The 144,179-nt window shown below is 43.6% G+C and overlaps 1 protein-coding gene across 4 annotated transcripts; it reads right to left on the reverse strand.

Moving 5' to 3' along the window:
* Nucleotides 1-3,702: 3,702 nt before the first annotated feature.
* On the reverse strand, nucleotides 3,703-119,026 carry MCTP2 (multiple C2 and transmembrane domain containing 2). 4 transcript variants are annotated; one of them, XM_082198410.1, is made up of 23 exons: nucleotides 118,881-119,026; nucleotides 99,376-99,892; nucleotides 97,770-97,835; nucleotides 93,873-93,981; nucleotides 84,288-84,430; nucleotides 80,609-80,685; nucleotides 78,975-79,086; nucleotides 77,519-77,554; nucleotides 69,150-69,314; nucleotides 68,006-68,136; nucleotides 63,081-63,267; nucleotides 61,361-61,454; nucleotides 58,140-58,242; nucleotides 57,361-57,463; nucleotides 52,678-52,779; nucleotides 52,341-52,415; nucleotides 50,738-50,857; nucleotides 29,757-29,879; nucleotides 22,343-22,384; nucleotides 14,065-14,174; nucleotides 10,668-10,777; nucleotides 9,557-9,654; nucleotides 3,703-6,979 (listed from the first exon to the last, which is right to left on the reverse strand). In XM_082198410.1, the coding sequence occupies exons 2-23, from the start codon at nucleotides 99,841-99,843 to the stop codon at nucleotides 6,911-6,913; spliced, it is 2,643 nt and encodes an 880-aa protein (XP_082054536.1). In that variant the 5' UTR covers nucleotides 99,844-99,892; nucleotides 118,881-119,026; the 3' UTR covers nucleotides 3,703-6,910. The 4 variants fall into 4 exon arrangements, with proteins under 4 accessions (XP_082054536.1, XP_082054537.1, XP_082054538.1 ...); XM_082198411.1 differs by lacking the exon at nucleotides 118,881-119,026 and adding an exon at nucleotides 118,817-118,876; XM_082198412.1 differs by lacking the exon at nucleotides 118,881-119,026 and adding an exon at nucleotides 118,530-118,653.
* Nucleotides 119,027-144,179: the final 25,153 nt, after the last annotated feature.

Consider the following 144,179-nt stretch of genomic DNA (forward strand, 5'->3'; position numbering starts at 1 on the left):
TTGGCAGGAGTTGGGACAGAGCAATGGGAGCTCACCTTGTTGCGGGGATTTGAACCACCGACCTTCTGATTGGCAAGCCCAAAGAGACTCAGTGGTTTAGACCACAGTGCCACCAGCATCCCTTACTTGGCCCATTAGCAGATTGGCAGCCACTGCAAATCAAAAGGCGACTCTGGGGTGCGGTGCTCATCTTGCTTTCAGGCCGAGGGAGTGTTTGTCCACAGACAGAATTCTGGGTCATGTGGCCAGCAGGACTAAACTGCTTCTGGTGCAACAGAACACTGTGATGGAAACCAGAGTGCACAGAAATGCCATTTACCTTCTCGCCGTAGCTGTACCTATTAATCTACTTGCACTGGTGTGCTTTCGAACTGCTAGGTTGGCAGGAGCTGAGACAGAGCAACAGGAACTCACCCCGTCATGTGGATTTGAACCAACAGTCAGGTCAGGTAAGTGACCAGAGGAGGAATGGCCACTGGGAGGAACGCAGAGAGACAGGGAACTGTGGTGCATCTGTAGCCGTACGCCTTCATCTGCAACAAAACATGTCTCTCCAGGGCTGCAAACCTGAATATAATATTGGGGGGCAGGTAAGGCCCACCCCATATAATCACTCACAAGGCATGGAGCGCACAAACACACCATTTGAATGGCAATGACCATCAACTGGGGGAGGGGTCCCTTCAACTATTTTATTGGGCAAGGGTGTCTTTCCCATATTGGTCTATACAGCCACAGCAGGTGGTGTAACCTTCCAATAGTTTGACCTCAGCAGGCAGACAGATGCCAACAACAACAACTTGAAGTAATTGGGAGTGCACATTAGATTTGGAGTGAAGTGTTGCCAGTATGCTGATGACACTCAACCCGACTTCTCTGTAGCAAGCATTTGATGATGATGAATTAAATTTCTCTAGTGCCCTCCATCCACAGATGATTTCTGCAATAATTAATAGGATTGTGTTGCTAATTTCCCCTTTATTTTATGGTTTTTGTGGCTTTATGATGTTGTTATGTATTTTTGTACTGCCATGGAATGAGGTGATAGGTAAGATATAAATTAATAAATTAACATTAATAAATTAATATAAATAGACCACAACTACCTATTGGGTGTATAAGGGATAAGGTGGTCTCTCAGGTACCCTAGCCTTATATGTTAGTACCAACACCTTGAACTTGTTCCAGTAGCAGATTGGCAGCCTTTGCAAATCCTGTAAACTGGATGCCATGTGGGGGTGGTATTATTATTATTATTACTATTATTAATATTTGTATACCGCCGTATACCTGCAGGTCTCAGGGTGGTTACAACATAAAATCACAATATAAAAACACATAATCAAAATAAAAACAAAAACAACCCCCAATAACCTCCCCCAGCACATTTTAAATGGGCATTAGATGTCAATCAGCTAAAGGCCTGGTTAAAGAGGAACATTTTTGCCTGGCGCCTAAAAATGTATAATGAAGGTGCCTGGCCAACCTCCCTGCTGAGAACATTCCACAAACAGGGAGCCACTGCAGAAAAGGCCTGTTCTGCAGATATGGTAGATGGGACTGTAAGCAAGGCTGATTAGAGGAGCTTCCGAGGGGAGGCTGGGACAAAGGAAGGAGGTGGAGCTTTGAATGACTGGGGCTGTGGTAGGCATGGCTTGGCAGAGTGGGAATTATGGCATCTTCAATTTTAGGAGACAGCAGCCACCACTGTTGACTTTATAATCTACTCATATATTTTTCACTGGACTGCACTTCGCCCCATCCTGGGCAAGAAAATGCCCAGGGCCTAGGATATCATAGGCAAAAAATCGCTACCAAGAACTAAAGGAGAGGATTCCCCCCCCCCAAAGGACCATTGAAAATGGATAAACAATTAAAAATGTATTGAAAGTAGAAAGTGGGGGGGAAGAAAAAGAGAAATAATTTCTAATTAATTCTAGTGCCCTGTGCAACCCCAGTCTATTTGTAATCCTACAGGGAACATCTTTATTGATCTGGGGGACGTTGCTGCAGACTTCTGATGCTTATCTCAGCATAAAAATAGGCTCTCGTGATGAGCAGTGATTTAATTACATGACAATCACCGTTAACAGTGCATGGCGAAGACCCCCCTTCCCCCCCAAAAAAAATATGCAGAGGAAGACTGGCAGTGATAAATGTGAGCCGATGGCTTTGACTTTCAGTAAAGTCATCCACTGCCAGGAATGGTAGGAAACAAAACCCCCTCCCTTCTTCCTTTTCCACCTCACTCACCCCGCCCCCCAGTCTTTTCTGTTTCTTAGAAAGCAGCTTGCTCTGTTTGAGATGTGCCCAAGGGATCTTAAGACATATTGGTGGGTGGGATAAGAGAGAGAAAGTGGAAGAAGGGGAGAGGATTATGATCAAAGCAAGGCTTAAACCATATGACAGTTGAACTTGCCACCGTGTGATGCCTCAGAGGACATCACTGTTTCTTTGCACAGGTGCTCTTTGGGAAAATTTGCTGAAAAAAATGTTTCCCGCAGTTCAGCACATTTTAAAAGTGTGCTTGGAGAGTAGACCAAATTTAGGCTTCTCAAAATTTGTCACCTGGGATGTCACCATCATACTTCTCACAGCATAGCCTTCCAAACCATGATAAGCAAATTTAGCAGTAGCCATTCAAATTTCAGCTGAACTCCATAGTTCTTTCTTCTTTCTGCTTTTTCAAATTTTCACTGCTTCTGTTTCAGTACCTTTCCTTCAATGTTGTCAGCTGCATGTTATGCATCGTGGGATTTGTAGTCCCGGTTGTTGCCATTCTGGTGATGTTTATCACGGGTTGCATAGTTGTACAAATGTATCCGTAGTATGGCATGGCACTTGCAGTATTTATCTCTGCACAACATTATGGAATTTGAAGAGATGCCAAAATACCAACATTTTCACATCAAAGCTTTGCAAGGACACAGATATCGCAAGAATGTATGATCGTCACGAAAAGAAGAAGAAGAAACCATTGTGTTGCAGGTGGAACACTCCACAGATTTGTCCAAAAAAAAATGGCAGACTTTTAATATGGATGCCACAGTTTTTGAGCAGGATTCAGAAGTACTGAACTGCAGTAGAAATCCACAAAAATTGCCAATGGCAATTCTTTCAAATACGTGAATAATTATCACCATGGCTGGGTCTTCCCTTGTTGGACGTTTCTGTGCAACTCATCTTTTATAAGATGGGTATGCATGATTTAAGACTGATAAGAGTTAGGGACCTCCACATTCTTGTACTATCCCCGTCCATTTAACTCACCAGATTACTTCTCTCTCCTTGATGTTTAGACTGACATGTCTTAAGTTACATCCTGTTTGCAACTCCCTCATCCTCATGCTGCTTTGGGATTTTTCAAAATGAATTTGCTTTTCTTGAAAAACAAATAAACACTGCCCTTCAATTTATGCCCCCAGTCTGACAAAGCCCATATTTCCCCATGCATATTCTCTCTATGAGGATTATTACATTTGTTTTACCACCACATTACATTTCAGTAGCCTTCTCCATTCACTTCAGTCAAATACAAATGGAGAACGGTCCTCTACTGAAGTCAGTGGGTAAGCCATACATATTCTGCTTCTCCCCCATAAGGAACTACTGGATCAGATTGCAAATGAACACAGATATAGAGGCAAACACACAAATACACACATCTTGGCTGGATTTGGATGAAATAAAACCCTTAACTCATGCAAAAAGAAGAAGATGACACTTTACTTTGAAATAAAATATATTCCACGTTGATATTTATTGTGCCATCAAAATGTTTTCTGTATATAAAAAAAGGGAATCTCCATAAACCAAACCCACAGAAAGCTGCTCAGAGTAACTGGATACATCTGATGGAAAGCAAGTGGATCCAACATCAGGTGATCTGGTATGAATTTTCATGGCATGCATTATGCATGTGGGTCTAGGAATAACAAATGGATATCAAGACCCAGGATATTTCTATCCAAGGCAAAAATGTTCTCAGATATGGATCTGGAGACCTGCTGTCTTTGTAACACGCCCCCAGCTTTCAGTGAACCAGTCTTGGATCAACTGAAGGAATTCAATTATCCTCTGCTAAGAAACTTTCCAGAGTTGTCCTCATCCCAGTGCCATGTTCCTTCACCTGCTTCACTCCGATGCTTCACAGGAACTTAAGGATGGAATAATTGGCTTGCAGGATCAGAGAAAGACCCATTTAGACCAGTATTCCAAAGCTAGTCAAGGAGAAACCCACATTGGAATCTCACATATTGGGCATAAAGGATATTACATTCCACACTTGCCATCTCATGTAAAGGTAAAGGGACCCCTGACCATTAGGTCCAGTCGAGGATGACTCTGGGGTTGCAGTGCTCATCTCGCTTTACTGGCCGAGGGAGCTGGCATACAGTTTCTGGGTCATGTGGCCAGCATGACTAAACCGCTTCTGGCAAACCAGAGCAACGCACGGAAACGCCGTTTACCTTCCCGCCAGAGCAGTACTTCATGCTTTTGAACTGCTAGGTTGGCAGGAGCAGGGACCGAGCAACAGGAGCTCACCCTGTCATGGGGATTCGAACCGCCAACCTTCTGATCAGCAAGCCCTAGGCTCAGTGGTTTAACCCACAGCGCCACCTGCATCCCGCCATCTCATGTAGGAATGCGTAAATCTGTCAATCCTGGTTTTCTTGCTTTAACCATCTTATATTCTGATTCCAACTTTCAGCAGCAATTTGCAATTTTTTTAAAAAAAACCTTATTCACCAGTGTTTCTCCTAATATATACACATACACATTTTTCTATGCAGCTTTGACAAATATACACATGTTCCCAAACAATTTCCCCCAGTATAAGGCATTTTTGTATATTATTTTCATTAATATATGCACTCATGTGCCCACCTTCCCCTAATATATGCATTTTTGTATTCAGAGAAATGCAAATTCTGAAAGCTGCCTGTGTTTCAGTATGCATATTGTTTTAGAAAGTGCACATTAGGTAGGTTGACCTTTAATGGCAAACAGAATCCATTTCCCCCCATCCCCACCAGAGTTCTTTGCTTTTAAAAAATAACTTTTTAAAAAGTTATGTTCCCTCTTGCCTTTCCTCTTGAAGGATAAGGCTTGCCTGGGAACTGAATCATTATAGCCTTTTCATATACAACGCAAGAACTATGCCTCTAGATTTGCCTTCCTCAACCACAGTCCTCAATTACTGAACTACAACTCCCATTGTCCCTGGGCAACTCTAGCAGGGGTTGTAGTCTAACAACACCTGGGACCCATCCTAGAGTGGAAAAGGCTGCTCTTGGGAACCAGCAATTGGGAACCTTCAGCCTATGAGCCTAATTAAGCCCAACAGGGCGTCCTAATTCACCCACAATGCTTTTTTCTCAACTGTGGTCACCTGTCTTATGATCAGGTTTTGGTCAGGTAAAGATTTTGCTCCCTACCAAAAAAAGGGGCTTGGGAGCACTGACTGCCAGTGGTTGCAAAGTCCTGTGCCTTTACCCACATGATTTGAAGACAAACTGCATGGGCAAAAGAAGTAGAGTTTGCAGTCTAATCAGTGGTCCTTACAGAGCTCTGCCAATCAGCTGGTCATCAGTGCCTTTGCCCATGCAGCTTGACAATGGAAGCACTTCACCCAACATCATGGTGATTGGCAGGTTCTGCAGCCATGCCCACCTGTCAAAATGATCTGTGGGTGTCGAGTGACCTGAGAATCCAGCCCACTAGCTGGAAAAGTTTCACCGTCTCCACTCTTGACCAGTGCGTGGCATCAAAGGAATAACTAAAATACGTTCAGGGGATTTGATGAGCACACACAACTCTGGATTCCACAACCATGTTCTCTTCTCTTCTGCTTTTCAGGCATAATTTCCCCTGTTTGCAAGACAGACTAGAACTCAAAAGTCACTTCAGTCCTCTAAATGCAACTAGCAATGTATAATGCAACACAACCACCATCCAGATTGCACATTTTTAAAATAGCTCATTAAAAAAAAATAAAAAAATCACAGGCATTTTTTTATAGCATTTCCTTTGGCATGATGCAAATCAATGCATATAAGGTTATAAAAAATACTTTGCATATGTAGTGTTGGCAAGTCTTTAGATTAAGGTGTGGCGGGAAGGGACAAAGTGTTCGATAAGATGGAATTTTAGAAGGTAAAATCAGAAATCCATAGGGTCCAGAGAAGATTTGGTTCTGGTATTCCTGTTGAGTGGCTGATTGAAGGAAGTCTGTTGCCAGCAAAAGACTCCTCCCAAGAACAGCAGCAGGTACAAACAGTTTATAATGAATAAACATCAGCAGCAACTGCTTGGTGAGAAAAAATTGAGACTGCTACAGCACTAAGCAATTTCTCATCATTATGATAGAACAATTTTTCAAACTGTACATTGCTTAAAGCCGAAGTTGGGCATCAAAGACTCACTAATTGAGAGTTGAATATCATCTACACACTGTCATTTGGCCTAACAATGACTCTTTTCTTCTGTCTCGATGCCAATCTGCTGGATATGTTTTAAAAAGTAAAGTAACCCAGAACATTTCATTTCAGCTTTGTTGATCTGCTGTGCGAAGCAAAAAGAGAGAGATTGTTTTTCTATGATACAAAAATCAGAGGAAGTCCCTTGTATGGTTTCGACTCCAAAATCCACACTGAAAGCCATTCCAGCTTCTCTAGTTCTCATTTGGTTCTTACATGGGCATATCAATGTGCTTGGAAAAAGCGTCAGATACACAAGATACATCTATATATGTTGATGCATGTCTTGCAGATGAAACATCTTGGACACAAGACAGGGACCACAGCGCTGGACTGATCAGGAGAGGGCAGGGGAGATCCTGCGTGTACATTTGCAACGGAGTGTGTCTATGTGTGTGTGCACGCGCACAACGCATTCCAAGCTTCATATCCTACAGAGCGCTCCGTTTCTTCCTAATGGGACTAGAGCCACTGTATGGTTTCAATTCAGCACGTTGCACCTGTAAAAACAAACAGACGTCACGTTTGCAACAAGGTAACCCAAGCTCACTACGCTGTGCATTAATCGCTCCCCAAGGAAAAGCCGAGGGAAAAACTAAGGAAGGTTCAAAAGTAATGAATCATTTTCTAAACACAGTAACATGGGGGATTAATTGCAGGAAGGATTTGAAAAGTCATGCATCATTTCTTGAAAACCAAAATATTAAAACCAGATTTTTTTTTCCTAATGAGATGCAACTGAGCGGGAGGCGGGGAGAGGGGTCTTCCACCTGACTTTGGCATTTGGCAGAAAAGGCCTCATTCCATTTTATTTTTAGTTCTCTTTCATGGAGTTTGATAAAGGAATGGGACCCCCTCCCACCATGTCATGTGGTAAGTGTGTAGTTCTTTCAGAATTTGGAGCACGTAGTGTCTACATTTGTTTACAATACTCAACATAGTGTCTACAATTATCATTTCTTATTTGCTTCCATCCATTATGGAGAAACAGCTGTATTCAGAGAAGTGCTAAGGGAAGTGTTCCATCAGCACAAGGAATTATTGCTGTGCAATGGAACTTTCTTCCCTTCTCCTTCCCCTGTAGGCCCCCTAAATCTGTTCTGGGGTTCCCCCAACCCCCAGAGCAGATTTGGGGATGGTGCAGGGCAGATATGTGGGGGTACAAAGTGGGATACATTAGTGCTAGTGATAATCTTTGCACCCGCACAATGATTTGGTTGAATATCACTCTCAGGCATATTCAACAATAACATACTCAACAATAACAATAAAGGAAACCCAAAGCAAGATGTCTGAACAAAACCTTATTTCATTAAATGCAAGCCACAAGGTCACTAATACAAGTTAGTTTTGGTTTGACACAGTAAAGCCAAACTTTATCTAAACGTGGATGTTCCTGGTCCTGTTGACCCTTTGTGACTGGACTTTGTTCACTCTGACAGATTGACTTGTGTACAGAATCTCTCTTTCAAAGCATACAACCACTCTCTTTAAATTTCATATTTAATTAAGCAAATTAATTAATATACCGCCCTATACCTGGAGGTCTCACCTTGCAAAACAGTTGTTCCCAAACCCAGTTGGACCTGAGTCTATGCATGTTTAGCTTCATGAATTTCATGAAGTGGTCCTCTGTGTACAAAACCTCCTCCAAAAATAAGCTTATTGGCATTTAAATTAAAGTGCCATGAGACTCTCTGTCTTATGCTTCAGCGACAGACTTACACAGCTACTCATCTAGAATTTATCCCGGTCAAAACACAATAATGACATCTTCCTCTCTCCAGCTCCACACTTTTAAAAAACCAACAAATCGAAAACAGAACCACCACCGAATGTTGTGTTTGTGGAAGGATTAGGAAATGTATGCAACAATTCTAGGTAACAACAACAACAACAGTAATATGTCACTCATCTGGCTGGGTTTCTCCAGCCACTCTGGGTGGCTCCCAACAGCGTATTAAAAACACGATTAAGACTCAAACATTAAAAACTTTCCTAAACAGGGCTGCCTTCAGATGTCTTCTAAGAGGTAGGCAATGGTAAACTGTCTGCCTCTGTTAGGGTGCTTCCAGATGACCTGTTTATTGAATATTCATTTTGATTTGTTGGTAGGGAGTTTAGATGTTGCTGCATCAGGGCAAAAGTTATCACACACTTGCCAGTGAATTTCCCCATCCTAATTGCAAGAAGTCCAAGCTTTGGGGGAAATGGGTAGATAAAAGGGCCTGGAGGGCCACATTTGTCCCCCAGGTCTGAGGTTCACTGCCCCTGCTCAAAGGCCACCAAGGATAAGAGAAACCACTCAAGCAAAATTCATAAATGCAAAACCTGAAATGCAACCTAAACAGAAAAACAGGAAAGCAACTTATTTCTGTATATAAATATTAATGCATGCCGCCAGTACAAATCCTGCATCTTCTACAAGAAAGAATTGGTGCAGACAGCGAGAGCAGAAAACACACTTAAGCTTAATGACTTTGTAGACTGGGCAGAAGCAAACAAAGATAAACTGGGATTCTGTCTGCCCAGAGGGTTTCCTCTAATGACTAGCCTGTTGGACCTTGATGCTTCTGGTCAAGAGCTGTTCGTCAAATGGCATAAAAGGATGTCAAGTTCATATGCCTTTTAAAACAAACCGGGAGCCAGAGATGTTTTGCTGCTTAAAGCAGAACTTAAACAGCGTCTAAGGGTCAATACCGTTGTAAAGTCTTGCTGAACCATTCAGACACCAGTTCAGGGCTCCCCTGCCCATGACACAGAGTGAGGCAGGCGCTTCGAGTGTGGGAAGCCCAAACGAAATAATGTTAAAATCAGAGCAAAGGTGGCTGGGAGAAGTGGGTCTGTGACCGTTTTAGAAAGAGAGCGCTTTGGGGGATACAATTCCTTTCCATTCGGGTTTTCATCCCTTCTTTTCCTGTGTCTGCCTCCTCCTTTCCCTTCCCACCCTGGTTTATGGTTTCTTCAGATGCCTTATCTCCTCTAGCCCAAATGCCCCTTCCGTGTGTTCCTCCAGCACTGCACCTGGTGGCTCTTTGGGCTGGTGTCTCTGTTGGGCGCAGCCATTCATTACTTACCCTTTGAACATCAGATGGCACCCTGGAGAGGAAGTCGAGCAACTCATTATTGTCAATGGCATAAGGGTTTCTAAGCTTCTTAGTAAATTTATTTATGCCTGCGAATGAAAACACCAACATAAAACATGGTTTTGTTTTTGTTTTTTTATAAAAGGCGGTGATAAAACAGACACATCACACTATATAAAAGGCCTTACTTGCTCAGGCAGGAAAGGGAGGAGGAGTTTAACAAGAAAAAATTAGTGCGAAAATACAGACAAGCCAGACACGTGTTGCTGTCATGTGGAATCATTCACAAACATCTTTCCTTAAAGGAAGTGGTGGGAGGTTTATTACAAAGCAAGCCGGCTTGTCTCTGCAATGAAAAGTCCCATTGTTCAAAAAAAGGGGGGGGAGCAGAGAAGCAAGAACAGCCATCACTCAGAACTTAAGGGTGGCATTTCTGGCTACATTTTGGCCTTGGGGAGGGGATGACCCATTGCAAAATATACCAAGTTGTGAGTGTCCCCTTCCATTCTGTGCATTCTCATTAGGGAGAGTAACAATTTAAATTCATGGGCCATTCGTAATTGACAAGGCTAGGGATGGCGGCAGGAATTCAGTTTGATTCAAATTTTTAATGCAGACCTACCTAATTTGCAATGTCCAAAGCCATATACGAATTGAAATAAAGTTATCCTTCAATATTCACACATCTCTGAATTTGTGATGGGGTTTTCTAGCCCAAATAAGGTATACAAAACCACATATATTCAAGGGGAAACTGCACAAAACTGCATATTTCAGTGACAACATACAGAGCTACAATTTCCAGAGTGGTTTAACAAGCAGTCCCTCTTTCCATGGAACTCTGGGAAGAGTAGGTCTGTGAGGGGAATAAGGGCCTCCTACCAACTCACAGCGCCCTTACAAACTACAGCTCCCAGAGCTGAAGGGGGAGGCTATCATTCTTCAGAATGGTACCATAGTGCTTTTTTATCATAATTTTTATTGAGTTTTCCATATTTCATTTCAGTTCAATACACATATTCACAACTTATATTATTTGCTCAAAATGAGCTTTGACTTCCTTCTGTACCATAGTGCTTTAAATGTATGATGACCAACTTACCCCAGATTAAAACGATGTACCTTAGTGGTATGTAATACAGGGTGATCATGACTACTGCAAGGACTAAACAGGCCAGGCTAGAGAGGAAAGGAACTGTCCAGTTGAATGTGCTGTGGAAAAACAGGAAAAATCAAGAAGAGAGAAGTTTGTTGTTTAGTGTTCACAGATATTTCGCATTTTGCAAATGCAACCATGACTCGAATGGTATTCCATTCAACAAGAGAATGCCACTGGAATGCAAAAGTGAAGGCTACATGTTCTGACTTTCATTTCCTTGGAAACCAATGAGATATACAGCTGAATCGCACATGTTAGAGCTTTGCTCAATGACGTGCAGATGTGAAAAGGCCACCACAGATAACAGCACCACATGCAGACTCAAACACAAGGCCAGTTCACACATTTGGGTTAAATCTAGTTGTTATAGCTGCCGCTAAGGCAAGTCCCTACAATCTCCAGGTATGGCCTAGTAAACAAGCATGAAGTAACACCTTCACTTTCCTAGGAAAAGTGGCATCCTCATGTGCACCTCCAATGTTATCTCTCCCCCACCCCAAGCAGTCTAATTGTGTACTCATCAAAGAATGAGCACTTTTGTATTCACACAACTCTGATGGAGATGACTTCTCCATTGGTCCATTTCTGCAGGGACCAATCTACTACTGGTAGTGAAAACTGCTGCTAGGAGGGCAAGCCCATCCCTTACAATGAATTTTCTTAGAGGAAGTGACCCTTTGTTTCCACCCCACAATAGCAGCTAAGCAAAAAGCCCTGCTGCAAATTGAAGGAGATCCTGCTTCTATCAGTTTCCATGAGAGTTGCTTTGATGTGTGGCACTTGGTCTGGGGGTACAAGCACAATCAAGGCTTTATAAGGGGGGGACAGATAAATTTATGGAGCCATGATAGGAATATGCTAGCTTTAGTGTTATGGGACGGGGCTGCCTCTGAATACCAGTGGCTGGGAATTGCAAGAGGGGAGCTCTTGAGCTCAGGTTCTGTTTGTGAGCTTCCCACTGGGGCATCTGGTAGGCCACTGTGAGAACAGGATGCTGGACCATATGGGTTATTGGCCTGACCCAGTAGCCCTCCAGATACTGTTGGGCTCCCCTTATCCCCAGCCAGTATGGCCAACTGTCAGTGATGATGGGAGTTGTAATTCAGCAACAGCTGGAGGGTCAAAGGTTCCCTGCTCCTGGTGTAGGGAGAGCCTGGTGAGAGGTGTATCTTGGGAAGGGGGAATCTCCTAGGGAGAGTCCCAAGAGCCAGACAAGACAGGGATGCAATGTAAACATCTTCAAAGCCTGATGTTGGTGCAATCAGATGTGCTGAAATGGAGGAGCACCAATTGAGTCATGAAGAACACTTTGTCTTTATTGATTTCTTTTTTTGTTTAAGGAAGTATGGTGGGGGCCTGGGAGGAAATAATGCCTCTCTCAGCTTCAATGAAGGCCTTACAATTTGAATTAAAGCAGGGGGTAAAGCGTACTTGCCCACAAACACATGGAAAATATTTTTAAGTCTGCCAACCCCAACAGAACAGAGCTATTTAAAGATCCCTTTGATAGGAAGGGTTATGCAGATGGAAGCGCTTATCCAAACCGTCATGACACTCGCTAAAACCACACTGGTGGACTTCTCCCCCTTCCCTCTCAGTCCCTAGCAACTTTAATATTGAGTTACAATGGGATTCCTGGAGGATTAGAGATGGCAGCCATATTAATGCCCCAGTGAGTTCTTAGGGATCATTGTAATCAAAATGAATATGGGTCACCCGGCGTCCCAAGCCTTCCTGCCATCCAGCTGCAAGGAGAACACAGCCCTCTGTTCACAGGCAAGGCCATCCCTTGGCCATTTCCCGCACAGCTGGGACAGATGTTGCAGAATAACAACACACATGGATCTGTTGCATTTTTAGACCCCACACGGCTGTTCTTTTAAAGAGCGGAACTGTTGACAAGCCTCAATTTGTGTGTTTCAAAGAGGAAGGTCACACAGTTGTGCCAGTGCATGAGAGAGAGAGAAGATGTAATCACTCTTTGCTTCTTGGGGGATAAGACATGCCAGAGAGTGGTCCAGTGTATATTACACAGTTTTGCCACTGAAGCTAAGCAGGACTGGAAGCTGTAAATTGGAAGGATGACAGACTGAGTGGGAACCATACGTAAGATGTTCTGGGATCCTTGGAAAAAATGTGGGATGGTACATATGTAAAGAATTAAAAGAGGGGTGGACAACCTGTAGCCCTCCAAATATGGTTGGAGTCTAACTCCCATCAGCCCCACTGAGTAAGTCAGGGATGATGGGAGTTGTAGTCCAGCAACATCTGAAGACCCCAGGTTCCTCATCCCTGGATTAAAGCAAATTAGTAGGTGTAACTAAAACGCAACCAAAGTCGCTTGCTTTTCACTCTTCCTTCCAACTTGATGGTCACCAACTTAGAGGGCTTTAAAAGAAGATAAGACAAATTCATGGAGGATAAGGCTATGCATAGCTGCCAGGCATGATTGCTATGATCTGCCTCTGCTGTTGGAGGAAGCATGCCTCTGATTACAAGTTGCTGGTTGGAAATCACAAGTGGAGAGAGCATGCTTGTGGGTTTCCCAGAGACATATGGTTTGTCACTATGCAAACAGAATGCTGGACTTGATAGGCTGGGCGTTTGGCTCGAGTCAGCAAGACTCTTCTTCTGTTTCCCATTTCCAGTAGGGCTCAGTAGTTTAATAGTAACACAGAAACACAAGGGAAGGTCAGAGGGATGTCACTGTTAGGAACCAGGCCTGTGCAGGCGTGAGATAGCATTTCAGAAGTGCAAGACAATAATTTGGTCTCAGTTCATCTGAACTATCCTGAAATCAGTCTAAGGGACTCCGCCTTGTCTTAGTTTCCCAAATAAAGCCTTTAGTTGCTTCTGGAACAGGGTATTTTTACAGATGAGATTTGCAGAGCTAAGGTAGTGCCAGTGAACACACACAACATACTTACACAGATCAGCTGCCCCTATTGATCATGATGGGGCAAGGAAGGCAATGATGGAGCTTACTGCTATATCACTTTGTGCTCCTCTGCTGAAGGCAAGGGAGAGACAGGTAGTTTTGGAAAATCCATGAGCACAGGTCTCAAAACAATTTCCAGAGAGGCTGGAAACAATGTCCAGAGATAAACCAAAGCATGCTTTTTCAGAAGCTTCCATGCATAATTTGCATGAAAGAGACCGAAAGAGAAATGAATGAATTGTTACAACGATGGGTGTCGTCACCAGTGAACTGAAAACACAGTGTAATAAATGAGCTTTCTGCCATTTGAGATTTGCTTCCAGCACTTCCCAGTTCAATCTTTTGTTTTCAATCATGGCATTCAGAAACATTTCAGAGCATGGGAGCAACACTTTCACTTACTTCTTTATCCTCTCTGCAAAAGATGCGATTTCCTCCAAAAGTGTTTGGACTGTTATAACAATGTCTTGAACCATGTGGATTCTTTCTATCAAGCCTTTTTTATCAGATTCCTGGGAGGATTAAGGAAAAGAAAGGCAAGGGGGTGGGGGAGAAAAGAAAAACACAAATGCATAAGGTTTGTATGTCCTAAAATTGTCCCAGACAATGTGGGTTGTAGGAAGATTATTGTAAGATGTTTGGTAATATCTTTCAGCACAGCAAAGTTTGAAATTCAGGCGCTCAAACCGTCTGGAGAGGTAACCTGGAAACCTATGGTATTCATTATGAATATTCTATTTCAAGACTTAAAACAACAGAAACCTACACTTCTGCTTTTAGCACTTTGCTGGAAGGTTCCTTCAGGTCACTTGAAAGTTCTTGGAACTGCAAAGCTGCTTATAAGAGAGGCAAAATATAGCACAGAAAGAGACGTTTTCAGAAATTCATATCCTTTGCAGTGGCGTAGCGTGGGTTGTCAGCACCTGGGGCAAGGCAAGTAATTTGCGCCCCCTAACCTGTGGATTTGGGCCCCCTAACCCATGGATTTGCACCCCCTAACCCTAACCCCCAGATGTTGCGCCCGGTGCGGCCGCCCCCTCTGCATCCCCCACGCTACGCCACTGATCCTTTGAAACAGGCTCCCCCAATCTGGGGCCCCTCTAGATGTTTTGAACTACAACTTCCATCAGCAACAGTCCACACAGCCATATCACTGAGGATGGAAATAAACCCAGGATTGGCAATATGGTGTCCTCTACATATGGCAGGCCACAATTCCCATCAGCTCCAGCTAGTCAGGGACGATGGGAATTGTCACCCAGGATTCCCAGGACACAACACTGGCTACCTCAAACTATACACTACAAGGCAAACACAGGCTGCTCATCCATGTGTTTTCCCCTTAAGACCATCCTAGCAGATGGATGGGGATGCTTAACCCTCCCAATCATTGTTTGTTCCCTACAAATGCTTCCCTCCCCAGATGTTATCTCTGTACACACAGTTTTGGGCACATGTGTTTGCCAGCATGTAGCTCCATGTAGCCTTCTCCTGTCTTGGCACAGGTCACAGCACACAGCACATAGTGAGGCCTATGCTTAAAAATCTAGCAGGGTCACCCAGTGCTTTGTCTGGCTCTCTCTAACTTCTGGCCAATTCTTCATGGCAACAGAATTTAAAACACACACACACACACACACACACAATACCAAGATATTCCAGGGCAAGCCTGTTCTTGCAACCTGGAACTGTGAAGAATATCATCTGGCAGCTGGATATGCATCCTGCTGACTTTGTTTACACATCTTAGATTGTGCTACAAAAATGTGGTGATGACACACTTTAGCAAACACAACATTAAATCTTCTTGTTGCAGACTATCTGGACTGCCTGCAACTCAGAGATCAAGTTAAAATGAAGTTACTGATTTATGCTGAAGGACATCTTAAGAGTCATATGGGGGTCCGTATCTGTATTAATAGCCATATGAATCTACATCTGTCTCTATCAATCTGTATATAACATAACAAGGGCTAAGAAATCCAGTGAACAAATGAGTAGACTGCTGGTTAATCTGGGTTAGCTTCTGGCCTAAACTATAAAGTGGTGGGAAACTACTGTATTCTTACATGACCACTCTGCTCTCCTAGTAGAGGCCTAGGGTGGAGATTTCCAAACTGTGTGTTGTAACACATTAGTGTGTCGGCTGCAGTATGTAGGTGTGTCACGTGAATGCTCTCTGTGCTTCTCCTGGGGCTGGAAAGGGGTTAGTTTAACCTCTGGTTTGCTAATAAACATAATTATTGTGTCAAGAAATGATGCATGTCTAAAAAGTGTGTCTCCAACATGAAAAGTTTGGAAAGCTCTGGTCTAGGGGCTAGAAATAAGCTGCAAGACTGAAGATCTGTCTCCCATACACTTTTAAAATTGGACACAAGCCTCATATTTGTACATGATTAGGCAGGGGAAAGTTTAAGCCTATGGGCTTGCCTGTCTTTTCTTGGATTACACTGCATTTTACTTATTTACCTAAGCATTTATAATTTGCACTTTCATGCAAGTATAACAAGGCAGTATACAACATAAATTATACCGTTCTTAAAAAAAAAAGAATATTGCAAAGGCATGTCAAAACTATAGTTTTCAGAGAAGTTCTAAAAGAAGACACGGATGAACCCTGTCCAGTGGCTATGGGTAGGGACTTCTACAGGGCAGGGCCTGCCACACTTGGCTCCTAACAAAGGTTGACTGAACCTTAGGGGTGTAGGAAACCACAAGAAGTGCCTCATCAGAGGAAATCAGTGGTTGAAGTGGAGCATAAGGAATTATGCGTTCCTTAAGATACTTTGGGTCCAACTTGTTTAGAGCTTTGTGAATTAACACAAGAACCTTGAACCAGACCCAATAGCAAATTGGCAAACAGTGCAGCTGTGTCAACAGTGGAGTAGCCCATTGTCAGTAACCTGCCCCTCTGAGCAGTCTGTCTACTGCGTTCTGCACTAGCTGAAGCTTCTGGACTAGATACCAGGGCAGCTTCACACAACGTACATTTTGGTAAGAGTCCCGAGGCTGCATTGTATTGAACAATCCATTTCACCCCAGTTGTTCTGCATTCCACTTCTTTTGGTGAATATTATTATTTTGATTGCAACTTCTTTGGCAACGTGGTCCTCTTAAGCCAATTTCTAACTGGCTCACTGAAGAAACACACACAGATGGGCATCAGTGACTTGATACTCTGAGCTCAGAAGCCTTTGTTTAAAATTAAGGCGAAAATTCCCTGCCTGTATGACAAATCTGTCCTCTCAACCTTTCCTTCTCATCCTGAACTAAGCAGAGGGAGATCCCTTTTTCTTCACAGCCCCTTTCTTACTTCAACTGTTTCTCACCCGGCTGTGCTACTCGGTGTAGAATAAAGGCAGCCCTCTTCCTCTGGGAAAGCATTAAAACCATCAAAACGAATTTACAACTGAGAATTAATTACATGATCAGTGTGTTGCTTAAAATCTTCCCTGCATATTCTGAGCTAAGAAAAGACCTTGCTTCTCCATTAATTGCTTAAGCAAAACTACAAAAGAGGGTCTTGGTGAAGATTAAGCATGTCAGAGAAAAAGAACTAAGGGAGGGGTGGAGGAAAGTTGAACAGAGTCGGAATTTAAAGGCTTTTGTGTCTGAGTAATTCACCTCAGCTTGAACTTGGAAAATGAATAAGATGTGTAGCTCTTGCCCAAGGGAGGCCAAAATGTTCAACATCTAACGTTTGTCAAGCACCCATCACCCAATGGCTTACAATGAACACGCTGGGTGTTCACTCCAAGAGGCCAAGGTTTTGTGACATTGTGCAACAGTGTGTCCCACTTTCAGCACCTCTGACCCTAGAGACAGGGTTATGCACATTGCCTGCAAAGCTGTCTAAAAATATATTTAATAAATAAAATGAGCCTCTGCAGAGCTAGCCCCCTGGAGAACAAGAAGCAGAGAAAATTGGGGTTATCTGTACAGGCTCCACCAGGAAAACAGGATGGATCAAAGACTTTGGTGAGAGGGTTAATTGGGCCTATGGCTGGACAGCCATACTGAGAGTAGCTTCCAAACAACTCAAGTTGGAGTGTAGGGCACAATGGTAGTTTTAACAGATTTCAATATTTGGTAGTTGTTGTTTTGGTAAAGAAAAAGTTAAGCTACAGTCAGGGATCATTCAATACAGGGTGTATCTTGGTGACATCATAAACACAGTTTCTCAAGTCTCAATTAAAGAAAATTCCACTTGATTCCGCTTGATGTAGATGAAAGTTCAAGACAACCATCAGCAATGAAAGGCTAAGTTGGCCACACCCACCAAGAAAAGTATAGGTTGTATCCAGCTAAATTTTACTCAGAATAGACCCAATGAAATTAGTGGGCTAAGTGAGTTATTTCCTTCAATATCAGTGGTCTTTTGAATTTAGATCCAAAAGCTTCTGGAGCTGATTTTACAGTATCAGGTGGTTTTGTGCTCAAGTCTCCTGAAGAAAGGTAAATTTAAGATCGGGAAAATGAGAAATGACACTAAAATCCAATTTGCTGCTTTATATAGGATGGATGAAAACTCAGCACTGTCCTCCAGCTGAGGGGCACTCCTATCCCCTTTTGGGAAGTTATTCTGGTTTTGTAAGTGAAGCTGGACTGTGGGTTGGCGTTCCCTTGCCCATATCCCCAGGAAGTTTGGATGAAGCTCAAGTGAATTAGATGACAGGTTGAAAATTGATCAATGCAATCAGCTTTTTAATATATGCTTAAATAAACTTCCCCGGCCAACATGAAAATGTTTAGGTTGTTTAGTTGGTATCTGGTATGTAATATATTTGCTTTATAGTTTTCTAACATTTTCACTGTAAGCTGCCCTAAGATTCCTATTGTTCAGCTTTAGAAAAGGTAAAGGGACCCCTGACCATTAGGTCCAGTCATGACCAACTCTGGGGTTGTGGTGCTCATTTCGCTTTATTGGCCGAGGGAGCCGGCGTACAGCTTCTGGGTCTTGTGGCCAGCATGACTAAGCCGCTTCTGGCGAACCAGAACAGCGCACGGAAATGCCGTTTACTTTCCCGCCAGAGCGGTACCTATTTATCTACTTGCACTTTGACGTGCTTTTGAACTGCTAGGTGGGCAAGAGCAGGGACCAAGCAACGGGAGATCACCCTGTTGCGGGGATTCGAACTGCCGACCTTCTGATTGGCAAGTCATAGGCTCTGTGGTTTAACCCACAGTGCCACCCACATCCCTCAGCTTTACTACAAGATACTAAATATCCCCCACACACAGGGATCGATGAAAAACTTTTTCTATGGAAATGTCTAAAACAGGTCATAGGTCAGACTGCCATTGGTTGGCAGGGGACAAAATATTAATTAGCAAAGGGCTGGGAGGTGCTTCTTTCAGCCTGAGGGTCACATTCTCTTCTGGGCAACTTTTGGTGGGGGAGCACAAACTAGTGGTGGGTGCAGGCAAAAATGGCCATATTAATGGCTGTAAATTTCACCTTACAAGAGGGGATGGTGTGCTATAGCACTCTCAAAATTCCAAATACGCCCACAGGCCTCAAAGCATTGGTGGCACCCTAATACAGATGGTCTAGTGCAGGGGTTGGGAACCAAGGGTTACCTCCTCCCCCCCCCCGAATGTTTTCCAAGAGCCTCACACCAATGGTAGGTAGAAACAAAGGCTGAAGTGGGTTGGGGGCTGTGAGTTGGGGGCTGTGCCTTTCCCCTTCTAGAGTGATAATTCCCAGAGTGGTTTAACCATCAGTCCCTCTTCCCAGGGAGCTCGGCAAACTGTAGTTCCAAGAGGGGAATTTGGGTCTCCTAACAACTTCCAACACCCTCAAGAAACTATACTTCCCAGGATTCTTTGGGGAGAATAGCAGTAGCATAGTGCTTTAAATGTGTGATGTGGATGTGGCCAAATGCTCTGGGCCAAATGGGGAGGGTTACCCAAAGTATATTCTGCCTCATCTTAAGTTTACAGAGATTATATGTTGCTGCAGGAGCTGGTGCTTAGTCAGATAAACTCAGAGATGCTCTTCCAGACCCAAGGATCAAGGCCTTCTTTGAGCTATGCTATGTGAGTTGATACCTCAGGACCAGCTCAGTTCCCTCAAGCCTTTTTTAAAGCTTCCTTGGCAGGCAGCTGTGTCTGACTCAAGACCTGAGTCCAGAACTCACATGAAAAAGCTGAAAAATCAAACATTCTCTCTCACTGTACAAACACAGAGCAAACACAAAGCACTAGAGCTCATGAACACTTGGCTCCTACAAGGATATTGAATGATACAGGGACATGTTAAGACTGTATGGTCACTCAACAAGCTATGGCTCATACCTGGAAGGCCTTACAAGGACTACCCTTGGAGTTACAGTGTAAAAATATTTGGTGTTCAGCCATGGCTGAGAAAATAATTCACAACTCAAAAGTGAAAAAAGGAACAGAAAAGCCAGATAAATTTTATGCAATATGGTAGCTGTTTGTTATGAAACTGGTCTTGAGGATACACTCTCCAAAGTATCTTTGCAGATACGTCTATCCTGAATGTGGGTGGCAATGTGGGTTAAACCACAGAGCCTAGGACTTGCCGATCAGAAGGTCGGCGGTTCGAATCCCCGCAACGGAGTGAGCTCCCGTTCCTCAGTCCCTGCTCCTGCCAACCTAGCAGTTCGAAAGCACCTCAAAGTGCAAGTAGATGAATACTCCGGTGGGAAGGTAAACAGCGTTTCCATGTGCTGCTCTGGTTCGCCAGAAGCGGCTTAGTCATGCTGGCCACATGACTCGGAAGCTGTACATCGGCTCCCTCAGCCAATAAAGTGAGATGAGTGCCGCAACACCAGAGTTGGCCATGACTGGACCTAATGGTCAGGGGCCCCTTTACCTTTACAATCCTGAACAGTACAGCTTGAACAACATTCTTCCTTGGCAACAACTGTCTGTGTCAAATAAAAAACATTTTTGTACTGTCCCCAGGACATTACAGCTGGAAATTTGGATAATGTGTATGGATTCATAAGAACCATCCATGTTTTATATATATAAATTATCTTTTTTTAAAAAAGACCCTCTGTCTGTATGCAGTCCTTGTTGTAGAAGCAGAGTTTCAGAGCTCTTACAATTTTATGTAAGAAGTTGAAATATACATTTAAAATGGCAATGCTATGGAGCGAGCATTCAAGAAAGGAAAAGTGCCCTGGGAATGAACCACTGTTATCTTCTGCTGCTGTCTCCTCTGTTGGAAAAGGGAGAGCTGGAAGCTCAGACCTTCCATTTTTAAAGATTGATCATTCAGATGGAAGGGAGTTAATCTGCTCTTCTGTTTTTGAACTAAGTGTCTATGTGTTTCTAAGTCGTAAACAGTTAGTCTCCGAGGGTGTGTTACAATTCCCAGAAGCGAGGTCTGTTATGTCTGACATGCAACAGAATCCAAGAAAGCTCCCTCTCCCCCTCTTTTCTCTGTATACTTTTGATAAAACACGCACACGTTTGATAGAAACCATGACCTTCTGTGTCAGATCCCAGCCAACAGCTTTTCCAAGTTTTAGGAGTCATTTCATTGCGGGGTGGGATGTATTTTAGAAAGTTTACTTTTGTGTGTTTCAGTGACACAATACTAAAATGTAATAATTATCCCAATGTTTCTGTGCAACAAGCAGTATGCTTGGACCTCACCAGTACTCTTCTAAAGCACTGTCCTTGAAAATCTAAATGGCCAGCAAAGATTCCAGGGCTGAAATGATGCCGTTCATACATCTAGCAATGGTGTGAATGCTACTTTAAGAAGGTAGGGTAGGGCCTGCCCCCCTGTCAAAGTGGTTTGTGGAGGTTAGGGGATGTTGGGATCTGGCCGGCTGGTCTGATCCAGTTCCCCAACCCAGGAATCAAAATATTGTTTCACCATCTCTTTACAGATTCCCCGCTGTCCCAATAGACCAACATGGCTGCCACTCTGTGTATGTGTGTTAGAGATACTTGAAGACGTAGTTTGGTCTTTGTTTTTAAATGGAACAACCTGATTTGTGCTTCCTGGATGGAACACAATTGTCTTGCAGTTTCGCAATTCTCTGAAATTTACGAGACAGTTCTTGGCTCCAAAAAAAAAGTCTATGAGGCTAAAGTGTACATTTTAGGATAAAATGTGAACAAAAGTGTGTATTTTGTGGGGTGAAACACAATAAGTAATATTCAAGTCCTACTCTGAACAGACCCATTAAAATAAATGAACGTTAGTCCTGTCTACTAGCTTCAATGGGTCTACTCTGAGCAGGACAAGCATTGAATACCACCCATTGAAGTTAACAGACATTCCTAACTTAGGTCCAATAATTTTGGTGAGTCTACTTCAAGTAAAATGCAGTTGGCTATAACCCTATAATATTAATTTTGGGCTTTTTTAAAAAAGTTGATGGCTACAGAAATGGGACTGAGGTCACTTCCAGATGACCTGTTTTATGAGTATTCTTCCCAATTTGTCAGTGGAGAGATTAGACAACACGGGCTGTTTAGTGAGCATTCATTGTGGTTTGCGTGTGGGGAAATGAAATGATGTTGCATCAAGCATCATCCCACACTTTTTTGTGCATTTCCCTGCTACTTTCCTTTGCCATGTTGTGAACGAATCTCAACTGAAAACAATGACAACTTAGAAGTGCCCTGAATGGATTCAGCAATGAACACGTGGCACTTGCTTTTATCCAATCTGCTCTATATTGCATCTTACCTTGTCATCATCATCTTCATCCTCCTCTACATCAATGCAGTCCTTAAAAAAACCAAAACAGAAAATTAATCCAAATTCCAAAGTGTTTAGCATAATTAATATCATTCTATTTATTTAAACATTTAAGGGGAACCCTGCTGGATCAGCCCAAAGGTGAATCAAGTCTCTCATTCCACTGTGGTCAAACTGGATGTCTATGGGATCCCATAAACAATATATAAAGGCAACTAGGCCTTTCCTGCTTTTTGCTCCCTGGCAACTGAGAACATGAGAAGAGCCTACTGGATCAGGCCAAAAGCTCATCTAATCCAGCATCCTGTTCTCACAGTGGCCACCCAGAGGCCTGTGGGAAACCCTCAAGCAGGGCAGAGCACCATGTGGTTTCCAGCAAATGGCATTCAGAAGCATTACTGCTGCCAACCATAGAAGCAGAGCAGAGCCATCATGGCTAGTAGCCATGATCATCACCAGTTGCATTTTGACTCTAGTGCTATAGGTCCAGACTAGCTAACAAGTAGCCCTCTAGATGTTGCTTAGTTACAATTCCCATCCTCCATGATTACTGACCAGCCTGGCTGGGGCTGATGGAAGTTGGAGAGTCCAACACATTTGGAGGGTCACAGGCTCCCTAACACTGCTGCCGGCATTCGCTCAACTAGGCTTGCTATTAGTGTGAAGTGTTGTATCCAATGTCAGTCCTGCTCCAAGTTGACCCTTGAAATCAATTAACTTGGGTTCATTACTTTCAGTAGCTCTGCTCTGAGTAAACCCCGCTTAGATAAAGCTCAATGGCTAATCAAAAATGGCTGGTAAGCATCAATTCATTTGATTTCTTTCTCCACACAACATAGTGTAATTCCAGAGTCGCAACTTCCTTTTAAAAAATTAATAATTAAGACCTTGGATTATGACATTTTAAAACAATTGCTGTTTAATCCTCAAGGACTCGTCCCATCCTTTGGTCCATGTTCAGAAAACGGTAACAGAAATAACTCTCAACCATGACACAATTTTATGTTGGAACAAAGCTATCAGCAGCAGATGCAAGCCGAACCGTTCTAAAGGCAAGAAGGTTCAATTCTTGTTTTTTCTTTTTTTAATGCTATTTTAATCCATTGCCAAGTTCTACTCTCGGTAAGCAGCTTTGTTCTTCCTCTGACAAATGAACCAGTTGGAATGTCAAGGCTGAGAATTCTTCTACACTCAGTTTATTCTATTCTCATTGCTTGTTTCAATGGCTGTTCGCTCCCTTTAGGGCCATTACCGAAACATTAGGGGGCAGAAAATACATTAGCACACACATAATCAATCTTAAGAATCAGATACAAAATTCTATACAGCATTATCACTCCACTTGCTAAGAAAAAATGGGAGGGGCGGTGGGGGAAAGGTTATGATTGAAGTGTAGGGGTAACAGGCATTTCAACACAGGTTCTTTGCTAGCAACACATAAAAAAAGATTCTCCAGGTCAGAAGGAACATTTCTTTTGAATAGGCAGATTTATTTATTTATTTTTAAATACAATAAGTGGAATGGAGGAAATGTTGAAGTGCAGAATTAAAAGTTGAGTTGGTAAATAAAATAAAATAAAATCCATTTTTGGGGCACAGGACTAAGCTCTTGAAAAGATTCAACTTGCGTTCCATTTTCCAGAAGGTGGAAGAAGCAACAATGAGATTGATGATCTTGGACCTGATCCTCACCAACAGGGAAGAACTGTAGTGGGGACCTTGAGAGGAAGCAACCACGTCCCTTTGGGATTCATTATACAGAGGAAAAGGAAAGCCAAGTGTGGTCAGACATCCACTTTGGACTGCTAGAAAGCGGACATCAAAAAGCTGGGTTAGATTCCACGGTCAGAAATACTCAAAGAGAAGGGAGTCCATGGTAGATGGGGGTTTCTTAAAGGTGAGATACTGAAGGCACAATCTCAAACAATTCCAACAAGAAAGAAAAGTGGGATGCATCTAAAGAAACTGGTGTGGTTGCAAAATGAGCTTACAGATGAGCTTAGAGTTGAGATGGGCATGTATAAGAAATGGAAGAAGAGGTGTCTCATGAAGGAAGAGTATAAACAAGCAGCCGACACTTGCAGGGGGAAGGTCTGGTAGGCTCAAGCTCAGAATGAGCTCAGACTTACAAGAGAGGTTAAAAATAATAATAAATGTTTTTTCTTGGCTATGTTCGAAGCAAGAGAAAGAACAAAAATATTGTGTTCTTTGTGTGGAGAAGATGGAGAATACTGGGTGATGGAAAGCAAGTGAAAGTGCTCAATACCTACTTTCTCTCTGCCTTCTTCCAAAAGAAAAAATAGTGCCCAACCGGGTGATAATAAAATAAATGATGCAGAGAGGGAGCCCAAAACAGAAAAAAGAGGTGGTAAAGGAACAGCTGGCTACTTTGAATGCATTCAAATATCCAGTGCCTGATGAACTGCAACCAAGGGTACTAAAGGAACTTGCAGATGCAATTGTAGAGCTTCTGTCTATAATCTTAAGAGAATTCTTAGGGAATTCTATGGAGTGGAGGTGGGCAAATGTTGTCCCCATCTTCAAAAAGTGGGAGAAAGAGGACACAGGCAACTTCCAGCTGGTCAGCTTGATGCTAATAGCAGGAAAGGTCCAGAAACAGAAAATTAAAGAGTTGTGTGGGGTCAGTTAAAAAGGGATGTCATGATTACTAAGAGCCAGCATGGGTTTCTGAAAAGCACGTCATTCCAGATCACTCTTTTAAAAATTTTTGATAGAGTTAAAAAGCTTGGTGGATCAGGGGAATGCTGTGGATGCAATGTATCTTGATTTAAGCAAGGCTTTGGACAAAGCCCCTCAAGATATTCTTCTGGAGAAGCTGGTGAAGGGTTGGGAATGGTGACATCTGGAATCAAAAGGAAGTCATGGGGTCATGTTATGGATGTATCAGTGCACTGACAATGCACCCAGCTGCCTGCAGGTTTGGAGGGAGTATGAAATGCCCCTAGGTGCATACAAGTGTACACAGAAATACCCCTCCTGGAACAGGCTGATGGCCCATCAAGTCCAGCATCCTCTTCTCACAGTGGCCAACCAGATGCCCATGGGAAGCCTTGAAAGCAGAATTTGAGTACAACAGGACTCTCCACAGTTGTGCTCCCCAGCAAGTGGCACTCATAATCATACTGAAAGTGGAGGTAGAACATAGCCATCTTGGCTAGTAGCTATTGATAGCTTTATCTCCCATAAATCTGTCTAATTTCCCATAAAATACATTTAGGCTGGTGGCCAAGGCTCCCTATTGTGGGAGCAAATTCCATAGTTTAACAATGCACTTTCTTTTGTCTGTTCTGAATCTTCCAAAATGCAGCTCATTGGGTGGCCTTGAATTCAAGTATCACAAGGGAGAAATACCTTTCCCTATCCATGAATCCCATCTTCCATGAATTTGTCAAATCCTCTTTGAAAGCCATCCAGGTTAGTAGCCATCACCGGCCCTTGTGGAAGCAAATTCCATAATTTAACTATGCCCTGTGCAAAGAAATACTTTTTGTGTGTATCTGTCTTGAATCCCTCAAAGTTCGGTTTCATTGGATGTCCATGAATTCTATTGTTATAAGAGAGGGAGAAAACTTTTCTCTATCCACTTTTACCACACCGTACATAATTTTGCACACTACTATCGTGTCACTTCTTACTTGCTACTTCTCTAAACTAGAAAGCCGCAAATGTCATAGCATTTCTTCACAGGGAAGTTGCTCCTTTCCCTGGATCATTTGCCCTTTTCCAGCTCCACAATAAGCTTTTTGAAGTGAGGTGACGAGACCATTTACACAGTGTAAATGTCATGCTTACATGCGCAAGGCCTCCCGTATGTGAGAGGGAATCAGCCTAGGCTAATTGGGATTTCCCCTCATGTAGGTCCCTTTCACACAGTCCCTGAAAGTGGGCATGGCTAGTCAGTGTGAACCCCCACTCCAGCCCCTCACTCATGCTTTCAATGGCGTAAGAAGGTTCCTATGAACCCTCCTAAAATGAACTTTTGAAAATAGTATGTGATGGGGAACGGGAGGCTGTAAAGAAAAATAGTGTGCTCAACAAGACGAATGGCAAATCACAACATCCATCACCCGCTTAGCATCAGTGGACAGAATCCTTGGGATTTCAGTGGGACAGCAACGTGTCGTCAGAGAATGAGTGATGGAGAGGGGTTGTTTTTAACTCTGTGTCCTCAGCCATCATCAGGTTTGCTGGATTTCACTATACCATTTTATCCCCCATAAAAACCCAATACAAACCTATCCCCTTTGCATTCGATAATGACTTGTTTGTCCCAAATTCCACCTAGAGAGTAAAACTTCAATTTTCCAGATGTAATAAAAGCCATGTTAAATGTTTTTACGGCTCCATCTGTAGGGATTAGGACTTCACTCTGATTACTTGGCCTCTAACCATTTGTCTTCGTATTTGATGTGCCTGAAATGGCCAGCTAACTGAAAATGCCATTTGCCCCAATCTGCAACTCTTTTCTCTCAAGTGGCGGTGGGGGTGGGGCGGAGAGCAGACTCTGAACAGAACCAGAAAAGTAAAAGTAAATAAAAATAAAATGGCAGGAAGATGCTTGAATACAACTTAATTATAACCACAGTGCTATTATAATTGTTGCTGCTATTGTTCTCAACATGGCATACATGGTCTACCTCCTCCTCATTTTACCCACACAGTAACCCTGTGAGGTGGGTTAGGCTGAGGGACAGTCACTAGCCCAAGGATCAGTATGGATTTATGGATGAGGGAGGATTTGTGGCCTGGGTCTCACAGTCCAACTAACCAATACACCAAACTGATTATTGCTTCCCCCAAGGTCCTATCCAGATTAAAAGTAACATAAAGTTGCTCATAAGATTTGCTCTCTTTGAAGTTTCACAAGGTGAATCACAGAGAGTTGCATTTTGACAGACAGGTTTTAAAACAGAGCCCTGCACGTTACGAAGAAGCATCCTGTTCCTTTCTAACTCCACAGACTTTCTGAACTTTTGTTTTTTTAATGCACAGGAAAGAATTCCTCTTCAGAGCCCCCTCACCTCATTTCGCCACCTGAGGGCTCTCATGGGAAAGGATTTGGGCCACTTCTAAAGGGCAAGAGTACCAAGCAAAGTTACTTCAACTGAAGGTGGAAGAAGAGAAGGCAAAACCCTCAAGCAAAGTTTAAAAGCTGAGCCGAAGTAATCTTCATTTGATTCAAACTGATGACAAAAGCAGCTCGTTTTAAGAATATCTGTTGTGGTTTTATATAAAATGACTATAGTGATGTTAATGGAACCAGCTGGACACAAGCAATTGTGTTCAAGATGGATGAAGTTACTATGATAGATTTTCTGTGGTGTACCATATCCATCTCTCTTATCTCACAGTCATATTGGGTCAAATGGGACTGGCAGGCTTGTGAGGCATTATGCCACCTTTTCCAACTTTCCGGACGCCCTCCAGATCTATTTTGGACTGTAACTCTTTATCAGCCCCAGTTGAGTCCTTCCCAGTCTTATCTAACCCATGGAAGTTGTAAGTCCAATACATCTGACAGGTTCCAGGTGGGATACAGCTGCACTGCAAAAAAAAATCTGCAAATCCCCCATATCTCTTGTTTTGACTTATTTTGTTGTTCTTTTATCGTTTCAGGTTGCATTTTGGTTTTAATGGATATTGTTTTGCTATTGTATATAGTGTCCACGACTTAGAGATTTCAAAAATAAATAAATAAGTGGTTTAGAAACACTTTTAAATGAAATAAATAAATGAAATAAAGGCAGTGAACAGATGCATTATGGGGCAGAGTGTGCTCAACATAGGCCTGTCTCGTAACACCTCCAGCAACTATCCTAAATTGATAGATTGAATTTGTACTGAAGACTTGTCCGAACAAGCTATGTGCTGCCTGTGGGGTTTGCTTTTAAGAAAACACATATAGGGCCGTATTCAACAATAGTCCTACTCATAGGAGATGTACTGAAATTAGAGGACATGGGTAAGTTAGGTCCACACATTTCTAACCGACCTAGCTGAAAATAACCCATAGGGCTGTTATAAAGAAACTTGGCACAACAAGCAGTGATAGGGCTGCCATACATCTGGTGTTTTGTCCTGGATCAATAGAAAAAGCTCTTTTGGGGCATTTGTGTAAAAAACACTCAACAACTTTAAAGTCGCTCTTTTTGCTTTGGCAGCCAAAAAGCTAAGAAAAAAGACCTTGGACAATATAGCAGTAAACTGTAAGGGAGACACAGGGATCTAAACAGAGACCATTATTGTGGCGCGACACCCCTTTTACTTTTTAACACCCCTATTTATTTTTGATTCAGATTTGTCATGGCCAGTGGCTAGTACAAGAAAGTTATTTGAATTGGAAATAAAAAAAGCTCAACAACTTTCAGGGTGTCCTGGTTTTTTTACATTTTGAACTATGGCACCCTAAGCAATGAAGGCAGGGAAATAAACTCAGAGAAATTTGGTTTTGATTCAAGCTATGTGTGTGAATGCTAGGGGTGGAAGGCCATATTAATTTCAGTTTTCCTGGGTTTCTGATTTTTCTAATCCTAAATTCCCCTCTTCACATTTTACAGCAATTTGGTTTTTTCTGCAGTATAATACAGTGCTACCTCTGGATGTGAACGGGATCCGTTCCGGAGCCCCGTTCGCATCATGAGCAGAACGCAACCCACATCTGCACATGCACAGGTCATGGGTCGCTGCATCTGCGCATGCGTATGATGTCATTCTGAGCGTCTGCGCATGCGTGAGCAGTGAAACCCGGAAGTAACCCATTCCGTTACTTTTGGGATGCAACCTGAAAAGATTCAATCTGAAGCAAATGTAACAAGAGGTATGACTAATAATGCATTTCTTAGTGCTATCTTCACTGATATCTTCATTTTCATGCACCCTTTCCTCTAACATGTGTGTTTTTGTAGACATTGTTGGCTGCAAAACTGCACTGCAAAATTCAACTAAGTGTGAATTTTGAAGGATAGTTGTGTTTGGGTGTGCGTAGTGCACATTTGAAAGATTTGGCTTTAAATGTGTACTGAATCAAATTCCTCCTCCATCCCTAGTAAAGACCAAGGGGTTAAGCCTTAATCAAGGTAAACTAGAAGTGAGGACTCTTTCGTCTTCCAGATGCTGTTGGAATCCCAACACAGCCCCAGCAAGCTGATGGTGTCAGGGATGATAGGAACTGTAGTCCATCGACACCAGGGGACCCAAGGAAGTACAACTCAAATCAGCCCCAGCTCTCATGACCAGTGGTCAAGGATCATGGGAGTTGTAGTCTATCAACATCTGGAGGGTCACAAACTCCCCATCCCTGGATTCACCTATATAACAACACACCACTGTTCCATACTAAATTACAACCAGAACCTGAAATATTAAGCACAACTTAACTTACCTGGGGGTCTTGTGCGCTGGACACTTTCTCTGGAGAGATGAGGGAGAAGTTGTAAGCAAAAAGGAGCAGTAAAGCCAAGGGCACCATGTACAAATCAAAATGCCAAACCGTGACAACGAATACCTGAATGAAACAAAGGAAGACAGAAGGGGCTATTTACATCATTTGATGAAAAGAAAAGAGGGGAAGGAAGAAAAGGGAGGTGTGAAGAACAAAGCTTCTGATTCTTCATTCCTATGTGCATCCTTGAAGCTCTGCTAACCTCTTATCTCTCCCACTTTTGCATTCATGGGAAGATAATCACCTTGGATCTTTCCATGTTCCAAGTGCACCATGTCATCCATTAGAATTGTTAGCGTTACCTTCTACTTTTGATTTTATTCTCATTGTGGGGATGTACAATTATGTAAACAAACAAGAGAAAAGAGAGACCTTGATGAAAGTTGAAAAAAACAAGAGAGAAAAAGAACAAGAGGGGGGGAATGGAACACTCATTGAAACTGGATAGAAGAAATGCCTTGTCACCTGCAGAACCACAGTAAAAAAAGAATGTCAGGAGCCAGGCTGCCATCTTGATAACACAGCACTCAAGTTGTAATTAGCTTAAAGATTTATTGCAATACAAACACTCAGCCTCGGACACCTATCTGTATGTCCATGACTTATGAATCGGTTGACCCTTCTGGGGAGTGATTCCGGTTATGGCAGAATATCCGGACCCTATGCCCTTTCTGTTTCCAGCTTTGTTTTCTAAGACCTTTCCCATATGTCTGCTCCTTGGATGAATTAACTCCCCTTACGGTGTGGAACTGCTTTCCCTCTCGCCTTCTGACATTGCCTGTGTCACTTGAGAGAGCTGGTTGCTCTCTAGCACACTCTCTGCATTCCTGTCATTCTCAAAGTGAGGGGAGTTGATAAACTACCGTTCACAGCTGTCTGGGAAGAATGTGAACCTCTCTCTTGTTGGCTGCTTCCTGACTCCTCTTGAGCTCTTATACCTTGGGGAGAAGTGTTCATGACAAAGGATGTCTCCTATCTGGTTGCTTTCGTTAGACATGAGCCATGCTGTTATAATAATAATAATTTATTATTTATACCCCACCCATCTGGCTGAGTTTCCCCAGCCACTCTGGGCAGCTCCCAATCAAGTGTTAAAAACAATACAGCATTAAATACTAAAAACTTCCCTAAGCAGGGCTGCCTTCAGATGTCTTCTAAAAGTCAGATAGTTGTTTATTTCCTTGACATCTGATGGGAGGGCATTCTACAGGGTGGGCGCCACTACCAAGAAGGCCCTCTGCCTGGTTCACTGTAACCTCACTTCTCACAATGAGGGAACTGTCAGAAGGCCCTCAGCGCTGGATCTCAGTGTCCAGGCTGAATGATGGGGGTGGAGACGCTCCTTCAGGTATACAGGACCGAGGCTGTTTAGGGCTTTAAAGGTCAGCACCAACACTTTGAATTGTGCTCGGAAACGTACTGGGAGCCAATGCAGATCTCTCTGCATTACTCGTTCAGGGCCAAGACCATAAAAAGGAACCTGCTTGGATCATGCCCATGCCACATCTACTCTAGCATCCTGTTCTCGCAGTGATGCCCATGGGAAGCCCACAAGAGCCCTCTTCCCATCTGTGGTTTCTAGCAACTTGTATTCAGAAGCATTACTGGCCTCTATCATGGTTAGGAGCGATTGATAGCCATGAGTTTGTCCCATTCTCTTTCAACGCCATCCAAGCTGGTGAGCGTGAGTTCCATAGTCATGTTCATTCTGCTTCCCCAAGTAGCCAGTATTGGAGATCCATCTCCAGTTCCCAAAGTAGCCAGTATTGGAGAGCCAGTATGGGGAACCTCAGGTCTGGGGGCCACGTGGAGCTAGTCACACTTATCTGGCCCTTGGGACTCCCCCACAAGATGTACTCCTTCCTGAGTCACACCCCCTCACCAGGCCATCCTCCTCCGGTGCTTTCGCCTGTGTGCAATTTGTCCTTGAACTCCAAGAGTACTTCTTGCTGGGAGGGTAGAGAGGGGAGTATGAGTTTCTGTAGAAATTGTACAAAAGATAACAATCACGTTCAGTGTTCTTTCCACTTCTGCCTCTGGACCCAAGCACCCCATGGCATATGGCCTCCAAATGGTTGCCCTGAAAGAAATGGGGCTCTCTGGCTGAAAATGGTTCTCTCCCTAACCCCCACGTTACCTGATTGCCCATCTCTTTTAATTTTTTTGCATAAAGCAGCCACGGCAGGTCCCAATTCAAATCAGGACCTGTAACACTGGTGAAAAGCATGCCCTCCAAACTTATCTAATGAAGCCAAGGATAGTTGTTTGGTTGTGAGTTTTATTGTGGGGGTTTTTCTTTGCAAGGGAGGGGAAAGCGCAAGTTTTTCTCTGGCAAAAGGAATGAAAGGAAAATAAGATACACAAGGGAAGAGATCAGGATCTAGAGAAGGGATGGCCAACATGGTGTCCTTCAGCTGTTACTGGACTCCAGTTCCCATCAGAAGTGGTTATAGGGTAGCGCAACCAGTTTTGCCACAACAGTGCTGTAAAATGGAGCGTGAGAGGCAGGGACACTGAATTTTAGCACCACACAAAGGGTGTCACTGAAGTTTGAGAGCCCCAAGTCCACCACTGCAGTGATCAGGGATGGCAGGAGGTGTAGTCCAACAATGTCTTGAGGGTACCACACATTGACTGGAGTAATAAGGTTTTGTGTTGGCACAAGGGCTGGTGTAAACGTCTCCCTGTTTGGGGATTCACCCAATCTGAAGGGGTACATTGGGCAAATCTTGAAATCCTTACAATGGCAGGAAGGGGTTGAATTATTGCCGTGTCTTTTTCCAAGAGGGAAAAAATGATGTAGGATTTGCTTTAGAAAGCTTTAGAAAGGCAAATGCATTATTTTTTTAAAAAAACCTCCTTCCCACTGAAAGATGCCTCCCCTAAATGCAGTTGAAATGGCACCACAGAGGCAACTTCAAATTATCTACCTGGGTACAGAGGTGCATGTTGTAGGCAGTTGTTTTCATCTTCTAGGTCTTAACACAAGAAACGAATAGCATCTATGCATAGCAGAGGGTGGGAGATAGAGCATAATAAGAAAAGGGGGAAGAAATCTGTTGACATCAGCTGCCTTTGCCACCACTTGGCCCCTCCTCCCAGTCAGCAGCAGCATCAATGCAGGCAATGGGAAGTCAGCTGAAGCACCTAGAGGTGGCTATAGACAAAGCAGAAGACTGGGGGAGGGGGAAGTGTTTCTACACATGAATCATAGAGTTGGAAGGGACCACAAGGGTCATCTAGTCATCATGCAGGAATTTGCCCAATGTGTGCAGCTCAAACCCACAACCCTGAGATTAAGAGTTAAGAGAGGGCCTTCTTGGTAGTGGCACGCACCCTGTGGAATGCCCTCCCACCAGATGTCAAAAAGAACAACAACTACCAGACTTTTAGATGACTTTTAGGAAAGCTTTTGATGTTGTTGTTGTTGTTGTTGTTGTTGTTGTTGTTGTTATTATTATTATTATTATTATTATTATTATTATTATTATTATTCCAACTCACAAAGGCACTCACCTTAACCCAGACATAGGCAAACTCAGCCCTCCAGATGTTTTGGGACTACAACTCCCATCATCCCTAGCTGACAGGTCCAGTGGTCAGGGATGGGAGTTGTAGTCCCAAAACATCTGGAGGGCTGAGTTTGCCTATGCCTGCCTTAACCTGTTCCTCTCCATACATTTCAGCCCACCGCTGCTTTTCAAGATAAAAAAAAAAGGCTCCTATAGTTGTTATCTTTCAGGGATTAAACCAGATTGGCAGGTACAGTTCTGAGCAGTCAAATAGCCAGGGGAGAACGCATTAGACAGTTGCTCCCTCTGCTCTGTCTGAAACCAGCTGCTTTGCCTGGTAAGAGAGTTGTATGCAATGCCAGCTATAATGCACAGAACTGACTTAAGTTCATTAATTTCAGTGGGTGTCTCTGACTAGAACTAGAACAGGATAAACCTAGAGTGCCTGATGGCAGGAGGACAAATTCTCAGAACTATATTTTACACGTAGTTTTGCATTTAGGAAGGAAACCTCTGATTTGGGTGCATGTATAGATTTGCTGAGTTCTCTTTCACATGCACCAGTTTTAATCCTGTTGATTCTCTCATGCAGCTTTTATCATTTTTTGCTTTTGCAGTTTTATTTTAATTGCTTAATTCGTTTTGGGAATGCAATTTAAGGGCAGTATAGCACTGCTTTGAAACAAAGAAAGAAATAAAACTAACATGCATGTTTCCCATTTGAATTTTCAGCAAAAAAGAAAAGGAGAGAGAGAGAGAGAGAGAGAGAGAGAGAGAGAGAGAAACGTCGCACCTACAATTTTACAAGGAACGAAGCTGAAATCCCCACGCGGCTGTTCCAAAATTTCTGAGCTGGAGAACAGATCCAACTTGCAAGTTGAAAGGAAGGGCAGGCCAGAGAGTCATCCCGGGTGTTTTAGTAATTAAAGAAAAGTGCATAATGAACCATATGCCCAAAAGGGGCCTGTTTTTCATGCAGGACAGATTTTTGTTTGAATTTTTAATTTTTATATACAGATGAAACACTGGGCGGGATGAAGCAACTGTGTGAGGTAACGCACCATGCAGTAGAGGAAGAAGAGGAAACAGTCAATGTGAGGATGAGCTGAGCATCCTTCGATGATTATGTGTCTAGATTTCACTATTTTGAGACAAAGAATTTTTTTTTTAAAAAAAGCATCCTTCTCTCCTTTGAGCAACTGTTTTAGGCATCTGTTCAAAGTCTCCATGAAAGAGATATTGACAGCTTTTTAGGCTGAACGGTCCAGGAAGAAAAGAACAGAATGCTGCCTGCCAATTTTTTTTATTTTTTATTTTAAATCAGGCTGACCCCACGGGACAAACAACAAGGATTCTTCTGCTATTTGTTGGACCCACCGCGTTGCCTCAACCACTCTGGTTTGGTGGAAAACCTGCCTTTGAAGCTCTAGCCAACACGTTGAACAACAGCAAGCCCAGCGCTTAAGCTCCGGAGTCTCTAAACTTCATTTGTTGTCATTTTCATTCCTTGGCTTCCCTGTTCCAAGGGAAGCTAGGAGTGTTTAACAAAGCTAAAAATAAAAGCCACAAACCTATCAATAAAACCAATTTACTTATACACAATAAAACACCAAGTTACCATATTTTAATCATCATCATGTTTAATACAGCTAAATTCCCAGTGAAGGCTGCCCAGCTTTGCCCACATGCACACTGCATATTTGAACCACTATGATAACACTTTAAACATTCATAGCTCCCCCCAAAAAATAATTTTGGGATCTGTAGTTAGTTAAGGGTGCTGAGAGTTTTGGGGAGAGCTCCTCCCAAAGCTATAGGTCCCAGAGTTCCCTGTGAAGAGGGATTTATAGCTCTGTGATGGGAATAGGGGTCTCCTAACAACTCTCAGAACCCTTAACAAACTACACTTCCCAGAATTCTTTGGGGGAAGCCATGTCTGCTTAATGTGTTATCACAGTTTTCTGAAATTATGGTGCAAACGTGGCTCTAGATAAGGTGATGTGGCTTCCTTTGAGATTTAAGATTTGAGGGTGTTTGTATGTTTTATTTACTGTATCGGTCAAGTTTTTATTTGTATGTATAATTCTTATGCATGTTTTAAGTTGCCCACAACCTGACCTTGGTTGCCATATGATTACTGATTTATCAGCTTCCCTATATGTCCTGAGGTGACACAAAAATATTAAAAAAGCATGATGGACGTATATAGAATTAGGTATGATGTAGAGAAGGTGGATAAAGAACAGCTTTTTCTCTCTAATAACACTGGAACTCGGGGACATCCAATGAAGATTCAGGATCCTGGAAGATTCAGGACATTCAAAAGGAAGTCCTGCACACAGAACATTGTTAAACTATAAAATTTGCTCTCCCCAGTTGCGATGGCCTTCAAAAAAAAGGAATTAGAAAAAGTCATAGGGGGCGGGATTCAAAGAAAGATAGGAGTTTTTTCTCCTTCCTAATACCAGAACATTGGCCCTTGTGACTCTCCATAGGCAACTCCCTTCTACCGCCACATAAACTTTCCCCAAGCCGTATCTGTATCCATCACCAGCCAGTGTGTAGAAACTATCCTGTTCTGAAAAGGGGAAAGGCATATTTGTTGCTCTGCCTCTGGACTCACCCACCTCTGGCATGTGGCCCCTGGAAGGTTGCCCAGAAGGATATGCGGCCCTCAGGCTGAAAAAGGTTCCACACTGTGTGTCTTATGGAGCTGATGGGAAGTGGAGTCCAACATCTGGAGGACATTAGGTTGGTTGACCCTGAGTTTCAAGGGTACTTAGGAGAATATTCTCCCTCTATTTCTGCAGGACAATGAAGGTGATATATGAGAGACACCCAATATGTCTCCACCTTTGGGAAGCAGTCTAGGGGACTGCTTAACACTTGAGACTTTGTGCTGACCATCAGGCAATGGCTTTTTCCACCTGCTTTGCCCCACCCCCAGCCCTAGGAGCCTTCAGAATAGAGCTTGCTGCCATGGGCATTATGTGTATGTGTCTTTTGATGAACTGAGTGGAATATTATGAATCATGGAGATGGGGAGTGTGGGTGCGTGTGAATTTCCACAGTGCTTAGTTTATTAGTCTGTTAATTGTTAATGCTGTTAATATTACTTTGTGGATTATGAGTGCTGCAGTGCTTTGTGAATCTCAAAATATGACTTTTGTTGTGGTTGTGTTGTTTAACTTAATTTTTTAGTTGTTTTGTTAATGGTGTTTTATAGAAGGTGGTTGTTTTACAGATAATTTGTTCATTGTTATACATGGTTTATGTTGTAATTGTGATGTTCTATTATGGACTTGTTATTTATTGTTTGTGACTCGGGGAGTGAAAAGCGGACTAGAAATATAATAAATGAAATGTAATGAATTTACCTCCCTGCTGTTTGTCTGCTCAAAGTCGTCATCAACAGCAGCTTTTCTCATAGATACAGGGACCCTGTACCGTTTCCCTCTCCAGGTAGGAAAGCAGCTTATGAAAAGCAATTCTGAGCAGGAAAAAACTGGAAAGGAAAGGGTTGAGCAGCCCTTCTCCTACTGCTATTCCACTCCCCACTGCTGTATCTGATGCTCCTTTTCATTTAAAAGAAGCCATGGAGAAAGGCAGCTCACATTCATCCTTGCTTATTGTCTAGTCTGAACCAAAGTTAACCAAGACTGAAACACTACTTAGTATTCTGATTGTATACACTTCCACAATCCTTTGCTTTGCTTGTCACATTTTTTTTTTCCTCAACGGCATCTCTCCCCTTTTTTAAATTATGCAGGTGACCAATGTGATAATGAAACACTTTGGCACTGTTTTGATCCTTCAGATATAATGACAATTAGCACTATGCAGCATCTATCCTAATGCTTGCTCCAATTAATGAAATGCTTATCGTAGTAGAAGGAGTCTCACAGTTTTGGAGGGATCTATATATGAATGATTAAAAAGAAACTGGCCCATTTTTGTACACACACACAGACACCACTGCTCTGTTTCCAAGACTCAAGGACACTTGACAACAGTTCTGCATTGTACAGGTGGATCTGTGCACATTAAAGGGATAACACTGGGAAGAAGACATCATTGACTGGCATCAGAACATATGAAGCTGTCTCATACTGAGAAAGACCACTGGCTACTGGTCCACAAATAATGAACTAAAACCAAGGAATTTCACAATTCACTCACTAGAAGTAGCTTGAATCCAAGGGCCAATGATGGGCAACCCAACAGTTATGGTTGGACTACAGCTCCTACCATCTCTGACCATTGACCATACTGGGTGGGTCTGATGGAAGTTTGACTCCAACCATCTCTGGAGGGCTACAGATTGCCCCCACCTCCTTTAATTAATTGTGTTTATACCATTTGACACATCTTCCAAGGAACTCAAGGCATCCAACTCACCACTTCCAGGCCTGCCTGGGCAAACTTGTTATCATATAGTTTAATCCAGGAATGGAGAACCTGTGACCCTTCATATGTTGCTAGATGACAACTCCCAGACCATCGGCCATGATGGCTGGGGCTGATGAGCACTGGAATTCAACAGCACCCACAGAGTACCCTCTTGTCCACTATGGCATTTTAGAGGGTTGGGTGTAAATGTACAAAGCTACCCCAGCTACAGAATCATCTCCTCAGTAATACTTGTCTGGAACCAACTTTGTTAACTTTTAGGCTCCATTAAGGGTTTTTGGTTGTTTTTTGTTTTTGTTTTTTGCCTATAATTTTATTTATTAATATTGAGGATTTTGCTGCTGTTTCTATGAGTTTGATGGGGTTTTTTTCTCTTTTATGTTGCACACTGCTATTTTATCATTTGTTGCTTAATTTTACTATTCAAATCATATTTATATTGGGTTTTGTTTTCTCCATTCAATTGTAAACTGTCTTGGCAGGTTCTCAAAAGTTTGTCAGCATTTTAGTGCAGATTATTTCATACACACACACACACACACACAGAGAGAGAGAGAGAGAGAGAGAGAGAGAGGGGCATGCAATTTTGCCCAGTGTACATATTTTAAAATTATTATTATAAGCATTCCTGTGTACATTTATCTGTATTAGATACATTTTGGAGCGTATTGCCTGGTTGGAGAATTGCATTGCAAAATTCAGGGAAGTGAGAATTTTAAAGGATGGCTGCATGGCAGTTCACGTATTGTTTCAGGAAGTGCGAATTAGGTAGAGTCACAATATAAATGTGAGCTGAACCAAAATTCCCCACCCCACAATCCCACTTACAGGCTGAGCTCTCGGCATAATATCAGTCTGAAGAACAATGCACAGTCCTTCCGGATAAGGTCTTGCTTAACCAGAGGTGCAGCGGCCAAGGGTTAAAGACTTGTTCCTATTTCTGCAAAAGGGTTCCTTTCTTCAGCATCCTAGGGTTGGCCAATCAACATGAAAGGTGGAGCCTTTTAGCCACTGAGAAGAAGCCTTCTCACCTTTTGTGCTGGTTGGAACCAAACACAATGAAAAGAGGTGAGTCAGCCAGTGAGGATTGGCTCCTTGGGTCAATCTGGAGAAGGCAACCAGGAAATAAGTTATCCCGTATGCTCCAAAGCTAAGCATTTAGGAACACAGGCAAAAACAAGGTCCTTCGGTTTCCAGAGAATAGTGTGGCAAGTTATATCAAGTACAATGGAACTTCAAAACAAAAGCAACTGACGTCGCTTCAAAAGAAGATATCTGAGCACTCCAAATCATTTGCCCAGAAAATAGTAGATCTAGCTGAAAGTCAACCTGTGGAGAGCTGCAATGGTTGTTGCAATGCACCCATAAGTACGATTATTGTGTAATGATAAGCTTGTTGTATAATCTTAAAAGGTGGTATAATGGTGTGGCTATGAGAGCACTTAGCTGTGACAATTTCTGAATTTACCACTACACTGCTTGACTTGGTGGAAGACAGGAGTGCCTGGCATGCTCTGGTCCATGGGGTCACGAAGAGTCGGACACGACTAAACAACTAAACAACAACAACAACTTGACTTGACTTAAAAGGGTCCAACTTCTTCGCCTATTGCGAAAGAGCAGAGTGGCTTCTTATCTTTCTGGATCTTTTGCAGTTGAGTCCTCCAGGGAAGTTAGGGCCACATCCTGACTCCCTGGGCTCATCTGATAGTAGGGTTTCTGTGTACTCTTCTCCTTCGGGTTATATGTATTATTTATTATCTACACTCTCCTCCTTTACCTGATGAAGAGAACTCCTGGTCCCTGACAAAACCCCTGTCAAGCCTGCTCGCTTTTTGTTTGTTTTGATGCTTTGCTGATCGGTTGGCAAACCCACGCAGCCCCCCGTCTATCAGAATTTCAGTAGTTGTGTGTTAACACAGCTCAAATAGCCTCACAGCTGAAGATGAAACGTGCATCCAGTTATCAAGATTTTGTACAAGTTGTACTGCAGATCAAGGCTGAAGCAACAGATAAGCCAACGGGGCTAGAAAATAACTTGGGGGTGGGGGAGAGAGCAATTCTGCCAGAATGAACCAGAAGCAATAACAACAAAGGGTGTAAGGGATATAATATTTTGGACTTTCCCCCCATTTGTGATTGTATATCGCCACCTACAGGAATTTCCCACGTCTCCCCTCCTTGGAAACTGTATAAAGATTCTGGCTGATGCTTCCAGACTATTTCACAAAGTTATTTAACAGGGGACTCAATTGGAAGTGTGTGTGTGTGTGTGTGTGTGTGTGTGTGTAAGGGCCAGGATTTCCCACCAGACATAGAATGAAGCATTTTGACTAGGCCAGTTGTAATAAATGAACACTTCTTAGCATTGACTCAAGATTCATTTCAAGTGTTCAGAGCCTTTCATTTGAATACCCTCAAAAATGTGCTCACAACTAGCCCCAAATTGTGGTAGCAAATTATGTGGGGGTGTGGGTGGGGTGCAAGATGTTTATTTAACTTCATTAAATAAAAAAATTTAAAACATTTTTTAAAAATGAATTAAATTTATTAGTCTCTTATCACCCAAAAGGTTTCCAAGTGACTTGCACTGGAAAAAAATACATTTTTTTCTGTCATCAACATAGCAATATGTAGTTAACTGAGCTACATGGAACTTTTCCATCAGTTCTGTAGAATTAAGAAACATAGGCCATAGTCCCGTTAAAGTGTACAGAAATTATTATGGACATTACTTTCTTGCAGAAGCCAGAATGGATAGTTCTCAGCATTCTTGACTTTGCCAAGTTGGTGTCCCTCACCTGTTTGGAACTGCAGACTCCCATCAGCCCTGTCAGAGGTGTCAAGACTGAGGGGGCACACACATGACATCACGTTGTCTGAAGGAGGATGAGAGATCTGGAGGAGCAGGCCACTGAAGCCGTGCCTCGCTCAGCTCTGTGCCCAGCCTACTCTAGAGGACACTATGTTGACAAAGAAACAGAATCTGGCCTGTGTGAGCAGGTGGTGGGCTAACCCTTACTCATAGGGTATCCATAATGGGCTACACTCCTCCAAGTCTCCCTCTTACTCTCTGTAAGTTTCCATGTGCATGCACACATACCACTTATAAGAACATAACAACAGCCTCCTGGATCAGTGGTCCATCTAGTCCAACATTCTGTTCTCACCATGGTCTGTGGGAAACCCATAAGCAGGAGCCAAGCACAACAGCACTCTCACCCCCTGCAAGCTAGACCTGAGCACAACAGCAGCACTCTGCTCACCTGCAATTCCTAGCCACTGGCATTCAAAGGCATAATGCCTCTGTTGCAGCTAGTAGCCACTGATAGGGTTCTCCTCCATGAATCTGCCTAATCCTCTTTTAAAACCATCCAAGATGATGACCATTTCTGCCTCCTGTGGGAATGAATCCCATGGTTTCATCTTCCAACATTCAGCATCATTGGATGTCCATGAGGACAAGTGTTACGAGGAAGAAAAACCTTTTTCGATCCATTTTCTAGATGCCATGCATACTTATATAAACTTCTATCAAGCCACCTCTAACTCAGCTTCTCTCTAAACTTGTTGTTTAGTCGTTTAGTTGTGTTCGACTCTTCGTGACCCCATGGACCAGAGCACGCCAGGCACTCCTGTCTTCCACTGCCTCCCGCAGTTTGGTCAAACTCATGCTGGTAGCTTCAAGAACACTGTCCAACCATCTTGTCCTCTGGCGTCCCCTTCTCCTTGTGCCCTCCATCTTTTCCAGGGAGTCTTCTCTTCTCATGAGGTAGCCAAAGTATTGGAGCCTCAGCTTCAGGATCTGTCCTTCCAGTGAGCACTCAGGGCTGATTTCCTTAAGAATGGATAGGTTTGATCTTCTTGCAGTCCATGGGACTCTCAAGAGTCTCCTCCAGCGCCATAATTCAAAAGCATCAATTCTTCGGCGATCAGCCTTCTTTATGATCCAGCTCTCACTTCCATACATCACTACTAGGAAAACCATAGCTTTAACTATACAAAGCTTTGCCGGCAAGGTGATGTCTCTGCTTTTTAAGATGCTGTCTAGGTTTGTCATTGCTCTCTCTAAACTAGAAGGTCCCAAATGCTGCAACCTTTCCTCATAGGGTGGCCCCTCCATCCCCTTTATCATTTTGGTTGCCCTTTTCTGAACCCTTTCCAACTCTATTGTATTCTTTTTGATATGTGGCAACCAGAACTGTACACAGCATAATGAGGGACATGCTGATAGTTTATACAGAGAATCCAACAAAATATTTGGTACTGGTAACAAAATATTGGAATATCAGTATCAGAAACATTCCTCCTCCTATGATAGCAGCCATTCTCATTGGCTAGGCTTGTAAGGGCTGATGGAAGTTGTAGTTCAACAATACCTGGAGGGACAATGATTGTGCACACCTGTCATAGAACACTCTATTCCCCCCTCCCATAGGGCATTCTGACCCTTATTTTCAAAGCTCTCGACAGTTTGCTTGCCTAATGCAGCCACATCACCACTTGGAAGTTCTGCCTTAGCTTTAAGGTTTTAATAAAGAGAGAGGGAAAGAAAGAGGGAGACCCTGGCTACCTCGTCAAATATTAAAAACCCTCACCTAAGAGTGTGCTGGGACTTTCATGCACCCACAAAGATTTCCTCACAACCCCTCCCACACTGCAGCCCCAAATATGATGAAAATGGGTGAGCCCAATGTTTCACCCCAAGTGATTATCAAGAAACAAATGGAATGATTTCCCATGATGGAAAACGAACCACCCCATAATGTTGTGTTGGAGGAAAATGGGTTGTCAGCCCTAACATCTGGTGGCCTGGACCCAGTGACAGGGAGGGAGCCAAAATGCATCTCCTGATGCAAAGCACAGGAAGATCATAACCCTGGCAGATCGTAAGAACATATCCACAGCCTCCTGGATCAGGCTAGTGCCCCATCTAGTCCAGCATCCTTGGCCCAACAGTGGCCAACCAGATGCCTGTGAGGAGCCTGCAAGAAGGACCTAAGTGCAATAGCACTCTCTCCACTCATGATTCCTGGCAAGTGGGATTCAGAGGCAGTCCTGAGATACATGGTCTGACTTGGCACACAGCTGTTTCCCATGTCCTGAATCAGCCTCTCCCATGGGAGATGCAATAGTCCATAAGAACACAGGAAGAGCAATGCTGGACCAGGCCCAATTAGTGCAACATCCTGTTCTCACAGTGGCCACCCAGATGCCTCTGGGATGCCTGCAAGCAAGACCCGAGTCCTCTCCATGCCTGTTATTCTCAGAAAGTAATACTCAGGGGCCTACAGCTGCCAATGGTGGAGGTAAAACATAGCCATCATGGCTAGTATTCCACATCCATTCTTGTAATATAGAAGCTCTCCCCACCGCCACCACAAACATCAATAGGCATTTTATGGGTATTAAAATAAAGAGATGCAGTACATAAAAATAAATTCTGGCAACTATCGTGAGTAAAAAACAAACAAACACACAAGTCAAGGCGAGTGAAAAACAGCCCACAGACAGCACTGAGCAACAGAGGTGGGTGAAGGGACCACGATGGGGGGTTTCTCTCTCCAGAAAACATCGGATCAGGCAGCTGAAATTATTGCCGCCGTTCTCTTGTAACTGTCACCTGTGGTGGGTATAATTACAGGTTACTGCCGCCAGCACGCCCACCTCATATGGCAGTAAAAAGGGCCCACTGCTTGCCAAGCCCAGGCGCACAATGGAGAAGACGCACCATCTAACTGAGTCCAAAAAAGAGAACAGCCAGGGAGACTAATAAAAATGACAGCTTAGAAACAAAAGTGATAAAGCTCTGAAGCTTCGGAAACCAACCAGCACACACACACACAAGCTAGCTAGCTGGCAATGTAAGTACTGAGCTCAGTTCTCTGACAGTTCAGGGCAATGCAAGCAGTTTGAATTGTCTCCTTGTTTCCTTTCTGCTGGGTTTGGGTTTTTTAGTTCTTCCTTCCTGCCGTAAAATGCTTGCACAAGTTATTAAGGGCCAGGAGGATGGACCAAATTAGCAAAACAAAATGAAAGGCATGACTAGCAAGCCATGAAGAGCATTCAAAATGGAACAAAGGTTAGCTTCAGAAAGGCTGTATCTCAGTGGTAGATCATCTGCTTTGCATGAAGAAGGTTCAGTCTCTGACATCTCCATGTTCTTTGCATGAAACCTTGGAAAGCCACTGCCGGTCAGTGTAGACCATGGGTAGGCAAACTAAGGCCTGGGGGCCGGATCTGGCCCAATCACCTTCTAAATCCGGTCCACGGACAGTCCGGGAATAAGAGTGTTTTACATGAGTAGAATGTATGCTTTTAATTAAAATGCACCTCTGGGTTATTTGTGGGGCATATGAATTCATTCTTTTTCCAAAATATAGTCTGGCCCCCCACAAGGTCTGAGGGACAGCATTTATTATTAAACATTAGGAAGAACTTCCTGACAGTAAGAGCTGTTCGACAGTGGAATTTGCTGCCAAGGAGTGTGGTGGAGTCTCCTTCTTTGGAGGTCTTTAAGCAGAGGCTTGACAACCATATGTCAGGAGTGCTCTGATGGTGTTTCCTGCTTGGCAGGGGGTTGGGCTCGATGGCCCTTGTGGTCTCTTCCAACTCTATGATTCTATGATTCTATGATTCTATGATTCTATTCTATGATTCTATGATGACAGCGGAGCAGCCCCCTGTTGAAAAAGTTTGCTGACCCCTGCTGTAGACAATACTGAGGTAGTTGGATCAAAAGCACCCTCCATGTTTCTAAAGGCACCTTATTGCTCTCTCTTCCCATGCACCACAGCATCAATGCACAAAAATAAAAGTATCCACCATTTGTGGCTCAGGACACTTGGAAGATCATAGGTGGCCAGTGTGGAACACTAGATAAATATGAAAAGCTTGATCCAGCAGGCTCTCCTTATGTTCTTATGGGTAAGTTGCAATGTTCAGAGCAGGAAAAATATGACATATATAGGGTCTGTACCACTTGGCCCACCCAAGCTACAACTCTGCATGCACAGAAGATATAAATATGTTCATTGGAGGCATCACCAATTGTCGTGAGAGACAGAACTTGACCTGCCTCCCCCTCCAAATCCCGTCCAGCCAGTCAGTCAAAGCAGCACCTGGAGATCATCTACCTCCCCAGACTTTGGTGATGCTCTTTCCCCATCAGAGGGAGGGAGGAGCCAGCACTTCAGCTTCACCATAAAAGCCTGCCAAGTTTGGAAATGGTGGGACCACCACCTTCCTACTCTGCTCCTGTGTTGTAGCCTCCCTCTCCCATTCCTCTTCACCTTCCACCAGAATCTGGCCTCCTGGGTTTTACCCAAAGAGGCTGAGACACTCGTGACAGCATGCAAAATAATGGGGGATGACCACTAGCCTATATGTTTGTAATGGGGAGAAGGGCTATAATTTATCGAATAAGAAGAGATGTTCATCAGAGGCTATTGACCATGACAGACATATAAAGCTTTTTCATATGATACCTATGTGGTTGAGCTATGAAGAGCCCTGCTAAGGATCCAGCATCCCACAATGCTGTGGTTTCCCACAATGGCCAACTAAATGCCTATGGGAATCCCACAAACAGATGCCTATGGGAAGCCCACAAGGTGATAGCAGTTGTATGGTGGGGTACTGGTTAGTGTCAGAGACTGGCTAAATGAGGAAGATTGATTGGTGGGAGTTGGGTGGGCTCCAGAGACTTAGATACCAGATTCTGGTGGTGGGATACTGAAGAGAAATCTGCAGAAGAGACAAGCTGGGAGCTGGGTTGAGTGATCAAAGGGGGGCCAAGAGAAGGGGCCCTTCCAGGACACAGTTAGAGGCTGAGAGTCACAGCATGAGCACAGACCGTCCCAGTCCTGCTGACTCTCCTCCCCCTTTGACACCCTGTTCGAGGAGAGTCTTGCACATTTGCTGAGCAACAGATCAGGCAGGTCCAGCGGAGGAGCTCACCCCATCAATGCAAGTTCCGTCTGCTTGGGAAGGATCCAGACTGAAAGGCTAGAAGGAGAGGGTGCAGCTAGTGGTCAGCTTCAGTAACATCTCAGCTGGATTAATACAGGCCGGAGGACTCTGCTGCATTGTTATTTTCTGTTAATAAAGAGCTAATTGGATTCTGTGCCTCCCATGTGTGTGCCTGCCCTGTGGTTGACCTGGCTCGTTGATGGCTCCTTGACAGTTAGAGTGCTGGACTAGGACCTGAGAGACCAGGGTTCAAATCCTCACTCTGCCATGAAGCTCGCTGGGTGAGCTCGGGCCAGTCACTGCCTCTCAATCGAGCTCACAGGGTTATTGTGGGAGTTAAATGAGGGAAAGAACCATGTGTGCCATATCTTGAGCCCCTTGGAGAAAAATGTGGGACATAAATGCTATAAATAAATAGTGTTCTGCCATAGGTGACCCCACTGCAGCTGGTAGTCAGTGGCATGTTGCCTCTGAACTGAGAGGTTTTATATGTGGTCAATAGTGATGGCCTTTTCCCTAAACTAAAGGTAAAGGGACACCTGACCATTAGGTCCAGTCGTGAACGACTCTGGGGTTACGGCGCTCATCTCGCTTTACTGGCCGAGGGAGCCGGTGTACAGCTTCTGGGTCATGTGGCCAGCATGACTAAGCCACTTCTGGCAAACCAGAGTAGCACACGGAAACGCCGTTTACCTTCCCGCCGGAGCGGTACCTATTAATCTACTTGCACTTTGACGTGCTTTCGAACTGCTAGGTTGGCAGGAGCAGGGACCGAGCAACGGGAGCTCACCCCATTGCAGGATTCGAACCTCCGACCTTCTGATCGGCAAGTCCTAGGCTCTGTGGTTTAACCCACAGCGCCACCCGCGTCCCTCTTTCCCTAAACTAAAAAGTCCCAAATGCCGCAACTTTTCCACATAACAGAGTTACTCCATCCCCTTGAACATTGCCCTTTTCTAAACTTTTCCAATTCTACAGGGGGGTTTTTTCGAGGTGAGGTGACCAAGTCTATTTTAGCTGATGAACATGATTTTTATTTTGTTCTGTGAGAGTAGGAAATCAAGAAGTCTGCTACCAGGTGGTGCCCTCTGATTTCACGTTTAGAATTCAGCTGGACTGGTAAAAAAAACCTTTGACTTAGTTCAAAACTGGTGATGGGAATATGTCCTCCATCTGAGGGCCCCACCCTCAATATCTGCTGTCTGAGGTGGCTGCCTTACTCTGCCTAATGGTAGAGCTATCACTGTAGAAAACTCACATTGGTTCTCTCTATTTACCCTCCTGTATCATCAAGGCTGGTGAGGCTGCTTAAGCCTTCATTCAAGAAAGGCATATTTCATAAGAAAAAGCCCCAGCTTGCATACAAACTTGTCTGTACAGACTTTTGAAGGGCTGGAGTAAGGGTGGAGGAGAGACAGTCGAATACAACGTCCTTTTAATTTCCCTCATATTACAGTAATTGCATTAAGAAAACTGTAATTTCATTAAATGGCATAATTACCATTAATACTTGGCAAACTGTCAATAGAAGGGGTAATTATTCCGGAGAAAAAATTATAAGCAGAATGTGCAACGATGCATAATTCCTCACAACAGCAATTCAACGCTTAAAATTTACCTTTAAAATGTTTTTAAAATATGTATTACCCAGTGGTAGCAATTAGCTCCATGTGGCAGGCGTAACTTTCAGGACCAAAAATCTGCAGAGGGAGCTTTACAGCAGAGATTTAGAAGGCAATTCAAAGCAACTTCCGAACACTATTAAAAGGAGGAATCTTGGAATATGTTTCACTTTTGCATTCATTAGAGAAGCGCACACAAAAATGTGTATAAATTTTCATGCACTTTTGGGGTTTTTTAAAGAAAAGTTTCCAAACTCATACAGGAATGCAACTTTTTGCATTGGATCAGATTGTTATTACATATGTGATCTTTGCTGTCTATTTAGTTGTTTCTTCAGCTTGTAAACTGCCTTGGGTATAGTAATACAGAAAGGCGGCATACAAATTGAAAGTGAAATGAAAATGAGCTCATGATTGGGGAAAATGAGAAATCAAGAGAAACTGAAAATTTACAGGTTCAGCCATCCCTAGATCCTGGTCATGTACCTGCCCACCACCATACTAGCCAGCTGTTTCCATCAGAAGACAGAAAACATCCTTATAAAAACAACTAAACATTAATATATGATCGATTAAAACAAAGAGATCATGAAAACATATATGGAATTGTTGTTAATTTTTTTGTCATTGAGGCTCTTAACTGCGAGATTGCTTCAATATATTTTGTGGGGTGAGACTCCTAAATGAAATCATATAAATTAAATATATGAATTTGTGTGCTTGTGTGTGTGTGTGTGTGTGTGTGTGTGGATGAAAGCGGAGGATGTGGATTTGAAGACACAATTGAAAAAAACAACAGTGGGATTTTGGCTGCTGGGACTTGCTGATGAGACTCTCCTATTTTTATTTTCAACCAATATAAGCTAAAGAGTGAGAGAATGACCAAAGATGATGAGAATCAGGGCAGAATTATTTCCTGCATAATTCTGGCAAGTGGCACACCCAAGAGCTGCTAGGGTGTAACCAAACCGTTAATTTAAAGAAAACGAGGCTTTGCAGAAACTCAGAGATGGAACGGAAAAGGTCTATCAACATATCCTGACAAATCAGCCCAGAATCATATCCACCCACTAAGGGCAGGTCACAATTTAGAACCAGAACACAAACTTCTGCAAAATGAGCAAGTGACTCTAAATCAAGACTGAGAATTTATTTCAATAACACACCAAGATAATTTTATCAATGGTCAACCATATACAGTTAAGTAATATGAATAATAATTATTAAAAAAAACAGGACAGTGCTGAATTCTCTCTTGTTCTACTGCAGGGGTGAGGAACCCCATTCAGCACAGAGGGTGAGAAGTCTTCTTCTCCATGGCTAAAAAGTGCCCCTTTCAGGCTGACTGGGGGGCTCCAGGACACTGCAGAAAGAGGGCTTGCTGCAGAAATAGTAATTGGTCTGTGACTGTCAGGGATTGGACTGAGAAGGAATGGTGAAGACCACCCAGCCCTTCCTGAACCTTCCCAAGAACAGGAGGACAGTGTTGATTTAGAATAGTGTTTGCAGAAGGTCATAGAGAAGCTGCAGAGAGGAAGAGCTAGGAAATATTGGGAGAGCAGCAGGAAGAAAAAGCACCAGGGGAGAGACAGCTGACAGACTCAGTGTCTTTGGAAAGCATTCATGAACCACTTCCCACCCCCCAGACCCGGCGTGCATTGAGAGTAGTAGAACAGAAAGCTCAGAGGCAGAAAGCACATGTCTGCCAGCGCAGGGATGTAGTAGAATAGGAGAGACAGAGGGGTGGGACTTTACTTGGAGCTACACCATTATCTGAGAGTCCGTCTCTCTCTGTGAATTTTGAATAAAACAACATGGTAAGAACTTCTTGTTTTCCCACTGCTGGCTGCCAGCCATGAGGGAGGAAGAGCCTGACAGTGTCCCCACTCCCCCCGCGCAACCGCAGACTGCTAAACCCCTGATTGGGACTCCCCAGGCTCACAAATCCTCTCTGACCCAGCTCTTAGACTTCCTTCTGTCATTTTACCTGGCTGGAATGTGTCCAAGTGTGGTAACACCTCTTGTTTGCCTGGGTGAGGGATGGACAGAGATGTCTGTGCCTGGTCATACTCTCTTTTCCCACACCAAGCACTGGTATGTGGTCCCCATGAGGAAATGCATCCCTTGGAATGGAAAGTGCTCCCCACTGCTGCCTTAGTACTTTATACTATACAAAGGCATATATATCAAATCTGTTGCTCGTATTAGACAACGTCCATCACTGAAACATACCCACTGCCTCAGAAGGTTACCCACAAGGGAATGTGACCTTCAGGCTGAAAAGGGTCCCATCACTGCTTCCATAACATGGTATTGGTGTCACAGCACAGTGAAGCTAATCAGATTTGGTGACATGACAACCTTGTTAAGAGCAAACAGAAGACTAGCTCTCACTGACTTGGTCAATGGCTGCTGAAGGGGCTCATAGGCAAAGCTATCACATTAGGGCCAAATGTAGGCAAGATATTTGTCTATGACGTGTGACTATGTGCAAAGATTTCAGTGTGTTTGTGTACATATATTATGTAACGCCACACACCAGATTCTGCATCAAAATGCAATTTTGTTGCTTGCATGCAAATAAATAAGCAGATTTACCTTTTCCTGATTGTTCTGCACAACTTGGGAAAGGCCAGCTGCTATATGGATGTTGGTAGACCCATCCCCAAATATTGACAATCTACCAGGCACTGCCCACACGATTTCTAGTTCTTATGGCTGCAAATATCCATTTGGGACTTGTGGTTTTGAATATATGTTATCAGGACATTTGATTCTGCACCTAATACTAGATTTTGTGGCAGGATTTATATGCTTGCCTGGAAATGTAACGTAAACTTTACCCTAGAGTTAATGGTGACTACTCTTCCATTGCCAAGAAAGGGGACAGATTTGCAAATAATTTGCACATGCTAGTTTATATGTATATATCCCAATGTAGGGAGAATGGTTTTTATCCAACTGAGTTCAACTCACAGTAGACCAATTAAAATTAATGAGTATATCTAATTTAGGCCCCTTGATTTCAATAGGTTTACTCTAAGTAAAATGTCATTGGATGCAACCCAATTTCTGTAATTTGAACAGAGATTTTGCCACAGTGGGAAAGAATGTGACCAGGAGACCTGTTTGCTCCCTCAGTCTGCTTTCCAAATGCTGTTAACTGAGGGTGGGGGACAAATTCTAAGCCCAAGCTCTTCCTCCCTATGGTTCTTTATCTCCAAATTAGACTTAGACCTCCAAATAGAGGTGCAATTCAACTCCACATGGCTCCCTGAAATATAAATAACCCATTCCTCCAGACACATACACAACCCATCATAACAAGGAGCATTTCACAGTCATCTACTGAGAAAAGTCATTTATGAGAACACATTTAATTCTGTGAGAAGGCTTAGCCACTTACCACAAATGCTATCACACTCCTTACGGGAGATTCCCACAGAAAGCAGCTTTGGAGAAACTGTATCATGTTCCATATTGCCATAGTGATTCTTTTCACACGGTCAACGTTTCTCGACAAGATCTGGTGAGCATGAGGTGGGAGGGAAAAGAAGATTCAAAACAAGGAGGACTTTAAAAACAAAACAAAAAGGAACAGGGGCATGATAAAAAAAAATTAAATAAATAAATAAAGCAAGCTCTTGCATATCTATCTAACCTTTCTGCATGTGGAAATGCCCTCTCTAGTTAAGTCTGTGTGCTTGGAATGTGTCAACAAATCTCTTTACTCCTCCCTGACTATTCCACCAACGCTAAAGGACAAAATGATAGGAGACAACTATTGAAGGGAGGCAGGTAGCCACAGCAGGACGATCACTGGCTGGGAGGTAGGTACCAATGTTAGCCTCCCCAGCCCTTTGCCACTGCACCATTAGAACAGCAGCCTGGTAATTTTTGGCTACCCAGAGGCAGAGCTACCTGCTCCGGCACCCGGAGTGGCGCGGGGGTGGGGCTAGCCAGCCCATGAGCATCCCTAGCTGCCCGCCACCTCCGTGGCGAGCACCGGGGGGCACTAGCCTCCCACTACCCATGGCGAGTGTCCAGGGGGCGTGGCAAGTATGGGGTGCGCCAATGTCACCCCTCCCGGGATGACACCTAGAGCAGGCCGCACCCCCTGTAACCCCCTTCCTCCGCCAGTGTGGCCACCTAGCCTGACTTGTGAAGAGTAAAAACTTTGCCACAGCTGTAGCTGATTTCAGGGGCAGAGGGCATGGTATTTATTTGGAAGCGATTGTGGGTGGTGAGTTAACACCAAATGAGCTGTTCGAGAGAGGAGGTCACAGTTTTGGGTCTCGCCTTTGGCATGCGATGAGGCTGAGGGAACTCCCCGTGGCAACTGGCTGTTGACTTGCTCCTAGGTCAGAGACTGGAGCATGCAATGCATGTAAGTGAGTTAACCCAATTTGCAAGTGAGAGGTGGATTGCTGGGGAGCCACATCTATAGTAAGAGCCTGAATGCAGATTCAGGACAACTGGTGAGTTTTTGATGATTTTGCTATTTTATATTGTTTTGATTGTTTTAGTGCATTTATTGCAGCTCTCTTTCGTATCAATAGGCTGTGCAACTGTCTGGGAGCCCTTAGACCAAAAGCAGTCTATGTACAGTCGTACCTCGGGCTACAGACGCTTCAAGTTACAAACACTTCAGGTTACAGACTCCGCTAACCCGGAAGCAGTACCTCGGGTTAAGAACTTTGCTTCAGGATGAGAACAGAAATCGCGCCGTGGCAGCATGGCGGCAGCGGGAGGCCCCATTAGCTAAAGTGGTACCTCAGGTTAAGAACGGTTTCAGGTTAAGAATGGACCTCCAGAACGAATTAAGTTCGTAACCAGAGGTAACACTGTATATCTGAAACAAACTAAAGAGTTCCAATTTGGAACTCTCCTTATATTTAAAACAAAACCTTCATGTTCTGTGGCCACAAACTATTGTTCCTTATGTACAAAATTTAGTTAAAACCACAACAAAAAAGACAAAGACAATCCCAGCTGAGAGACAAACATACCTTCTTTGAAAACTTGCGGTTGTCTTCCAGAAACCGCCTTTCACGTGGAAAAAAGGTTCTGATACTGGCTTTTACCTTTGAAAGAATATAAATAATTGCATGACTTTGGTGTTTATGTTCAGATGCTCCATCTTGGTTTGGTACTTCAGCAACCAACTCTTTTAACCCATCCAGACTTCTGAAGATTAATAGATCTCCTAGCACCAAACTCCCCTAACCATTTTACCCAGACAACAAGCCTGCGAGGTGGGCCGGCTCATTGGCAGAGTATCTGCTCTGTAAGGCAGCTCCCTATGTTCCTAGGAAAAGGGCGATTCTCTGAAGCCATTCGACTTACAGGATTAAACAGAACATCCAGCTCCAAGTAGATGACACCTTTTGAGGGAAGTTCCAGGTCTTTGTTCTTCAGTGTGTAGCAAATTTGCTCACCATTTCTAATCTGCAAATTGAAAGAAATAATATAATAATAATGAGAAAAAGATAAGAATCTCAACTGAATATCACTGAGTGCGCTTCAGTTTTCACAGCAATGCTATAGGGTCCACGCTGGAGAGACAGTGCTTTTGTTTTATACGCAAGCGGAGCATGAGCAGAGGCAAAGAGATTCCCATAGAGCATCCTGCATGAGTATCCTTCATCCTAAGGTGCTATGCCTGCATCCAGCTCATAAGCCTCTGAGTGCTGCTCATCACCACAATGGGGTGGATGCTGGCTGAGAGAAGAGGGAAAGTCCAATTCCTATTTAATAAACAGATTAAATGCCAGCTTTGGGGCTTCTGCACCTCATTCTGCTACAGGCATCAGTTCAACGGCTAAAGAGTACTCTGCTTGAATTTCTCTTAAACTGGAGAGATCATGCCCTAAAAGAGCGTAATTGGCTAAGAAAACAAAAGCACAGATTTAAAACATCAGGGTCCAGCTTCACATTAGGGGTATTATTCTTTACTGAAGCAAGTCTAAAACGTAACACAGAGCCAACAAGCAAAACACACTCCAAAACTCCATCAGCCAGTAGGGAATCATTCGCTCCAGTTATTTACAATTTTAAATAGTTATTTTCCTTCCAAATAGCAATAGGCTGTTTGGCCGGACAACTGATGAAGCAAAGTTACTACCAAAAAACCCATAAATTCAATGATGAATTTAGGAAAGCCACCATCTCTCAGTCTCCGAACACCCTACCTCCTCCGTCTCTGCAATACTGAAACCACCCTTGCAAGATTGCTGTAGATACAGAATGTGAAGCATGTGGAATATTTAAAATGCTGAAGGCCACTGTACAATACCTTCCAACTGTTTCTGATACAAAACCAGAAAATCTGTCTTCCAGGACGCACTCCCAGGCTTGTGCACCTTGCTCTGGCCCCCCAAAAGCACTTTTGGGGAGCCAGATATTATGTGGTGTCCAGAAACATGCAGTTCTGGGTGCTATGCATGATCGCAGCAGCCCCTTTTTCGGGATGAAAACAAGGTGCGAGAGAGAGCGTGAGATTGTGATGGACAAAATGGCCGCCGAGATCTCATACGAAGAAACAGGATGTCTTATTTTCTCCCCACAGAACTTGGAAAGTATACACTGTGTTGAGACTTCCAAGCTCCATCGAATGCCATGGCCTATGGTCCTAGAAGATATCAAGTATCAGCCAACTATATGCCAGATTTCCCAAGGGAGGCTCACTTGGTGCCTACGTTACATATCTTTAGTTGCCAGGAAAGAAACAGTGAGTCTTGTTAGGAGGCTTCTATTCCCTCACAGAGCTACAATTCCCAAAGTTCCCCGTGAAGAGGGATTGATAGTTCAGCTACTCTGGAAATTGTAGCTCTCTGAGGGGTGCAGGTAGGCCTTTTTTCCCCACCCGGAACTCACCACAACCTCTCAGGTGGGCGCCATTGCCATTCTAAAAGAACGAAGGAGGTATTCAGTGGTGAGAAGGGTATCATAGCCCTTTAAATGTATGGTGTGAATGTGGCCAAAGAAACTAGACAAAATAGTTTGGAATTTTCTCACATCGCAGACACACAGAGAGAGACTTCTCCTCCCCTCCCGCTGCCTCCTCTTGCCTGCCTTGTTATGCAAATCCTGAGGGACACTTGACAAATGTCTATAAAATCAAGGAGGGGGGGTGGAATCAGAATCTAACATCTTCTCACTGTCATCTCACACAGCCGGCTGCCTCTCGCATAGACCATTTGGCAGGCGCCTGCTCTCCAGGAGACCAGCTGCTCACACCGCTCCTGTCCAGTAACATCAGGGATACGAGGACTCAGGGAGAAATTAACAGAGTCATCAAAAATTGAATAAAAGATGTTAAGGAGTTGTTCCTTCCCTGTAAACATCAAACGGCCCGTCACATGATGCAGGCCGTTCAAAAAAAAAAAAAAGTCTGAGCAAGCATTGAGCAGCTATAGCCTTTACAGAACGGGCTTAATGCAGTCCCAAAGTCAAGGACATTGTGAAAGAGGGGGCGATGGTGCTGTGTTCAAGGTCGAAAGAGAAATATGAAGCTTGGAAGTGATAAAACTACCGTTCTAATCTAAAAAATTAAGGCTTGCATCCAACCAAGGTACTATACGTATTGTTGAGGAAACCCCAATCTCCATACAGCAAGAGACTTCAAGGGTACCTGTGCTTATCCAAGGTTCAGTTTTCCTGGAATGAAGGTCAACAGAGACTGTATCTATAGTACATATGGTTTTATTTACACATATATGCAATCCAAGCATAGGATGGGAGGGCCCCTCAGCATCTACACCCCGGCAGATTTTGCTTTCCCACTGGGGTGAAGCCTTAAGTCACAGCTTTGGGTCCAACACAGAGCATCAGCCAAAACTCCCTCACAAGACCCCTGTTAGTGTATTGTTCTCCATTCTAGGATGATGCGGCCTCCAGCCAGGTAAGGTAGGGGAAAGTCCATCTGTGTGTCTCTATGGCAACAGGACAACCTCTTCAGATATGCAAGTACTTAACTGGCCAGCTAAGGCCATTATCTTTCAAAGCAACTAGTCTGACCAGTTCAGCATGTTTCCACTTATAGATTCTAACCTCATATACAGAGGATCACAGATTTCAAAGGGACTCATGGGTATCATCGAGATGGACCCTCTCAAACCTATAACATTATAAGGCAGTATCATAACACTTTAAACAGTCGTGGTTTCCACCCAAAGAATCTTGGAAACTGTAGTTTGATGAGAGTGCAGAATATTGTTAAGAGACTCCTATTCGCCCAATAGAGCTACAATTCCCAGAGTTCCCTGGGAAGATGGATTTACTGTTAAAGCACTCTGGTAATGCCAAATGCCCACCCCACCCCAAAAATACCCCTTGGCATCCCACCATAAGCACCGTCAAAGATAGGCAAGGCTAACTGCTGACCTAGCCTTTGCGTGCTCAGACACAGAAACCTCCCCCCTAAATAAATTCAAACTTGACTCAAATTTTTGGTTTGGTTTTTGGCAGAATTTAGGCCACAACTTTTTTCATTACAGAAAATGACTGGCTGCATAGGCTCTGCTTCGACTGGCTCCCTGTCATGCAGGTAGCGCTGATCCAGGGTTCCACCATAGGTCAGCCAAGGGTGAACACCTGGATAAGCACAAAGCCGGGAGTGGGCTAACTCTGCCACCCAAATGTCCCCCTGGACTCGGCATGGGCACAACCCCCTCTCAGGGGTTGACCAAACCATCAAGTCCCTGGATTCCTTTAACGGAATACCCTTCACATAGGGATGGTAAGAGCATTCTCCCATCCCTATCACCTGAACCACAGCCTATCCGCAAACTTACAAGTTGTGACGATTTGCTACACAGCAGGCGAAACCCAAATGGCAACAGCCAATCAGCCAAGCGGGGGAAATTGCTGATGTGCCCCTGTCCCAATGACAGACAACACACGACAGCATAGCAAGGTCAAGTGCAATCCCTAAAAGTAGGGAGAGGTGGGCGGGTGTTCCAATGCATGAGCCAAAAGAGGAAGCTCTGGGTCATGTGCATGGGCATAAATAGGTCCCCCAAACCGTTTGGACTGCATCCCATTGGCCAGATTGCACCCAGCTTCGAGGGACCTACCAATCAGGTGTTGTGGCTGACCAATCATACCTACCCACAACACATGGTGTTGGTTTTCCAGGTCTCACCGCAATACATGCCCTCTTTAAGGGAGGACCTGATTTGTGGAACTGAATGCACATCTGTCATGCAAAATGCCAGTAAAGAGAAGGTGCCTTCAGAGGCATAGCGTGGGCGGGGTGAGGGAGGGGACATTGCCCCAGGCACAGTTTCTTCAAGGGCGCATTTTGCTCCTCACACTGCCCCCACCAACCCCACACTGCTTTGCGAGTCTGATTGCACACCCCAGCTTCGCAAAGCAGCATGGAGCTGGGAGGGCATCAGGAGGACACAACAGACACGCACCCTTCCAATCAGTCGAATCCAGAATGATTGGGAAATGCCTGCCTGTCTTGCTGTGTCCTCCTCATATTGCCCTCCATACCCTGCTTCCCCCCTCCCCCAGCACAGCTGTGCCCACCTGCCCTGGGCACCATGAGAACATGTTCCACCACTGGGTACCCTAACAATGAAAGGGAAGAACACTCATGACTTCTCTTTAAATATTATGTCCGTTTTCACTCATAAATTGGCAACAACAGGCACCTAAGAGAGTTCTGAAACCACCTGGAGAAAAAATATGTAGCAACTCATTTGGTACTAACTCACCTGGAGTACAAAAAAAGAAAGGGAAGAAAGAAGAGATAGCATAATATTATATTCCGAAGAGAAATTAAGCTGATGAGCCAATGTTATCTCCGTTCTCTTTCTCTCAATTAATCACAGAATTTGACTGAAAGGCTACCCCACTTGCAACATAAAGGACCATCATAAATACTGACTGAAGCTTACGAATCACAAAGAATTTTGTTCTTTTCAGCACAGTTCCTACATGCAACAGGCTTAGGTAGCCATATCCCACTGAAACCATCAAGGCAGGAGTGATAACGCAGAGCCGAAGAGAAAAACTTACAGACAGTAAAGGGATCGCAACTTTGCCCAGGAAATCTGGAGGCTTATCTCCATCTTCATCAAACACCGTCACTTCTAGAACATCGTGGATGTCTTTAACGGGGCTGGTGAGATTCACAGATACAAAGCAATGACAAAAGTCAAGATCTAAACGAATGTAATGTATGTCTGTGTAAGAATTTAAAAGTTCACAAAAAAGAAGTCTATGGCAAGAGGCCAATAGGACATACAATAATAACCAAAATACCTTATGTGCTTTACAACATTGCAATGCAAATACAGTGTGTTATGTCACATAAATAATTTCTAAAATTTAAGAGGTGTATCTTTTCAGGAACCACTGTATTCCTGTAATGGTAATTTGTCTTAATTTGTTTGATATTCTGAGTTTTGAATTACTGTAGCACACCCCAAGCCCTGCTGGTTAAAGGTGAATAATAGATGAAGGAGGGTTGCAAAAGACGTACTTTGAAAAAATGCATTTCGACTTAAACATTTTGACATCAGTGGCATCTAAGCTAAATAGCATCATTCTTTGCATGGCCTCAGATAATTAATTCTAATAATATATTGTGCTGCTGTAAATTCTAGGAAAAAAATTATGCAGAACTCCTCTGCAATACAGAAATAGGCAAGCGTCAATGACTCTTGAATCAATGCTGATCTTAAATAGTCTTGATAAGTTCTGTGAACTAGTTTTAGCCCTGCTCTATGGAATCTTTCAATGAAGGCTAGCAAATAACTACCTTAAAATAAAGTTTCAGATGCAAATCCACTTACAATGTGAAGACCTGGTTCCATTCTGGATTAAGGTTTTTGTAAACAGTGTAACTCTTAAGTCTGCCATTCCCCAGCTCCAACACACAAAAGGGGTCACTTTTTCCTGGGAAGGAAAGCCAGATATATAATTTGTTAGTGCATTATTTGACCACTGAAGAAAAACTTGCCAGTTATCTTGGTAAACTGCTTGACGACACTTTTCCTCATTTCAGAGCTTCCAATATAGCCTTTTCAGTAATGCATTTTTTTGCTTGAGTTGCAGGAATCGCATATTAGAAAACCTTTCAACTATTGAAAAGTTCTACTCAGCTAGCAGAGGGCTATGTGAGGGCAACTGGAAAATGACTCTGCTGCAGGGAAATAAGTTATTGCAAAACAAGGCAAACAGCGCTGCGCAAATGGTATCCTTTCCTTGCAAAACTCGCTCATTTACCGCCCCAGCACGTTAAAGACGCAGCATTTTCCTTACAACAGTCTGCTCAAGGTTGTGCTGTCGCTGTGTGAATTATTTCTGTACTTATTGAAATGTGGGGCGTTGTCGTTGCTGAAAAATGTTTTGCAACTATATAATTTTTAAAACAGGGTTTATCATGTTTAAATTGTGTGTGACTGTTTCTATAAACTGAGTGGGGATCTATGTTAGATGAAAGGCAGCTTAGAAGTTGTGCAAACCAGTAGCAGCAGCTAAAATAAGTCTTGGGAACTCACACCCAGGTCTAACTTTTAGAGCACTATGGCTGTAGGTTATGAGTGGGGAATCTTTATCAGCCTTAGGAAGGATGCACACCAGTAGTGGGTGGAGCCAGAGGCAAATATGGGTGGAGCAACAGGTGCGACTCTACTTTGTATAGTACACTCGTAGCTTGGAAGTCAAACGGAATCCATTCCAAAAGTCTGTTCGACTTCTAAAACATTAGAAAACCAAATCACAGCTTCTGATTGGCTGCAGGAAGTCCCTGCAGCCAATCAGAAGCCACAGAAGCCCTGTCGGACGCTCAGCTTCCGGGTTTGCGGCATTTGGGAGCCAAAACGTCCGAGTTCCAGGGCGTTCGGGATCCAAGGTACAACTGTAGATTGCATTCTACTGTGACCTGAACATACTATATAAAAATGAAAATCTCTTCTACAGAGAAACTGGAGGACAAAATTCAGCACAACAATATGTTTGCTTGCTTTCGTTCTGTGTTAATGTGTATATGAATCTTACTACACATACTAAAGCCAGGCTTTCCCTGACCCGTAAGACTGGGCCCTGGTTTACTGTATGGGGACCCCCTAAATCAGCTTTATTTGTTTTTATGTTTTCATACTGTTCTATTGATTGAAACCCATATTTGTTGTTTAGATGACTTGTTAGCATCCACCCGTCTCAGGAGACCATGGAGGAGTGTGCCTTTGCAGGTGAAGTCAACCTGATGGAAGGTTGCAGTGCCTGCTGTGGCTGTAGAGGTCGATATGGGAAAGACATGTTTTGCTGCAGTTGAGGCAGGTGAAGGTGTCCAGTTGTGTTGATGCAGGCGCACCATCGCATTTCTTCTCTTGTTTTTACATTGTACACTGTTTGCAAGGCTTAATAATAATAATAATAATAATAATAATAATAATTTTTTATTTATACCCCGCCCTCCCCGGCCAGAGCTGGGCTCAGGGCGGCTAACGCCAGTAAAATTACAATAAAAAAAGAAACAATTTTAAATACAGGTTAAAATACTATTTAAAATGCAGCCTCATTTAATAGTAGCACATAGATCAAAACCATAGGGGGGGGGAGAAACATAAGGGTCAGACTGAGTCCAAACCAAAGGCCAGGTGGCACAGCTCTGTCTTGCAGGCCCTGTGGAAAGATGTCAAGTCCCGCAGGGCCCTAGTCTCTTGTGACACAGTGTTCCACCAAGCTGGGGCCAGTACTGAAAAGGCCCTGGCCCTAGTTGAGACCAATCTAACCACCTTGTGACTTGGGACCTCCAAAGTGTTGTTATTTGTGGACCTTAAGGTCCTTCGTGGGGCATACCAGGAGAGGCAGTCCCGTAGGTACGTGGGTTCTAGGCCGCATAGGGCTTTAAAGGTCAAAACCAGCACCTTAAATCTGACTCTGTACTCCACCGGGAGCCAGTGCAGTTGGTAAAGCACTGGATGAATGTGATCCCGTGGCAAGGACCCTGTAAGGAGCCTCCCTGCAGCATTCTGCACCCGCTGGTGTTTCTGGATCAGCTTCAAGGGCAGCCCCGCTTAGAGCAAGTTACAATAATCAAATTAGAGATTTGAAAAATGTTAAGCCGTTTAGAAAAGTTTGAAATACAGCATGATCACATCTTACAAGGGGGTTTGGTTCCAAGAGTTCTGCATATGCATGAAAATCACATGTACCCAAACCTTGGAGCAACCCAATGGTTAGCAGGTGAAGGGGAAGAGAGAGAGAATCCTTAGTAGTTTTACAGCCAATGCACCAAGGAAACCTTGAGAGCCAGTGTGGTGTAGTGGTTAAGAGCGGTAGACTCGTAATCTGGGGAACCGGGCTCGCGTCTCCGCTCCTCCACATGCAGAAGTGTGACCTTGGGCTAGTCACACTTCTCCGAAGTCTCTCAGCCTCACTCACCTCACAGAGTGTTTGTTGAGGGGGAGGAAGGGAAAGGAGATTGTTAGCTGCGTTGAGACTCCTTAGGGTAGTAATAAAGCGGGATATCAAATCCAAACTCTTCTTCTTCTTGCCCAGCAAGCAAGGTGGAGAGCTTAAAATCTATTTCCATGCTAGCATAGGTGCCAACTCCCTGGGGCCCTTGGTGCCAGACCTCCTACAAAATTCCCCATGAAAGAGCCAGGCACCCACAAATTTCGGTGCCGGTGCCATGCCAAATGCATGGCATTGACAGCCCCAGGTACCCACAGTCGTGGGGCCAAGTTGGCACTCCTGAATGCCAGGTAACCCCCAAAGGAACCCAGAGCAAAAAGAGATTTTTGGATTTAACTTGCATGATTTCAGCCAGCCTGCCTTCAACCATGTATCTTTGAAATCACACAAGTTAAATACATGTAAGATGTGATCATGCTGTATAAATAAATATGAAAGACTCATACACTTTTAAAAAAATGCCACTATCATATATGTATTCTCTTTGGTATTTTCTATTTTTCATAAGATAAAAAAGGGGTCAGCACTGGGAACTTCTACTATAACATGTTGGGGGATATAATCTAAAGTCTAGATCAGCAATATTTCATACCAGAAAAATCTGCAGCCAACAGATCAGCAGCTTTTAATACTTTGACTTGTAAAAATCCAATATCCTTTATGTTATGGAAAGAGTTCCTTATGCACTGCAATGAAAACATTGTCAGAAGAAGTTAAAATATTTTTAAACATTTATTTTATTTACACATTTGTATTATTCCTTTCTTAAAGAACAAATTCTATGCAAGGCCAAATAGTGATTTAGACAACAGCTCTGTAAGTAAACTACAAGAAATCATTTAATTATGATCTGCTCAAGGCTCTTCCTTGCCCTCCCAAATTCCCTGAACAATAAACTCATGACTAATTTATTTTCTGGTGATGACAACATTGCAGTTGAATATCTATAGCTGTTTTAAAATTGCATTCCTTCTATTTGCATAAAAATAAATGCCTGAAAAGCACAATAGCACAGAACGTTTTTAAAAAGAAAGCTGCCATTTTGAACTCCTCCTTGTATTGGAAAGGAAATTTCGGGATTGTTTTGTACCCTATATTTCACAGAACTCTAAATGTTTCTGGCATTTTCCCCAGCACCACATACAAGTGCACAGAAAAATGCACGGCTGTCCCATGCTTGCTTGAGATGTTGAAGAATGGAATCTAAATGAATCCATAAATATGCTGTGTCCCAGGATGGCATAGGGAGTCAATTCAATTTCAAGAACCAGCTGTGTTCACTCTTACAATCCAGGGTATTTTCCTGGATTGCAGCAATGCAGGGGATGGTTGGGAGTATTTCATATTTGAATGTTTCCCCTAGTTGGATGTTATGTACTGAAGTTCTCACCCTGGGCCAGCAGAGGGATACTGTAGATAGTTATACAAATAAGGGATCAAAAGTGACGTTCACTGATTGGATAGTTTTAGAAAATTGTTACAGTTACGTTGTACTGGAGCTCTATATAAGCAGGCTGACTGAACCCTTCAGTTCAGTTCTGTTCTGGCCTGTGAATAAACAAGAGCTGTTTGAAGAATCGCTGTGTCGTCTGATATGTTCACACACAACTTAACATTGGAAGAAGAAAAAGGAAAGTAAAACTCCCTGCATATATAAAGCAAGCATGTCAATGAGAAGGCTATGCTTTCTACATTTCTGCCCCTCTTTTCCCCACAAGGAGGATGTATTTAAATCTAGTGACCTACCCTACTTAAGTGGCACAGGCTGCTCCTGTTCAGTGCTCTAGTGTGACAATGAGCGTCATGTGGCGCTTCAGATATTGTCAGACTGCAACTCTCATTATTATCCTATACCATTGGTCCTGCTGGCTTCGGCTGATGGGAACTGGAGTCGAATAACATTTGGATGGGAAAGTTTCCCCATTCTCATTCTGTAATTAACTAAACTTGATCTGATAGCCAATTGTCACATCGGAAGTGCAAAACAGAGCTGAAACAAATTTGTGGAAGATGGAGAAAGATCTGTCTCTCTCTCCTGCTCTGTAATAGTAAAGGAAATTACTGTTTTGAGAACTATCAAATGCAAACCACCCATATGGCTTGGGGCTAACTGTACAGACAATTGATTAAATCACACCAGCCATAATATTTAGTGTGAGATACATTTCATTCCCCCATTAACAGACATGTGATTAGGATCTGGGCTTTGACGTCATTTTCTGATACAATTCCCTTCTACACACACACACACACACACACACACACACACACTTGATTTTTCCTTAAGGAGAAATGGAGGCCTTCGAACTCACATAGCGCTGGAAAAGTTGTTTCCTCTCACTGGGGTCTCCCAGAGGGCAAACACACAAATCAGAGATAGAAACTCCTGAGCAGGGAATGACAGAGATCACCATCAACAGGGACCCAGGCTGTTTCTCCAAGGGCAATTCCAAATGGTTGGCTTGTTTTCCAGGGAGCGCACTAACATCAACTTTACACCTAAAAACAATAGAATCAAAAGGGGTTGGAATTAATGTGCAGCAGCCGTTTCAGAAAACATGCAGACTGTCTTACTAGTGCTGTGCTGAAATCCGTCCTCCAATTTCACACACACAAGTTTCCTTCATCTGCAGAAGAGTTTACGTACCAGTAAACATTTCTCCAGCCTCCCCAGTGGCCCATGCTTCCTGATCTGGGAAGCACTATGGGAGGAGTTATTTCACAATAGCACCACCCTAAGCTGTACATCTGAAGCACAAGCACCCAGGGAGACTGCAGGATGAAAATCATTGGTGAGACGACTTTGCAGAATGAAAGAACAGACACTCTCAAACACCCCCTGGCCACTGCATTCAATGTTAGGGTGATTGATCTAAACATAATCTTGGGAGGGCTGAATGGATACTCTGCTGGAAAGTTAATTTCAATTCTGAATGCACCCCATCAAAGGAGGATTGTCGGGAGCAATAAGACCTTGACAAGTCAGTAGGTTAGATTCATTCATTTGGCTATTCTTCAATCCTTATTGGCAGAAATATTCAAGCTCCTTCACCAGCCTTCAGCTGGCTGCCATCTTGGATCTGCCCCACAATGCATGGGCCAGGCACCTTGGCAACCACAAAAGGAAGGCGATTTGGGGAGGGAAACCCTGCACTCCACATGTGAGAATTTCACCAACATTTTCTCTCCCCTTTGATAATTCCTGAATGCAATTTCTTTCTTGTCAATTGCTGCAAGAATAGTTGGGGAAATCACAGGATAAAACATCAGCACAGTACTATAGATTACTATACACCGCACCCATTATACAGTGGTATCTCAGATTAAGTACTTAATTCATTCTGGAGCGCCGTTCTTAACCTGAAACTGTTCTTAACCTGAAGCACCACTTTAGCTAATGGAGCCTCCTGCTGCTACCGTGCCGCCGGAACACAATTCCTGTTCTCATCCTGAAGCAAAGTTCTTAACCCGAGGTACTATTTCTGGGTTAGCGGAGTCTGTAACCTGAAGCGTATGTAACCCAAGGTACCACTGTACACTTCTTGCAATGTGCACAGTTGTCTTTAAAGTGAGTTAGATCAAAAAAGCTCAGATAGTTGGGGGTTCCAGAGAAGGGTCTCCAACACCTTCTTCATTACACACACAAACAATTTTTAAAGATTCATGTTAGGGTAATATTCCAGTCAACATCTGCATGTCCCCAAAGACCTGTTGGAATTATGTATATTAAGCAGAAAATATGCCCAGTTCCCTCTTTATGGGCAGATGATGTGCACATTCCTTGTGAGGCCGGATAATATCAACCACCCAACTTACATTACCCCTAATGTATATGTGTCTTACACTTTTTTGAAAAAAGTGGAGGGCAACAAAAACATTTAAGTATTTTTCAAGAATTGAGAAGTGAGGGACTTGCATCCTTGTAGCTGTGAAAAATATTGGAGTGAAAGCATTAAAATACATTTTACTCGGAAATACATCGGGCAAACTTTTCAAGAAGCTCTGTAGATGAAAGTTATTATGGAAGACGTTAAGCAAATATTTGCATCTTCCAACTGAAAGGGACTCAAAGAGGAAGAGTTTTGCTGCCATGGGTTGCAGTGGGATTGAGTTTCCAAACACAGGCAGAGATGGGAAGATTTTGGAACAGCCTTTCGGTGCTTAAGGCCTGTCGACAGGTTTTCATTTAAACAAAAACTTGTTTAGGTGTTTTCTTAATGGCCATTTAAAAAAAATCCTCAGAGGTTCCCTCCAGTTGGGTTCCTTCTAGGTAAATGGGGCACACATTACTCCAGTTTGATCCCTTTCCAGCTGTAGAACCACAGTGGCTGCCAGCCATCTGCTCTAAATTGCAGAGTCTACTTCTAAATAGCCAGTTTTGGAGAGAAAAGGTGGGCACACAAAACCTCTCCCTCTTTCCCCCCAAAACATTCAAGCTAACATCATTCCAGGTGGAAAAGACGGTGGCGTACAATAGAGGCTAAGCAATCCACTTGCAAGTCATTTGAAGCATTTGCTTTCGGTAAGTGCTTAAACCAAGGGAATGAAGCGACTCTGGCTTATGTCTTTGCAGAAGTGGTTGCCAGTTGCACAAGAAACTGAAAGTTTGCTCTTAAAAGGCTGCACTTGAGCATACTTGGGGAAGGTGCATAGTTCAGTGGTAGAACATCTGCTTAGCATGCAGAAGGCCCCCAGCTTCAATCCACAACCTTTTCAGGTAGGACTGGGAGCAAACCCTGTCTGAAACCTTGGAGAGCCCTGGCCAGCTGGAGAAGACTAGGTGGTCTGACTTGGGCTGCTCCCTATGTTTTGTTTCGTCAGCAGAGACATGAAACCAAGTCTTCTTGGGCAACTAAATACTTCTTTCAATCACAAACAACAGGTGTGGAGAACTTGTAGACCTTTGGATTCTGATAGACCCCAACTTCCATCAGGTTGAACCAGTTACACAATGGCCAGGGCTGATGGATATTAGAATGGATGGTCAGAGATTCCCCACCCCTGGAAAACCCCTGCAGGCTTATCAGTAATGGCTGGCAAACCTCCCAGGATGCCAATTATCTCATCAATACACTTCCTCCCCAATGAATGCTTTTCAAGGTGAGAGTGACACGCCTTTCTCTTTGTTAGAACTGCATATTATGCAGATTGCCTCTTAATTCTATAAGTCATCTTGCCCGTGCTAGAGACAGGCAAATCTGTCAATTTCAGTTCCTCTCCATTTCTCATTTTCCAAATCCTAAATGCAGCTTCCACATCTTCACGTCAATTTGCAATTTTTTAAAAAAGAAGTCCTCGTGAAAAATTCATCTGCATTTTAGTGCAAATTTCTCCTAACGTGCACATTTTTTTCTATGAAATTTTGCTCAATATGCACACTTGCAAAGCCGTTTCCTCTAATGTAATGCATTTTTGTACCTTTTAAAAAGCTGATATATCTATTTTTATACACAATTTACCCCGGTATCTGCATTTTTGCACACATGACTTTGCTGGAGAACAACATTTGAAAATTCAGATGAATGCAAATAAAATTAAAGATTTGGGTTTCAAAAAGTATAAATTGGGGAGCCTTGTCTTTTAAGGCAAACTGCTTCAGATTTCTCCGGCATCCCAACCCCTGATCTGCAAGGCTGACATGCCACTAGAGGAGGTCTGAGGAGATGTAACATAGGGGACAACAACTCATACAGTAAACAGTTGTAGACATTACAACAGAGTTATGAGTCCCTCGCCTTGGGGGAGACCATTTTGGAACCATCACTGCTGGGTTCTTTGCATTCCATCTGATGCTCACACGGTGGCAGGGGGAGATGCGAACGGATTGTAGCATTGCACTGAGATAAACTGCTGTGTAAACAATTAGACACACAAGCAATTAAACAGCTGGATTGCCACATTAAAACTCAATATGCGTTCGCATTTCTTAACTGAGTCTTTTCATACCACTGGATCGCATAAAGTTTAATCACTTATTTTTTAAGCGTGCAAATGTGTTTCGAGTGGGATCTGCTGTCCCGGTGCAAGTGGGAACTCTGTTGGCAATTCCTTAGCAAAACTGTACAATCAAGTCTGGGCTGTGGTCTGAGTGATCCCAGATGGTTTGAATAGTTAGTGGCTGTACAAAAATCTTTCAGACTTGGAGAAAAGCAGCATTTAACCCTGCTTTACCTGATGGTTTCAATCAGCAGGAATATATCAGATGCCACCAAACCTGACATTTCATCTCTCTCTCGCTTGTTTGTTTAAACTTTCACTTAAACTATTTAGTTGTTTATTATTATTACTATTACATTTATATTATTACTTATTAATACCCTGCCTTTTTCCCAGACAGGGACTCAAGGAAGCTTACAAATAAAATAGAAACAGCTAAAAACATAGAAAAAACCATCATTTCAAAGTAATTAAACACTGATATTTTTAAAATGAGAGAAAGGGAGGGGGAGAGTAAGATATTAAAACATACAGATAATTAGAGTTTTGATTTTAACTTGACTTTACATAAATTTATTCCATACCCTTGTCTTACTGACGCCTAGAACCTTGTAAATGCTTTTTAAAAAACATTTATGCTCATTTCACTATTGATTTGATTTCACTTATGAGTCCCATAAAATATCTCCAAGTGACTGCACAGCAAACACATGGCCTAAAAATACAACTCCATATGTAAAAACAATTCCATATATGCAAATGTAAGTGGTACAGTTCACAGAATCACATTCTAGAGTGACAAAGAAGCAGACCAAGGGAGAATGGGGCTATGCAGAAGCAGACTTTCTTCCCCATGGCTGGGCTCACTACAGATATACGCCTCTAAATAAGTGTAATCCCTTGCGGACTGCATGGTTGCAGACCAGTAGTAAAGCATTTGTTTCACAAGCAGAAGGTCCCAGGTTCAATCCCTGATATATTAAGGTAGGGTTAGGGTTCAAATCCTAACTCAGCCATGAAGCTCACTGGGTGACCTTGGCCAGTCAACGCCTCTCAGCCTAACCTACCTCACAGGGTTGTTGTGGGAGGTTAAATGAGGAAGGGGGGAACCACATATGCCACCTTGAGCTTCTTGGAGGAAAAGGTGGGATAAAAACACAACAAATAAATAAATACACTGAGAGTGCGTGAATGAGTGAGCAAGAGACATTATTCCACATTTTGTTCCCCACATCAACTTCATTCATATTCAAGGCTTTCACAAAACACATATTTAAAGAGAGAGATGAAAAAAACTTACATTCCCAAAACTTCTTCGTGCTTTTTGTTATCCTTTCCCCAGATCTCAATCTCCAACACATCCTTCCTGTCAGAGAAGTAGTGAAAATCAAATTGTTCCCTCCACTGTGGATTTGCACTCTTACAAAGTGTCTAGAAAACATGCAGTTACAAGGTTTACTTTTCTTTCAAAAGGTTGTTGCTTTTGTTAAAACAAACAAATAAATAAAATTCAATCTGCCGAAACAAAAGGGGGAGGGGGGAGAGAACACAAATACAATCTAAAACAATCAATATTTAGGGCATAAAACATTGGAGCAGGAAAAGGTCGACCCCGGAGGACTTAAATCTTTGACACACAAATTGAACAGGTGTGCAAATGTAAAACACGCCGAGAGGTAGCCATATTGAAGCAGGTACGATCAACTGTTGTGTGGCTCCTGAGGGAAAAGAGCCATAACTCAGTGGTAGAGCATCTGCTTAGCATGCAGACTTTACTCTACTACACATATTTGTAAAGGTAAAGGACCCCTGGACGGCTAAGTCCAGTCAAAGGTGACTATGGGGCTGTGGCACTCATCTCGCTTTCAGGCCGAGGGAGCTGGCGTTTGTCCACAGACAGCTTTCCGGGTCATGTGGCTAGTATGACATAAACCACTTACACATCATGTGACTAGAGAACTCCACTGCAAAAGTGCAAATTTTGAAGGAAGGCTTTGGTGTTTCAGTTTGCCTATTGTGTTGCAAAGTGCAAAACAGGTGGATTTGTCATTAAATGCCAACTGAGTCAAACTTCTCTCCCCCCCCTAACCTGAGGATGTGTTATTTTGCGTTTAATCTTGATAATGGGGTGGCAAGGGCTAAACGCCCACTCTGCTCTAAAGAAGCTGGCAGCGCCCACAATACAAAAACAGACACTGAGCTGCATTTCAGTTAAAAAAAATTTTACAGTTGAACATCCATGATTAGCTATCCAGAAAATGTTTCATTTGGCCCTTTCATAGTTAGCTTCCTTTGCTGTGTGTTTACATTTCAGAATCAAGGTGTGCTAAATATCTAGTGGAATGAGGTTATTGGAGAAGCCACACACACAACGACCGCCACCAGCACCAGACGCTTAAGAGAAACAAACATCAGTGGTTAGCCCTTTCCATTAGCATGCTTACCTTGCTCTTGTATTTTTGCTCTCCCATTTTCAACAAAACAAATATCTGTGCCATGCCCCCTGCAGGGATGTGCTTCCCTTCTATTAAGGCAATGGTCACTGTCCCATTCCACAGCTGGCTCTTCCGCCAGGAATCTGTCAGCCTCAAGGATCGAATGACACTTGCCTGAAAAAAGGTGAGACGAGCACAATTCCATAAATTCCCCATGTATACATTGGGCATACATTGTTTTCTAAAAAAATAAGTATACATATGCAAACATATATCCAGTGCTTTTTTCTGGGGGTACGCATACCCCTAAACATTTTGTGAATCTAATGGGAGAATAAACTAAATTTTTAAAAATTTTAGTTTCTTCTCTAGCACGGTGAATCGTCAGTTCCGTTGCTACCCCCGATGGCGGCTTCCTTTCCTTTCCCAGTGTTTCCTGAGTCTCAGGCGGAAACAAGAGTACCCCTAAACATTGTTTTTAGGGGGGAAAGCACTGCATATATCTATATCTACACACACACACACACACACAGGTTCAGTAGAAGGGCTAGATGAATTAAGTAATTTCAGTTTAGACCAGGCTAAAGATCTAAGAGATTTTGCAGTGCCTGTTCTACATTAGAGCACTTCAAGTGTTTTAATTTCTGTGGTGATTAAGCAAGTTTCTTGATCATGCATTATTTCCCCCCTTATTGCCTCACCAATGCAGTGCCCTCTCTGGATGGCCTTCACTGTGTCCCACTGCATGGGAACGCTAGTGTCTAGAAAATCAGTCTCCTTGAAATATTGTTCTAGTGATTTAAATAGGCACTCCTTGGACACTGCATCGGAGAGCAAACTCGGATCAAAGTACAAATGTTCTGTTCTAGGAGAGAAGGCATACAGAGGTAAATGTAAGTCACCTTGAGTTGCCTTTGGCAAGAAAAAGCGACTAATAAATTTGTTGTTGTTTTGTTGATAGACACTGGGGCATGGCCAGAAAGTGTTATCAAGCCAATATCTGTCAAACTATACCTTTTGGTACCAGTATTAGATTGATATGTTAAAGTGTTTTAGGTCTTTTAGAAAAGCATGAAAAATCCTGAGATGTGGGGTGTAAAGCTTGCCAAGCGTCCCCAAAGTCCCAGTTTTCGAATAAGCTTGTACTGTTTCTGGAGTTCAAAGGCTTTATTCATGCAGGAACTATTTACAGAGTGAGTGCAGATCAGAGAGCGAAAGCAGCAGACATCTTGTCTGGAGAGAATAACAAAGTGGCTCAGCTTTTTGAGGTGGATTTAACTGAGACACACAGAGGCTCAAGCAGAGTCATCATGTGGTTTAAAGTAACACATGCATTAACTAGAAGCTCAAGAGAAGGAAATGTATTTGCTTTTCTCCAACATAGACTACATAGCAGTGGGTCTGACTTCTCACTTGGCAAAACATTCAGCAAGTTGGTCACCACCAAATAGAATGTCCTAGCCCTAACTGCTGCCAGCCATGGTCCAGGGGCATAAACCAGGGTGTCAAGATGATGTTCAGAGCCATTACAGAAAATCTCTCTCTCTCTCTCTCTCCCACTCTCTCATACACAGTCACCCCTTGATGACTGCAGGTAACATCACATGGTGACCTGCATATCTGTGATGGCTCACTAACAGCTCCCATCAGAGACAGAACTTCTCTAATTGGCTCAAATGCAATGCCTCAGAAAATTTCCACATTAACTTGCCCAGTCATCAAGCATAGAACAAATCAAGCAATGTTTATGCATGTGTGGACCACCTCTAGATAAAACGATACCTGCAGAAAAGCTCAGAAAAGAGACTGGCTTTTTTAAACAATTGTTGCTTGACAAACCTTTATCAAAATGTCTTAATCAGGAGAATTGTGTGTGCACTCTCTCTCCCAGACACAAGCACATAGTGTGCTGAATTTTTTCTTGTAAACTAAGCATCCATGCCTTCTGCAATCCCACACACAGATCCATTTATTTCTGTACAATCACGACATTCCACTGGAAATACACATCTTGACTTTCCTTGTACCAAGCTAAGAACTCCCACTTTTTTAACAAAAGAGAGAGAGAGATTTCATAAATCCAGCTGCAGAGGGTTTTTCTTCTTTTTCTTTTTAAGGTTTTGTCTCACAGGACAAAAAAACCAAAAGCCTGCCCGTTCCCATGGACATACTTCAAAGTCCCCACTGATCGTTTTCTCCCTAAAAGCAGCAAACTATTTGAAATCCCGTTTTCTTTTGCTCTAGCCTCCCCCCCCCCCGCACCCTTCTACTCCCCCTTGTTAAAAGGAAATGGGGGAAATGTCCCCAAAGGATCAAAGGGCAAGCCTACAATCTGCCAATTGCCAAAGAAAAACAGCCCCGCTTCCGTGAAATATGCTCTAAAATAATTTTGCGGCTTGGTATGTCCTAATTCCGCTCTTCCCCGCTCCCCCCTCGCAATTGGATGTTTGTCTTGGAAAGGCTTCTTTCTAACTTGTCCATAAAAACAGGCCCACTTAGGTTCTGTGAGGCCTGCGAAAATGGAATCTGAGGCTGGCCATTAAAAGGGGCTGGGAGATTGCTTCCATATGGCAGAACAGCATGAGAGAGGAGAGGCCAAGGCCCTCCAGCAGGCTGCACTTGGCTGGGACCTCCTGCTCTATCCGTGGACACTCGTTGCGTTACAGCAGAACATCTGGATTATTGCTTGCAATGTCCCTGGGAAATATCCACATCCCATCAAAGCCCTTTATCTCTCTCCACCGTACTTTGAACATTTTAGCGCAAAGCACAGCCCTGTTTGATGTGCGAAGCTCACTGTGTTTAAAATCCAAAGTGAGGCCCCCCTCCCCTCCAAACCTAGCCTCTTTTCCCCTCACCTTTTCCTCTTCCCCTTTTTCTTTATACTTTTCTTAGGATGGGAGAGGATAGCTGAAACTCACTCCCAGAGAGGCAAAACAACACACACACACACACACGCACACACACACACACACACACTAATGTTGGGTCATTTCTTGAAGTAATTTCCTTGTCAGTGAAATCCAGACTCAGAGAACAGGGGGGTGTGAGGGAAAAGAGGGAAGAAGGGGTTTCATTTAAAAAATAAAAAAATTGACCTCTGATTTGGAGATCATACTGGAGGAACACTGGAGGAACTCTTCGAGTGCAATTTCATTTTCAACTCGCTCTCCCTCCTGAACACACTCTTTTAACATATAAACATATAAAGTCATATTTGTGCATACTTGCATTTAGGCTGTGGACAGAACATGAATCTAAAGCATATTTAAATGACATTTTGCCTCCTAAGAATTCTGGGAACTGTAGCTTACTCTTCACGGAGCTATAATTCCCAAGAAGTCAGCGGCCACCAGTTCTACACAGCTGCTCTCAAGTCTATGGGAGCTCACAACAAAAAGTTGCGAACAGGGCTAGTAAACAAGGGTGTTTGAGAGAGCCCTGAGCAGGAGAGTTTAAGGTTGAGGCCCAGAGTGCTGTGTTTCCACATATGTAGGATCAAGAGACAGGCACAGCAAGGCAGAAGGAGCAGCGGTGAACAACGCCTATGCCTTGTTCATTTACCTGCTTGGTGCATGAAGCTACACCTGCAGCAAGTGTAAGGTGGATGCCCTGCTGGAAGAGAAGGTACAGCAGCCATACTAATCTTACAAGTCTGGTGGATCAGGGGAATGCTGTGGATGTAACGTATCCAGATTTTAGTATGGCTTTTTGACAAAGTCCCCCATGATTTTCTTGCAGTAAGGCTGGTAAAATGTGGGCTGGTCAGTGTTACTGTTAAGTGCATTTGTAGCTGGTTGACTCAAAGACTGCCCACTAATAGTTCCTTGTCATCCCTCAAAAAAAATGACAAGTGGGGTGTCATGGAGTTCTGTTCTAGGCCTGGAGGTGCTGAATATCTTTATAAATGATTTGGATTACGGAATTGAGGGGATGCTAATAGACTTTGCAGATGACACCAAACTGGGAGGGGTAGCTAACACCTCAGAAGGTTGAATCAGGCTTCAACATAACCTTAACAAAATGAATTTCAGTAGGGACAAATGTAAGGTTCTGCACTTAGGCAGATACACAGTTATGGGATGTGGGGATACCTGACTTCATAGCAGTACATGTGAAAAGGATCTTAGTAAATCACAAGCTTGACGTGTCAATAGTGTGATGCAGCAGAAGGAAAAAAAACTAATGCTATTCTAGGATGCATCAACAGAAGTATAATGCCCAGATCGAGGGATGTCATAGTATTGCTCTAGTCTACCTTGGTCAGACCCCACCTGGAATACTGTGTCTAGTTCTGGGAACCACAGTTTAAGGGTACAGTGTTGACAAGCTGGAATGGGTGCAGAGAACACCGACCGAAATTATAATGTGTTGGAAACCTAGTCTGATTAGGAACAGTTCCCAGAGTTGGGTGTGTTTAGCTTGGAGAAAAAAATATGGAGAGGTGAGATGATAGCTATCTTCAGATATCTAAAGGGCTGTCACATGGGTGATGGAGCAAGCTTGCTTTCTCCTGTTCCAGAGGGGAGCACCCAAACCAGGGGATTCAAATTACAATAAAGGAGATTCCAACTAAACAGGAGGAAGAACCTTCTGACACTAAGAGCTGTACAACAGTGAAACTGACTCCCTCGGAAGGTGGTGGACTCTCCTGAACTGGAGATGTTTCAGCAGAGGTTGGGTGGCCATCTGCTAGGGGTTCTTTAGCTGTGATCCTGCATTGCATGGGCTAGATGACACTTCTGTGATATTGTTTAGAATGAGAACATAGGAAGCTGCCTTATAGCAAGTCAAATCCTTGGTCCATGTAGCTCAGCATTGTCTACCATGATTTGCAACAGATCTCTAGGCAAGGACACACTCCCTGTCCTACCTGGAGATGTTGAGTGTTGAAGCTGCAACCTTCTGCACGCAAATGTCCTACCACTAAGCTACAGACCTGATGTTTTAACCACTACAGGACACCCCTTTCAGCCGCATCGTGCAAGAGAGCTTCAAAAACGAAAGCATCGTCTATAAATGAGACAGCATGTCCTTAAAAGGGACATAATAACTTAATTCACAGAATAAACGATTCACGGAATAAAATAAGAATGCAAAAGTCTAATGGATGAGGCCAGCGGTCCCATCTAGTTGAGCAACCTGTTCTCACAGGGGCCAACCACATGCTTACAGGGAACCCTTAAGCAGGACCTGTGTCAAACAACACTCCTGCCTAGCTGTGGTTTCCAGCAACTAGTATTCAGAAGCATTACTGCTTCTGATCGTGGAAGCAGAACGTGGGCATCATGGCTACCAGCCACTGCTAATCTTATTCCCCCATGATTTTGTCTAATCCAGGGGTCAGCAAACTTTTCCAGCAGGGGGCTAGTCCACTGTCCCTCAGACCTTGTGGGGGGCTAGACTATATTTTGGGGAGAAAAGAAAAAGAGAATGAATTCCTATGTCCTACAAATAACCCAGAGATGCATTTTAAATAAAAGCACACATTCTACTCATGTAAAAACATGCTGATTTCTGGACTGTCCGCGGGCCAGATTTAGAAGGCGATTGGGTCCGGCCCCCGGGCCTTAGTTTGCCTACCCATGGTCTAATCCTTTTTTTAAAGCCATCAAAGATGCTGGCCAGTTCCATCGTTTCAGTATGCACCGTGTAAACAAGTACTTTCTCTTTCCAGTCCTGAATCTTCCAACTTTCAGCTTCACTGGTCATCACCAAGTTCTTGTGTTACGATAAAGTGAGGGAGGAAAAAAATATATATCTCCGCTGTCTCCATACCATACGTAATTTTAAATACTTCTATCATGTCGCCTCATTCAGAAATGAAGAAAATAATCTTGAGTTCATCCTCCTTCTAATACATTGTCAGATGTCAGAAGTGTTGCAGCGGTGGAGGTGATGTGGGGGGTGGGGGTGGGGGGGAATACACCAGTGTCAGGTATATGGATCCATTAGAGTGCTTGGGTTTGTTTTTTTATTTCCTTCTGGTCTCTTAATCCAGTCCATCCTCATTTCTTCTGCCCCATCAGGCTCCTCCTGACCATACTTTCATAACCTCCCGTGCCTCCCTGAGATACCCAAATTCCCCCAGCACACAATTTTCCTTTTGTAGCCTTTATGTTCCACCATGTGCGTGCACACACACATAAAAAAAAATGAAAAAGAAGAAGAAAAATGGGGGTGGGAAAGAGCCAGTAATGTTTCCACAAGCTGGCATTTCCTAACTAAAGAAAGTTATTGATGTACAAAGCCAGTTTTTTTTTTTTTTAGTGTGGCAAGAAAATCAATAAACCAGGAAATATGGCTTTGTCAAGTGTTGCCCAGGTAGTCTTTCTGGGAAATCCTTTACTGCCTCTCAGACGGTCGCAGGAGTTGTTGTTTTGTCTTAAGAGCTCGCTCCAGATCCCAAACTCTGCCTTCTGTATGAAGTACTGACATTCTTCCACCCTCTAGTGACAGCAACAGAAAAAGGCAAAAGGTTTGGAGTTCCCCTCTGCTGCTTTCTCTCTCTTGTTTCTTTTTGCAAAATATTAATTTTGCCTCTGCTACACTCACTTGGTTCACCCTCTTTGGAAGCTGTTAAATTTCATTTGTGTGCGATGGCAGGAGGGGGAGAAAGATCTCGAGACTTTTCCCAGAACCTTGCAAACTAAGCAATCTATCAAAAGTTTTGTCTCAGTTATTTTTTAAAAATATATATATATAGAAATAACACATGAAAAGTTACCACCAAAAAACCCCGAGAGAGATGGAGGTTTTTTTTTAACTAGATGGACTGTGAAGACCAGAACTTAGAAGTCTGGATTCTTTTTGAGGGATCTCCAAGGCCAAGGAAATAAAGCAAAATTGAATGCTGGATGAAGAAAGCAGAGCACTACCTTACAGGGCTGTTGCAGAGATCAAATATAGGGTTGAGATGCCAACCCTGAACTCCTTTGAGAAAGAGTGGGGGAAATCCTCAGTGATACATTGGGCAATAGACATGGGAATGATTGTGGAATACAGACATAAAATTCACAGCATGCTATGCTTTAAAAGAAAATGTTTTATCAATGGTATCTAACACCGAGAAAATAGGCAAAAATGTATAAATCAAAATCAAATAAGTGTTGGGAATGCAAAGAGAAAGAAGGTACGTTTATCATATGTGGTGGTCTTGTAGCAGGGTTAAAGCTTACTGGGAAATGATATATAATGAATTGGAAAAGATGTTTAAAATAAAATTTGTAAAAAACCAAACAAAAAAGAAGCTTTTCTTTTGGGAATTATAGGGGCAGAACTACCCAAATTGTATAGAAAGTTATTCATGTATGCGACTACAGCGACAAGAATGCTATTTGCCCAAAAATGGAAAAAAGAAGTCCCAACGAAAGAAGAATGGATATAAAAACTTATGCAGAAATGGTGAAACTTACTGGAAAAATAAGAAATCAAGATAACAAACTTTTTATAAAAGAATGGAAATGGTTTATTGAATATTTACAAACTAACTGTAAACAGATAAGAACATTGGTAGGATTATTGCAATAACCTGCAGTTTTATAAGAGTAAATATTTAAAGTACATGAATAAATGAGTAAGTTAATTTAGAATCTGCAGGAAATATAAAAAATAAATTTAAGGAATTTCAGGAAGAGGGGGAAGGAAGTCGAGTTTTGAAATGTTAAAATGATTGGGAAACTATTGAAATGTATATAACTGAAAATCATAAATTAATAAAAAATGGGAAAGGATGGGAAAACACTTTGGGAAGAATATAATCTGGATTCTGAGGAATAAATGAATGGCCAAATTTTGTTAATAATGGAGAAAAGAGGAACACATGCTTTCCACTCATCCACCTCTCCAGTTATTCCACCAGTGCACTCGTGTTACCCAAATCAGTAACTGTGGGAAGAAGACAAGAGAACAAGACTGCAAGTTCCAGATGCACATTGAGGGGAGTTAGCAGGAAACTTGCTGTCAGGGAACTGACATCGGAGCTAGAGGCGGAGGGAAGGCTCTCAAATGATGCTGGAGAAGGGCCCAGCAGCTGGGGAAGGAAATCAGCGCAACACCAGGGATATAGAGGGGCTGATGGGGGAATCGACGAGAGGGCTCCAGGACTCTTCACCGGACACCAGCGGGGAGAGCACGGGTCCTCCGCTACCCACGCCCACCCTGCGCAGAAGACTTCCACGCAGGGAGAGTAGGAGGAGACTTGGCGTCAAACAGCTTTTATGCTGGAAAAGGTTTAAGAAACGCCCACTGACGGATTCTGCTAGCGACTGAGGCAGCCACGAATTGAAGGGCTGTCCAGACAGAAAGGTTTAACAAGGCAACATAGCCAGGAGAGGCAGCAACTTACGCACGAGCAACCCCATAACCATTACACTTACCTTGGGGGTAGAACGCTTTCTTCGGTTCGTCCATCTCTGTTTGTCACGTCCCCAAACAGAGCATCCATGGGGCAGAGGAGGAGGGAAGCAGAAAGGGACAAAAAGGTGGAGATAGTTAGCAACTAAGCCTAGCCTTTGAGAAGAGCTCATACAGTGGTACCTCTGGTTACGAACGCTTCAGGTTACAAGCTCCGCTAACCCGGAAGTAGCTGCTTCTGCTTGCAAACTTTGCCACAGGATGCAAACGGAAATTGTGTGTCAGAGGCGCGTGCGCAGCGGCAGACCCCATTAGCGAAAGCGCGCCTCAGTATAAGAACGGTTTCAGCTTAAGAACGGACCTTCAGAACGAATTAAGTTTGTAACCAGTGGTACCACTGTATCTCCTGCAGATTCTTAAGTTCTACAAATGCTTTCAGAAAGGCCCAGCATAGATAGAACATTTTAAATGTTTGTAACCTCCTTTTCAACCAAATGTCTCAAAGGAGGCCTAGAAAGACATACTAAAAACAATACAATTTTTTAAGCTACTATGTTATATTATTACATATAATGAAAATCTAATGATGCCATCATGCTGCAGTCTGCTTGGCCACAGACAGGTGGCAGTGAAAACTGAACTCTCAGTACCGCTGAGCCATTGCAGTATGGGAGGTTGGGTAGGCAGCTCAGGCAAGAAGTCCAGGTGAGCTGTGGAGTTTTGGCACAGTCTAAGAGAGGGAGGAAGTGAGAGCTGGACCATAAAGAAGGCTGATCGCCGAAGAATTGATGCTTTTGAATTATGGTGCTGGAGGAGACTCTTGAGAGTCCCATGGACTGCAGGAAGATCAAACCTATCCATTCTTATGAAAATCAGCCCTGAGTGCTCACTGGAAGGACAGATCCTGAAGCTGAGGCTCCAATACTTTGGCCACCTCATGAGAAGAGAAGACTCCCTGGAAAAGACCCTGATGTTAGGGAAAATGGCAGGCACAAGGAGAAGGGGACGACAGAGGACGAGATGGTTGGACAGTGTTCTCGAAGCTACCAGCATGAGTTTGACCAAACTGCGGGAGGCAGTGGAAGACAGGAGTGCCTGGCGTGCTCTGGTCCATGGGGTCACAAAGAGTCAGACACGACTAAACGACTAAACAACAACAACAAGAGAGGGAGGGTGGCTTTGTTGAGCTCTAGGGGGGTGGGGGATGCTATGGCAAGGAGTAAAGGGAAAAGCAGGTGGTTAAGTTGCCGTTTCCAAATAAGCAGTCAGGGATTGTGTCTGGAACCATCATTTGCATGCAAATCATGTGCTCTGGCACTGCGCTCTGGCACTGCACAGAGTGAGGCCCCACTGAATGCAGTGCACCTCTCCGACCTGCCTCCATGCCCTGCCAGGGACCCTTGCCCATCTTCCCACCTGTCCTGGTGCCAGTTATTTTTCCTGGGGAAGGATAATAGAACCATCTCTTGAACCACTTACATTTCTTTTAACATCTCCTTGTTTCACGGCAAGCCTCACGTCCAACAATATCACACCCATGTCATCCTCTAAGCTGTTTGGATCTTCCAGTTTTAGGGTCAACTCACTAGTCCTGAAAGCAGAAAAGAAGAGTTTATTTAGCCAAAGACTGCCTTTAAGATCACAGCAGACAGCCACCAACTATTACATGGTGCCACTAAGATGCTATTTCTGTTCTCCATAGCCTGTTACTATTAATGTGCATGATTTACATATTATTTAAATGAGCAGAGGTGGGGCAGTTTTGGCCTTCCAGGTCTTGCTGGACTACATCTCCCATCAATCTGGACCATTGGCTATGCTGCCTGAGGCTGATGGGAATTGGAGTCCAACAACATTTGGAGGACAACAGTTTTGCCAGCCCTGTTCTAGAACAGTCATTATGAAGAAAAAGGCAGGTGTCTGCATGAGAGACCAAAGGGAATGGAAAGAAGAATGGACAAAGTTTTGAGGCCAAGATGATTAATAATAATAATAATAATAATAATAATAATAATTTATTTATACCCCACCCATTTGGCTGAGTCTCTCCACTCACTCTGGGCGGCTCCCAACAAAATTAATGATAATAATAATAATAAAGTGATAAAACATCAGACATTAGAAACTTCCCTAAACATGGCTGCCTTCAGATGTCTTCTAAAAGTCAGATAGTTGTTTATTTCCTTGACATCTGATGGGAGGGCATTCCACAGGGCGGGTGCCACTACCGAGAAGGTCCTCTGTTTGGTTCCCTGCAGCCTCACTTCTCGCAGGGAGGGAACCGCCAGAAGGCCCTCAAAGCTGGACCTCAGTGCCCAGGCTGAACGACGGGGGTGGAATCACAGTGACCTAGAGTTGCACCCACACTTTGTGTACCATAGAGCTTATATGAATTTAGAGACAAACATTATTAACAAAATTCTAATTTGAATTTGCTTGCAATATTTCTTTCATAAACTTGAGAAAGGGTATTGGCACAAGTAATAAAAAATTGTACAGACCTATACAAGGTATTGAAATAAGTATATTAAATATACAGTGGTACCTTGATTCTCAAACTTCTGAACCGTTTGACTTCTGAAACGTTCAAAAACCAAGGCTTCCAATTTGCGCAGGCGCCCTGGAAACAATAGCCAACAACTGCATCGGATGTTTGGTTTCCGAAAAATGTTCAGAAACCAGAACACTTATTTCCAGGTTTTGGGCATTCGGGAGCTGAAACGTTTGCGTACCAAGACGTTTGAGAACGAAAGTTCCACTGTATATGAATTTAGGTAACTAAGCACTTATCAATGTCCTAATTTATTTTTGTTTTTTTGTTTTTTTGTTTGGGGGGTTATTATTAGTTTTCCGAATTTCCCAATTCTTCATTTAAGACTCTTAGAGGAAACATAATATCAAATTTCTAAATAATATCGCCTTGAAATTCAAATGCAAGCTGTAAATTTGAAGAGTTTATGCATTCCTCATGGTTTAATTTTAAAAGAAAAAGAGAGAGAAGATTCAGCAAGCTAAATTAGAATTCTGTAAGTTTTAGCATTTCGAGTCTCACAGAATGGATAACCAGCATCCCTAAGTAAATCAAATTAATGTTTAATAAGCTCTAAGCATACCTGTTCAGTTCCAGTTCACTCAGCATGACAACCGCTGAACCCATAAAGTCTGAAGAGGTTAAATCTCGATCATACACCTGATGCATATGGAAACAGGAGAAGAGGAAAAGGAAATATGTATCTGGACACCTGGAAACAATTACTGCATTTCAGATAAAAGAGCTATTTGTTCTCATTTAGTTCTACTTCAGGCTCAGCAATTCATGTGAAAAGCAATTTTTGATCGCATTTTTTATTATTGTTTATTGGCCTGGTTCAAAACACTAAGCTGTGGTTTGTGTAGCTAGCATGTGGCTTGTTTGAATGCCTGAACCAAGACAAGCAGACTAACCTGGCTTGTTGTCTTGAAATAATGCAAAGCCAGGGTTGTTGGTTTACAAACCATGGCTTGCTTTAAACTCTACTTTGGCATTGGTTTGAGCCCAACTGTTCTGCTCAGTCATGCTTTGTTTGGCTATCCCAGTTCATGTTATGTACGGAAGTTCTCACCCTGGGCCAGCAGAGGGATACTGTAGATAGTTTTCACTCAGGTCCACATATGCAAATAAGGGATTGAAAGTGATGTTCAGTGATTGGATAGTTACAGAAAATGGTTACTGTTGCATTCTAGTGGAGCTCTATATAAGCAGGCTGGCTGAACCCTTCAGTTCAGTTCTGTTCTGGCCTGTGAATAAGCAAGAGGTGTTTGAAGAATCGCTGTGTCGTCTGATATGTTCACCCACAACTTAACAGCTCAGATATTCAACAGGCTATAGGCAAGATAACTGGAAAACAAACCCAGCTTTGGAGAAGCAAATTAGCTTGTGTTTGCTCATCTGAGAGATGGCTCGATGTTTGCTGAGCAAACCATGGTTTCATGTTACATGTAAATAAAGCCACTGAGAAGTTTTCAGGTGTATTCATAGCACTTCTCCCCGCTCCAAAAAAAAAACCACCCTCAATATATTTTGTTCACTTTTGTCAACAAAACAACTCAATTTTCCCTAAAACCAATTTGTAATTATTATTTTTTAAAATGAAGTTTGGAAGTTTCAAACAAAAACTATGAACACATTTTTTCTTTGAAGAAATACTCAAAAGAAATAAGAAAACCTGACAAGCTGTTAACTTTTAAAGTTGCTGGTGTTGTGTGTGTTTTTTTAAGGGATAAAGCTTGCCTTTGCCACCCTCAGACAGATGGTTCCTAACATACCGATAGTTAAAACTATTCATTGAGATTATGCCCAGAAATAGGTGTTTTTATCTATAGGCAGTGCTCACAACAGCTATTACGAAGGCTTGTTCTATGGATAAGAGACAGTTTTCAACAGAAAGTTAGGACTATAAGCTCCTTTGTACCAAAGTCAAGTTCCTTTAGCTGAGATTCCTGCATTGCAGGGGTTAGACTAGATGAGCATTGGGGTCCCTTCCAACTCTGCGATTCTATGATTCTGATCCATTTACCGTATTTTTCACCCTATAAGACACACTTTTTCCCCTCCAAAAATGAAGGGGAAATGTGTGTGCGTCTTATGGGGCGAATGCAGGCTTTCGCTGAAGCCTGGAGAGCGAGGGGGGTCGGTACGCACCGACCCCTCTCACTCTCCAGGCTTCAGGAAGCTATCCGCTAGCTGTGGGAGACCCAGCTCTCCCAGGGCTAGCGGAGAGCTTGCCTGCACCCAGAAGCTTGGGGCGCGCTGAGCTCCGCACGCCCCAAGCTTCAGGATTAGCGCAGCGCACCTGGGGGGGAAATAAATTTTTTTTCCCTTTATTTCCCCCCAAAAAAACTAGATGCGTCCTATGGGCCAGTGCGTCTTATGGGGCGAAAAATACGGTAGCTCAGCACTATCTTCACAGACTGGCAAGGGCTCTCCAGAGTTTCAGAAACATGTCTTTCCTAACCCAATGTTGAAATGCTATTGAAATATATTCAGAGTAGAGTGTGGATTTCATGCCCTTTATTCAGCTCATAGTAGTGAGGAATGGAAGTTCCCCTGAAATGTCTGCTTTATATACATTATTTACACAATGGGTCCCACATGATTGGCTAATTCTGGGATTCTCCTGTAGGCCAATCAGGTTGCGGATTCATTTCTACCTGGAGTTGGATTGGGTGGCTCCTGTGGACCAATCAGACTACTGCATTTTAGACCCTATTCAACTCATGGAATGAACCCAAAGCCTTGTCTGCATGTGAATTGCTGACAGAAGAATACAACCCTTGCTTATTATGTACAGATTTGGCGGGGGGGGGGGGGGGGTTCCTCCTATCACCACTGGTAGTTAGGCAGGCTTTTGAAATACTATAAAAATCTAGCTCCTTCCTATTAAGAGTGGCACTCCTGAGAAAGTGCTGGTCTGGCCTTGCTTTCTTTCCATCGGGAAAAGAACTACGCTGAGAATTAGAACCTATCTAGATATGCAGGAAATGGACTGGGGGTTGCTATGTAGTAAACTCTACCTATGGGTGAAGGGCTAGAATAGATTATCTATGGCCACTCTGGGTAAAAACTCACTCTGTCTACAAATATGTTAACCCAGAGAAGAAACACAGAGGGGAATTGCAAAGTTCTGAGGCCATTCTCAAATCGAATCAACGTCAGTCGAGAACATCATCTGTTCTGCATTTTCAAGATGCCATCTGCTTGTAGACAGCACATCTCAAAGATAATTCCTCAGGTGTGAGAGGTTTCATGTGTGTATTTATTCTATCTACGAGCCACCAGTAACATGTGTCTGCGGAGCGATGAACAAATGATAAATAAGACCATTTAAAACGAGAATCTCAAATGCACACTAAAATCTAGCATAGCTATAACCAGACTCTTCTCTGAGATGGGGACTGAGATGTCAAGCCACTTTGAGAATTGTAGCTCTGTAAGTGGATTCGGGGATCGCCAAATATAACTCATCAGCACCTTCACAAACCACAGATCCCAGGATTTTTGGGGGGAGGTGCCATGCCTGTTCATAGTGGTATAACACTGTGTCAGGGAACTGACATCGGAGCCAGAGGTGGAGGCAAGGCTCCCAAGTGATGCTGGAGAAGGGCCCAGCAGGGAGAGAGGCAGCTCATCAGCTGGGGAAGGAAATCAGCGCAACACCAGGGATAAAGGGGGGCAGATGGGGGAATCGGCGAAAGGGCTCCAGGACTCTTCGCTGGACATCAGCGGGGAGAGCACGGGTCCTCCACTACCCACACCCTGCCTGCGCAGAAGACTTCTGCGCAGGGTGAGTAGGAGGAGACTTGGCGTCAAACAGCTTTTATGCTGGAAAAGGTTTAAGAAACGCCCACTGACGGATTCTGCTAGCGACTGAGGCAGCCACGAAGTGAAGGGCTGTCCAGACAGGAAAGGTTTAACAAGCCAACTTAGCCAGGAGTGGTGGTAACTTACGCACGAGCAACCCATATTCATCACACACTGCTTTAAATATGGGGCCCAAGTGAAGCTCCTAGACCACCTTCCCATACCCTCCAACATTTCTCTGATGATAACGGGGACATTCAAAGACAACCTCATATACAATGCATTGCAGCAATCCAGAGAGGAGGGTTGCCAGAGCATAGATCGTCAAAGAAAAGTTATCAGCATCCAGATAGGGTTGTCATACCTAAGGTTCTAGCTTAATGTGGTCAAAAGCCAGCCCTCCCCAGGCCATTTTAGGCAAAATTCAGCAGCAGCTCCAATCAACAGCTTACCTTCACGCAGAGTCTTTGGTCAAGGGCTTGTATTGGAATTATGACAGTTTCATTCCAAACAGGGTTCAGGTTCTTATAGATGACTTTGCTTTTGTAAAGCGTTTTCCCATTCAGCTGAAACTTCACATAAGGGTCACTTGTACCTGAACAAGGAAAGAACGAAAAGAATTCAGTTGATCTAGAAAACGTTATCCCGGCTATCAGGTTAAACCAGTAATTCCCAAACGGTGTATCTTGGCACTCTACAATGAGAAGAGGATTAAGTTAATTAAGGGACCTCTCCAGATGTCCTTTTTATCGTACATTCGTGGTGATTTGTGATTATGATAGTATCGGTGCTGTTAGACATGGAACTGGCATTGTTACTCGTTCCACATTTCTGAGAAATAAAACTTTTAATTTGGCACCACCCACACTTCGGAACTCCCTGCCGATTGGAATCGGGCAAGCTCCTTCGCTGTTCTCTTTTCAGCACCTGCTATTAACTTTTTTGTTTAAGCAAGCCTACCCAGAAATATAGAATGCTGACAATGTGTTTTGATCTGGCTTTCAGCTTATTGCTGGTTTTTATTATTTTTCGAGATTTTGAATTCTTGTTTTAACTGGGCTTTTTTTTTTTTGCTGAAAATTTCATTTTCTAACACGTTGTTTCAAACCACGAAACATGTTGAGGTTTGTTTTGCTTTTACAGTCAAGATATATAAATATAGTGAGGAATAATTAGTACATAATGCACAACCACGCTTTCAGCACTGTTTATTTAACAAAATTTAAGTACCACTTGACTGTAAGGAAACCTGTGATTGGTTTCCAAGTTTATACAGTGGTGCCTCACAAGACGAAAAGAATCCGTTCCGTGATTCTCTTCGTCTAGCGGTTTTTTCGTCTTGCGAAGCAAGCCCATTGACGGATTAGAGGATTAGCGCTATTAGCGCTATTAGCGGCTTTTAGCAGCTTTTAGCAGCTTTTAGCGGCTTATCAGCTTATCGGATCAGCTGATAAGCGGCTTAGCGGCTTAGAAAAAGGGGGGAGCAAAAACTCCCCGCAGGAACTTGCAAGACATTTTCGTCTTGCAAAGCAAGCCCATAGGAGATTCGTTTTGCAAAGCACCTCCAAAACGGAAAACTCTTTCGTCTAGCGAGTTTTCCGTCTTGCGAGGCATTCGTCTTGCGGGGCACCACTGTAAATGGATTGATTTCTTGCAAGTGCGGAATGAGTATTGTGTTCCATCTGTAACATTGCCAGCTCCTCAGATCGAAGCAGTTGAGTGGCTGAATATGGGACAAGGCTATTCTGCTCTCAATATTGCTAGTGCCTGCAACAGTTTTTTGGGGGACATACTGCTTTGCTTCCAATCGTATGTTTTCACACATCTCTGCTCTGTCCATTCCCACCTCAGCCAGAGAAAGAGAGAGACAGAGAGATGCCACATTCTATTCACATCATATATTTAAAGCACTATGATTCCACTTTAAACAGTCATGGCTCCTCCTAAGGAATTCTGGGAGCTGTAGTTAAGGGTGCTAACTGTTGTTAGGAGACCCCTATTCCCCTTGTTGTTGTTTAGTCATTTAGTCATGTCCGACTCTTCGTGACCCCATGGACCAGAGCACGCCAGGCACTCCTGTCTTCCACTACCTCCCGCAGTTTGGTCAAACTCGTGCTGGTAGCTTCAAGAACACTGTCCAACCATCTCTTCCTCTGTCGTCCCCTTCTCCTTGTGCCCTCCATCTTTCCCAACATCAGGGTCTTTTCCAGGGACTCTTCTCTTCTCATGAGGTGGCCAAAGTATTGGAGTCTCAGCTTCACGATCTGTCCTTCCAGTGAGCACTCAGGGCTGATTTCCTTAAGAATGGAGAGGTTTGATCTTCTTGCTGTCCATGGGACTCTCAAGAGTCTCCTCCAGCACCATAATTCAAAAGCATCAATTCTTCGGCAATCAGCCTTCTTTATGGCCTATTCCCCTTACAGAGCTATAATTCCCAGAGTTCCCTCTCTGGGAATTGCAGCTCGGTGAGTGGAATAGTTGCCTCTTAACAACCACTCAGCACCCTTAAGAAACTACAGCCCCCAGAATTCTTTGAGGGGAAACCAAAGCAGCATCATAGTGCTTTAAATGTGTGGTGTGAACACGGCCATAAGCTTCCATGGATCAGCCAACTTAGAACTGGATATCCCTTTATTTAATGCAGGGGAAGAGAAACTACTATCATTGCACATTCACAGAAGGGCAAAGCTCCACAGATAATACCGCTGAGCATTAAGCATTTCCAATAACCTTCCAGAGGATGTTTCAATGCTTAGAAATGAGATGAACAGAGGTGATTTGCCTTACGTTCTATTGTTAATTTCTCTTAAATATTCCAGTCCCTTCTCTCCTTTCTTAAAAATAAAATAAAGGAGGAGGGCAAGAAGGCTCAAGAGAAGAGCCGGCCCTTATCTCCCTGATAAGCAGAGGCTGCCAGCATATTAATAATAATTAAAAAAAAGAGAAGTCCCTCAACTATTAACTACATTAAAAAGGCTATATCTGGAGGAGGCCAGGAAAGCAACTGGTAGAATGAAAACATGAATAAGGAGATTGAAGGCAGGTTGGTCCAAACGCATTCGCTTATCTATTTCTTAAATGGAACAAGAACCGCACAACAAAGCAGTTCTTAAAAAGAAGAAAGGAAATGAACAGAGACAATATGTTTTTTTGGCTAATGCAATATTCAATCTCCAAATAACCTCTCCTCTTCGAGAAGTGGAGGAAAACATTCTCTGTGGGGATATTCTGCATTTTTCACATCAATGTTGGAAGTTTTACGGTTTCCGGAACATCCCCACGGCTGCTACCCCACCTTCCCTTACTGTAAAACAATGCCGTTCGTGCAAAACGAAGGGTTTTTGTTGTTTCTGTTAGTTTTCTTTTTTTTAAGCGTGCATCGGGGGGACGGACGGGTTGGCGGGCGGTTGAGGGGGGTGGGCGGCGGGAGGCGAACTATAATGAAAGAGCCTTTTAATTAAATGAGATTGCCTCCCTGGGATCAGGACTTCATGCTTGTCAGCTTACTCTCAAAATAAACATCTCAGAAGCAGGGCCTCGGCGGTGTCACTTACGGAGGCAAAGCACGCCGGGTAATCCCTAGGTATCTTGACAGCTACATAATGTTCAAACTGTTTCACGGGTGAACGGCAGCACTTGCGTGAAAGAAAATATTAATGTCTGGAATTAATAGGGAGAAAAAGGGGGGACGGCGCTTGACAGCACCAAAATGGGGGGTGGGGGGTAGGAGTGTCAAGTTAGGAGAACGTTAATTGTGAGGGGGGAAATAATTGAGAGGCGCCGGGGGGGGGAGAAAGAGGAGAGGCGAGAGAAAAGCACTGAACACAGCAAGCGAGGGAGGGCCTCTCTCTCAGCGCCCACCCCAGAGAAGAAGAAGAAGAAGAAGAAGAAGAAGAAGAAGAAGAAGAAGAAGAAATTGTCTCACTGTCAAGAAAGTAACGTCTCTACTAGGCAAGCCAGCCAGGAGGAGGGGTGAGAAAGGAGTCAATAGGCGAAAGGAAGAAGGAGCCTCCGTTGCTTGAGATGGCAATGCCAAGGATGAACAAGTGATGGACCGTCCACGTCAGCCGACAGTCAGGCTTTAACCCCAATAATCGGCAGCTTTGCAAACAACGGGCCTGAGAGGCGTTTCCATAAGCAGTGAGCCGGCTGCCGAGATCCGAACCGGTAGCCAGGCGACTCCCCGTTTCAAAATATGTCCATTTGGCCTTCCCTGCTGAACTCTGCACGGATATTTTCTCTAACCTGCGTGCTGCCGGCACAGCTATGTTTCCCATCTGTGCCGAGATCCTACACAGTAGTCCAAGAACTTAAATTTTTAAACAAATATATGTTCACTTCCCCTCCATACTTTGTAGCCCAAGAACATCTGTTTTTAAATAAATAAATTACTATTATTATCATTATTATTTATTTATACCCCGCCCATCTGGCTGGGTTTCCCCAGCCACAAATATACAGTTGTATCTTGGAAGTCAAATGGAATCTGTTCCAGAAGTCCCTTCGACTTCCAAAACGTTCGGAAACCAAAGCACGGCTTCTGATTAGCTGCAGGATTTTGAAAATCGTTCAAAAACTGGAACACTCACTTCTGGGTTTCACTTGTTCAGGAGCCAATTTGTTTGGCAGCCAAGGTGTTCGAGATCCAAGGTACGACTGTATATGCTATACCTGGAACTGTTACATGCAACATATAATACCCATTTCCGCAATTGTAAGCGATCAATCTTTTAGTTTGGCAGCAATCAACCTTTGGAACTCCTTGCCAACTGACCACCAGACAGGCTCTTCGCTGTACCCTTTTTGGCTAAAAACGTTTTTGTTTAGGCAAGCCTGTCCAGGTACGGATATGCTGAAGTGTTTCTATCTCTTTTTAGTCTACTGTTATTTTAAATATTATTTTAAAAATATTTTAAATAGTTGTTTTTAACTGTTTTTACTGCTATTTCCATATTTTTTTCCATTTTGCAAACAGCTTCGAGGTGGGGTTTTTTTTGTTGTTGTTGTTTTACAATCAAGAGGTATGTGCATTTTAGGAAACAAATAAAATAAATAAATATTTTTCCCTTGTAAACTTTGTGGGGGTGTTTTTTCTCTAACCTACATGCTTTCAGCATAGCTATGTTTTCCCTTCAAGCAGGCAAGCACAAGCTGAGAGGAAAACAATATGAACTATACATTTTTTGCCCTTCAAGCAACCCCCATAAATGCTGGCAAATGTTACTACCACTAAATGCTACCGTTTCATTTAAAAATAAAAATAGGGCACACTGAAAATTTATCCGGAGCTCTGCCTTTCTTCCTAGCTTGAGTGTAAATAATTTCTACATTTGTTTGTTTTGTGTTGTGCATTACCTAAAAATATTAGGCAGTATAATTTACTTAACACAGATGAATAGCATCTAATATAAGGGACAGGACAGAGTATGAATTCTAAAACCTGAATTGTGAATTATGAGAACAATTGGTTGTTAAGCCACTCTGGAAATTATAGTCCTGTGAGAGGAATATTAAAATTATGATTATTATTACAATTAATTTATCAGTCAGGTCCAAGTCCAATGTTCTAATTGGTATGTCACCTAGGCTATCAAAAAACCAAAAATTTAAGAAATAGTAGTAGCAACAATACCCCAGTAGCATGACCTCTGCCTATGTTTCCAGTGAAATTATATGTTATTGACATGTTTAGGCCCAAGACTAATCTGAAATACAGTGGTGCCTCGCAAGACAAAATTAATTCGTTCCGCGAGTTTTTTCGTCTAGCGAATTTTTCATCTTGCGAAGCACGGTGTCGGGAAAGTTTTGGAAAAGCTTCAAAAATCACCAAAGTCTTCAAAAACCTCAAAAAAGGCTACCACACCGCGTTCTATGAGTTGCTCCTCGAAGTCAAGTTGCAACTGTATTAACGGTGTTAAGAAAAAGGAAACAAACTTGCAAGACATTTTCGTCTTGCGAAGCAAGCCCATAGGGAAATTTGTCTTGCGAAGCAGCTCAAAAAACGCAAAACCCTTTCGTCTAGCGAGTTTTTCGTCTTGCGAGGCATTCGTCTTGCGGGGCACCACTGTATCCATGCACAGTTTTGCCATTCTTATAAGAGAGAAAGGTTTTGAGCCCTAGTCTCAAGTCCTGTTCCATTCTCTCTGTACGCATTTTGGGCAGATTGTTGGAAAGTTCCTTCTGCAGCGAGAACTTCCTAGCATCACAAATGCACTGCTTGTACTATCCAATTGGCATTTAACGTTTCTCATATTAGAGGCAGATATGGCGTTTTAAATGGTTACTACTGCCCTCTAGCAGTTAAAAGGAGAACTGCCTCTGAACTTTCCCAGAGTTTCTCACTGTGTAGGTGTGTCCTGAAATCAGTGGAAATACCACAACGGGGGAAATGAAAATAAAAAAGGCAAAAGTTAATAAAATCAGGACACACTAGTTTTCTTCCCTTTTTTTTCAAAATACATTTGCATATTATAAAATGGAATATATATATATAGAGAGAGAGAGCGTGCGCCAGTTTGTTTTGTGGTTAGAGTACTGGATTAAGACCTGCCTCTCAGCCTAATCCACCTCACAAGACTGCTGTGGCGATTAAATGCAGGAAGAGGGGGACCATATACACTACCTTGAGCCCCTTGGAGAAAAGGGTGGAATATAAATCCAATCGATCGATCGATTCAAATACCGGGTAAAAGAGGTATTTCACAGCGACCACCCAGACATCTATGAGAAGCCTGCAAGCTGGACAAGGGCAACACAGTATCTAGGCCATCCAGCAACTGGCACTGAGAGGCATATTGACTCTGACAGTACAAGTAGAAAATAACCATTGTGGCTAGTTGAGAGCCAGTGTGGTGTAGTGGTTAAGAGCAGTAGTCTCGTAATCTGGGAAACCGGGTTCGCGTCTCCGCTCCTCCACATGCAGCTGCTGGGTGATCTTGGGCCAGTCACACTTCTTTGAAGTCTCTCAACCCCACTCACCTCACAGAGTGTTTGTTGTGGGGGAGGAAGGGAAAGGAGAATGTTAGCCGCTTTGAGACTCCTGAAGGGGAGTGAAAGGCGGGATATCAAATCCAAACTCTTCTAGTAGCATGGATAGCCTTGTCCTCCATGAATTTGGAAACGTGTCCATGATGCTGGGGATATGGGCTGTCTGGATCTCTGCAGAAAGGTACACAGGGAACCAGATGACCCAAACCAAGTCTAACACTGCTGCAGTGGTCGAAGGTTTGTTTGTGCATATACCACTAGTCAATGGGATCAAGAGCCATTTCACATAGCAAAAGCAGCAAGCACAAACTCATTGACAAGCCTGTCGGTGCATGACTTTGCTTTTTCATTCTTATCTATGTATCTAAAACTATCATGTGTGAATTTGTCCTCAGGGCAAATTCTTGCCTGCTTGCCACTGTGGCAATCACTGAAAGCCTGAGAATAAGGAACTGCCTTTCTGTTTATTTTTCTGGGTGCTTGAATTGTAAAGGTGTCTGCAAAACAACTCATCTTGATGTCCAATGAGACATGACTAGCCCATGATCCTGTCACGACTATTAGCAGTGGAAGAGGAGGAGTTAACCCTCCCCCTACCCCTACCCCTTTGGATGCCATTTTGCATTCAACCACTGGAAGCACTCATAGGAGATTTGGGCATCTGTATGCTATATTTTCCTGGTTACATCTGAATCAGAAGAGGCCAGGGCCTGGTTGAAGGCCAATAAAATGAGGCCAAATCATGGTAAGATGGAATCTTTGTGGGTAAGGGGTTCCCAGATCTGGGAGTTCACCTGTCTCTGAAGAAACAGGTGCACAGGTTGTGGGTGCTCCTAGGTACAACTTTTGTCACTGTAGGCTTCTGAGACTTCTGTGGTGAGGAGGGGCTATTATTAGATTAGGTTGAAACACCAACCATACCTTTCCAGGACAGGGATTGGACTACTGTAATGCACTCTGTGTAGGGCTTCCCTTGAGATTGGTCCAGGAGCTGTAGCTGGTGTAGAACACTGCAACCAAGTTGTTGAGTGGAGCACCAGGACATGCAGATATTATAGCTATGCTGGGAGAACGGCACTGCCTGCCAATCAGCTACAAAGCCATGGCTGTAGTGTGGTATAGTGGTTAAGAGTGCTGGACCTAGGAGACCAGGGTTCAAATCCCCAAGCAGCTATGAAGTTCACTGAGTGACTTTAGGTGTGTCCCTACGTCTTAGCCTAACCTACAGTACCTCATAGGGTTGTTCTGAGGATAAAATAGGAGGAGGAAGTGTGTGTGCCACTTTGAGCTCCTAGGGAAAAAAGGTGGGATATAAATACAGTAGTAGCTGTAATAATAATAATAATAATAATAATAATAATAATAATAATAATAATAATAACTATAAAGCCCTGAGCAAATCGAGACTAGGTTACCTAAAAGACCGCCTGCCCCTCTATAGACCTGCAAGATCACTTAGATCATCTGGGGAAATTCTACTTGTGGTGCGACACTCTACATCAGGGGTAGGCAACCTAATCACCTTCTCAATCCGGCCCACAGACACTCTGGGAATCAGCGTGTTTCTACATGAGTAGAATGTGTCCTTTTATTTAAAATGCATCTCTGGGTTATTTGTGGGGCATAGGAATTCGTTCATATTTTTTTCCCAAAACATAGTCCGGCCCACCACATGGTCTGAGGGACGGTGGACCAGCCCATGGCTGAAAAAGGTTGCTGACCCCTACTCTACAGAATATCACAGGGTGGTCATCAGAAAACATACATTTACTGCTGTTGCCCCATCAGTTGTGTCATACATCTTGCAAGGACTTGTCCTTTTTGTCCAGGCTTTCCCTGTTTACCATAAGATTCAACCCAGATTTATATGCATGAATTCCCTAGATCTGTTTCATTTGTTTTTATGTCTTTATACTGTTTTGTTGATTTTAGGCAACACTGGATACTGGTTTGTATACTGTACATAATTTAAAAACATTAAGGGGTTTAGAAAGGCTTTAAAATAAATATATAAATACATTTTCCTGACAGAAATTGCCGCATACAGAGCACACTTTGCCAGTTTATGAAACAGCTCAAATTTTGTCACAAGAAATGTGCAAATATGTGCATATGGATGTGCAGGTAAGCAGTCTTTCACTGCTGTCTTGCAATGTTTAAAGCATCACAAGTCTTTCCTGCAGCATGGAAGAACATCCACAAGAGGGCACCACCAAAGCAGACACAGATTTTGTCCCAGTGTCCTGCGGATACTGTAAAATAAAAAGTATGGTAGATTTTGCAAAGCAAAAGCTTAGTATTTCCCACAAAAGTAGATCCTGCCTCAACCACAGCTGGAGGACCCCAGGTTCCCTCGATAGTTTTCAGCCATTATCCCAGCTCACTCTAAGACAACTTCGTGTGACTACTCCATGAATGCAAAATTTAGTACTGGGAAGAAGCATCGAGATTTTGTGAACTGTTCCCCTTCTGTTTTGTTTTGTTTAAGCAGCAATTTTGTGGCTCTTGTTGCCGCAAAGATAGGCTTGAAACTATGAAGTCAGAAAGCAGAAAAAGTAGTTCATGGCCAGTGATTGAATACAGTGTAACTCGGGTTACATACGCTTCAGGTTACATACACTTCAGGTTACATACTCCACTAACCCAGAAATAGTGCTTCAGGTTAAGAACTTTGCTTCAGGATGAGAACATAAATCATGCTCCGGCGGCGCAGCAGCAGCAGGAGGCCCCATTAGCTAAAGTGGTGCTTCAGGTTAAGAACAGTTTCAGGTTAAGAACGGACCTCCAGAACGAATTAAGTGCTTAACCCAAGGTACCACTGTAATTGATACAAAGAAAGAGTTTCCATGCAAAATCCCATCATGTGTACAGGAAATCATAACATGTGGATAAGACCCAACCCTCAGGTGCACAGCAAGTTGCAATATTGGCTCTTGGAGCTATTACCCTCTAGAGCTCAGCTAAAGCACCACTCCATTATCTGTACATCTTTGAAGAAGAAGAGGAAGAATAATAATCAGCATTGTACATATAGCAAGAGAATGACTCACCACAGCGATCCCTGATGACCAGGTTTCTGCCTTCCTTCAGATGTATTGTTAACAGATATGCAAATGTGGTCGGCAATTTGCTCAAACCATCACTTCCTTCCTCAAGCATCTGTGGGAATAGTTTCAAAAGTAAATGTATACATCAGTTTCACTTCTCATAAAGAGTATGTACTAAACACAGATCCACCCTATCACAATTCTAGGAATCTGAAAGCTAGGACCACATGAAAGACCACTAAAAGTAGAGACAACACATTGTGTCTTGCCTAGGCATTAAGGTCATCATCCAAGGCCCTTCAGTGACTGCCATCATTTGTGTGCTCTGGCAATTTTATTTGCCATCACTCTCTCCTTTTCTGGTTCCATTGGGATCATCTTCTTATTCACAACGCTATTGCTCATGATGCTTTCATTTAATTGTAGCTTAAAGAGGGGTGGGCAAGTCTATCAATTTTGGTTTCTCGGTTTCTCTCTTTTTTCCAACCTTAAATTCAGTTTACAATGAACTCAAAAAGATATTGAAGATTACCTTTGCCCCCCCCCCAAAAAAATGAAGCCTTCCTGTTAGGCATCATAAGACACTGATATACCAAATACTTCTTTATGCCACCATGGCAGCAAGAATTCTAATAGCTAGAAACTGGAATGGAGACGTGATACTGATGAAATTGGAGTGGTAATCAAAACTGTTAGAATTTGCAGAATTGGCTAAAATGACGGAAAAACTAAGAGACCGGACTGAATAAACATTTATAAAGGAATCGGACCTGTACAGAAAGTATCTCAGGAAAGTATCTCAGGAAGCACTGCAAGAATTTGAACTCATTGGCAGGCCTAGAGTACCTTCTGTAGAAAATTAGGAAATTATAGAAACTTAAGAGAATAAAGATGTATTGGCATTGATAAAGGTAAGTCTGACAATTTAAAAAGTAATAAGGTATCATGGGATGGAAAGTCGTTATGGAAGACATGTATTAGGAAATTATTGTATTTAGATGTATTGTGTTAAAGCGGGGTTTTTTTGTTGGTTGTTTGGGTTTTTTGTTGGAACTAATAAAGCAAAAATAAATAAATAAAAATCCTCATGAAATTTCATCAGCATTTTAATGTGAATTTTTCCTAAAATAGACATTTATATATGCAATGTTGTCTGACACACACACACTCTTGCAAAGCAATTTTCCCTAATCGAAAGCATTTTTACAGGTTTCTTTTACTAACATATGCATCTTTATGGTAGTTATGTTTACTCTAGGATACGCATTTTCATCCATATTACTTGGCTGGAGAATAGCACTGCAAAATTCAGGGAGGTGCAGATTTTGAAGAATGGCTATGTTTCATTTGCGTATTGTTCCAAAAAGTGTGAATTTGGGAGGTTTGCCTTCAAATGCAAACTGAACTCAATTTTTCCCCCATCCTCAACTTTAAATTCATTTTGTGGTTGTTGTATATACCACTCTGGGATCTGTTTGGATGAAGGGTAGTTTAGGCATTTTAAAAGTGGGTAAAACTGGTCTCATTCTGACACTACAATCAAATTGTGGCTTGGCCATTGGGGAGATGCTTTGAGATCCTAAGCTTCCCCCTTTGTGCTCAAATTCATTACTTCTTCTCCAGGTTCACACAAACCATAGTTTCCCTCCAAATCAGAAGCAGAAACCATAGCTTGAACTGGATTTTCAGTTCTGAACTGGAAGTAAAAGGTAAAGGACCCCTGACAGTTAAGTCCAGACGCAGACAACTCTGGGGTTGCGGTGCTCATCTCGCTTTACAGGCCAAGGGAGCCGATGTTTATCCGCAGACAGTTTTTACGGGTGATGTGACCAGCATGACTAAGCCACTTCTGGTGAACCAGAGCAGCACACGGAAACACCGTTTACCTTCCCGCCAGAGCGGTACCTATTTATCTACTTGCACTTTGACGTGCTTTCAAACTGCTAGGTTGGCAGGAGCTAGGACCGAGCAGCAGGAGCTCACCCAGTCACGGGGATTCGAACCGCCAAGCTTCTGATCATCAAGCCCAAGAGGCTCAGTGGTTTAGACCACAGCGCCACCCATGATCTTGTGGTAAACCATAGTTTAGACCAAGAAGGGAAGGAGTAAATTGGAAGACATGAGTGTGAAGCCCTTTGTAATGGCCAGTTTGACTATTACATCTAATCTGGACCATTGATTTAATGATCCCTGGATTTACATTTGCAGACGTAACATGAATACACGGATTGGGAGAGGAGCAAGTGTTGTGTAGTCATTAAAAGAGCTAGAGTAACTATATGTATATAGACAGGGCAGATAGATCGTCAAAGCTGAGGAGGAAATATGGGAGAATCGTACATTGGAAATATTGTCTATAAGAATAAAATAAAATCAATATAAATTAATTTGGAGATGGTATTTAACACCAGTCAGATTAAATCAAATAAACAAGGAATATTCGGTGTTATGTTTGAGGGGATGCCAGGAAACTGGGAATGATATTCACATGTGGTGGGGGTGTAAATATGTACTATTTTTCTGGCAAAGGGTGTTTAAGGAGATAACAGAAATCACTGGGTTAAAGCTGACCAAAAGTCTAGAGGCAGCATTATTATCAATTTACGATGGGGTGGAAGATTCACAGGCCACAAAGGACTTGCTCACAAATTTATTGACAGCTGCATAAATTATGATAGCTAGGAAGTGGAAGAGGCAAGCAGAATATAAAATGGAAGAATTGTATAAAGAGGTGTGGGACATAGCTATTAATGATAAATTAGAATGTGCCATTAAGGTAAGACAGGGAATATTCAGGAGAAGTGATTTTGAGGAGATATGGAGGGTGTTTGTAGAATTTGTACTGTTAAAACGGAAAGGGGTCAAACCATTGCAAGAGGTGTTGAAATTTTGGGAGGTTGGATAGTTACAATGAAGTGGTCTTAGTGGTGTGGAGCACATTTTTATTCTTATTTATGTATGATTATTACTTTGTCAAAATAATAATAATAATAATAATAATAATAATAATAATAATAATAATAATGAGAGAGAGCTAGAGTAGGACCTGGGAGACCAAGGTTCAAATTTCCATTCAGCCATGAAGCTCACAGGGTGATTTGGGGCCAATCACCACCTCTTAGCCCAGGCATCCCCAACCTGCGGCCCTCCAGATGTTTTGGCCTACAATTCCCATGATTCCTAGCTAACAGGACCAGTGGTCAGGGATGATGGGAATTGTAGTCCAAAACATCTGGAGGGCCAAAGGTTGGGGATGCCTATCTTAGCCTAACCTGGAAGATTGTATAACCGACTAAGGTAAGAGTCATGTTTATTGCTCCACCTACTTTTACCTGCCCATGTGTGTCCTCTGGAAGGACATGCAGCCCCTGGGCTGAAAAATGTTCCTCACCTTTCTCTTAAGTCACAGTGCATCCAAAGGAAATTACAGAGCTAGTCACCACACCACTGGGGACTAGTGCTGCAGACAAGGTTACTTCTGCAGGAGGCAACATGAGAGTAACACAAGAATCCAGTCTTAGGGAAGGAAGAAACCAAGGAACATACTGAGTCAAAGCCCATGTAGCTTAATATTGTCTTCTCCAAGATTTCAGACAGGGGACTTTTCTAGCCCTACCTAGAGGTGCCATTATTGAATCAGATCTTCTACATGCAAGTCAAATGCTCTGGCACTGAGCCATAGCCTTTTCCCATTAGGTTGAGGTGAACCCAACCCACCTCCACCTGCCTAGAGAACTATTAACCACACCACAATTCTTCCACATTCCTTGCTGTTATGCAATGCCCACTGCTAGATTCCACAAAAGTGATTTCTATTAACACAAGCTTCAGAGGCTCTGCACCTGGTATTTGCAGCTTACAGCCTGGCATTCACTTTTTTAAAAAAAATGTATCACTCACCGACTGCTCCTCAAACAGCTGAGAAGAGCTGGAGGAGTCAAGGATGGAGCCTCCGCCATACGAACGCTATGAAAAGAATAGAACAGAGGTTGCATTGACTTTGCATTGTATTGCTGTTGCTCAATCCTTCAGCGGCGACGTTCCATTTCAGTGCAAAAAGAAAAAAGAAAGAAAAGAGAAAGGTGCAAAAAGGAAAAAAGGGCTTATCTTTGAGCAAGTTGAGGAATGTCGCTGGACAGCAGACCAAGTCACATGCTTTCCCCCATCATTCGCATACATAATGTGTCAAGCCTGCTGCTCTGAGCCCATACACACTATGGTCCAAAACCACACAATCATGCAAGCCAAATTACTTGGTCTAGATATCTCAGTATGGGCTACACTGATTAGCAGCAGCTCTGCAGGTTTTCAGGTGAAGGACATTCCCAACCCCTCCCTGGAGATACTGAGGATTAAGCCTGAGACCCTTCTCTGTGCAAACCAGATACTCTACCACTAAGCTGTGGCACTTTCCCAAGGTTCCAGTCCTCACGATTCTGAATAAAGGGTTGAAGTAAACGGAAACATTAGAGCCTGCCATATTAGACTATTGGTTCATCTGTTGTCCACCATTGACTAGCAGCGACATTTGGGGGTTTCAAACAGGAGATAATCCCAGACCTACCTGGAGGTGCCAGGGACCTTCTGCATTTGCTGTTTTATTGTTGTTGCTGCTGTTTGTAGGGTGGATGGATAACCACGCAATTGCGTATACAGGCCTATGAACTAGCTCACACTTCACATTGTGCACAAGGTAAAGGGGAAGGGCAACCAAACAATCCACCACACAAACTGGATCACCAGCCAGCTGGCGTCAGATCTGGGCCAGTGCTGTGGTGGCACATTCTTTCCAACTAAAGGGTCCCCAAAATCCTAGGTTCAAAGAATGGCGAGATTTCCCCTACCAATATGAGGATTTGTAGGGGAAATGTCGGGGATTGGATGGGGATTGGTTGACTGTGTAATGTGTAAGGATGAGTGACCATATCAGTTTTGCTTTCTAACCTTTCCATTTTTAAGATCAGTTCTCCACATTTCCGTGTCATTTTGTGATGAGAGAGTCCTCATGAAAATTCATCAGCGTTTTTGTGCATATTTAACATATACATTTTTGCATACCATTTTCCCTAAAATAATGCCATTTTATATGTTATTTTCATCAACACATGCATTTTTGTGGAGACATTATCCCAATATCTGCATTTTTGTACACATTACTTGGTTGGCAAATTGCATTGCAAATTTCGGAAAAGGACGAATTTCAAAGGAGTGCTGTGTTTCAGCTTGCATACCGTTTTAGAAAGTGCGAATTAGATAAATTCATTTTTAAATGCAAACTGAATTGACTTTCTCCCCCACCCCTAAGTAATATGCTTGTTGTACAGTATTAACACGGATGTGTATATAGCATATAAATGTTTTGATCCCCTTTGGGGGCTCACCAACTGACCTTCCCTCCACAACCTTGGGAGGGAATGTGGCACAAAGGGCAAAAGGTTCCCCCCCCTTCCTCTAGCATCAGGTCTAAACCAGCCCACTGACACTGGTCAACCCCAAGGCACATTACCTCAAGAACATCTTCTGCAAGGTCACTGCTAAAACTGCTTCTTTTCAACAATTCAAAGAGATCTTCACTGGATTTCCGCTTCACGTCCAACTGTGAGCCACAAGCAATGGGTTCCTCAACTCCAATTTCCAAGCGTACAGTCTCCTGCTGGTTCCACTGCCACTTCTCCCCAGTCTGTTCTGAGGAAGAGCTGCTGCTCTCCTGAAAGAACATCTCCGTTGCAGAAAAACCACTGGGGAAATAAGTGGACAGAGCCTTGGAACGTGAACAATTCATTTCTTCTTCAACAACTGTCTCCACGTCCAACATGTCTGGTACTGAGGAACTAAGACGCCGGTCTAATGGATGCCTTTTCCTGGTCTCCACTAGTTTAGAAGAGCTTTTCTTAGTCCTTCTGATGCTGAAGTTCTGTAACCTTCTTGTTTTTTGTTTGAATGATCCCCAGACAGAAGACTTATCCAGTTCCATGATTAAACTGGATTTTCCACACCAGGTCTTAAGGCCTTTCCATTGACTCCTAAGGGTGATGTGGAGAGGGACAGAACATAAGGAGAAATAAAGTGAGCTGTAGCATTACAGAGACTTGAATCGTAGGTTGGAATGTCTCAGACCTGAACAGATTCTCAGTCAAAACAGGTTGCATTACTAATTCCTCCCAGTGTAGGAACAAAATAATCTCACAGGCAATCAGGAAGGAAATAAAGGAAAGAGAGTTTTTAATCCTACATAAATCTATCATGAGGATAAAAATAACCAGGGGGTGAGCTATTTTGATTATTTCCAAGATTTGACATGATGGGAATTCTCAAAAAGATGCTACCAGGCATTGTGCTGTAGGAAAGGCAACTAGACTCTTTTTGGGTGTTTATTGATGAATCACCAAGAAGTATTAACTCCGAGGTGTGAGCCTTATAGTAATTATACACAGCAGTACACAGCCAAGAGCATAGGCTGAAAATGTTTCACAGGTCTGCATTTGGTCAAAACCTCAATGCAAGGCCAGCTGTGAAAGGTCATGTACACTACCACAAGTTCCACGACTGATTTACTGGTGCAGTCCCCAAACTCAGTATTGGAAGTATTGGATCGCCTTACTTTCATCCAGCTTCTAGAAAGTGACCTGGGTCTAAGGAAAGGCATCAACCTCACATGGAGCAATAAAGAGGATTTTGAAAGACTCCTAGCCTTGCATCCAAGCATAACCATTGTTTGGTCCCATCTGCTGGAAAGGCGATATCGGCATGATAGCCCTGACTTGGCAGGTATCAATAGAGCAAGAAAGAAGGCCAACCATTCAGTTGCACAAAGGTGCAACTCCTAAATGGCAACCTTTCACCAGGAGGACTTCTAACGCAAAGATGGGGTACATCTGTCTGAATTGGACAATGAAATTTGGTTAAATAACATTATGGAGTGTGTCAAGGGTTGGTTGCAGGTGTGAAGAATTTGGTGGTGAGTTGGTTTTGGCTCGACCGGTGGTTAGGCATTGGGTAAGCCTATGTATTGGCTGAAGGGGAGGTAGTAGCCTCTGCCTGCCCCGCCCTGGTTAATGGTATCCTGTTAAAGGGATCCAGGGGGAGTGGCTTCTGTCTGATGCCTAGGGCCATAGCACTCCTCCAATGGGGACCCCTCAGGGGGTACACCTATTTGATGTAGGCCATAGGACTCCCCCTAATGGTGGTTTACACTTAGATGAATTCCCAGCAGACCGGCTGGAGTGATATAATCTGATAAAATCTGACTTCACCCAATGCCTATGCCAAATGCTCACATCTGTAACCAATAAAAGGTGTGGTCGATTTGAACCCAGAAAACCATCTGCTGTTGTCCTGTCTGGTTATTTACCCCTAGGGAACTGTGAGGTCATGGGTAGGGTTGCCATATGTCCAGAAATTCCCAGGCATAGACAGAATACTGTAGTCGAAAGCAGTGTCTGGGTGAAAATTGCGTAAAAAAGGTCAACAGCTTTTGAAAAATGGCAACCCTAGTCATGGGGTCTTGGCACACAAGTGTCATAATCCCTGATGACTGCCCATGAGGGCTGGGCTGGTGGGGAGCTGTAGCCCAGGAACATTTGGAGGGCCACAGTGCCCAATCCCTCATGCTAAAGGGACATCTAGAGCATCAACAGAAATATATGTCATTATAACAACCTGCAAAAACTATAAGGAAGGGAAGGCTAAAATAAAATAAAATAAAATACATCAGATGAGGGGGGCACATAATTGGATAGAAATTCTCAAACCATGCAATGGGATCTATTAACTCAATGAAAGCTTCTGTGACCCCAAACCATCTACAAACAATCATGCAGAAGGAATTTCCAGCCCTACCTGGAGATCCTGGGGGGTTGAACCTGGAACCTTTTGCACCCAAGACAGATGCTCAACCACTGAGCTATGGTCTGTTCCCAGTTCAGCTGGGCAAAATAGCAATATAGGAAACTATCTAATACCAAGCCAAGCTATCTCTAGCTCAATACTGTATACACTGACCAGTAAGTGGCCCTCTAGATTTTCAGACAGGGGTCTGGAAACATCCGACCACACCTGGAGATGCCAGATTTTGAACATGGGAGCTTTTACATGCAAAGTGTATACTCTCCCACAGAGACAGAGCCTCACCATTTGAGAATATGAATGCATTACCTTTTTCCCCCCAGAAAAAAAGGAGCCCTCAACTATCAGAAGATGTTTCAAAGTTCGTCACAACAGTTCCATTCCATCTTCCTAATGATCTTCACACTGTGGCCACAAATGATTTGTGAGGCTTTGCTTTCGCTCTCTAAGTAGTAATTCAAACAGGAAAGCCATTTCCTTTCAAGATCCAGTCACTGTGGAAAAACAAGTTACTCTCCTCCTGTTTAGCTAGCCTTCAGCCATGAGCTGGAAGCCGGAGGCATTTACCGCATCCTGCAGGGGGGTGGGATCCTGAGATGCCTCTGTAAGCTTAAGAATTAAAGTATATTAACACTTTCCTCTCTACAAAAAAGTGTTATTTCATGAAAAGGAAAGGAAAAACTATTTCTGGCTAATTGTGTGCTGTTTTAATATTAAATATGAAATGACATGTTTGGGGGTAAATGTAAAAGTAAAGGTAAAGGACCCCTGACCATTAAGTCGAGTCACAAACGACTCTGGGGTTGCGGCGCTCATCTCACTTTATTGGCTGAGGGAGCTGACGTTTGTCTGCAGACAGTTTTTCCGGGTCATATGGCCAGCATGACTAAGCCGCTTCTGGCGAACCAGAGCAGCGCACGGAAACGCCATTTACCTTCCTGCCAGAGCAGTACCTATTTATCTATTTATTGGCGGTTCGAATCCCCATGGCGGGGTGAGCTCCCATTGCTCAGTCCCAGCTCCTGCCAACCTAGCAGTTCAAAAGCACATCAAAGTGCAAGTAGATAAATAGGTACTGCTCTGGTGGGAAGGTAAACGGTGTTTCCGTGCGCTGCTCTGATTTTGCCAGAAGTGGCTTAATCATGCTGGCCACATGACCCATAAAAACTGCGGACAAATGTCGGCTCCCCTGGCCAGTAAAGTGACTGGACTTAACTGTCAGGGGTCCTTTACCTTTATATATCTGAGTTTCTAACAGTGTATGAGTGTCTTTCTTTCTTTCTTTCTTTCTTTCTTTCGGTACTGCACTTTCTCTTGGGAAAACCCACATCTTACTGCTGAATCAGAGCAAACAGCAATCCGAAGAAAACCATTGCAATTTGCTCTAATTCAACATTAAACATGGGTTTTCCCTGGGAAAGTGCTGGGGCAAAAAATAATAATTGCTCAGACACTGGAGCTTTAAAGCTGGGACCTGTACCCAGAAATGCAACACAAAAGAAAGTCTGGATGATCCCTAAGTCACAGAGTAGATGCTTTGCACACCAAAAGGTCAGATGATCAATCCTTGGCGTCTCTGTGTGGGTATTAACTGCTAGAATTTCACTGCCAGTCAGCGCAGACAGCACTGTGTTAGGTGGACCAAAGATCTGATTCCGTATCAGAGGGAAAGGGGTCCAAGGTTGCAAGGGGTTAAAGGCTCATTACTACCATATTTTTCGCTCCATAAAACATACCTTTTTCCTCCTAAAAAGTAAGGGGAAATGTGAGTGCATCTTATGGAGAGAAGGGCACTGCGCAGAGAGGGAGAACTGTGAAGGGCCCCTTCAGCGACGCGCCTGTCCTGTGAAGACAGAGGAGAAACAGAAGGGGCTCCTTCTGTTCCTCCTCCCGCTTCGCTTAAGGGGCGCTGCACAGAGAGGGAAAGCTACGCAGTGCCCCTTCAGCAAAGTGCCTCTCCTGGCTTCTGCCTTAGCCGCGTGCAGCCTCTTCAGGCAGGGGGAGCTTTCATCCCGCTGCCCTGAAGAGGCTTGGTGCGGCTATCCCAGAAGCCAAATCCCTCTTGCTGTTCTGGCTTCTGGGATTCAGAATATTTTTTTCTTGTTTTCCTCCTCCAAAATCTAGGTGCACCTTATGGTCTGGTGTGTCTTATAGTGAAAAATACAGTATTTCTGAAGCAGGGTCACAGCAAGGTCGCTGTCTCCAGCATCCTAGAGCAACTCGATCAACATGGAAGGGGAGATTTTTAGCCACAGAAAAGATGTCTTCTCACCCTTTGTGCTGATTGGAGTCAGAATGAAAGGTGAGTCAGTCACTGAGGATTGGCTTCTAGGGTCACTCTGAGGAGTTATCTGTATGCTCCAAAGCTAATCATTTAAATACACTGGGGGGGGGACACGACCCAAGATGTTTCAGTTTCAAGAGAATGGTGTGAAAGTTCTGTTACTTGCAATGGAACTTCAAGGAAAGCACAACTTCAGTCACTCCACAGTAAGACACTGGGGCACTCCAAATCGCATGTATGTGCACAGAAAATAGATCTAGCTGAAAGGCAGGCCATGGAGGGCTGCATCAATTGCTGCAATGCATCCCCAGTTATTATGATTGTGGAATTATAATATAATATCATCTCAAAAGTTTGTATTGCATTAGAAGGACTGTGGCTGTGAGGGGGTCTGGCTGTGACTATCACTGAGCTCACTGCGTTTGCCAGTGAGCTCAGTGTTATTATCAAGGAAGGGACACAGTTCCGTGGTAGAGCATCTGTTCTGAAATGCAGAAGGTCCCAGCTTCAATATGTGGCATCTCCAGGTACGGCTGAGAGAGATTCCCATCTGAAACCCTGGAGGAGCTGCTGGCAGTAAGTGTGCACAACACTGAGCTAGACAGGTCAGTGTCCTGATAAGGCGGCTTCCTATGTTCCTCAGTTCCTATGTCCCTAAGCCAGCAGAGTACTACACCAAAAATGTCTGAAAAGCAATGGCATGCCCATCCAGGGAATCCCACTCTTTGCAGCCTGGTTCCTTGTCTGAAGGAATCAGTTGCTCAATTACTTCTGCTTGCAACCCTTGGCTGCACCCATCAACTCTCCCGATTCTGAAAGGGACAACAGCAGGCCGCCACATGCTCAGAGGTGTTTTTAAGCACAATTCAACCTTCTCCTTTTGCCAACGATCAAGATGGGGTGGGGAAATCCTGCTTCCTCTTGCTGATTCTTAATTGTTGTGGCAATTCAAAGCATTTCCAGAGCAAGCGGGCTTATGCAACCAATCCTGCCTCACGTTGCCTGCCAAGATCTCCAGGACTGGTCTAGCTGAGAAACCCATGGCCTGAAGGCAGAGGGAGTCAGCTTTCTTGGACAAAGGGAGCAGAAATTGAGGCACAATTAAAGGGCAATGGCCTTATTTGGTCTACTAAACTTCACTTTAACTCATCAGTTAGGGAGTCTAATTCACCAGTTATGAGCAGGATTAAGGACTGTGGCTCTGTGGTAGAACACAGAAGGTCCTAGGTTCAATCTCCAGAATGTCCAGCTACAGCTGCAAACAGACCACTGGGTAAAGTAGAAGACATCTAACTGATGTAAATTGTTCACAAACCTAGTTTTTGACTGCAGTATTTACACTGCATATGCATGGAATGTTTCTTGGAGAGTATATGGGGACGGCTTGCTATATGTATTTTCAGAAACTTAAAAATAAAGTTAAGAAAAAGAACAGGGAGAGAAGACAACAGCTGGCCTATTTCAGATTTTAATTTTTTTAATACAGTCTTATGTATAACTACTGTAAACCACTCTGAAAAGCTTTTATGAATCATAGTACAGTGGTACCTCGGTTCTCAAACGTCTCCATTGACAAATGTTTCAGAACCCAAATGCTGAAAACCCGGAAGTAAATGTGTTCATTATTTAGATCCATTCCAACCTGGGTTCAGGCCTGGCCACAGAACTGAGTCAGCCTTGGTTGCCCTGATGAGTTTGAATCCTGCCAAGATGGAAGCACTGTGGATTAGTAGCTCCTGTGTCCAAGAAAGTGGTCAGTTGCCTACCCTAGATGGGGTTGCACTCCCCCTGAAGCTTTCCAGTTTGAGGGTGCTTCTGGATACAGTTCTGTCACTGGAGGTTCAACTAACCTCAGTGGCTAGAAATGTATTTCACCAACTGCAATTGGTTCGACAGCTGCAGCCATTCCTGAACCAGAAACCCTTGCCACACAACGAATTGAAGAAAATGTTTAAGATAGCTTTCAACAAAAAAAGAAGCTTTTATTTTAGGGATAGTAGGTAGTGAGATACCAAAAGACAAAAAATAATTATTATTTATGTATGCCAGAACTGAACCTAAAATATTCCTGGTTAGGCAAGTCTACCCAGCTGCTTAGAAAGTTGAAGTAATTATAATTTGCTTTACTATTTCAACTTCTGAATGCTTTAAAGTATGGTTGTGATTTTCTCTCTCTCCATTTTATTGTTTTATCTTTTTGTAAACTGCTTTGAGGTGTTTAACAATCAAGCGGTATATAAATTTTGTGAAATAAATAAATAACTTGCGTTAAAAGTGGGCAGCGTCAAGTGGGCTGCATTCATTAGGACGCTGACACTAACCTGTCCCCTCCTACTTTTCATGCAAATGTTCACCCTTCACTTTTGTTTCTGCAACTAATTCATGGTGTGTCATTGCACCTGCACGTTTTTGCCAGTCTTGGTTCGCTCCAAGCCACAATAGTTAAATGTGTCATTTGCAAAGTGTTGTTTGAAGCAAGCCATGGCTGACAGATACACCTGTGCATCGGCAGCGCTGCGCTGTAATTAGCTCTGAAAACAAACCAAAACAAGCACAGAGTAGGGAAATCGATGTGTGCAGGTTGAACTGTGAAATAGAGCAATGCAACTAGTCTGTAGGGCACTGTCGATCCGCTCAATGTGGCTAGGGGATCAGGGAGCATTATAACCAAGCCGTGCAATCAAAGCAAAGCAAAACACACCCACAGACTGATTATTACCTCCAGATGATCAAGAGGAGGCTTAAATCAGGTAGGCTATGAAATCAACTTCCCTGGCCAAAACAAACAACCATTTGTTTAAGGTGGAACTTCCCAGCTTGTCCTTGAAATGCAAACAACATCCCACTTAACATTTAGAGACGTCAATATTGAGTTGCTTTAACTATTTGGCAGCATTCGGAGCATGGATCTTCAGTGGGCGAGTCACTTCCAAGCTAAAGTCTTCCTCCTGCAGCCACCACCACCCACCCGTTTCTATCGGAGTTTTGTTTAAGGTTTGCATTTTCAAAGATGGTGAAAGAAACAGATCACAAGCACGGATCAACTTTACTTCCATCTTGAGCATAGCACAGTCAGTAGAGCATGAGACTCTGAATCTCAGGGTTGTGAGTTTGAGCCCCACGTGGGGTGAAATATTCCTGCATTGCAGAGGGTTGGACTACATGATCTGTGATTCTGTTCCATATGGGGAATATCAGAGGGTGCAGCTTTTCTCCTCTTTGGAGTAAGCTGAACCTTCCAATATTCTCTCACATCTGCACTGAAGATACAGGAGGCCAGTCATCCTTTGCTACTGGTCATTCTGAAAAGAGAAATAAAAGATAGAGGGTTTTCTTTATGGGGGGGTTACAGGTTGGGTCTGGGAGATGGGTCTGGAGGGATAAATTTGTCCATTTCTGTTCTTTCTCATTTTTCCAATCTTAAACTCAGTTCTTCACATTTCTGGGGCAACTTGTGATTAAAAAAAATAAAATCATTGCGAAAACTTTATAGCATTTTTGAGCTATATTGGGATGGGGCAGGGATTTCACTCGATGTACATTGCCTACTAGGTTACCCTGCTGCTGCACACACATACCCTTGAATAAATTGTAGGATTTGTCATCAAACAATGCACAATTATTTTTTTTAAATGGGTCTATCTGGAGGCAGTGCTCTTTGTAAGAGAAGGAAACCAAAATCATCAACAAGAAACCCTGTTTGCTGATGATAGACTTCCAAACAAACACCACCACTGATACTTGGACCAGAAGACTATACATTGATTTAAAGAGCCAGATGTCCAAGCAAACAGTCATGCAATCATGATCCTCAACTTTGGAGCCCCAAATGTTGTCGGACTGCAACTTCCATCAGTTCCCTGCTGGTTTAGTCAATGATAAGGGATTACAGGCGTTGTAGCCCCAAAATATCTGGGAACCCATGGCAGAAGAACACTGATATATACATGTGAACAGAGACCCAGTTTCTGCTATACAGGACAATTAATTAGTTCAAATACCGTATTTTTAAGTGTATAAGACAAGGGGTTTTTTTTACTCTAAAATAATATTTAAAAACATGCCTCGTCTTATACATGGATAGTGAATGGGGTGGACAGGTGATTGTCTGCAGCCGTGAGCAGGAGCTTGTCAGCGACAATTGTTGGCTGCTAGAAGGGCTGCTTTGGATTGGCTGCTGCTACTCTAATTAGGTTGGTGATTGGTTTATGCAGCAAACACTGCTGTTTATTGGCTGCCACTGCTGTGATTGGTGGCTGCTGTTTTGGGACACATGCAATTGTGATTGTCAGCGGACAGCTTTTCTCAGGTGGGTTAGAGATTTTCTGCTTGGGAAGGGTCTGTTGGCAATTTTCTGTCACTGTGTCAAGTGGGCGTTCATCGTTGGTGCTGCAGGTGAGCGATTTTCGGCAATTCTCCCTCCCCCCCAAAAAGCTGTAAAACTCTGGGCAATCCCGGGCAATCCTCCACAAAAGAAGCTCAACAACTCTGAGCCATTTCCCCCCTATTTTCTTAAATTTGAGTCCACAAAAATAGGGAGCGTCTTATACATGGGGGCGTCTTATAGACGAAAATGTACGGTAGCTTGGAGATATAACAAGGGCTGCAATCCTAACCGCCCTTACTTGAATTCAGTTGGTCTCACTTCTAAGTACATCATCTAAGTACAATCATCAACTTGTGGATGAAAACAGGTTTAATACTAAGAACTTATTCATTGCAAAGTTTTGTGTTGTCCATGTGACATTCCCTCTCTCTCAATCACTCATTCCCACACTTGGGACTAAACATTTCAAATTCCTGTATGCCAAAGATAGATCACAGGTAGATCACCTATGTGTGTTTTTCCTAAACCTACTAGTCACCATGTTTATGTTTTTCTCTTACTTTTTTTAAAAAGTTCATGCTTCTCAGAAAAGTACTCAACTTACAGAGTAGGAGGGCATCAGATCTATCAGAGTGGGTTTGCTAACACCAGTGCACAGTGAAACCTGAGCTCCCAAATTAGTTTTCTGAAGCAATGCAAATTTCCTCACCGACAAACAACCACCTACTGTGCCCTGAGGACAGAAGTGGTGCCGCTCTATACTTGTTAAGGAGAATTTCCTTGGAAGAAGATGATTGCACCATAATGGCATAACCTTGCTCAAGCAGGCTGACTTCAAGCAAATCATGAGTTCTTCCAGCAGTTGAAAGGAAGAGAGACAGCTCAGTGGTAGAGCACATGGCTTACAGGCAGAAAGTCCCAGGTTCAATCCCTGGCAACTCCAGGTAGGGCTGTGAGAGAACCTTATCAGAAACCATGGAGAGCTACTGCCATTCAAGAGTAGACAATACTCTGCTAGATGGACCAAAGGTCTGATTCAGTACAAGGCAACTTCATATGCTCCTGATAATACACTTGTAGGATGAGCTGGAAGGGGACACATGCACAAATGGTATACACAATGATGGTTTAAAACACAGAGAGGTCATTTCAAGTTGCATCTGCTGTACATATTGAGGCACAGTAGGGATTTCACTTGATGTACATTGCCTACTTGGTTATCCTGCTGCTGCACACACATACCCCAAATTCCTGTTTATGAATCATAGAAACTGTATTCTAAGCATGTGCTACCATTTGAGCATGGGCAACAGCTGTCTCAAATGTGCACATTTTAGCTTAACTGCAAAGTCAATGTGGCTGAAGTTTTCTATGTGGATCGAAGCTGGTTTGAGTTATCAAACAGCAGGATTTCTCAAGAAACTACAGGATAGTTCTGGATTGTGGTGTGAGTCATGTGTACACATCTTTGAACACCAGCAATGGGAGAGCACTAGAGTCAGAGTTAAGGGTAATGTGCACATAGACTGAGCTAGTTTAGAAAAACAGGAGAACCCTCAGTTCTAACACTGCACAATTCCACACCAGCCTGCTATGGTTTGACTAAGCTCCCTCACCATCACATCTAAGACATTTAGTATGTCAAACAGGCTAAGGGGATATTCTCTCCATATAGCCCTGCTCCTCAAACAGAAAAAATCCTGTAGGTTCTATAAAAACCACTGAAGTTATAAACTGTAGACCCCCAAGTCTCAAACTGAAGACTTGAATGATGCCATCCTAGAGCAGATTACCAAAAAGGAGAGATGTTGTAGTCATGTGAAACTGCACCTACCCAGATATCTGCTGGAACTCAAACTCTGCTAGCCATGTTAAGCTCCAACAAATTTCTCAATTGCCTCATTGACAATTTCATTTCCCAGAAGGTGGAAGAAGCAACAAGAGGATCATCTATCTTGGACCTGGTCCTCACCATTAAGGTGGAACTGACCGATGAAGTGAAAGTACTGGAAACCTTGGGAGGAAGTGATCATATCCTCTTCAGATTCATTATACAAAGGCAAGAGAAAGCTGAGTGCAGTCAGACATGCAGTCAGGACTTTATGGCCAATTTCAAAAAGCTTAAGGAACTACTGGGTCAGAAATACCCAAAGAGAAGGGAGTCGAAGATGGATGGGAGTTTTGTAAAGGTGAAATATCAAAGGCACAAATGCAGACAATTCCAAGAGGAAAGAAAAGTAGGAGGCATCTAAAGAAATGAATGTGGCTGCATAAGGAACTTACAGATGAGCTGCCATTTAAGAAGGGCATGTATAAGAAACAGAAGAAAGGGGAAATCACAAAGGAAAAGTATAAATGAATAGCCCATACTTGCAAGGAGACGGTCAGGTGGACCAAAGCTCAGGAGTTCAGGCTTGCAAGAGAGGTTAAAAACAATAAAAAGATTTATTGGGCTATGTTTGAAGCAAGAGAAAGAACAAGCAAGTTCTGCATGGAGAAGACAGAGAAATGCTATCGGGTGACGGAGAGAAGGCAGAACTGCTCAACACCTATTTTGGCTCTGTCTTCACCCCAAAGGAAAGCAGTGCCCAACCTGGTGATAACAGAATAAACGATGCAAGGAGGGAGCTGTAGCCCAAGATGGGGAAAGAGGCAGCAAGGAAACACCTAGCTGCTTTAAATGAATTCAAATCTCCAGGGCCTGATAAGCTGTACCCAAAGGTACTAAAGTAACTTGCAGGTGTAATATCAGAGCCTCTGTCTATAATCTTGGAGAACAGGTAAGGTTCCTGCAGGCTGGAGATGGGCAAATGTTGTCCCCATCTTCAAAAGGGGGAAAAAGAAGACCCAGGAAAGTACCGACCAATGATACCAGGAAATAACAGGAAAGGTCCTATAACAGATAATTCAAAAGTTGGTCTGTAAGCACTTAGAAAAGAATGCTATAATTACTAAGACCCAGCACAAATTTCTCAAAAACCAGTCATGCCAGATGAATCTTGTTTCTTTTTTCTTTTCTTATTCTTTCTTTTTTCTTTTCTTTTCTTTTCTTTTTTCTTTTCTTTTCTTTTTTTTTTCCTTTTTCTTTTTTTCTGATAAAGTTACAAGCTTGATGGATCAGGGGAATGTTGTGGACATAGCTTATCTTGATTTCAGTAAGTCCCCCAGGAAATTTTTGTGCAGAAGCTGTAAAATGTGGGCTGGACAAGGTAACTGTTAAATGAAATTGTAGCTGGTTGACTGACAAAACCCGAAGAGTGCTCATCAATAGTTCCTCATCATCCTGCAAAAAAATGAAAAGTGGCATGCCACAAGGTCCTGTCCTGGTCCCAATGTTCACCATCTTTATGAATGACTTGGATGAAGAAATTAAGGAGATGCTCATCTAATTTGCAGATGACACCAAGATGGGAAGGTTAGATAGTGCCACAGAAGACAGAATCAGGATTCAAAATGACCTTAACAGTTTGGAGAACTGAGTCAAAACTAAACTAACAACATGGATTTCAATAGGAACAAATGTAAGATTCTGCACTTAAGCAGGAATAACCCGCTATACAAATATAAGATGGGGGACACCTGGCTTGCCAGTAGTACATGTGAAAAGGATTTGGGGTCTTAGTAGACTGCAAGTTTAACATGAGTCAACAGTGTGATGCAGCAGCAAAAAGAAAGAAAGAAAGAAAGAAAGAAAGAAAGAAAGAAAGAAAGAAAGAAAGAAAAAGCTAATGTTCTTCTAAGTTGCATCAACAGAAGTATAGTGTCCAGATCAAGGGAAGTAATAGTACCACTCTATTCTGCCTTGGTCAGACCATACCTTGAATACTGTGTCCAGTTCTGGGCACCACAATCTAAGAAGGATGTTGACAAGCTGGAATGTGTCCAAAGGAAGGCGACCAAGATGTTCAAGGATCTGAAAAGCAAGCCTTATGAGGAACAGTTAAGGGAGTGGGTATGTTTAGCCTAGATAAAACGAGACTGAGAGGAGTCTAGATAAAAGGAGACTCCCAGAAGATGGTAGCCATCTTATACTCAATACTCAAACACACAGGCCAATACTGAGTATCTATGAGTTGCTGCCAAGACGCAGGTGGTGCGATGGTCTAAACCACAGAGCCTAGGGCTTGCCAGTCAGAAGATTGGTGGTTCGAATCCCCGCGACAGGGTTAGTTCCCATTGCTCGGTCCCAGCTCCTGCCAACCTAGCAGTTTGAAAGCACATCAAAGTACAAGTAAATAAATAGGTACCGCTCCAATGGGAAGGTAAACGGCATTTCCGTGCACTGCTCTGGTTCACTAGAAGCAGTTTATTCATGCTGGCCACATGACCCAGAAGCTGTCTGCGGACAAATGCCAGCTCCCTCGGACAGTAAAGCAAGATGAGCGCCGCAACACCAGAGTCATCCACGACTGGACTTAACGGTCAGGGATCCCTTTACCTTTATGAGGTACTGAGTATCAGTTGAATAAGAAAAGCACAAAATTGCACGACGAGGTGATGGTGGAATGAAATGTTGAAGGAAAGGGCTCGGTGGTTCATTGGCTGGCTGAAACCCTGAGTTGGCGGAAGTCAAAGATGCACAGGAATTTTCCATCCCGCATTCAACTTTTTCTGCCTTATTTTTCAGCAAGTATATTAACTTTCACTGTTTTGTACCCAATGAGGGCAAAGACACTGGGTGACTAAAGGAAGCATTTGGCACATCCTAAAAACTTTCCTTTCCTGAATGTACTACAGTACAGTGGTACCTCAGGTTACATATGCTTCAGGTTACATACACTTCAGGTTACAGACTCCGCTAACCCAGAAATAGTACCTTAGGTTAAGAACTTTGCTTCAGGATGAGAACAGAAATCGTGTTCCGGCAGCGCAGCAGCAGCGGGAGGCCCCATTAGCTAAAGTGGTGCTTCAGGTTAAGAACAGTTTCAGGTTAAGAACAGACCTCCGGAACGAATTAAGTACTTAACCCAAGGTACCACTGTAGTTTACTTTTCTTCCAAAGTTCTGCATTACCTTGCAATGGCTGTACCCAGCAGTGGGGGCTCTGTAGCCTTCCATATCCCTGTTGGACTTCAACTTCCATCATCCTTGACCATTGACCATGCTGGCTGGGGCTGATGGGAGCTGGAGTGTAGCAACAGCTGGAGGACCAGAGGTTCCCCATTCTTGCCTCACCCCCCCCCTTCCACAAAAAGCTTTCTGGGTATAGGTAGGCTTGGGAGGAAAAACTCAGGAAGCAACGCCCCCAACACACACATTCATACAGATTCTCAAACAATTCCATGGTCACACTAGAGGCACAGCCTGACCATATAACTCAAATCACATAATTAATATGTCATTTAAATTCTGTGTATGTGGGGAAGAGGCTTAATTTATCCAGAAGAATAAATTGCTCACAAAAACCTCTGGCTACAGTGACACACCTCTGGCCACGGCGCTGCAAGTTACTTGGAGCATTAAACAACTGAAACAGAGTGGCTGAAAACACTACTTTTGTCCTTCAGCACAAGTCATCTTCCATGATCATTGAAAGAACCACAGAAACCACACCATATCTATCCCCACCTTAAGTCACACGTCAAACTCAATATGAGTCAATGCTCCTCTGAATGAGGTTTCAGCCTGAATGAGGTGTTAGCACCAACACTTCAGAAAGTTTGATATTAGCAGGCAAGGGGCGTGGGGAGAGTAGAAACCAAGTGTCACAGCTACCCAGTGGGGTTGCCAAATGTTCAACAGCCTTCAGACAGTAGTTAAACTTGCAGCTAAGGTGGTAAGGTTTTCATGCCCTTGCATCATTTCATCTTATGGCTTCTGCCAATCATGCTGTTATTTTTTTTTTAGAAAAAACTTGAAAACATGCTGGGAGGGTGGAATTTGTTGATTGGCAACCCTACAAAAGATAATAAAAAGACCTGCCTTTAACTGCTGCCTAACAAGAAAACAAGGGACGCGGGTGGCGCTGTGGGTTAAACCACAGAGCCTAGTACTTGCCAATCAGAAGGTCGGCGGTTCGAATCCCCGCGACAGGGTGAGCTCCCGTTGCTTAGTCCCAGCTCCTGCCAACCTAGCAGTTCAAAAGCACATAAAAGTGCAAGTAGATAAATAAGTACCGCTCCGGCGGGAAGGTAAATGGCGTTTATGTGCGCTGCTCTGATTCACCAGAAGCAGCTTAGTCATGCTGGCCACATGACCCGGAAGCTGTACGCCAGCTCCCTCGGCCAATAAAGCGAGATGAGCACCGCAACCCCAGAGTTGGTCACGACTGGACCTAATGGTCAGGGGTCCCTTTACCTTTAACAAGAAAACATTCAGAAAGTGAAGCATTTTCTGGCACAGAGATAACTGGTGGAGAAAGTTCCACCTGCTGAATTTCTATGTCTTGGGTTACTATTATAAGCACAGGAGTCAAGCTGGTAAATGATGGCAACCCTATTTGTCTACTGGTTTGGGACCAACATATTGGAAGAGCTGTCTTTGCCTTCATCAACCAGCCCAGCCACCATCTTCACTGTAAAGAGCCCTTGCTTTCGATCTCACTCCCATCAGAGGTGTGGCTGTCTGGGAAGTGGCACAGGGCCTTTTCAGTTGCAGCACCCAAGCTGTGAAACTACTTCCCCAGAGAGGTTCACTCAGCTCCCTTCCTGATAGGGATAGGGAAACGTTTTTGACCAGAGGGCCACATTCTCTTCTGGGCAACCTTCCAGGGCCACATGCCGGGAATGTGCATAATCAGAGATAAAAGTGGGCAGAACAACCAATGTAAATTTTGTTTTTGAACAAGAGGCTAGTTTCTACACATACTCACATCCCCCCCCCCCCTTTATCAGGGCAAGCAAGCAGCATTTAAGATTTCAAAGGCACTGTCCAATCAGGAAGAAAGTCTCAGGGTGAGAAGCAAGGCCAATGAGGTGTATGGCCTGGAGAAAGTTCCAGGGCCAGATAGAAAGGAATGGAGGGCCACATCTGGTCAGCAGGCCTGAGTTTCTCCATCTCAGCAATAGTGGCTTTTAATTAAAGGCTTTTTTATTCTATTTTGGCAAATCTTAGATTAAATTAGATATGATCTTTGTTTTATCCGACTCAGTTTGTTTTAAAGATCTGTTCTTTCATTGTTAACTTATTTTTGAACTATCCTTGTGAGTCTCCACTTGTGAGTCTTTTTTAATTAAATTAAATTAAAAACTGTTCTAAGCCTATCTGCAACGCTGGACCATCTAATAAATGTGTGCTCTCAGAAAACGGCAGAGGCTGTGATCCCAGAAATTAGCCTCCAGCTTTCTGCTTACGTGTTCCTGCATCAATAAATCCATCAGCCCAGCTAGCCGGTTGTTTAAAGAGGGGGAAGCTAGAGGCAGCTTCTCCATGTCACACCTATCTCTGGTGCACCAAGTTAAGGAGAAGGGAGAAGTCCTTGAGATGTACAGTTCTCTCCAGCAGAAGAAACAGGCCACAGGTTTTGGAGAAGCTGCTCCCCACCCACCACCAAGCCAGTGCTCAAATGATAGAGGGGGACGGATAGGCTTCCACCTTCATCTCTTAACTATTGTGGCAATGCATGTGTGTTTCCATAAGGATCCACAATTTTGACTAAGGTTCTGGGGAGTCAGGGTGGGGTTTGGGGGTCTCATTGTCTCATTCCCTTCCCTCCATTGATTAGACTATGGCAGTCAGCAGCTATACAAATCGTTAGAGTTACCATCGGACCAGAACAGCCTGGCACAATCTTTGACAGACATGATTAAAACAGATCTACAGAAATCAACACACAGTCAAAACATAATGGAGATAAGCATTTATCTGCTTATTGAGCTGTGCTTTAAAAAAGGGTGGCGGGGAGTGGAGCGGGGAGTCCGGTTCAAAAGTTTACTCAGTTCTGGGACTGCCAACTCTGCCACTGGGCAGCTGATTTTGGGCATCACAAAATGACAGCAATTTGGGAGTTGTTTAATTTATTTGTTACTTGTACTGGAGGGAGGCACTTGTGGTATTTGACAGGCCTTAAGTCCAGCTGAACTGTTTAAAATTTTAAAAGATGATGCTGTTAAGGTGCTACACTCAATATGCCAGCAAGTTTGGAAAACTCAGCAGTGGCCAGAGGATTGGAGAAGATCAGTCTACATTCCAATCCCAAAGAAAGGCAGTGCCAAAGAATGCTCCAACTACCGCACAATTTCACTCATTTCACATGCTAGCAAGGTTATGCTTAAAATTCTACAAGGAAGGCTCAAGCAGTATGTGGACCGAGAACTCCCAGAAGTGCAAGCTGGATTTAGAAGAGGCAGAGGAACCAGAGACCAAATTGCAAACATGCGCTGGATTATGGAGAAAGCCAGAGAGTTCCAGAAAGACATCTACTTCTGCTTCATTGACTATGCAAAAGCCTTTGACTGTGTTGACCACAGCAAACTATGGCAAGTTCTTAAAGAAATGGGAGTGCCTGATCACCTCATCTGTCTCCTGCGAAATCTCTATGTGGGACAAGAAGCTACAGTTAGAACTGGATATGGAACAACTGATTGGTTCAAAATTGGGAAAGGAGTACGGCAAGGCTGTATATTGTCTCCCTGCTTATTTAACTTATATGCAGAATTCATCATGCGAAAGGCTGGACTGGATGAATCCCAAACCGGAATTAAGATTGCCGGAAGAAATATCAACAACCTCAGATATGCAGATGACACAACCTTGATGGCAGAAAGTGAAGAGGAATTAAAGAACCTTTTAATGAGGGTGAAAGAGGAGAGCGCAAAATATGGTCTGAAGCTCAACATCAAAAAAACGAAGATCATGGCCACTGGGCCCATCACCTCCTGGCAAATAGATGGGGAAGAAATGGAGGCAGTGAGAGATTTTACTTTCTTGGGCTCCATGATCAGTGCAGATGGTGACAGCAGTCACGAAATTAAAAGACGCCTGCTCCTTGGGAGAAAGGCGATGGCAAACCTAGACAACATCTTAAAAAGCAGAGACATCACCTTGCCAACAAAGGTCCGTATAGTAAAAGCCATGGTTTTCCCAGTAGTGATGTATGGAAGTGAGAGCTGGACCATAAAGAAGGCTGATCGCCGAAGAATTGATGCTTTTGAATTATGGTGCTGGAGGAGACTCTTGAGAGTCCCATGGACTGCAAGAAGATCAAACCTCTCCATTCTGAAGGAAATCAGCCCTGAGTGCTCACTGGAAGGACAGATCGTGAAGCTGAGGCTCCAATACTTTGGCCACCTCATGAGAAGAGAGGACTCCCTGGAAAAGACCCTGATGTTGGGAAAGATGGAGGGCACAAGGAGAAGGGGACGACAGAGAATGAGATGGTTGGATGGTGTTCTTGAAGCTACTAGCATGAGTTTGATCAAACTGCGGGAGGCATTGGAGGACAGAAGTGCCTGGCGTGCTCTGGTCCATGGGGTCACGAAGAGTCGGACACGACTAAACGACTAAACAACAACAAAGTATTTTGTACCTTGATGTGGGGGGCATTTCCTGTACCCCCTTACCTGGATGTAAATCCCAAAGAACTCTCTGTATTTAAGTAGACTGTGTGTTCATTCTCTCTCTCTCAATGTATCTCATTTGCTTAGAAAAGCCTCCCCCTCCAGATGTCTTTGGACTTCACCACCACCACCCCTGAAAATAGGCCATGTTAGTTGGGGCTGGAGCAACATCTGGAGGGCACCAGGCTTAGAGGAGGCGAGACCATTTCCCCAGCAATCCTAACAGTCCAATCCGAAATCATGCCTACTCAGAAGTTAAACCCCAACCAGTTTTAGAGTAGAGCTGACTCTCAGGTGAGTGGGGTAAGGAGGATGGCAGCCCAACCAAGTCCCGCTGTAGGGATGTAACAGTAGACTGACTGACTTAGAATCATACCATTGCACGGCTGGAAAGGACCACGAGGGTCATTTAGTCCAACCCCTGCAATGCAGGAATCTTTGCCCAACCTGGGGCTCGAACCCACAAACCTGAGAGAAAGTATCTACCTCCCAGGAAGTGGAGATTTTGGCAGCGTGGTGAGCGATTAGCATATAAGGAGTGTTTTTCTTTCTCCTCACGGCAGTGGCGTAGCGTGGGTTGTCAGCACCCGGGGCAAGGCAAGTAATTTGCGCCCCCTAACCCGTGGATTTGCGCCCCCTAACCCCCAGATGTTGCGCGGGGTGCAGCCGGCCCCCCCTGCACCCCCCACGCTACGCCACTGCCTCACGGTCAACCTCCTCAGCAAGTTGAAAAGGGGCAGGAAAGGTGAGCGCATCCGCCTGTGCCCCACAACATCTGGACGGCCACATGTGCCTCTTCGCTTCTCCAGAGGCGCCTATCCTCTACTTTCCCAAGCGCCCAAATTGCGGACGGCGACCTCCAACTCCAAGCTCCCTTCCACCCACCCCGCTTTAAAAAACTCCCCCCAAAATCTCCTCTCCAAAAGTCTTTGTCCCCAGCTGCTTCTTCCCTTCCAGCGAGGGGAACCGCACCATCCACCAACCCCTCCGGCACCTTCCTCTCCGTCCCCGAAAACGCACAGAGACTCCTGACGCGCGGCGCGCCTCTCCAACCTTACCTCCCGTCCAGCGCGCGGCTCCTCCGAGGGGAAAATCGCCTCCGCCTTCGCCGACGCAGCTGCTTCCTCCTCCGGCTGCTGCACCCTCCCTCCAGCGGTTCGCCGCCACCTCTGACACTCCAGGGGAGGAGTCGGGCCGAGACGGCTCTACCAGCGCCGGAGCGCAGCCCCAAGCAGGGGAACGGGAAGAAGAGGACGCAATCGGGAGCCTCCTCCTGTCCCCGACTCGCGCTCTCTCTCGCCTTCCTTCCCTCCCTGGACTGGGAGAGATGGGCGTCCGTCCTGGAAAAGTTGCGCCTTGCCGGGAAATTAGTTGGCAATGAATGAGTTAAACGTCAAGGCTTTTTAAAAAAGGGGGGGAGAAACTCTTATGCAACTGGAATTGGGCTTGGAATCCCGACCCACCCACCGCAAGCCACTACTCCTGTTTAACCACGCCCCTTCTCATTGGCCACGCCCTTTCTTTCTTTAAGTACTGTAAATAGAAACCATAAATCAAGGGAAGGCGAGCATGTGCAGAGCGCTGGTCTCTCTTCTTTTCCCCCACTCCACGCTGCAACTGCAACCTGGCCCTAGGCCAGCGGCAGCCAACACTGTGCCCTTCCATTTGTTTACTGGATCCCCTTTGTGAATCACTACCCATAAAATATCACTGAGTTTCACATTAAAAGCATGAGCAATAGAAGCAGTCTAAAACAATTCCATTTGTAAAGGGGGGGGAACAATTCCATATAAGCAAGTTTCCAGGTTTTGTGGTGTTGTTAGCAATATGATGATGACATCCAGCTCTATTTCTGCTTTCCAACTAAACCCAAGGAAGCTGTCTGGGTTCTAAACTGGTGTCTGTCATCAGTAATGGACTGGATGCAGGTGAACAAATTGAAACTTAATCCAGACAAGACAGGGGTATTCTTGGTCAGTCAGAAGGCAGAACAGGGAATAGGGATTCAGCCTGTGCTGGATGGGGGTAACACTCCCATTGAAGACACAGGTTGACAGTTTGGGTGTGTTTCTGGACTCATCCCTGTGTCTGGATGCCCAGGTCTCTGCAGTGGCCAAGAGTGCAATAGCACAGTTAGTGCACCAACAGCACCTGTTCCTTGAGATGGCTGATTTGGCTATGTGATACACACCTTAGTGATACAAACCTGATTTGGCTATGTGATGCACACCTCTTAGAATGAGGCAGGGACGGGAGGAGGAAGAGCACGCCGAATTTAGGATTGGAAAAATGGCAAATGTGTCTTCTTTCTTGTGTTCTTCAAAATATGGCAAACCTAGCTGGTGGCATGAACACAGCGTGCGGCTGGCAACTGGCACAGGAGAGATATAAAAAAAGGTAAAGGACCCCTGACAGTTAAGTCCAGTCACGGACGACTCTGGGGTTGCGGCGCTCATCTCGCTTTACAGGCCGAGGGAGCTGGCATTTGTCCGCAGACAGTTTCCAGGTCATATGGCCAGCATGGCTAAGCCACTTCTGGCGCAATGGAACACCGAAACCAGAGCAGCGCACAGAAATGCCGTTTACCTTCCCGCCGGAGTGGTACCTATTTATTGCACTTTGACGGGCTTTCGAACTGCTAGGTTGGCAGGAGCTGGGACCGAGCAACGGGAGCTCACCCCCTGTGGGGATTTGAACCGCCAACCTTCTGACCAGCAAGCCCAAGAGGCTCAGTGGATTAGAAAGGAGAGTTGAAATCCCCCCCAATCAATTCACTTCACGGCATGGACCTCACTGGGTTTGGTTATTTTGGTTGAATTATTCTGATTGCAGGATTGCAGGAGGGGCACTCTAGGAGGCTAAGACAAGCAAGGACCCACAGCCCAGGTGGGGCTCGCTAGCTCAGGGAGGAGGTGTGTGATTCCTCAGCTGGAGTAGGTTCAGGATGGGTCGCATGCCTCAGCAAGCCCAGATGCTGCAGTGAATATGCAAGACAGAAAAGGAAAGCCAGGCTGGCATCCCGGCCAATCCAGATGTATGGCAGCCTTAAGTTAATGAAGCCCCACTTTTCCTTTCAGCTATGAGTACATCACAAAGACGTCACTTCCTTTTCCTCCTCCTGCCAACAGCACACAATAAATTCCTGCTACCTTTGCTTGCTTTTCTATAATACATCCTATTTTCTGGGTAGCCAAATAAACCTCCTACCTAATGCAAACATTGCTGAAGTTATAAAACTTTGTGTCCGCCGGACTTTGGGCTCACGTTTTGTCTTGGTAATATAACCCTCAGCTCAGTGTTGTATGGATTGGAAGAATGAGATTAAATATTTGCCTAGAAGGCAGATTTAATTACATATGCCAGGGGTGGGGAACTCTGGGCCTAGGGCTTCAAAGGAGGCTTCCTAGGGCTCTCTAGCTGACCTCCTATCCATACTTATCTGGGAGTAAGGCCCATTGACCTGATTACATTGCATGATCCAACGAAGTTCTATGCAGAGTAGATCCATTTAAGTTAATGAACCTAAGTAATCAAGGAAGCTTTTAATGTTTGATGTATTACTGTATTTTAATATTTTAATATTTTGTTGGAAGCTGCCCAGAGTGGCTGGGGAAGCCCAGCCAGATCGGTGGGGTATAAATAATAAAATTATTATTATTATTATTATTATTATTATTATTATTATTATGGCGTGGTTGGGGGCAGGGAGGGGCACCTGCCCCCAAAATCAATAAAAATGCATAGCAGACTGAGGTTCTGCCCCCCTAACAAAAGACCTGCCCCTCTAACAAAAATCCTGGCCACACCCATTTCAAAGAGTCCACCCTAGATTTTAATCTCTTGTCTAAACATGCAAGATTGCAATGTTAGCTGATTTCCCAGTACAGTACAAGCAGGGTGGGTTGCTTTGAAACATGGAGATTTTGTTTAACTACTACCAGTGGCGTAGCGTGGGGGTGCAGGGGGGCCGGCCGCACCGGGCGCAACATCTGGGGGTTAGGGTTAGGGGCGCAAATCCACGGGTTAGGGGGCACAAATTACTTGCCTTGCCCCGGGTGCTGACAACCCACACTACGCCACTGACTACTACAAAAGAAGAACACATAAAAGTTTTGCAGGAAATGTGTGCCATTGCATGACCCTCCTCTGCAAATTGCTCTGCAGGCTGTTTCTTGTCGGGGTCAGGAAACGAGCAAGAGAAACAGTGTGCCCCTCCCTCAAGCCTCTTCCCATTCCCCTGGGTTTGTTCTGGGCATTGTCCCATTCATGGGCAACAAATGCCAACTGTGAGACAACATTATTCCTAACACAGTTGACTCATAATTCCTTGTATCCCATTTTAATCTCCTGTTGGAAGCTGCCCAGAGTGGCTGGGGAAACCAGCTAGATGGGTGGGGTATAAGTAATAAATTATTATTATTATTATTATTATTATTATTATTATTATTATTATTCCACCTGCTGTTTCTAGGGCTCCCTGTTTTGTAGCTTTTTAAAAAGATAAAACTCCAGTGCTGCACCAGGAAAAAATGGAATTCTGCAACCTCGTAAAGTTATGCAAATGACGGAGACTGGCAGGATAACTCCTATTCTTTTGCATAATTCAAGTTTTGCTAATCATCAGCCATGACAAGCAGCAAAATAGGAATGGCCTTTTATACAACTGGGAATTTTGATACAGCAATTTCTGGCTTGGGAGATTTCAGGGAGCATTGTACCCGCTCCCACACACTTACAAGTAGAGATGGATGGCTCTCAGTTGCTTTGAGTCATTTTTATGAGTAAGGCAACTAATAAATATTATCACTAATAAAAATAACAACAGTGAAAATAAATCTGTCCATGCAGAATTCTTTTAGTTTCTCATTTTTACCAATCTTGAGTTTTTGTGGAAAAAAATCTGTATTTCTGTATTTTTGCAAAGCATATTTCCCTGATAGAATGCATTTTTATGTATCACTTTCATGAATATGTGCATTTTTATGCACACTTTAGCTCTCTTTTTTTGCTTTTTTGCTTCTTTATTTTTTGAACTTACACATGCAGCACATAGAAATTTAAAACAACAATCTGGGACGGGAGTGCTTGACACTGTAAAGGATCAAATTAAGTGACACAGGTGCACACACAGGCAGAGCAGAGAGCTGACTCTCAATGCCCTGTGTCCAGGGCAGCTGTCTACCAGCACCATCTGACATGCTAACTGAGACTCTTCCTGCCCGCATACTGTCTCACCAGAGTGGTATATGCTCTGGTTATCTCCCGCTTGGACTACTGCAATGCACTCTATATGGGGGTACCTTTGATGGTGGCTCAGAAACCACAACTAATCCAGAATGTGGCAGCTAGACTGGTGACTGGGAGCGACCGCCGAGACCATATAACACTGGTCCTGAAAGACCTACATTGGCTCCCAGTGTGTTTCCGAGCACAATTCAAAGTGTTGGTGATGACCTTTAAAGCCTTGAATGGCCTAGGCTTGAAGGAACATCTCCACCCCCATTGCTTAGCCCACACACTGAGGTCGACCTCCGAGGGTCTTTTGCTGTTCGCTCACTGAGAGAAGTGAAATTACAGGGAACCAGGCAGAGGGTTTTCTTAGTGGTAGCACCCTCCCTATGGAACATCCTCCCTTCAGATGTCAAGGAGATAAAGAACTACACAATTTTTAGAAGACATCTGAAGGCTTCCCTGTATATGTCATGAACACACCAGCTCAAAGTGTAATCTCGCAGCCGGCTGCCGAATGCAGTCAGGAACAGGGAGGCTGGGCTTTCACACCGGCACAGGAGAGCCCACAGCTGCCAGGGTCGATTCCCCCTAACCTTGGACAGCCGGCTGATAAGGGAAGAATGGAGAGCAGGCTGGAGCACAGCCAAAGCTCCCGGGAAGCCCAAACAGGTGCGGAAAACCACCTTTTCGGAACAGCAAGGGACTGCAGCTGACCAAATAAGTCCGAGGCATAAGCGTATAGGAAGGCTGCTAGACAGGAAGCAAAATAAGAAACGTAGAGGTTGAAGGTTCAGTCTCTTCTGTTGACACAGGAAGAACTCCTCAGAAGCGTCAACTGAGTGATGGGGGCCGGAGGCTTGCTAGAGCCGTCCAAGATTATTGCTTGTTTTTCGCAATAAATCCTTCTTTTAAATTATGTACGCTTAATGTGTTATCAAGCCAGGAACCTGGACTCCTAACTGTAAAGGGAAGTTTTTAATGTTTGATATTTTATTATGTTTTTATATTTTGATGGAAACCATCCAGATAGGCGAGGTATAATCATCATCATCATCATAGTTGTTGTTGTTGTTTCAGAATACAGCCAAAATCAACACACATTTGGATTAAGGTGCAGGAACGACCCAAAGCACTGGTTGCAAACCAGCTGCCCTTTAGCTTAGTCTATGCATTTACTTGGGTGGAAAAGTGCACTGCAAAATTCAGAGAAAATATTTTTGAAGGATGGCCATGTTTTCAGTTTGCATATCATTTCCAAAAGTGTGATAGGTTCGTCTTTAAACATGCACTGAATTGAAATTCTCCCCTTACTCCCCACTTCCAAGCATATCTTAATAAGGACTAGAAACTTATTTTACAATAAATGGGAGCAGAGATGCCCAGGATGCTGATTCTGAACCCAGTACCCTTGGGGTTTGTTTTCTGCACACAGAGTCACGTTCCATCCTGGTCCTTGCACACAGCCCTGATGGTGCATGTGCAGGGTTAAGGTTGTGCTGGACACAAGCCAAGCCAATCTAGTCTCTGCCCTGGCAGGCCCATTCTGTTGATCTTGTGTCACCACCAGCTGCAGTTACTTGCACACCATTGATTCCCAAAGTGATGGCTTCTGCACACAGCAGAAGCTGGTTTGTGCTGCTCATCAGTCCTGACAATATACAGTGTGTGCTTCTGGAACAATTCAAACAGGAAAGAGACACCATTTATGCCTGGTTGGAAATGCAATCGGACGACAGCAGTGCACAAATAGGGAAAATTTCTGCACCTGCTGAAGAAAGGCAGCTGAGACCACATGCCTTTTCTTTTCTTTTCTTTTCTTTTCTTTCTTTTCTGTGCCCCGTAAAAGTGTTTGTGTTCTCCTGTTTGCCAAAGGCAGCTTCTCCAGAAGGATATTGCAGGATGCACGTGACCGCTTCTCATAACTCCTGTTGATCAAGTCTCCAGCTAGATTAGATTACAACACAAAGTTTGGCAGTTCTGACATGAAACATTAGCCAAGGGAGAGAATCACCTGCCTGATTCAGGAGAACTACCTGCAACAAATCTCCTTCATAAGAAGCAGCCTTGATCCATACAGCTCAATATTGTCTACATTGTCTGCCAGCAGTTCTGCCAGTTGCTTCTGAATCCCAGTCAGTGGAAACCACAGCAGGGGGTGGGAGTATGGTGAGCTTGTGGGCTTCTCATTGGGGCATCTGCTCAGCCAAGATGAGTACAGAATGCTGGACTAGATCAGCCACCAGCAGATCAAACAGGGCCAGCCTAAAACATTTAGGCACCTGAAGCAGGCCCCCAAATGGCACCACCCTCCCCACTGATGAAGAAGGGGTAAGGGAAGATCTACATCAGATACAAGGGGGAAGGGAGAGAAAGATTGACATCAGCATCTGCTGCCCCTGTGGATCCTACCACCTGTGGCAGTTGCCTCACCTTGCCTCATGGGTGGGCCGGCGCCAAATGAAGATCTACATTGGGATCTACTGCCCTGTGGATCCTGCCACCTGAGACAGTAACCTCACCTTGCCTCATGGGTTGGACATCCCTGCCAGCAGGGCTCTTATGTTCTCCAGGGTTTCTGGCAAGGAACATCTTCAGCCCTACCTGATGCTGAGGGCTGAACCTTGGACCTTCTGCATGCAAAGCCTGGGCAGTTCTGCAGCAGGAAGCCCATCCATCTCAACTGTCCTGTTTTGACCACAGGCAGTTGATGTTTTCTGGTCCCTGGCCATGGCCTTTTCAGGGGCAGCTGGGAAGTCCTCATGGCATGCCGTTCAGTCTTTATTAGTTTTTTTAAGCATTTCCACCCCCATTCTAAGAGTGGCTTAGAAATGTCAGAGCTGAGATGGAAAGTAAAAACCAGGACACCCTGGAAGTTTTTGAGCTCCCCCCCCCAAAAAAAAACCCGCCATTATTGCGGAGCATTTTTTAAACCAAAGAAGCCAAAATTAACTTGCCTAAGATCCAGGACAAAGTGCCACCTTTCTTTGAAATCCAGGGGAAATCTGGATGTATGGCAGCCCTACTGGGAAGGGGGGAGGACAAACTTCAGTTTCAATATTGCTGGCTGGTGCCAATGACAGCTATATTCCAAAAAAGGGCACCAAGTTGGCAAAGGCTGTCCTACACCATTGAAATGATGGCAATACAACAGAGCTCTGAAAATCGGCTAAGCAAAATTTACCTCTATGCTAAATTCTCTTACATATGAATAATGGAAGTTCTGGAGTAAATAATCCTGATGGTTAATAAGGAAGTGTAAATAATCATTGCAACCACAAACTACATCCTTGTTAGGGAGTTCCTCATTGTCTGCTCTCATTTCAAAACTTGGAATCCCGCAAGCAGTGTCTGAGCATAATAGCACTCTTCCTTCTGCATTCCAAGCAGGCGCCCTGCCACTAAACCACTGGCCTATCTAGTACAGTATTTCCCACACTGACTGCCAGAGGCTGTCTAGAGTTTCAGATCTATCTGACGATGTCAGGGATTGAAGCTGGCACCTTCTGCATACAAAGCAGATGATCTACCACTGAGCTGTGGCCTTTTGCCAGACACTTCTGGTATATTCCAAGTCAAACCACTGCCCCCTCTAGCTCAGTATCGCCTGCACTGACTGGCAGCAGCTTCCCAATATTTCTGCCAGAGCTGCCTAGAGATACTGCAAACTGAACTGGAACCATCTACAGATATCCTACGACTCAGCTACTGCCTTTCCCAGCAACAAATAAGCACACTGGGAGCCAGTGTAGATCCTTTAGGACTGATGTTATATGGTCCCAGCAGCCGCTCCCAGTCACCAGTCTAGCTGCCACATTCTGGATTAGTTGCAGTTTCCATGTCACCTTCAAAGGTAGCCCCACATACAGCGCATTGCAGTAGTCCAAGCGGGAGATAACCAGCTGCTAGCTCCCTACACCCTGCACACTATATATATATTTTTGGTGTGGTTTTTTTTTTTAAAAAAAATAATAATTAAAATTTCTGTTTTACAATTTCAGATACTCATTTTACATCCTTAAGATATCAGTGACTTCCCTTCTTCTCTTTCCATGGTTCATTTGACATATCTTAAATCCCTGCATATTTTACAAAAACCATACCAATCAGTTTTCCATTATTGCATCCATCAAAACTTATTTACACTGTTGACTTTATCTTAATGTTGCCAGCGTTTTCAGCCGAACACAATTATTTTGCATATACAGTGGTACCTCGGGTTAAGTACTTATAATTCATTCCAGAGGTCGTTCTTAACTTGAAACTGTTCTTAACCTGAAGCACCACTTTAGCTAATGGGGCCCCCCGCTGCCGCCGCGCCGCTGGAGCATGATTTCTGTTCTCATCCTGAAGCAAAGTTCTTAACCTGAGGTACTATTTCTGGGTTAGCAGAGTCTGTAACCTGAAGCGTATGTAACCTGAAGCATATGTAACCCGAGGTACCACTGTATTCAGTAAACGTTTTCCAGTCTTCTTTAAACGTATGTTCTCTTCATCTATATGTTAAGTCTGCAAATTGCACATATTCTGTCAGCTTAAGTTGCCATTCTTTTTTGGTTGGGACCTCACTCGTTTTCCATCCTGCGTACTATATTGATTTCTTCTGTCAGGTCCTGAACTGTTCTGAAGAAAGATGTTTCGTAAGGGCTTTCTTTAAGCAAAACAAACTTAAGAATGTTTGGTAAGTGTGTTACAGGCATACACCTATAGGCATTGTAGGAAACTGTCTTATACTGAGGGGAAGCTTTCATCAGAGTTATTTAACAGTCAATTTCTCTTCCCAGGAAATACTGAAAATTGTAGCTCAGGGAGGGTAACAGGAATCTCCCAGTCATTTATAAACAAGCCAGTGTCATTTCCCTGCAGCCTGCCTGTCTGTTCCAGAAGAAAACAAGTGTCACTTGGTAGTTTTCATGCAAACATGTGTACGTCTGAGTGAAGATCAAAGGCTTTCTTTTCGCACTCCATTCTCATTGTTCTCTGATATGCCTTTTGTAGTACAGTTTCAAACTAATCTGCCGTCCATGTAAATCTTTTTTTTTTTTTTAAATCTAAACAGTCCAGGAAATTCCGAGTTGACAAGGAAACAGTAACATAAACAGTTATTTTTAAGGCTCTGGGTTTTCTAGACCGGATCAAACCAGTGAGCCACCCAGACCTTACGTCCTGCCTGCAAGGACTTCGCAAGGTGGCCTGCCGGTTGCAAAACACAACAGTTTGTGGGAAATGATTCTTTTTGTGGTCACAGCAGGAAGCCAGTTGATGCATTCAAGCTTCAGATCAGGCCTGCACCTAACAGGACACAATTCCTCAGAAGCCATACAGTGTCCAGTAGTAGTATGTTAGCCCCAAATTAGATTGCATCCTTAGGAGTGAGCCAATCTCTTCTTTTCCGAGGGGGATGGTTCCCACTCTGTAGACTTTCCACAGAATAATGAGTGAATCTCCTTTCTCAAAAGAAGTTTAAGGGAATTTGTCTTGAGCAGGGATGCAGGAGAACTGGTACGGAATTATGTCATTGCCTGCCTACCAGAGGGACTGGACACATTCCAATTTGCTTATAAAACGAAAAGATCGACAGAGGACGCTGTGGCGATTGCCCTCCATGCCGTCCTTGCACATTTGGAGCAGCGGGGGGGGGGGGTGGTGTTATGCCAGACTGCTTTTTTTAGATTTCAGCTCGGCATTTAATACCATTCTACCACAACGTCTGATGTCTAAACTGGAAGATCTGGGGCTTCCGTTATCACTTTGTGAGTGGATATTGGACTTTTTGTCAGACCGCCCCCAGAGGGTTCGGCTGGGCCCTTATACCTCTAATATGCTTAAGACTAACACAGGAACACCACAGGGATGCGTACTCAGTCCGCTCCTTTATATTCTCTACACGTACGATTGTGTCGCTACTCACCCTAGTAATAGGGTTGTTAAATTTGCAGGTGACACAACCGTGATTGGGCTCATCCATGAAAGGGAGGGTGAAACGGATTATAGAGATGAGGTGGAGCGGCTGACAGAGTGGTGCAGAGCTAACAACTTGCTCATAAATACAAGGAAGACAAAGGAGCTTGTGGTGGACTTCAGGAGACAGAAGAGCAATGTCTAGCCACTTTTGATTGATGGGGTCTGTGTGGAGAGGTAACAATGTTCAGATTTTTGGGCATTGAATTACAAGAGGATCTGTCCTGGAGTGTCAACACAAGGGGGCTTGTGAAGAAGGCGCAGCAGAGACTGTACTTTTTGAGAATACTAAGGAAAAACGATCTTCCGCAGAAACTGCTGCTTGCCTTCTATCACTGTGCCATTGAGAGCGTGCTCACTTATGGCTTATGTGTGTGGTACAGAAGCTGTACTACCCAGGACAGGATGGGGTTGTGCAGGGTTGTTAAGGCAGCAGAGAGCACTGTTGGCTGCCCACTCTCCACCTTAGAGCAGATTTATGCCACAAGGTGCCATAGGAAGGCACTGGACATAGTAAAAAATCCATCGCATCCTGGTCACTGTCTCTTCGAGCTCTTGCCATCGGGACGGAGATACAGGACAATGAAGACAAGAACGAGCCGTCTTAAGAACAGCTTCTTCTCCAGAGCGATCTCGGCCCTGAATGGGAAGCCCGGACTTTGAAAGTCATCTAATCTCCCTTGCTGTATTATACTGTATTGTTTAATTAGTGTTTTTATGGAGCAGTCAAGTAATTTCGTTGTCCCCGAAGGGGGCAATGACAATAAAGATGATATTATTATTATTATTATTATTATTATTATTATTATTATTATTATTAACTTCTGATGAAAACAGAAACAAGCGTGGAAATTGCTAGTGTTTCCTCATTTGTCTCATGTCCAGATTAGAAACTGATCCCGCAAAGACTATTGATATTTGCTTGGTTATTGTTATTGTTTTCTTTTTCTTTATCAATTTTAAAAAAATATATATTTTAAATAAATTTTACGTGACAAATTTTAAATTATCACCACCCCCTGCTTACAGAGAAAGGTTGTTCCGGCTGTAGATCAAGGGCTCTCAGACCTTTTATCCCCAGCTTGAGAGGGCGGGAAATCACTAAGGCCCACCTGTCACAGAAGGTTGAAGAAAGGACAAAACCTGTCATGAACTAGTAGCGGGCAGAGGTGGGGTCTGGCATAATCAGCTGGCATTTGCTACCTTTGCTGAACCCCTCAACTGGGTTTCTGTAGTTGTACACTTTAGGTTTCCAATGTTGTACATTATGGACAGTCCCCTTTTCTTGGTCCCTTGTAAATCACTGCTCCCATTTTTGCCTTGTTAAAATTTGGTTTTAGCATGTGAGATGCTAGCATGTATTTATTTGATTCCATCTCTGAATCCTTCCCCATTGAATACCTCAAAGCAAAACTGGCACTGCATAAAACCCATTCCGCATTTGTAAGAACCCGATCATTTACTGTGGCAGCAGCTACACTATGGAATTCCCTGCCTCATGATATCAAGCAGGCACCTTCACAGTACTCTTCACACTGGAGAACCAGTGTGGTGTAGTGGTTAAGAGCGGTAGTCTCGTAATCTGGGGAACCGGGTTCGCTTCCCCACTCCTCCACATGCAGCTGCTGGGTGACCTTGGGCTAGTCACACTTCTTTGAAGTCTCTCAGCCCCACTCACCTCACAGAGTGTTTGTTGTGGGGGAGGAAGGGAAAGGAGAATGTTAGCCGCTTTGAGACTCCTTAGGGTAGTGATAAAGCGGGATATCAAATCCAAGCTCTTCTTCTCTTCTTCTTTTCAGCACCTTCTAAAACCATTTTTTGTTTAGGCAAGCCTACCCAGATGTTTTAGAAAATTGATGCAAGTTTAAATCTGTTCTTCGCCTATTCTTATTTTGATTTTTTGAAAGTCTTAAATTATCGTTGTTGGTCATTTTATTGTTTCCTTTTTAAAAACCACTTATAGGTTTGTTTGCTTTTTACAATCATGTGGTTTCTAAAATGGCACAGAATAAATAACCGTGAAAACATCAACAATACACACAATTCCATATATGTACAAACAAACAAACAAACCAATTCCATCTATACAGTGGTACTTCGGGTTACATACGCTTCAGGTTACATACGCTTCATGTTACAGACTCCGCTAACCCAGAAATAGTGCTTCAGGTTAAGAACTTTGCTTCAGGATGAGAACAGAAATCATGTGGTAGCAGCGCGACGGCAGCAGGAGGCCCCATTAGCTAAAGTGGTGCTTCAGCTAATGAACAGTTTCAAGTTAAGAACGGACCTCCGGAACGAATTAAGTACTTAGCCCGAGGTACCACTGTAAAAATAATTAAAAACAAAGAATGTCTGCAATAGCCACCCAAAAGGCAATCATTGTGGATTTAAAAACAGAGAAATGCCTCCATCACTTTTAATAATCAACAACTTTCATTAAAAAGGCAACATGCTTTTATTCTTCATTTTACACAGTGATGTTCTATGTAAAAAGCGCACTTCTCAAATACAGTTTGTGATGCTAACTATAGTCAGAGCCACTGACAACTTTTTGCAACTGAGAAGGAATTTTGGCAAAAATAAATAAATCCATCCATTAAAAGGGGACATCCTGTATACCTACATCTGCTTCTTACGGGACCAGGGATATCTTTGGAAGCGTCCATGGAGCAAGAAAATAACTCGGCAGAGAACATTGTGTTCAGATGTACGCTGGGGCTGTCATGTTTTGACTAAGATGGATCCCTCTGTGAGTCATTTTTAGCCCCACAGTCTTGTTCTTTATCTGGAGTTCATCACTCCCTTGCGATTCATGCAATATCAAAAGGAGGTGGAAGGCGCATCACATATCAACCTGGCACATAGCAAAGTTTGATGAAAAGTCCCCAAAACCAGAAGAAGAGATTTACACACACACAAAACGCAGTCTTTCCACCCCAACAGAAAATACCAATTGATTTTCTTTTTAGGAAAGATAATTCATTCTATTCAGTTAAGAAGTGCCATGGGTGGCATTACTCAATGCCCTATTTTGTGAACTAATTGACTCTGTGGGTACTTTATCTAATCTATCTATTTATTGCAAGATGTAGATGAAAAGGCTGGTCTCCTCTCTGCAGGAAAACCATAGAAAGGAGTCACTGTGAAAAGGAATGAATTATGGAAACCCAGCCAGATGGGCAGGGTAGAAATAATAAATTGTTGTTGTTGTTGTTGTTGTTGTTAGGTGTGGAGCAGTGGTGGGGTGCAATGAGAATGGTACAGTGTATACACTGCAGAAACATCTCTCCTTTTGGGTGTGTTCTTTTTAAAAAAACAATCTGTAGACAGCACTGATTGGCTAGTGTCCATGCCATGCTCAATATGGCAGACCGATGTGGAAATTTGGAGAAGTGAATTTAAGATTAGAAAAATGAGAAAATGAGGACAACGAAAATGGACAGATTTACCCATGAATACAGGTTCCCTGTTATGTACTTTAGTAAGGACTTCATCTGTTGGTTCTATATGTGCTTGGATGCCTCTCAAGATATCATAACCAAACTTAGCACAAGGATTCTTGAGGAGGATTGCAGTTTTTGTTGATGCTGAGACACCATCTCCCATGACTTTGGGATGACTTTGCCAGATTTCAAACTCAGCATGAGGGTTCTGAAGGTGGCGGAAGTGGACTTCATTGACTTTTGGATGCCAGGAGCCATTTTGAATGAAGATGGTGGACTGAAACATCACTTTGGTATTACTTCGTCCCTTTTTTGGCATAGGTTCGGTCACTGTTCACAGTATTGTTGCCAAACTTTGCACAGCGGTTCCCAAGGTGGGAGTCGCAATTTTCATTAATATTTGGACCAAGCACCATTTTGAATCAAGATAGCAAACCATAATGTGACTTTACCATCATTTTGCCTATTTTTTAGAATAATGGGCCCAACCTGTACCCATCTGGATTGCTCTGAAGATATTGTTACCCAATTTGGTGGGACCAAATTGACACCAAAGTTGGTACAAGGGTTCCTAAGTTGAAGATCTTTGTCTATGTTTGGATGCCAGGTGCCATTTTGAAAAAAGGTTGTAGAACAAATTAACTCTATTTAAATATGTCTCTTCTCCCCACTAGGACCAGAGTAGGTGTTCCCCAGATCGTGACAGAGTCCTGGGTTAGTGTGTGTGTGTGTGTGTGTGTGTGTGTGTGTGTGTGTGTGTGCACAGACATGTTTGTACATCCATTTTAAAATAATATTTATTTTGATGTTGTTTCTTTGAATTCCCAGGCAGATCCAGGCACTCCCTGCTAGTATATAATATGTCTAATATTTCTACTTGGCAAGGGGGATGAAATTCTTCTGCCAGTGATCCACATATTGCTTCACCAATAACCCAGTCAGACGCCAAGTTCCTCTGAAACTGACCCTGACAAACATCTCCAGTTGATGTAAAGTCCATCTTTCATAGCCTCTCAGCTACATTACTGGAGTAAGACTCCTGCTTTGAGCCGCAAAGAAGGATGATTGTATAGATTAGGATGCAGGGACTCTTCATTTTGAGTCCAGCCTTGGACTTATACAAGAATTAATCTTGACAAGAAGTAGTCTGCTGCAGCGAGATCCTCATCCTCCTGAGCAGAGTGATTTAACAAAGGAGAAGTTAAAAATCCATCTTAGCTGATGCTATTTTTCTTCTGTGGCAAATGCCTGGGAAGGCAGTGGAAATGAAAAGCTGAAAATTGGTGTCAGGGTCCTTATCCTCCCAGTTGTCAACAATGCAGAGATAAATCTGCTTCAGTCACAATCCATCACCTCTCGCAAACCCACAAGGACCAGAATGAATAACTGTAGGAAAAGGGGTGGGTGAGAAGGAAAGAGCTATGCCAGTCTGCGGGTTAGTGTAGAGTTGTGGTATTTCTGAGGGTGCAACAAAGGGATTTTTAGGGGTTGTTCAGCCCGGACACTGAGATCCAGCGCCGAGGGCCTTCTGGCGGTTCCCTCATTGCGAGAAGTAAGGTTACAGGGAACCAGGCAGAGGGCCTTCTCAGTAGTGGCACCCACCCTGTGGAACGCCCTCCCTTCAGATGTGAAGGAAATAAGTAGCTATCCTATCTTCAAAAGACATCTGAAGGCAGCCATGTTCAGGGAAGTTTTTAATATTTAATGCTGTATTGTTTTTAACACTCGATTGGGAGCTGCCCAGAGTGGCTGGGGAAGCTCAGCCAGATAGGCGGGGTATTAATAATAATAATAATAATAATAATAATAATAATAATAATAATAATAAAGGGGTGCCAACATGCATATAGTTAGATCTATGTTTTGCCTACTGAAGGAGTCATTAGTTGGCTTTTACAGTAGGTGAAGCTGTAACTTATCATGAGGGCTTCAAACTTTCTTGCTTCCCTTTCTCTGTCCTATTTGAACAAGTCTAACTTCCTATTCCTGTACATCCCCCTGCCTGTCAGGATCCTGTCAGTGGCTCCCGGCTAGTTTCCCATGAAAGTATAAAGACAAGGAAAAGTTTCTTACCGTCCTTTTTTATTTCAAACTTTACAGAGAGGGGCTATAGAACTCAGCCTCTTGGATGATGGCATTGTCCCAAGTGAATCTCCACCCCACCCCACCTGTCTCTCCTATTTCCTCATTCTTCACTTCTACGGGTGCTGCTACGTGCCCTCTGTCTTTGAGCTCTAGAGCATCCTTCCCCAACCTTTGGCCCTCCAGATGCTGGCCAGGGCTGGTTGAAGCTGGTGTCCACCAACATCTGGAGAGCAACAGGTTATGGAGGGCAGCTCTGGAAAGTCATAAATAGGGAAGACAACCATGGTGGGATGGCCCTATTGAAGTCTCATGGCTGTTTTAAGTGCCGAATCAACACACCCTCAACATTTATTATCTAATTCTGTTTTAAGAGAGAGAGAGAGAGAGAGAGAGAGAGAGAGAGAGAGAGAGAGAGAGTTTTCACCAACTAAGCTCTGCTCAAGAGCAGACCCACTGGAAGTAATAGACCTACATTAATAATTTCCATTAATTTCAATGGACCTGCTGTGAAGAGGCCTATAATAGTTCCCTTGAATGTGTTTCAAGTAGTCATCTGAAGTTTGCCCAGGAGATGGCAGCATTGCTTTGTGAACAGATGGTCTCTTGCTTTCTCTTAAGAAATATAATTCTGCAGAGAGACTATGGGTGTGAGCATTATGAAAAGGCCATTGTGGAGAAAAGGTGGCTTGAGATCTCCTACAGCACATAGTGCCAAGTTGAACACTCCGCTCAGTTAAATAGCAGATCGTAGGTTGCTTTTTTCAGTAGGCATAATGTTAAGAATGTCTAGTTACAAGTTCTTCTGGGCCAGAGATCTGGATCACCATGCGGCCCTCCATGTCTCTCTGTCTGGCCTTTGGGAGTCTTCCAAAGCCACACACCTCTCCAGGAGTTACTGGTTAACCATTTTTGCTTCCCACCCTCCTTGAGTGATTTTGCCTGACTGGAATGAGTCCTTGACATATGATAAGGTCGCTTGCTTGCTTGCTTGCTTGCTTGGAGGTTAGAAGGATGCATTACATAACGTAAGAACATAAGACTAGCCTGTTGGATCAGGTTAATTTTATCATCACCATCATTATTTACATTTGTATACCACCCTCTCTCCAAAGATCACTTGGGGGGTGGTCACAGCAGGTCAATGGCCAATATAGTCCTTTCCACAGCGGCTACCCAGATGTTTGTGGGAGACCCTCAATCAGACCTGAGCACTCATCCTTTCTGTGGTTTCCAGCAAATTGCATTCAGAAGCATAGTGCCTCCAGCTGTGAGTAGAAACTAGACAAAGGGTAGACTTTTCATCCATTGCTCCACCTACTTTTGCCTCTGGCCCCTCTCACCACTGGCATGTGGCCCCCAGAATGTGGTCACCCAAAAAGCAATGTGGCCCTCAAATTGAAAATAAATAAATAAATCTTCACCTCTACTCTATGCAGAGAGAACTTAAGAAATTGGCTTACACTGAACCAATCTAGCTCAGTTTTGTCTACCCTGGTAGGCACCCAACTTTGAGAGACACCAAACAAGTGCTCTACTGCTGAGTAGTGGACCATTGTGCCCTAACCCTCAGGGTCACTGTTTCGCCAAAAACCCGACGTCCGATTCACTCCAAAACTGTGCCAAACACCTCCAAATTTTCCCCTGTAACAATTGGCGGTGCAAAACCCATGTTTTGACACAGGCCTGGCCAGGATGCAGGTCTTCCTGTTATATAAGGTAAAGGTAAAGGTACCCCTGACTGTTAGGTCCAGTCACGTACGACTCTGGTTTTGCACGCTCATCTCGCTCTATAGGCCGAGGAAGCCGGCGTTTGTCTGCAGACAGCTTCCAGGTCATGTGGCTAGCATGACTAAGCCGCTTCTGGCGAACCAGAGCAGCGCACAGAAACGCCGTTTCCTGTTATATGCTCTGGGCTTTATGAGGCTTTGTGAGGCATCTCACGCTCACCTGAGCCTACTCCAGTTGAGGCATCACACACCTACTCCCCAAGCTAGCGAACCCCACCTGGCTATTACATTATTCAGGTCAACTTTACAAGGTTTCATTTCCATTCCTCTAAGAAAACCTTTCTTTGGCAGGTCTGCTATAATCCTGTGTCCAAGCCTCTTATACCACAGATTCTGTTTCTGTGTCCAAGACTCTTATACCACAGATGAACACAGGCTGCACTTGAACAAAAGGACATAACAAGAGAAACTAAATACAGCAATATGAGGCAGGCCTGAGGCAAGAAAAAAATAAGAGCATTGGTTCCCTCTTAACTAGCATTCTTAACTCAGCACACACTGAAGGTAGGGGCACACAATCCACCAAATACCAGGCACTCTACTATTCAAATTAGGCCCCGGGGTTTTTCTTACAAACCCCTTCTCAATGTGCCTAATTTTAATTCATCAGTTTTAATCTACCTTGTAAATTCTCAAAACTTTGTTATTTGGAAAATCAAGGATTTTTGAACAATCTAGTTTGCTCTCAGTAACCAAAATTATATTGTCAACATATACAAGCAGGAAACTTATTTTCCCATTTTTTTTTATTTTTCTCATGATACATCGGTTGAATTGGACCACATATACTGTATCAGTATGAATAAGTTGCAAAGCCTCTGTCCTGGCTTGCTTGGAGATAGAAGGTCTTGTTCCTTTGCTCACCAAACAACTTTCACATATTTCACTATCCAGGCCAGCTTGACATGGTTTCATTTCCAAACCTCTCAACAAACCTTTCTTTGGCAGGTCTGCTCTTATCTTGAAGCCTCTGTGTCCAAGCCAGGAATAGACAACCTCGGCCCTCCAAATGTTTTGGGACTACAACCCCCATGATCCCTAGCTAACAGGACCAGTGGTCAGGGATGATGGGAATTGTAGTCCCAAAACATCTGAAGGGCCGAGGTTGCCTGTGCCTTTGGTCCAAGCCTTTGGTGCCACAGATGAACACAAGTTGCACTTGTAGCTCCTTTTCCTTGCACAGATATTTTGCTGCCATTTGCAACTGTAACTGTCTCTTATGAGTTTTCATGTAACTCTCTGGAAAAAATTGGCATCACACGTCATGGGCATGGAAGCTGCCAAATCAATTAACCAACTAGAAGGGTTACTGTTAATAGCCCCAGTTTTCCTATAACTTGATATTGCTAGATATTTCTGATGAGCTGCAAAAGCATTTTTAGTTTGCTTTATGTCGCCACCCCAGAACTTTTCCTTATGAGTGCCATTTTGTTTTATACAATGGCAAGCATCTAGTTTTGTCATTTTTGTCTGTACCTTGAAAAGCAGTTTTATTTCTAAAGCACAAGCCCCACAAAATGAGCCCTCGGCACCCTAACCCAAGGGGTCAAGATTTCTCTGTCAGTTGGCGAGACTGCCCGTGTGGCTCTGGTCTGTGGGGGGTTCACTCTGACAAAGTCTGCAGCGAGGACTGGGCTGGCATGGCAATGTCTGTTCACCCTTTGCGCCCCACCCCCTGGCACGCCTGCACCCACCCCGAGTGCTGGCAAACCACGCTATGCCACTTCTTTGGGACTGCTGGGGTAAGAGGCAGAAGAAGCAGGAGTAGATGGAACCAGAGTTTATGAAAGGCAAATCTGACCCTAAGCTTGTTTTAAGTAAGAAGGCAAGCAGGAGGGGGCTGACTAAAGACAGACTGAAGTTGGTGGGGCACTGCCCTATTTGACCTAGTGGACCAGTCTCAACTGCTACTAACTAATCCTTTGGACTCCCTGTATTGGACATAGCAATTACAGTGGTACCTCGGGTTACAGATGCTTCAGGTTGCATACGCTTCAGGTTACAGACTCTGCTAACCCAGAAATCGTGCTTCAGGTTAAGAACTTTGCTTCAGGATGAGAACAGAAATCATGCTCTGGTGGCACGGCGGCAGCAGGAGGCCCCATTAGCTAAAGTGGTGCTTCAGGTTAAGAACAGTTTCAGGTTAAGAACAGACCTCTGGAACAAATTAAGTACTTAACCCGAGGTACCACTGTATTTCTGTTTCTGTTCAGCAGCGACTAGATTTTTTTGCCTGCCACTAGGTGGCGAAATCCAACAGAAATTCAACTAGTTGTTTCTTTCCACTGTTTTTAGAAACCTTGGCAGGCTTATAAGCATATAAGTAGTGAAAATTAAAACACAAAAAAATGAGCTAGGCTACACTTAGGCGGGCCAAGTGTGAAAATGGTTGCAAGTTGCCCATCAAAAAGGAATACAATTTAGTTTGGGGAAACTGGGAATTGCGCTCGTAAGCGAACAAACAGCCAGAGTGTTGCACAATGACGATTTTGCTATCCAAGCATTTCATGGGTTTTGAAAACCAGAGCTGGGGTTTTTTGTTGTCAAGATGTAATCACTCCAGTGTGCTGGGTGTGTGGAACATCCAGTCATTCTGCACAAATCCCAGGCCAGGGGTGATGAGGAAATCCAAGCAAATTGGACAAAGTTGCTGCTGCGATCAGGTCCCATTGCCCCTTTATGCCTTGGAAGACTTTGATCTTAAAGCAGTTGCTTGGCTGAGATGAATCTGTACCCACCCCCCACCAGACAAATATGTGTGTGTATGAATTTAGTGGCAATTTTTCACATGCTGTTGTGATCTTTTTACATGGTTTTAACATCTTGTGGTATTTTTATGTATTGTGCTTTCGTTATTATTATTTTTATTGATTATACAATTTAAATAATGATTCCCTATAATTGCTGAGAGTGAATTTTCTGTTTAATTCTTACCTGCTGATATCTTAAGAGTTGATTTTATAATATACTATTATGTTCTAAGGGATTATTGAATACTGCTTTGTTTGAAATAAGTTGTTTATTTAAAGTCACATTTTTATTATGACTTATTTGTATGGGGTCAGATTTTTGTTCATCTTTGTTGTACTTTTTTGTTGTTTGTTTCTTAAGCTTGTAAACAGCTTTGTGAATAGCCATATGGAAAGGCAGTATACAGGTTAAAAATGAAATGAAAATGAAAAATGGATGGCATTGCCAAACTGGTGTTCAGAGATGTAAATCCTTTCTTAAACTCAAGATGCCGTAAGAGGTAAATAACTACTATATAACCTTTGTTATAAAACTGTCATATACATAGGAGCCAACTCCGAGGGGCCATGGAGGCTTCGGTCCCCACAACAAAATATTTGAGGGGGTTGGGCCCAAAGTTGATGGGCATTCCCATTCAAATGATGTGTTTTTATACTGTATCATGTGATCGATTATGTGGGGCGGGGCTTACCTGGACCCCCACAATATTTTATTCAAGTTGACAACCCTGGTTATATATACTATACAGTGGTGCCCCGCAAGACGAATGCCTCGCAAGACGGAAAACCCGCTAGACGAAAGGGTTTTCTGTTTTTGAGCTGCTTCGCAAGACGATTTTCCCTATGGGCTTGCTTTGCAAGACGAAAACGTCTTGCGAGTGTTCCGGGGTTTTTTCGCTCCCCCCCCTTTTTCTAAGCCGCTAAGCCGCTAATAGCCTTTTAGCCACTAATCCGCTAAGCCTTTAATAGCCGCTAAGCCTTTAATAGCCGCTAAACCGCTAATAGCGCTAATCCGCTAAACCGCTAATAGGGTTGCTTCGCAATACGAAAAAACCGCTAGACGAAGAGACTCGCAGAACGGATTAATTTTGTCTTGCGAGGCACCACTGTATAACCAATATAAAACCTCAAAACCAGATGCTGGGGTCACAGACAGAAATCTCTGTTGTCCTGTTTTGATTTTTCCAGGAGTTTCTGACTGGCTACAGCAGAAAACAGAATGCTGTACCTAATAAACTATTGACCTGATATTTTATGTATTTAACCTGCACATACTGAAGGAAATATATGACAGCAGTTTGGCCCAAAACATCCCTTTGAATAAATGTTCTGTTGTATAAGAACCAAGTCCTAGGGGCTGAGGAGGTCTTAGCCCCCCCATAAAATATTTGAGGGGGCCGCCCCCAAAAAAAGTTTATGGGCATTGCCATTCAGATGGTGTGCATGTGTGTGTCTGTTGTGTCTGTGTGCACTTCGTCACGTGATTGATTATGTGGGCGGAGCTTACCTGGGCCCCCTCAATATTTCATTCAAGTTGGCACCCCTGTTCTCTTGCTTTCCAAGAACAGAAAGAGAAATGATGTCGCTAGAAGAACTGAATATGTAATGCAAAGGATCTCCTTTAGAGGGCAGTGCAATGTCTAGTAAAAAATTAAGTTTACTGCACCAGGGTAGAAATCTGAGCAAATTTTAAGAAGGGAATCCCGAGGGAGTCCCAAATGGCACATACCACACCTGTCTTAACGAAAACGCCGGAGTCCTGGAGATCAGTCTATGTCAGGAGTGAGTTACATGGTGGTGGAACCACTGTTGGGATTTGATGATGGTAGACTGTCTCTCTCTATATATATTTTTAAACATCTGGACTGTCTTCAACATTAGCCCTAGAGTAGACTCATTGAAACTGATGCATACTTCTAACTTCTAACTTAGGTCTATTAATTTCAATAGGTCTGCTTTCACTAGAATTTAGCTGAGTGCACCCGTTTTTTAAATGTCATCTAGTGAGCTTTTGCTTTCTAAAATCACTAATTGACATGTGACTTTCCATGAAGGGAAGTTGATTATTTTATTGCATTGCATTGCATTCTTTGTCTATTTCCTTTCGACTGTGGACCGCTTCGGGGAGCAACTTTTTGTTTTGAAAAAAGATGTGTTGCAATATAGGTCTCACCTGCATTATATAGTTAAAGCAGTCATCACTCCCCTCAAAGAAATAGGCATCATAATTTGTTAAGGATGCTGAGAGTTGTTAAAACAGATCCCTATTCCACTCACAGAGCTACAGTTCTCAGAGTTCCCTTGGAAGAGGCATTGATTGTTAAACCATTCTGTCCATACCTAGCAGTGTTATAAGAATGTTAAGGTCTCAAATATAGAATAAATATTCATAAATGCACACATATCTACATATATGAACCATGTGTCTGAAATAGTATGGGAGAACAATCCTGAAGCCATTTTGACTCTCCCAATGACTTCAGATATTCCTCTGGAGTAAGGGAGGCAAATGGGGAAAGCCTTCCCATTGTCTTTTTGCTCGCAAATCCTGTCTTAAGGGCGTCTTTGGGTATGAATAGGTCCAGCTTGTGACCTGGATTCAGGAACTAAAGTATTAACCATCACAAAAGAATGGCCAGGCTGCCCCGGTAATGCAATCAGTGACCATTATCAGGTATCCTGGCAGACAGGATTTCTGCTGTAGACCGCCTCCTTCTGGGATGTATGTATGATGTTTTGGGGGGTGGTCTTGGGCTATAGGGTGGGCAATTTCAAAAGTCTTTATAAGGGTTCAGGGTTCACCTCCCTCTTGCATGTGGTGAGTGGGACCCTGTTGCAACAGTTCCTTGAATAAAGATCAGGCTTACTAGCCGCTTGGTTGACCTATGTTTTCTGCTACCGATAGGGAACCCACTTAAGGATTCTATACGGGCGCCAGAATACCCCAAAAGGGAAAAGGAGCAGTTTTTCTTATAACACCAGAGAGAGAGCAAGGATATCTTTGTATGATGTACATTACCCAATTTGTTTTCCTGCACCCTCAGCCTCCCAAACTCCTATTCATGAATCTGTCATCTGCACATTTGTAACAGCTGTCATACATGTACACACCTCAGCTTAACTGTAGCTTCTGTTTTCTAAATGGATGGAAGCTGATTTGAGGTGAAACACATCAAACAGCAGTATTTTTTAAAGAAACTACATGATATCTATGGATTGTGGCTAATGTCATGTGTAAAGGTAAAGGTAAAGGGACCCCTGACCATTAGGTCCAGTCGTGGGCGACTCTGGGGTTGCGGTGCTCATCTTGCTTTATTGGCCAAGGGAGCCAGCGTACAGCTTCCGGGTCATGTGGCCAGCATGACTAAGCTGCTTCTGGCGAACCAGAGCAGCACACGGAAACGCTGTTTACCTTCCTGCCTGAGTGGTACCTATTTATCTACTTGCACTTTGACGTGCTTTCGAACTGCTAGGCTGGCAGGAGCAGGGACCAAGCAATGGGAGCTCACCCCGTCGCAGGGATTCGAACCGCCGACCTTCTGATCAGCAAGTCCTAGACTCTGTGGTTTAACCCACAGCGCCACCCGCATCCCAATGTCATGTGTACTCAACTTCAAATACCAGTGGTAGAGAGTGCATTGGAGCAATGTGGGCACAGCATAAGTCACACTCAAAATAAACCCATTGAAATCAATGGACTTTTGTGGTGACTTCATTGCTTCCACTCTGAGTTAGGCAATCATCAAATAACATAAATAGACATACATTTCCATCTAATCATAATACAGTTGTACCTTGGATCCCAAACGCCTTTGTACTCGGACGTTTTGGCTCCTGAACGCCACAAACCAGGAAGTGGGTGTTGTGGTTTGCAAACGTTCTTTGGAACCCAAACATCCGATGGGACTTTCACGGCTTCCAATTGGCTGCAGGAGCTTCCTGCAGCCAATCAGAAGCCGCATTTTGGTTTCCGAACATTTTGGAAGTCAAACGGACTTCTGAAACGAATTCCATTTGACTTCTAAGGTACGATTGTAATGTGAGTCTCACCTAATTCCCAAACTATTGTTGTGAATGAAAACACAGCTATCCTTTGAGAGTCACACTTCTCCCAATTTTGCAATGCTGGTCTCTATCCAAAAACAGGCACAGTAATGTGTATATTACAGGAAAACTATGCATAACAATAGGGACGCGGGTGGCGCTGTGGGCTAAAGCCTCAGCGCCTAGGGCTTGCCGATCGAAAGGTCGGCGGTTCGAATCCCCGCGGCGGGGTGCGCTCCCGCTGCTCGGTCCCAGCGCCTGCCAACCTAGCAGTTCGAAAGCACCCCCGGGGGCAAGTAGATAAATAGGTACCGCTTACCAGCGGGAAGGTAAACGGCGTTCCGTGTGCGGCTCTGGCTCGCCAGAGCAGCGTTGTCACGCTGGCCACATGACCCGGAAGTGTCTCCGGACAGCGCTGGCCCTCGGCCAATAAATGTGAGATGGGCGCACAAACCCCAGAGTCTGGCAAGACTGGCCCGTTTGGGCAGGGGTACCTTTACCTTTACCTTATGCATAACAATGGCATATATACCACTGAAAATAATGTGCAACAATGCGGGATGTTAGGGAAGGTTGCTTGTGAAAAATGAGTATCACAGGCAAAGTTTCATCCAAATATGTGTAAATTAGCAGAAATTTGCCCTGAAATGCTGATGAATTTTCCATGATGAAAAATTGATATGCAAACATAGAGAACAGAAGGGGGTGGGAATGTGAAATGGAGAGAAACCAAAACGTACTGATTTCTTCATCCTCAGCTGACTGGTGGCAGGCAACTCAAAGCCCAGGCCCTTCTCTCTTCTTAGGGGTCTTTGTATTCTGACCTGGCTTGGACCAGTGGGAAGCCCTTCAGAGAGAGGAATATGAGGCAGGGCACTAGATCACCTTGAGGAGAAAAGAGAGCAGGAGAAAAGGGGGAAAGTGGAAGCTCTTCTTCGTCTTCTTTGTCTCTTCTTGTTGTTGTTCAGTCATTTAGTCGTGTCCGACTCTTCGTGACCCCATGGACCAGAGCACGCCAGGCACTCTTGTCTTTCACTGCCTCCCACAGTTTGGTC

This window comes from Podarcis vaucheri (genome assembly GCF_965113315.1).
Source record: "Podarcis vaucheri genome assembly, chromosome: 14".
Taxonomy (NCBI): domain Eukaryota; kingdom Metazoa; phylum Chordata; class Lepidosauria; order Squamata; family Lacertidae; genus Podarcis; species Podarcis vaucheri.

Coding starts and splice junctions, on each gene's coding strand:
- MCTP2 (XM_082198410.1), bottom strand. CDS start 99,843: ATGGAACTGGATAAGTCTTCTGTCTGGGGATCATTCAAACAAAAAACA. Junction 79,087..80,608: donor AGTGAACTGGAACTGAACAG/GTATGCTTAGAG, acceptor TTCTGCTTTCAG/GACTAGTGAGTTGACCCTAA. Junction 52,416..52,677: donor TGGATGTTCTGTTTAATCCT/GTAAGTCGAATG, acceptor ATTCTTTCAAAG/GTAAAAGCCAGTATCAGAAC.